This window comes from Ceratotherium simum, chromosome 8, assembly GCF_057802395.1.
Source record: "Ceratotherium simum simum isolate JZ-2026a chromosome 8, ASM5780239v1, whole genome shotgun sequence".
NCBI classification, from domain to species: domain Eukaryota; kingdom Metazoa; phylum Chordata; class Mammalia; order Perissodactyla; family Rhinocerotidae; genus Ceratotherium; species Ceratotherium simum.
The window spans coordinates 11697958-11842136 of record NC_141907.1 but is presented as its reverse complement, the minus strand read 5'-3'; the positions used below and the strand labels follow the sequence as shown (position 1 = coordinate 11842136).

General features: G+C 38.8%; 1 protein-coding gene across 11 annotated transcripts; it reads right to left on the bottom strand.

Moving 5' to 3' along the window:
• Nucleotides 1-69197: 69197 nt before the first annotated feature.
• On the bottom strand, nt 69198-136995 carry CPEB2 (cytoplasmic polyadenylation element binding protein 2). Of its 11 annotated transcripts, XM_087434101.1 has the most exons (13): nt 135126-136995; nt 131882-132163; nt 131046-131135; nt 122629-122719; nt 107318-107368; nt 105066-105110; nt 99906-99929; nt 87044-87214; nt 85664-85753; nt 81157-81275; nt 80778-80892; nt 78023-78204; nt 69198-73203 (listed from the first exon to the last, which is right to left on the bottom strand). In XM_087434101.1, the coding sequence occupies exons 1-13, from the start codon at nt 136812-136814 to the stop codon at nt 72976-72978; spliced, it is 3177 nt and encodes a 1058-aa protein (XP_087290227.1). In that variant the 5' UTR covers nt 136815-136995; the 3' UTR covers nt 69198-72975. The 11 variants fall into 11 exon arrangements, with proteins under 11 accessions (XP_087290227.1, XP_087290230.1, XP_087290228.1 ...); XM_087434104.1 differs by lacking the exon at nt 131046-131135 and having other exon boundaries at nt 131873-132163; XM_087434102.1 differs by lacking the exon at nt 105066-105110.
• Between the last annotated feature and the right edge of the window lie 7184 nt (nt 136996-144179).

Sequence of the window (144179 nt, the reverse complement as noted above, 5' to 3'; positions counted from 1 at the left end):
GTCTTGGATTCGCATAGTTATGTATAAGATGTTCACTGGCTGGAAACACCTGCCTTGTGTATCTGGGTTTGTGGGCTAGATTAGGGAAGGTTCTTTTGGGCTCGATTCAGCACCCTGAGTTCTGAGCCACATTGTGGTTTGCTGGAGAAGTCAGTGGGGTAACCAGAAATGCTGAAACCTCGAAGGGTCAGGTCTAGGTAAATCCTTGCAAGCCCAGTTTTCCTCCAGAGTCAAAACAATATAGTCAGAATGATAGGAACATTTGCCATGTTACAGACATACCTATCCAAGCTTTGCATTCCTGCAGATGAGGTTAAGGTTGACCAGCTGACTGATCCACCTTCACCAAACAGCTCTGCAAAGGCCATAAGCCCTGCTTTGTCCTTTGCACTATCTTCTTATCACAAAGCAGGCAAAGTTCCAGCTCCTAACCTTTCTCCCTAGACAACTCAAAAAGGCAGTGCAACAGTTAAGCCACAGGGACTTCAACTCACATCTCGACTTTATTCACCACCATGTGGCCTAATGCAAGTCCTTATCCTCGCCTATAAAATGGGAATAATCAGAATACCTGCAGTTAGCACAGTGCTTGGGACATAGTAAGGACTCAATACATGTTAGCCATTATTCTCCTTTATCTTCATCAACAGATAAAAAATGGAAAAGTTGAAAGAGACTTTAGAAATAATCTATTCCGGTAATTTTCAAATATTTTAAAACCAGAGAGAATGTTTTGTAGAAATGAAATTGTGGGCAGAAACATAAACATATGAGATAGATCTAAGAAGAGCGTTTCTGAAGAAGCTGTGAGGATCTGGAACATGGGGGATCCTACCTGCTTGGCCCTCCTTCCTTTCTGTCTCCTCCAGAACACTCTTGAAAATGTCTCTAGAACTCTAAGAATTCTAAGGTTTACACTCTGACAACCACACATCTAACCTAATTCCACGATCTTAAATAACAGGCCAAAAGAAGGAGGAGACTCGTGTATGGTCATATAGCTAAAGAGAACCTTAGTCAGAGTTGAACAGTCTTTATTACATACCCTTGAGCTAGGCACTGGAGATAAAAATGAGATATATAGATCTTACCTACTGTATTTTCTGAAGCTAAAATCAGGGCTTATGATCTTACAGCAAGCAAAATATTTTGATTCGAAATTGTCCTGGAAAATTAGAGATGTCTGGTCAGTCAAGCTAATATCTCCTCTGAGTGTATAAGCTAGAAGCTGAGATCAGATATCCTCATAAAAGATGACTAAGGCATCCTTGGCTTAGAACCAGATGTGTGGTCCAGACAGTATTATAGGATTCAGAAAGTGGTAATATTCTGGAAAGGTTGGAGCACACGGAGAATGCTCCATGAAGGGGATTGTTCCTAAGGTAGCCTTCAAGGAAGGCTAGGGCACTGGTAAGTGGAGAGAGAGATAAAGGCCATTCCCCACAGAGGAAACTCTATGGGCAATCACACAATATATGTGGAAAGTTGGAGAAAGTTAAAGAAACAACCAGCTTGGTAGGAGATGAGGATTCTACTAGAGAAGTTGAGCTAGATAACATTGGAGATGCTGCGGAAGGGGGTGGGCTTTATCAAATGGGGCACTCTTGGAGATTTTAAGCATGGAGAAGCCAATGTGTGCCAAGTAATGTTCTGAGAAGATTAATCAAGTCATAAATATAGGATGCAGGGAGGAATCGGGAAAACAAAGTGGGGAGCAATTACAGTAGTTCAGACATGACATCACAAAGGACTGGACTTGGGGGTGGCAGTGAGACCAAAAAGGAGGGGAAGGTGTGAAGAGCTATGCAAAGAAAGAAACAACAAACCTCAGTGACTCAGCAGATGTGGGTGAGGAGAGAGAGGAGCTAAGAATGAGGGGAAGATGTGAAGCCTGGTGGGCAGCCAGCATGGTGAAAACCAGAGTCCATAAAGAGAAGCACTTTGGATGGCTCATGTGGATTTTTAGTGGGTCAAGTGTGTAGGGATTGCAGAATATTAAGTAGACCTAAAGAGTGTATGTAGTGTGGTGGTTAAGACCAAGGGCCCTGGCAGCGACTCCAGGGTTCTATCAGCTCCATCACTCCTAGCGTGTGACCTTGGGCAAGTTATTTAACCTCTCTTAAGCATCTGTTACCTCATCTGATGGTTGTGAGCATGACCTAAGAGAAAGCATAAAGTTGACAGTACAATGACTGACATTTTGTAAGTGTAGGCTCTCTGTCTCTATCTCTATCTCTATCTCTAAATCTAGCTCTCTATTAGTCTTGGAAGCAAGAAGTGAAGCATTCAAATTTAGCAAGGAATAAAGATATTCATGTCATTTTAGCAGTGATAATTGAGTTATATCCTGAAAAGAAGAGAGGGATGACTGAAATGACAAATCTCTAAATTGCAATCAGCTGTTTATTGTTGCCAAAGGTCACACAGGAGGCTTGGCAGAGAGGACACTCTGGGCCAGTCCACAAAGTTTATTCTTAAGGTGCTTGGACTCTAAATCCCATTGGGGAATCCCAGCACTGATGGACCAGGACAGACAACAAGCACGTGAACTCGGGAGTCTGGCCTATCCAACACCAAGGGCAAGGCAAGATCAAGTCACATCAGCCCTTATCACTTGATCTCTTTCTCTGATCCTGAGCCTCTCCTTGAGGTCTTACCATTCAAATAGTAATAAAAGGCAAGATGGGACAAACCCAAGAGCAGAGCTTCCCCGAACACTCAGTCCTACAATGGAAGCCAATGCCCATATTATTATGACTGCCGTTTGGAAGTAGAGAGAAGGAGAAGGAGAAGAAGAGAGAGAGAGAGGAAGAAAGATGGAGAGAGAAAGGAAAGGAGAGAGAAAAATGTGGTTTTATGAAGTTAAGACTCTAAAACAGGCCTCTTATTTTCTTACAAAAGCTTTCCTGTGCCCCAATGATATTGCCAAATTCTGTCCTTTGTGTGAGCAATTCAGAACCACCATCCTGGCAGGGTGAAGTGGTAAGGGTGGAAGAAGTAAGCTTCATCCAGTGGATCATGTCACCAATAGAAGCCGTAAGCCACAGAGGAGAGGAAGCTGGCAGTCTGAAGATACAGAGAAGCAAGTCTAGTGAACGACGCTGTCATATGGACAAGAGAAAGTGGAGACCAGCGGTAAGCCTGGAGAGGAGAAGGTGAACGAGGACCATACGGTACCCTGAAGTGGAAGGGGAATGAGGACAAAGAAATATTGGCTGGAGAAGGACGGTGGTTCCCAATACCCTCCCATCTCTGACCCTCACTTGAATTAGATCTCATTTGAGGTCAGTGCTGGATGCCTTTCTAAAGCCCCTTGGGCTCCAGATGGAGCTCTCAGGACAATTGCCTTGAATCTGAACTTGGGTGACCCCAGATAAAAGGTGATGATTTGAGCATGAGCAGTCAAGACCAGGGCTAGTGGGACACCAGATTCCAGCTCACAGACATTTTCTCAAATTACCAGCACCTGTCCTCTGGTTCAGGCCCCAACAGTGTGGGCCAGGGCCACCCACCACCCATCACCATAACTAAATGGCAATTAATCTAGTGGTACTCACCATTTTGGTATTTGCCAGGTATTTGCAATAAAAAAATGATAATAATCATAAAAAAAAATAACAGCAAAAGTACCTATTACTCTTTGGGAATGATTTAGAAACAAAAGGCTATTAATGCCCTTTACAAATGACTTAGCATCTGATTTTTCCTTATGTCAGCTCAAATTTGGCTTCCCAGGTCATAAGATTTTAAAACCTCAAGTGTTTGCAGATTTGGTCCTGGTGGAAGAATCCTAGGCGGGGAGTCAAAAATCCCAGTTGTGATCCCAGCCACACCTTTCTTGCTCTGTGACCTTGGTGGAGTAACAACTTCTCTGAGTCACCGTTTTCTCCATAAGTGGAGGGGGTGATGTGTACTCTGTGTCTCTCCCAGGCCTGTGATGAGGAGCAAAAGAAATACATGGGTTGAGAGGACACTGGTCCATCGATATACTGATTAGGAACACACATTAAACTTTGCTAGTTCTTGCTATGTTTACTATTATTTGTGTTAGGTGTTGCAGCCAACCTTCTACCTGAAAGGCCACTCTTAGCAAATGCCCAAAATAACATCTATGAGGTTAATAACAGATTCAAGTTACTTCCCTCAGGATAACACAGGTTATGCTGGAAACAATTCTGGGGCTTCAAGCCACAACGGTGTATTTCTTGCTCACTTGTTCATTGAGGGCTCTGTCTCTCACAGTCACTCGGGGGCGCAGGCTGATGGAGCTGCTGCCATCTCCAACGTGCTGGTCACCGTGCTCTGAGGGTCTTAATTGAATGTTCAGCCCGGAAATGACACTTCTCACTTTCATTCATGACCTATTGGCCAGAACTGACCACACAGCCCTCCCCCAACCTCATGGAGTTGGGACGTGCCATCCTACCACGGACCTGGAAAGCAGAGGACTGGAAATCCTTAGACACCCACAAGGACCCTCCATTGATCAGTGCAGGCATGGTGTGCTGACTCTTGCTGTAGGGATGGAGCCACCTGTCATTCATTTTGTGTAACAAGCTTTCATTGGGCACCTGCTGTATGCCAGGAATGGTGCCCATGGAGGGAGATTCAAAGTCATAGATGAATTCTTTGCCCTGGAGTGCTGCATTAGAAATATGCACTGGATGGTACGTGAGCTTCAACCGGCCACTTCATCCACTCCAAGGGGAGAAGGATGGCTTCCTGGAGGCGGTGTCCAAGGTGAGTCCTACTGGAGCAGTCAACTGTGAAGAGACTAGAGGAAAGGTATTCCTGGCAGTAAGGACAGCATGAGCCAAGACGGGAGAGAGCCAACACTGTGTGTGTGGGCTCTCCAATGGAAACTTGCTGCTGGAGCATCAAGTGTGAGGCCGGGTGGTCAAGACAGGGGAGCCTGGGTGGATGAAGAACTGGCAAAGGGACAGTCACAGCATCCAGGGAAGACAGTGTGAAGTAGGGATGGAGGGAAACATTCAGGTTCAAGAAACCATGGAATGCTGGCCTTCAGCTCTGAGCTCCCCCAGAAGCAGCAGAGCGGAGAGGGAGGGAATAACATGCAGCCTGCAGGAGAGACCTGTCCACTTGCTTAAAAGCCAGGCTTTTTTGGTTTAAGCCCAGCTCCCCCAGTTAACACAGGTAAGCTGTGTTACCCTGAGCAAGCTATTTCCCCTCTCTGTGCTTTAGTTTTCCCATCTTCAAAATGGGAATAATAATAGACAACTCATACCTATGAGATGAAATGAGTTAATGTATATAAAGAGCCCAGGAGAGGGACGGTGGCCTCTGGCCAGGGCTGCAGAGTGCCGACCATCCTTCCTAGCATCTGAGGGAGGTTCCTGCTTCTCCCAGCCAGGCCTGGCCTGTTCTGCCAGTTGAAATGTCAACATGGGCGGTTCCTGTCCGAAGTCCCTGTGGACAAAGGACGCTTTGCGCCCCGGGGACCTGAGCAGTGTCCTTTTCTGTTTGCCTCACAGAGGCCTTCCTTTACTGGCCAGCAGGGTGGGCAGGCTCTGAGCAGCAGATCATTTTCTGCTGAGTCACCCTGCCAGCCTCTCCTGGCTGAGGTCCGGCCCCCAGGCTCCTAGCAGGAGGAGCCAGCTCCCCCAGAGCTGTTTCTGTTCTGGGGCGGGGCAGGGGGCTGCAGCGGCAAATAGCATTTTATTTAGGGGGATCAAAAAGCCTTCCGAAGAAACAATAGAGTTTTTTTATGGGCATAGTGGGCTGTTTGCCAAAGCTTGGGCTGCCAAATCATGCCAGTGGAGGAGGGACTGTCGTCACTGGGCTTTTTGCCATAAATTTGCATCCGTCGAACCGAGCAGGAAGCAACAGCCGAGGAGGGCCTGGGTTCCGATCTTATTTTTACTGCTTAAGAGAGATGTGTCTTTGTGGAGCTTTGGAGATTCTCTCTTTCACCACCACAGCTCCACACTCTGGGTCATAATTTCTGACCTTTCAGGAGCACTTGGCATGTGCCAGGCTCCCTACCAAGCTTTCAAAGTGTCCTCTCATTCAGTCCTTACCAACTTGTGAACTAGGTTCTCTTCCCATTCCTGTTTAACCCCTAAGGACGCTAACTCTCAGAGAGGTTAAGTCACTGGTGTGAGTTCACACACAGGTGGAGCAGGCTGTCTGAGACCAGGGCCCATTCTCTTGACAGGTACACCTGGCAGGAGGCTGTGGGGACTGATGGGAACATGTGCATCAGTGAGTGTCATACACAGCGAGTGTGCCAGAAATGGCTTTGGTGGATGTTATTAGTGTTATTTATTCCTTTAACACAGATGCGATTATTTATTCCTTTACAACAAATGAACAACCACAAACACACAACATAAGCAGCCTTGTTTTCTAGGCTGATTTTGGTCCTGAATGGGGCGAGGACTCGCCTTGCCTCTCGGCACACACATCATTATGACATGGAGGGTCTGTGGGCAGAGACCACAGGATGAGGACACACCCGAGCCACATACTTGACCCTGGTTATATTTGCTTCTGAACTGTCTCAGGCTGACCTTGTTTTGAAGCAGCATGCCCTTCAGTCTGCATGTCCTTATTTCGTGGTTCAGGACTCAAGAGTGTAGGTTGCAGAAATTGCACAGATTCCAGACAGGCTTACCGCATTTAAAATGCCACTGGCAGGTGTGTCACGCCTACTTTTTTAACTCTATGTGGGTCAGATACACATCACTCCTTAGAGAGCAAGGACTTTCCTAAACCAACTCGGAACTGGGCTCTTTTGCCTCCTAACTCGTGGTCCAATATACCCAGGCTTCTTGCTGTTGCCTTTTGAGAGTTTCCAAGCAGACAGATTTGCTCTTCCTCCGGCTTTCCTTCCAGCTCCCCAGAACTAGTCCCAGCTGCTGGAGCCAAAAGCACATTTTTCACTCGGTCACCATCAAAATCAAATTACCCAGCTAGCAGGTGCTGACAAGGCCTGTCGCTACACAAAGTTAATTTAAAAAAAAAAGGTAAGTGACCCAGTTTCCTGCAGCATGTCATTTTGGGTCCCCCCTCCCGCCTCCCCCAGAGTGCACTGGAGATGCCGAGGATGATGTCAGTTCACTCTGCAAGCGACAGGGAGATGGGTTGGCACGATCCGCAGCTCGGAGCCTGAGATCTGACTACCATTTGGGTTCCTGTCAGAGTCACTGTCGAGACCATTAATCTTCAATTTAGGCTGCGCCTTCTTGTGGGGGGTTGAGTTTTCTTGTTCTGTTTTGTTGGGCTTGGCATTCGAGATTCCTTCACAGAAATCTGTGTTGGGGCAGGAAAATGCTACGTGAATTATGTCCTCATGAAGTCACCATCTGGCCAATATTCATCTTGCTTCTGGAAACACCAGAGATATCCTACGGCACAGATGCCGGGCCAGATCATTGCACACAAGTGACCGCTGTCATAAACCAACACGCAATCAAGTGTAATTAGCGCACCTGGTGCCCACCTCAGCGCTCCCATCCTGCCCTTGCACAATAGTTGGCTTTTCTTTTTCATATGTGGGGCTTGGTTTTGTTTTCTTCCCTTTCTAGGGTGGGGACAGAGGTTTGCAGTTTGAATCAGCCCCAGCATCTTCAGCAGTAATTAAGTCACCGTCACGGGGCTGGTAAAAATAGGAGTGTTTGTGTGTGTTCAAGAAGCTGCATCACAGGCAAACAATATAACACTGGCAGCTTTCTGTGGCTTGAAGAGGCCATTGTCTTGTGCGTCTGGAATCTGGCCTACTGTTGGCACTCGCTAGCTTTGGAAGGCCGGGCCCGGCCACTGGTCTCCTAGTGGTTTTGCGCCAGATGGAAGAAGAGAAGGGATCCCAAGCTTGGAAAAATAAAAGACAAAACAAAACAGCCCTCCACGACTTCCCTGTAAGCAGATTCCACGTCCTCCTTCCTCTCTTCCCATACTGGTTCTGCCTGGTGGTGTGTCAAAGTGGTCGTGGGGAAGGGAAGGAAGCATCCTGCCTCTGCGGAATTGAAATTCTGGGAAGCCGTGAACGTTCTCTTTGGACAGAGACCAGGGAGGGTTCACAAGGGGGGCACAGAGGGAGCAGAAGTTACAAAGGCTAACAGTGATGGTGAGATGATGACTGAGGGTGGAGATGGGGTGGGGGTGGGGGTGGGGTGGGGGTGGGGTGGGCCCCTGCAGGCTCCTTCTACCACAAGAGCTATGTAGGGTGTGGGGGTGTGGGAGGCAGGGAGGGCCTTGATCCAGGGTTCAGGGACATGCAGGGACAGTGACCTGGGCTCCTTTATAGCATTCCCACTCTGCACATAGGGAAGGAATGTTGCTTCCACAGTGACCTTGCTGTGGGCAGTGCAGCCTGGGGCATATGGCAGCTCTGAGCTTATCCCCCTGTGTCATGTCAGTTCTACATGGAAATAGCATAATTGCAGGCAGCAATTAAAGGTTTCAAAGGCCCTTGAGTGTCGTTAGGGGCTTGTCACTGCCTTTCTCTGAGCTCCACAATGAATGGCTCCCAATTGTCTCCTATCAAATTAAAGCTCCTTATCATAGGCTGGAGCATCCTCTGCTAATTGGCTCCTGCTTACCTAACTCATCTTTTATTCTGAAGCACCTTGTTCCATCACCTGAGCGCTGCCTCCGAAACCTTCTAATTGCCAGCTCTCTTCAAATCAATTCCATTCAACAGATGTGCATTGGATTTCTGCTCCAGAGCCAGGCCCTGATAGAAGGGGAGGCAGTTAGGTAAAGGAGTCAGATGTCATAGGATCACAATTTAGAAAGGATTTCCTAGTGTCTGAGAGAGGAAGCAATAGTTTGAGTTTCAGTCCAAACTAAGGGACTGAATCATCTCGGGCAAGTTACTTAAACTCTCCAACCCTCTGTTCAGGAAGCTCAGCAGTAAAATGGGGATAATAATGCAGAGTTGCTCTAAGAATCGAATGAGATTTTTATCTATCTATCTACTTATCTCTGTATATTTCATGTATATATTTCACACACACACACTAAGCCCTCAAGAACCCATTGTTATTTTTACTGCAATTCAGATGGAGCGTGAAGGAGGAGCAGTCATCTTTGCCTACAGAAGTCTGCAAAGGCTTCACAGAAGAGGAAGACTTGAGCTGAGTTTTCCTTCTTCCAGTAGACACGGGAGGAAAGGGCAGCTCCGGGGCAGGGAACTATGTGTACAAAATCAGGGAGGCAGGAAACAGCCCGGCATGCTCAGGAACAACAGGTACACGTGGAGCCCTGGTTTCCATGGGACCCAGGGGGGCAGATGGTGGAAGATGACCCTACAGAGGCAGTTGGGTTGGTAGCCAGGTCATCACCTGCCAAGGCCCCACCTCCCTGATTTGCCAGATGCTCCAAGAATTTGCCTCTTCCACGTTCTCTGTATTGTATGATTTCTGCCCTCCTTCTCAATACTACTCAGACTCACCTTTTCCATTTAGCCTTATCTGCTTTATACAGCCCCAGCACCACTCAGGGCTGGTCCAACGTCATCTGTCACCTTGTCTGTGCTCAGCTTGTAAAATCATCCAGGAACACTTCCCTTGAAACCACTTTTCAACAGCACTTTGCATACAGAGGGAGTTTCATAAATGCTGATGCTTCACCCAGTAAACTTTTAAACAGCAGATGGGGTGTAGGGCTGGGAGGAACAGATGCAGTGATGGTAGAGCAGAACCCAGATAGAGATCTGACACCCTTTTTCTGATTACCTCCAATGAGTCATCATCTTCTTTGATCCTAGCTTTTTGTAACACCTGTTTAAGGGCCACCTGTTCCTGTGGAGGTTCTGAGAAGTAGGGAGGAGGCTCAGGGACTCTGGGATAAGGGTGCAGCCTAAAGGAAGCCTTTATTTTCCTAACTGGCTGGGAAAAAACCTGTCAGGTTCATATCATCTTGTTTGCCCGAAGGCCTTGGAGATCCCAAAGCTGCACTCCTTCCCTCTCCTTCTCAAATGAACAGAGCCCCAGACGGGGCCCTTTGTGCCAGTCATGGTGTGTTGATGCAGCACTTTGGCCCCGTTTATCAGGAGGTGGTGTGTGCAATGGTACCAGTATGGCTCTGGTGGTGACCCTTCCAAAACCCTGGGAGGAGGGAGCTGGGCTTGACCCTTGCCTAAACCTCCCTGCCAGGAAGTGACTGAGCTGAGACTGAAATGGAAGATTTTATGACACCAAGTCCATGCTCTTCTTACCATCCCACCCAGTAGCTCCCTTGAGCTCCAAAGCTTGGAGCACCATGGCACCAAAAGGGAAAAACACATAGAATCAAGAGCCCCATGGGAAAGAATCATAAAGAATGGATCTTGCAAGTTTCAAATTTGAAAACTGTAGGGAGGAGACATAACAGAGAACAAGGAGTTGAGTGGTGACCCCTTGCTGAGAGTGGGAGGGAAATGCTCGGTGTAGACCGTAGAGCTGGAAGGTCTACTAATAAAATCAGAGAGGGCATGAGCTGGGTTCTTGATTGTGAGTGCTCAGTCATCACTCAGTAAATGCTTAGGGAACAGCCACCGAGTGCAGGTACAAAAGCTGCATGGAGCACTCACTGTGCTCAAAGCAAAACAGAGTTCCTGACGTCAAGAAGAAGGTGCTCTCTCTCTCTCTCTCTTTAATTATGCTCACTGTGTCAGGAAGGGCATCTGGGCATGATTAGTCTGATTCCAGAAAAAAAGTCCTTGCTGGTCACACTCACTAGAGGAGTCTAGATGGGGTACAAAACATGTATTCACTTTCCCGTTGTTTACCTGTCCTTCTATGCAGACTCCACTTGGAAGGGCTGCTAAGCATCTCACCCTCTCTCGGAACATCCTTCTTCTCTCCTGCACAGCCCATCTGTCTTCGCATCCCAGAGGGGCTGCCTCAGAACCCTGAATTTCCCTGCCTGCTCTCTTTCTCCAGCTTGGGACCATGATGTTGGATCCTCCAACCTTTAGATCCTTCAGATTCTTCACAGAGGAGCATCCGCTGCACAAATATATATCTTCCTTTTGTCAATTTCGTCTCTCTCTCATTGTATAACTTCACAGTGCTATTATGCCAACAAAATCCTGTCTAATGCTTGGTTTTATTAAAGACCTCTGTTATGGACTGAATGTCTGTGTTCCCCCAGAATTCATCTGTTGAAGCTCTAACCCCCAAGGTGATGGTGTTTGGAGATGGGGCCTTTGGGAGGTAATTAGGGCTAGATGAGGATGGGGCCCCATGATGCACTTAATACCCTTATAAGAAGAGGAAAAGTTAGGCCAGAGCTTCCTGTCTGTGCCATGTGAGGACACAGTGAGAAGGCGGCTGTCTGTAAGCCAGGAAGAGAGCCATCTCTAGGAAATTAATCTGCTGACGCCTTGATCTTGGACTTTCAGCCTCCAGAACTGTGAGAAATGTGTCTATTGTTTTAGCCACCCAGTCTATGGCATTTTAGATATTTTATTATAGCAGCCCAAGATTATAAGACAATCTCCTTCTTCCAAAGGGTGAGGGGAGAAGGAAAAAAAGGAGTTGAAAGGTATGGGACAATCCAGAAAGGTATGGGGCAATCCAGAAATGCCAATTATCAAGAAGGGCATCAGGTGGGAAAACACGTGACCACCTCTTCCACGAAGCCCTCCTTGACCTCCCAGATTGAGTTGACACTGACCACATTTGCCTGCAACCTCAGCTGCCACACCTGCAATGTTGAATGGCATTGATTTGAGGGCCTATGTTGCTCTCAATTGACTCTGAGCTCCTTACAACTGGGCCTCGCCTTACTCACATTTGTTCCTGTGCACTCTGCTGACACGTAACGGGCCTCCATCAGCGCCTGCTGAGGTAAACACACAGGCACTCTAAGAGAAGTCTCACAGGAATGTCACTTTAGGACACAGACATCTCAGATCCAGCAAAGCATAGCAGTTAAGAGTGTGGGCCCTGTATCGGAATGCCTAGATTGGAATCCACCATCTCCCACTTAGCTGCCTTACCCTAGGCAAGTTACTGGGTCTCAATAAATCTTAGTTTCTAAGACTATAACATATAGGTAATAACAATGCTTACTTCATAAGGTTGTGGTGCATATCAGCTGAGATTATCCATGTAAACACTGGGCCCATAGTAAATGCTCCACGAATCTCAGCTTTATTATTTTCTCGGAGAGATGGGGAGGAAGATTGCTTTGCATGATGATCAAGGACATGGAGGTGGCTGGTCTTGCAGTGGCCTTAGAGGTGGTGTCGATGGTACTGAGTACTTGTATGCTGGCATATGTTTGCTTATTTAATTCTCAGCACAAGTCTGCAAGAAAGAGCTTCTTATCTCCTTGGTAAAGATGAACAGATTGAGGCTCAGGGAAGTTGTGCAAACCTGCCCAAGGTCACCCAGCTAATAAACTACAGAGCTTGTCCTTGATCTCAAGCTTACCTGACTTCAGAGTAAGGCTTTATGGGCACAGGCAAAGTCTCAGGAGCAGGAAAGCCCGAGGTCATCCAGACTCCAGCTACACGTGCCCATAAAGGCAGGAGGACGGATAACAGGGAGAGAGAAGGCAGGTGGGGTCAGGGGAGCCCAATGTAAGGCCAGGAACTTGGACTTGTTCCCATAAACATTAGAACGCCATTTCAGGGGCGAGTAAGGGAAGAAAGCTGATGAAAGGGGTGGAGAGGGGCCTAGATCGTATTATAGTTCTTGTCATTTGTGGTTGAAGGTCTCAGCAGTGTCACATCCAGGGGAGCACGAGTGATGAAGAGAGGGTTTGGTGCTGGCCACTCTTTCCCTGTGTGCTGTGGAAAAGCCCATCCTTTGATTTGTGTCCACTGCTGCTGCTGTAGGATTTCCAACTCAAACTGCAGCATCTGGATGCTCTGCAAACAGCAGCCAGGCCCCGTTAGGAGGGAAATGATGCCCATGAGAATACCGTTAAAGAAGCTACTGCCTCCTCTGAGAGTGCCCTGAGCTGAATGCTGCTGGGCAAGGGGGCTCCTGGCCCAAGACGCTGTGTCCCAGGATTCAAAGCAACTCTCTCTGCATTGCAACTAACTACTCAACAGTACAACCTGGCACAACCGCCTCACCTTCAGGTCCCTGTTCTCAAATCGGGATACTACAGCGACATCTGCTCTAACTGTTCTGATGTATCAAGTGAGCACATGTCTGTGAAAAGTGCAGAATCATTCTCCAAGCTCTAAATTTGCCATCCTGATACTTTCTCTCTCCTGCCGCCACTCCAAAGTAGACTTAATTAAATTCAATAATTGAGTTCAATTTGAGAAACATACATAGGGCTGGAAAGTAGGCACTGGGCATGCAGAAGTGAATGATAAAAGTCTTATCCTTAAATATCTTACTTTTCGATAGAGGAATTCCAGACGTGAGCAAACATGGTGACGGGCAACCTGGACGTCACCTGAGATTCCTTCCTGGTCGCTCCCAGTGTTAGTGACGCTGCCACATGAGCACTTTCTAGATGAAAGGTACTAGCTAGTTTCTGTACCTGTGTTATTTTATTCAATCTTTAAAACAATCTTGTCTCAGTGATTTTAAAACTGAAGCTCATCAAGAGAAATATGCTCAAGACCATCCAGTTACTCAGTAGCTTACAGTCAGAATTCTAACCACAAAACCTAGAGACCTTTCTTCTGCCAACTAGCCTTACGATGGTCACAGACCTCTCCTCGCACACCTACCTCCCCCGCCCATACACTCAGCGACTGCTTTATTTCAGGCTCCCATTGTTTCTCACAGAGAGGATGTAAATACCATTACCCTGGTCTCCCTTGCTACTTTCCAGCCCATCCTCTCCATTGCCACCAGAATGAATTTTTTCAAACACAGGTATAATCGTGTCACTGCTGTTTAAAACTCTAAATTGCTTCTTTTGCCCACAAGATAAGGTCTATATTCCCCGACGTGCCATGCAATGCCCTTTCTGACCTTACCTCTGTGAATCCCTTTCAATGTCCCCTGCACACTCCAGCCAAGCAAAGAGGACCATGGGTATGGCCACACCATCAAGTCTTCCTTGGGTCTCTATGCTGGAATTCCATTCTCCCGTTTATCTATCTAGGAAAACCCTACTTGTGCCTCAAAATCACACGTTTCCCCTTACAGGAAGTCTCTCTGAGCCATCACATGCCCAGTTAACCAACCCACCCCCTTGTACTGTCTACTGTAACTGTTGCTTCTGTTATGAGGAAGTTGACCTGATGACCAACAATACCAGGATGCCCCAGACACAAGATGGGACAAGGAGAGGAGCATTTTTCTCTCTATGGTTGGACATGGTCCTAGGGAACACTACAAGGAAGAGATGGTACCTGAGCTGAATTTCAAAGGAAGAATTGGATGCATTTAGGTCACTGTGCCCTGAATTCCCAGCTGTCACCAAGGAGAATGTCAATATTGAAGCCTGTTGAGTAGAAGGAAGACAGTTCCTTAAATAAACCATGGTTGGTGGTGTCTTTTGTTGCTCCAGGTTGGGCTGCTGGATGCTGGCTAGTCTGGCAATGAGCCAGGTGTCCCTCAGCACATTGAGAGACCTGGTATGAGCGGCAAGTGTGGATGAATTTGATATTTACTAAGACTCTTTCCTTCTAGAAATGTCAGGTTCCAGCCATCAGGGATGGGACTGTGGACTGTGGATGTTACCATTTTACCAACTAGGGACATCTTTTGTTGCCATTAGAAAACAAACACCAACCTTCTGACTTTGCCTTGAGCAGCCCCAGGACTCTCAGAAAAGAGCATTATCTAGGATGTTCTTCTCTGGGAAAATAGAAGCAGGTTCCTTGAGCTCTGACTTGGCCAGTCAGAGGCAAAAAGAACAAAGAAGCAATCATCATCATCATCTTCAGCATCAGCAGCATCAGCTGCACACTGTATCTTCTAAGAGCCTCTGTAGGATCACTGAGAACCATCTCCTATTTGGTCCTATCTAACTTGAAGCACGCCGAGTAAGGACTGCCTTATTCTTGAGAAGATAATTCTCTATTTCCACAATTCATATTTTAATCTTATTGCAACCCATCTTTTAGCCTTTTTTTTTTCACTTTTTAAATTTCTATCACTTATCTCCTACTCCAACCCTTTAATCTTAGTGCAAATGAGCATTTACTTTGTTGGTTTTTACATATTTTGAAAATGTATAGTTTGTAATTGTATCTTCTGCCCCTAAACATGTCTTTTTAAGACTTACTTCTTTTGTTAAGGTCAACCCTTCTAGTTTCTCTTTTATTTATAATGCTTCCGCCCCTTTTAGAATGTGGGTCTTGCTAGAAGGATTATAAATTCCCTGCCGCTGAGGGTGGATTAGGCCATCTGTCGTGGATCCTCACCTGATAAAGATAATGTTAACAACAACTACCCCTTATGATGGACTTGGTTGTAGCTGGGCACTGGATATGACTCCCGGCCTGAATGCATTATCTCATTCATTGTTACATCGACATGCAAGTTTAGTATTACTATTGTTCCCAACTTACAGGTGTGGGAAGGAGCCTCAGAGGGGCTAAATGACATGTTGAAGGTCAGACAATTAGTGGGTGACAGAACCTACCTGCCTCCAAAGCCAAAGTTCAGTGTCCCACGTGTTGCTGTATCTTGAGCTTTCATTGACGTCTGTTTTTATTTCTCCTTCTTAAACAATTACAATAAATAAAGACAGAAAATAAGGTCTGAGAGACAAAAATCCTGGACACCCTGACATTGTCCTCACCCCTTCTTTAGGGCCTCCCAGCGGAAGTGAAATTCAATTTCCTTAGTAAAATCCATTTGAATTCATTTTCAGGAGTTAAAATTTGACAAGCGGCTGCAACAAGGCACTCCAGTGGAGGCCGAGGCTGCAGCCGCCGAGCACGCTTGTCCTGGTCTTATTTTGTCCCTCTCCTGTTTGCCTGGCATGATTCGTCCTTTATAAACCAGCCTCAGCTGGGAATAGTGTGCATTTGTTAATTACCTTTACAGAGCCAGCAGATGGTGCAGACAGCACTGTATTGTCTGTGGACCCAAGCCAAAAAAGAGAGAGGGAGAGAGGGAGAGAGGGAGGCATCTGTTTGTTTGTTTAATTTCTTTGCAAAGAAATGGTGGGTATAAAAATAAAACCAGTCGTCACTAGGCATTTCAAAACGAGGAACACTTTCACTGTCGCATGACAATGGTTTAAAATAAAATTCTCTTTCAGTCCCCAAAGCCTTGGCAATCCAAAGAAGTATTTGAAACCAAGAACTGGCCATGTTGGACTCAGTGAGGGTCCATTAGCAGGTCTTGTTTGCTGGCCAAATTTACCTATCAGAGGGAAACAAAACTGCCCCATCACAGTCCCGATCCTAGGTATGGAAAACCACCCAGCAAAGTGGATCCCACATAGAGGCTCTTGCTATGTACCCACCCCCAGACTTCTCCACTAGCCAAACGCCAGGTGAGTTTCAAATTAACAGAGGATAATGGTGTCTCTTTCTACAAGTTTGGCAGTGGAAGTCTAGAATGTAAATCTACACCACTGTCCCTAGAATCAGAGAATATACCAGGTGAAAGGGCCCTGAAAACCACCCCAGTCGAACTGCCCTGTTTCAGAGATTAGGATAGTGGGACCCCGAGCAGCGAAGGGCTTTACTCCAAGTCGCTGAGGTTATTAGTGGGAGAGCCAGATTCAGAAGTGAGGTGCCCACATGTCTCAGCATGCTGCCCACTCCCTCACCCCCCAGTTCTGCTGGTGAGCAGAAGGCGGAGGGCCAGGAAAGGTCTGAGAAGACTCTACGTGGATTACTCGAGCAAAGTCATAGAAACTGCCTGCTATGGAAGGGCCCTAACTGGTCATGCACATAGAGGTAGGCTTGCACGTGACTTGAGAAACTCCAGATAGTCTAGAGGGACGAGACTACTGGTGTGGGAAATGGGGCAATACAGGTTATTTGGGGCTTGACTGTGAAGGGCCTTGTCATAAGATGTGGCACCAACAGATGAAGTAGGGAACAGTCCTGGTTGGGCCTGTGCCCAATATCGTGGAGATGTGAGGATAGTCTGGTGAGGGACAAGATTGGGGCCAGGGTGTCACCTGAGAGACAGATGAGAAGGGTCTGACTCAGGTGATGGTAATGAAGATAGAGAAGTTTCATCTTCCTTCATCTGCAGAAACTTCTCTGTTCAAGGTCACCAAAGATCTTGAGCTTGCCAAATCCAATGGTCACTTCTTTGAGCTGACCTTTCTTGACACAGTTAACTGCTACCTTCTTTTTCAGAAACTTGCTTTTCATAGGCTACAGGACACCACGCTCCACTGGTTTTCCTCCTTCCTCGGTGGCCAGTCCTTCTCAGTTGGTTCAGCTTCTTCTGCTGTGTCTCTAAATGGGGGTGACCACAGTGCTTTCTCCTTGGCCATCTCTTCTTTATCTTGACTCTGCCCAGGGTTCTAAATATTCTCTCTCTAGCACTGATATTTGCCTTCAAATTTACATGCATGTCTCCAACAGCTTACCATTTAAAAACCAAATAGATCTCCGGAGCACAGAATTAGACAAATGAGAACACTTGGTTCATTACACACTGTCATAGTCAATCCATATAATGAACACCCACAAGCCCACAGGGCAGCTCCAGAGCGAGAACTTAGAGCTACAACTTTTTACACCTACTTTTGTGCTTTTCACCTGGTCATTTCCCTGTCCTTCTCACCCTGAGGTAACCACTGTCCTAAATTTTGCATTTGTATTTTTCTTGTTTTTGTTTTTTAACACAGTTTTATCACAAGTATATGTATACCTAAAAGAGATATTTTTTAGTTCCAGTTGTTATTGAGTTGTATTGAAAAGGTGTCATGCTGTATGTGGTCTTCACTGAACATTATGTTACTAAGATCCGTTCATATTTTTCTGCGTAGCCTCATCCAGTCATTTCTGCTGCTATATAATACTTTGTTGTTTAATTATACCACCAATTCTTTATCCACTTTCCTGTCAACAGGCATTTGGATTGTTTCTAGATTGCTATTAAAATCAGCACTGCTATGAGCATCTTGTCATGGCTGTTCATACATGTGTGTGAGGGATTCATCTAGGGATACATCCAGGAGAGAAACTGCTCCTGCATAAAATATGCGAATGTCCAACTCTGCATCATAATACCAAATTGTTTTCCAACATGGTTACAACAATTCACATTCTCATCAGCAGTTTATATGAATTATTTTTGCTCCACATCCTTACCAATACTTGTATTGTAGATTTTTATAGTTTTGTCAATTATATAAGTATAAAATCACATCTCATTAGAATTTTGATTTGCATTTCCCTGATTACCAATGAAGTTGAGTAACTCTTTATAAGTTTATTAATTACATGTGGTTTTTGTTTGTCTCTTTCACGTCTTTTGCTCATTTTTTCTGTTGTTTTATCATATTGTTATTGAATTGTAAGAGTTCTTTAGCCATTTTGATATTTTATATTTTGACACTAATTCTTTATTGGTTATATGTAGTACATATATATCCCAGTCTATAGTTTCACTCTTCATTTTCCTTCATGTCTCTTTTTTTGATCAACAGAATTTCTTAATTATAATGTACTTAAGTTTGGCAATCTCTTATAATTAGTGCTTTTGTATCTTAAAAAAATAATCCTTCCCTATCCTAAAGGAAGGGAGATATTCCTCAATACGTTACATAAAAGTTTGCAAGTTATGCCAATGACACTTGGGTACCTAACTCATCTGAAATTCACTTTTGGTATATGGTGTGAGGTAGTGATCCAGTTTCATCTTTTCTCCTCTCAATATGAGTAACCATTTTACCAGCACCCTTTAATAAGTAGTTTCTTAGGGCCGGCCCCGTGGCTTAGCGGTTAAGTGCGCGTGCTCCGCTGCTGGCGGCCCGGGTTCGGATCCCGGGCGCGCACCGATGCACCGCTTCTCCGGCCATGCTGAGGCCGCGTCCCACATACAGCAACTAGAAGGATATGCAGCTATGACATACAACTATCTACTGGGGCTTTGGGGAGAAAAATAAATAAATAAATAAATAATAAATTAAAAAATAAGTAGCTTCTCATTTCCCCACTGATCTGCCATGTCACTCCCATCCATATATTAGATTCTATATATGTGTGTCTTAGTTTCTGAGATCTCTGGTCTATTCCAACTGGATGAATAAATTTTATTGTTTTGTCCATCTAATATTCCTTTCCTTTTATTCTGGTAACAGATTCTTCCTTTTCTTTTCAGAGATTGCCCCTTCCCTACCTACTGGGCATACCCAGGCTGGCCAGTTAGCATTCTCCATCTTCTGAACAATGTGATTAGTTTAAAGTTGGTCACCTGAACCTGATTAAGAAGCCAACACAAGAGAAAACATAGCTGAATAAGAACAGAGGTAACTGCTTGATGATAGCCTTTAAGCACCTGGATTCAGCCATGCCTGAAGCAAGTAATCCTTTGAACTTTCCAATTACATAAACCAGTGAATGCTCCTTGTTGTTAAGTATGCTTGAGGAGAGATTTTATCTCTTGCAATTAACAAACACAGATGGCCATGCCGCATCTACCTGCATGTGAATCAAGGGAATATCTATGGGCAGAGTCACTATTTTCCACAAATCATCTCCCTCTGCTCCCACTCAGAGACAAATAGGAGATAGATGGAATTTCTCAAGTCCCAAGGAATGGATATTTTCAAGTCCTTTTTAAAATGCAGAACCTACTATTTAAGTATAATTCAATGCAGAAATCCCATATAGAGTATGTATAAAAGTGGAATTGCTGTGGTTGAGAAAGAGATAAAGACCCACTCAAACCTCCCCACACTGGCCCAAGAGCAGTTTCCACTTCCATACTGTATGGAGGCTATGATCCTAGCCTGGAGAGGTTCCTCAGCAGGTCTCACTAGACCATTAACAAATCAAAAAAGCACTTTGGTTTTAGAGTGGATGACCTTGGGCTGTTCAACCTGGCAATAACAGATATCAAGGCACTTATCTTTGGAGACCATTCTTAATCTATAACAGCAAAAAAATGTCATCAGCACAGGAAGAATGCTGATCTTTCCATTCTCTGGAGCACTGAGAGGGAGGAAGCAGAGGGGCTTTTTGTAGACAGAGAGTAATAGCAGAGTTGGGGGACCTGGGAAGAGCTGCGTCTGATTTCATTGTCCCTTCACTCTGTCTCCATATTGATGACTCTCCTTCCTCTTGCCTCATGGCCTCAGCATGGTAATAGTCTCCTAGCAGGAGGGTGCAAAGCAGCCTGCCTTTGCAGTTCTGTTTGAAGTCAAATTTCCCAAGGGTAACCACTTATCATCTGGGATTCCTCTGCCCCATGAAATCTTAGTAACTTGATTCCAATCCCATAATTCCATGGCCGATGGGCTTCCCAAAGTTCTCCCCACATTTATTTATTTTTGAAGTGCTTAAATTGTGCCAGGCTCCTCTGCCTTGGGAAAAATATGGAGGGCTTATGGGAAAATCTGAGGAAGAGATAATAGGGTGAATGACAGAATCAAAATTCAAAATGATCATGAGAGACAACAGCCAAGGTAAAATTGGCATCAGGAATTGGATACAGATAAATGCAAGACTCTCCATTTCAAGTTGTTTTCTTTTCTTTTTTTTTTAGTAAAAGAATGAATGAATGAATGAATGAATATACATAGCTATGCTTAAAAATAAGAAATGGAAATCTCCTTGGACAGAGAAAGATAGCATCAGTGATGATCCAGCCCCTCCCTAGCAGGGAGTTCACACAGGGCTAAACTCCACAGGGGGCAGCCCAATGCAGGACACAGACAGGGCAAAAGGAAAGTCCTGTATTTTGGTTCAAAAATTCAATTGGAAATAAACATTTAGGAGATTTAAGACCCGGTCTAGCTACAGATCATGCTTTCTATCATCTACAGGTAAAAATCAAAATACCCTGGCACAGCAAATGAGCCTCTGTGACTTCTTTCTATCTACTTTCCATTCTTAACTCCATAATTGCCTTTCCTGTGAATAAACCAAGCTTGCAACAAAACAGATATTTAGAAAGCTAACAAATTAGGCAATATCACTAGGAGTTTAAGCTCCAGATCAAAGGAAGTGATAAGCCTGCATTATTCTGCATTGATTAAACCTTATCTGCAGTTCATTCTGTGTCTAATTCTAGGCCTTACGTTTTGAAAAAGACAACGACAAGGTGGGAAAATAATCCAGTATGGGGAGCTCACCAGCAAATGCTAAAGTGTGCCTTGGGAGACCTGCATACATTTCACTCAGAGAAATCTTTAATCTGCCTTGATTGCTATTTTCAAATGTTTAAAAGACTAAATGTAGATGATGGAGCAGGCCTATCTCAGAAGAAAGACTTAGGGCCACTGGGTGACCTTGCAGGAAGTCAGATTTAGCTCTGTGTAAACGCTAACTCTCAAAGGAGTTGACTTCTGGGAGTGATGGCTGGCTTTCTGTACCTGGGATCGTCCACCTATGGAGATGTATTCAGTGTGAGAGATGTGGCCCTGTGCAGGGGAGAATCTAAGTTATCTGAAAGGTAGCCTTCTCTTAGTGACCATTAACAGGTTTCAGAATTTCTTAGAGATGTCCAGAAGTGCTGAAAAGAACTGGAGTTGTCAGGAATGGGGAAATAAGGGAGAGAAGGGTCTCAGGAAGATGGGATTAACATTAGATGGAACTCTGAAATCTGTTAAACAGGCTTTCTAGAACCTCCATTTCCTCTTTCTTGCCCAGTAATATACTCTCCTCATGCTCCATGCTCTCTCTATTGTCTTTTGATCACTTTCCAAATACTCCTTCAATAACATGTAAATGACTTCTAAGAATCCACAATCTTCTCTGCCTAGAACCATTGCTTACTAGTAAGTGATGAAGTCTAAAGCTAACTAATGGACTATGGAGTCAGATCATCAGCCAATTGCGGGGGAGAGATTAAGGGTTACCTTTGGGAATACATATGCCAACGGTTGATGGCAACTAACAGAAATGACCTCTAACTTTATCACGAAATAAATCTGTTTGAAGAACACTGGGGAAGCTCGCAGAAATGAAGATCAACAGAGCCTCAGGAAATACTCAAACCAGTGTAGCTGCTGGGTCTGGGAATTAAGAATAGGTGAACTTTCTCTACTGTAGCTGCTATCAGAGAACTCAACTTTACCCTCCGTCCATCTCCATCTCCGCTGTATCTGTGTGTCTCAACTTAATATTCAAATTCCCAAGAGAGAGAAAATGATGGCCAATCTTGGGTCACATGACCACTGTGGGGGCTAGGAGAGAAGGGTCTGTTACCACGTGTAGGAAGAGGCTTAAAAGTAAGACAACCAGATGTAGGAAAAGCCAAAAAAGGAGGACAGGGGGCCTTCTGAGTGCCCTGAAATCATACCACACAAGTGAAGACTTGAGAGGCACTTTATGCCACCAATGAATGCAGTCCCATCACCACTATGCTCATTAACAACAAAAGGATGACACCACCTCAGGACAGCATTTCTTCATGGCAACTACTGGTTGGTGCCTAAGAGGCGGCTGCCCCTGTTAGATGGGACATGAATGCTTCAGTACTCCACAGTCCCCACCAGGCCGTCTTGTTTACCTTGGTCTCCTTCACTCATTTACTTGACTTGCTAGGACCACGAAAGTAATTGAGTTTAGGCTCTCTGCATACACAGATGGTTGCAGAATTGTATTAAAGGCCCGATACAACTTCAAAACCTCTTCAAGAAGTCTTACCTAATTTGTATCCTCTCCGAGGCTCATGGATTTGTGTCCCTTCTCTGCACTTTTATACCCCTTTATAAGCCATGCCAATCTCCTCGACCTTGACCTTGACCTATTCATGATCCTGATCGTACTCTTGCCCCACAGAACTAATGGCTTCTACTTTTAGTGTTCACATTTTTTTACCACAGGTCATGTTTCTGTGAACCGTGCTTGAGCTGCATTGGCCTTCTTTTGGTTCCAGAAATGCCCAATGGGCTCTCAGGCCGTGGCATTTTCCATTCTTTGTGTTTTGCTGGCCCCTCCCTATGTCTTCTCATACCTGCCTCCTTCTTGTATTTGAATCTCAGTTTAAATCCCATATCCTCACCTGATTCAGCCAAACCAACCAAAAAAGACATTGTTGAGAAAAGAAGGGGAAATTTGACTACCTTCTTGATATTGAATAATAATAAAGAATACTTATCCATCTTTAAAGGCTATTAATGGTATTGTGAATTTGTTGTTGTTCTTTTAGTTTTAGTCCTTATTTGTTAGAAATGCTGAGGTGTTTATGGGAGAAATGATATGAATGAATGCTATAAAGCACTCCAACAACAACAAAATGTCTAGGAATTGTAAGTGAGATGAAAGAAATGAGGCTGTCAAAATGTTGGTAACTATTGGGGCCGGCCCCATGGCGTAGCTGTTAAGTGCACACGCTCCGCTGCTAGTGGCCCGGGTTTGGATCCCGGGCGCACATGGATGCACCGCTTGTCAGGCCATGCAGTGGCGGTGTTCCATACAAAGTAGAGGAAGATGGGCGCAGATGTTAGCCCAGTCTTCCTCAGCAAAAAGAGGAGGATTGGCATGGATGTTAGCTCAGGGCTGATCTTCCTCACCTAAAAAAAAAAATGTTGCTAAGTATTGAAGCTGTGTAATGGGTTCATGGGACTCATTAATATTATTCCTTGAACTTGTGTGTGCTTAAAAAATTTCACAATAAAAAGGTATATTTATGTGTGTGTGTGTGTGTGTAAAAACTTGACCATCACATTCTCTAAGTGCCCAGTCTAAAGTAGCTACTTAGCCACTCTCTGAAATGACATCCTCTTTTTGTTCCCTCCAGCACCTATCTCTGCCTGATATTTTATTGCTTTTCTACCAGTATGGGTTTGTGTGTGTGTTTTTTATTGTATCTGCCCTTTGCACTTGTCCTCCCAGAACTTAAGCACTGGCTCCTGCAACTAGAATTTGCACACTATGAGCAAAGGGACAATTTTGTCTTCTGTTCACTGGTACATCTCCAAATGCCCTCTAAAGCAATAACTAGCATGTGGAAAGTGCTCAAGGATTGCTTTTGGACTCAGTGAAGCCAGACTTCAAGCTCCAAGAGACTGTGTCCACTCCCCTGTGCATCAACGTGGCTCCTGCTGTGATGTAAAGCTCCTGCCCTGATTGTTCAGGAACTCATTGTTAAATAAATGCTTGTGTGCTCAGAGCCGCACTTTACACCACGCTTGCCTAAGTCTCCAGCTTATTCTTGGGTTTGTGTATGAAAAAAGCTTGGAGACCATGAGGGAAATCTTGGGGGTATAGGGCAGTTTTTAAAAAAATACTTTAGGAATTCCTAAAGTATGTATTTCTACAGTATTTTTTACATATTTTAAGCTGCTGTTAAACTGTCTATATAAAACAACACATATTTAAATGCCTTACAGATTAAATTTTAACTCAGCTGAGGCCAACAGTGAGTTATTTTGGGTTGCCAGATTCTCTTACCTTGGGGAAGCCTTATATTAAAGCTTTCCTGATATCTTGATGTTTGTATTTGAACTTTTTTGGAATTTAGCATTAATTTGGAAAGTCTCCTGATTTTTGTTTGTTTCTTTTCTTTTTTTTTCGGTTTAGGTTCAATCAGGTCCTCTTATGTAAAAATGTATACATCGGAAACCTTATACAGTACACTTTTGCATAATTATGTACCAGGCAAGGAAAACTGAAATGTAAGACATGCTGTCATGACAACAATCCCAACACAGGCAATTTCTCAGATGACTGTACATTTTAAGGGCTACCTATCTGGCTTTGACATTTAAGTTTATGATGAAGAACGTGGAGTCATAGTTAAATATTAATAGCAATTCAGCTTTATGATATTTGGACTAGTTTTACTGAAGAGTGGGTATGTATAGACTCCAAGATGGGCTATTTAGGAACCTCCAATCCTCTGCAGTTACGTATCTATGTAGAAAAGAAGTTTGTTCAATACTGTGTGACAAAAACAAAATTCAAAAAATACATTAAATTCTGAAGCTTACAGAAAACTGTAACTGTTGTCTGTGCCCTCAACTTTAATTTTTTGTGTAATTAGAAATGACCTATTGATTTCATTGTCTTCAAATACATGTTATGAGTTTAAACAAATAGATTATGTTTATACTAGCATACCATTTATAGTTTTAGATATAGTTTGTATATTTGCACTCTATGTAAGATTTTATTTGAAAACAAGACTTCACTGCTAAACAAAAATAAATAAAACAAAAAACACTGGGTTGGTGGAGAGAATGTGGAGTTGCGAGGTAGGTGGCCTTGGGTTCAGATTCAAGCTATACCCAGCGCTGTGTATATCCCACAGCAGATATTTCATAAATGCTTGCTAGCTAATGGTGGCTTCCCATGGTCTGGTCTTGAAGAATTAGCTGCCTACACGCACAGCCTAAGATCCTCGAGGTTCTTCTGCTTTACCTTTTGTTTCACAAAACATCTCATGTGAAGAAGACGCCACCCTGCATGTCAATGTGGTAGCTATGTTCAAAGCCCGAGAAGAACCTAGAAGATGAGCGATATTCATGAAAAAGTGCTGGGTAATCAGGCCTGCGAGGCTCTGAGGCCAAGTGGGCCGCTCAGCTCCTTGAAGAGTTTTGTTTCTCCAAGAGGCCGCCAGGACAATAAGGCCTTATGCTAAGTCAAGTGACCAGACCTTACCTCCTGCCACCATCCTCGCCCCCAGGTTTGGGGACCGCCCGTAATCTTCTACTGTGGACAAAGTAACAAAGGCCAGTCTATTCCCCTCCACACTGGAGATGCCGTCAGGGGAAACAGAGCATATTTTCTCCAAAGTCCAAGATATTCAGTTTTCGTCCAGAAGGCCAAACTTGTTGAATTGGGAGGGAGTGGGATCAGCTGGAAGGCCGAGAGGCATTGGCAGCCTTTCTAACTTTAGATGAGCCCAGGCTCCGGTGAGAGCTGGGGTGGGGGTGGGGCTCCAGGAGGAATAAGGGAACGTTGCCAGAACTGGCTGGCTTAAGTCATGCACATTCTTGGCAAGGAGAGAGAGTCTTTGGATGAGAAAATCTCAAGAAGCTGCAGGGAGGGTAGCCTTTTCTCTGCTTATGTGTTTGGAAGATCTTAAGGGTAATCACATGCTTTATTAGACTTTAAACCAGTGAGTTGATCCTCTGCAAAAACAAAGCCAACAAACAAAACCGAGACGTTTTAGATAGGTCATCAGAAAGACGTCTCCTTGGCGTTGACAATCAAATTTCCTCTTCACGTTTCACTTGCAGACATGAAGTCTGTCTTGTTGCAAACAAGTCAGTCTCCTAGTCAGTCTCTCTGACCCAGGGATCATTCTCTTCTGTCAGCTCTGCACATGGCGGTCAGAGCGGCCAACTTAGGTAGTAGCATTTTGATTATGTCATTCCATGGCTTTAACTTTCTGTTTCTCCCTGTTGCCTATAAAATAAGCTTAGACTCTTGACCCTGCTGTTCAAAGCCTTTCATAATCTGTCCCTAAACTATTTTTCCAATCTTCGTTTTACTGTAATTTCAAACAACTTGTTCCCCAATCCATTTTGCTTTCTGCTTCTCATTCACGCATCCTTTCTTCAACTCCGTATCTTTCCTCCTGCTGTTCACACCACTCCCAATGCCCCCTCTCTCCTCCCACCCCTCCACATCTAAATTCCACCTACTTGAAAACACCCACTTCACATATTACACTGTCTACAAAGCCTTCCCAAGAAACATTCATTAAGAAAACCAAATTTACTCTAGACTTGCCCTTTCTTCTACTAGCACTCTGATTTGGGGCTAGAAACCTTAACTTCTCAGAGCCTCAGTTTCCTTATTTACAAAATGAGGAAAGCTTACAGGTTAGTATGAAATTTAACTGCGAAAATCTTACAGAGTTCTTGGCACAGTGCCTAGCACATAGTGAATGCTTAAAAAGTCCATTTTTAAATTATTATTATGTTTACCACATTCTATCTTATTTTACGATGGCAAGAAATGTATTTGTATTGTTTTACCCTGGCTTTGAAAGAATTCCTGCAAGACTCTAGAAAGCCTATGAAAAAATTCACATAATCAATAGACAACTTCAGACTTACCTGTTTATTACCATGTGTCACTCTGCTAATTCATGTATGGAATCCTTGTGGTAAGTCTAATTTACCACAGACGTTTTAACTAGCCATTATATTCTACCTGCTCCCCAAAGGAGCTGTAAAATCAGCATTTACAATATTGTAGAAGTCTTGTTCCCTGCTCAGATTCCCAGAACATGGAGCTATCATCCCACATTTATAGAGCACTTCAGAGTTTTCAAACTACAAGTGTTGTTTGGTAACCACAACAATCCTGGAAGTTAGAGATACTTAACACCGATTTACAAATGAGGAAATAGGGACTCACAGCGACCAAGAGAGACCACCAGGCTAATGTTATAGCCAGTGCAGAAACAATTAAGTCACGTGGGCACAGGCGAGATACTCAATAAGAATTTATAAAATGAAAGAATGAGAGAAATGAGCTGCCTTCTACTCTGGCAGAGAGATATAATTCATCAGGAGTTGGGGGACGGTAATATCCATCTACAAAGTCCTTTAAAAATTTGAGGGACTGTATCTGTTGGACCATTTTGGTTTTAATAGAGGTCCTACCTACATTTGCTTAACGAAAAGTGAAATTATTGGCTCCTATGAATGGGAAGCACAGGGACCAAGCTACCTTCTCAGAGTTGATTCAGGGCTCAAGTAATATTATCAGTCCTCTCTCTTTCTCTCTTTCACAGGCACACACACACACACACACACTCTCTACTCTGCCAGATAGACTTCCTCCACTCAGAAGAGAAGATAGCACCAGCTTCAATATTTATTTATTAAGCACTTAGTATGCATCCGGCACTGTGAACGGAACTGAGGCTACAAAGAGTAACAAATACACCTGCTACCCTCTTATAATTCCCAGTCTAGTGACAACCATGAGAGACGTGGAGGCAAGAATTCCAATAGCTATCTTGCAGTTTCACATTCCAGACACAAAAACAATTTCCAATTAGCCTAACTATTCGAATATTAAGTATGAAACCATTAATCACCAAAAGAAAATATAGCAACATATTTATGCAATGAGTTGGAGGAAAACGTGTTCACCAAAATCTTTTGGAAGACAGTAGTATATTTGTTTGGAAGAAATGTTTGATAAGCTACTTGCGTTATAAGTCAGGACCCTCAAGAAATGCTTACATATCAAAAGATGGTTCATTAATTGCTCTGCATAATAAAAGAACTTTTTATGCTCACTAGAGAGAGAAATCAAGAGATTGGGCAAGAAGAGAAAAAGATGGTGGGATGAGTTGTACTTAATGGTGAAGTGTCCTTCATCATGAAACCCTCCCTCCCCACCCTCCCCCAATCTCCACAAAACAATTGATGTGAGTGGATTTATTGTGGAAACTGGTGAATGGGCCAAGCTTCCTACATACAGAGCCTGTGACTGCAGATGCCACATCTGGAGTGACTGAGCTGACAGCTGGTTTACATTTACCTAATCACAGGGTGGGGATGGACTCTCAAAGCATGACCCCAAAAGCAGAAACCATAAAAGAAACTAGGACTAAATATGGCCGCCTCACACGAAACAGATTTTGAATGGTTACAGTACCATAAACAAAGTTAAAATGTCAAAGGCAAACTGGAATGAATATATTTTTTTGCAATATAAATGACAAAAGTTTATCTTTATAAAAATATTTTTATATCATTAAAAAACAAAGCCAAATACCCCAGTAGAAACACAGGCAGCAAATACGAGCTGGTCATTTTCAAAGGGAAAAAATATAAATGATCAATAAACACGTTAAGAAGTTTAATCTCATCAATAACGAAGGAAACACAACCTACAATAAAATAATAACAAAATACCATTGTTTGCCTATTAGATTGGGAGAAAAAAGGAGAATGATAATTCCCAGCCTTTGCTAGGTTGTGTGGAAACAGACATCTTCAGATACTGCTGAATAAAGATAAACTTTCCAAAGAACAACTTGGCAGCATATTCTAAATCCTTAAAAGTGTATATACCTTTAATGAAAAAAAATTTAATTCTGGGGATTATTCTAAAGAATTCTAAATAATTCTAAAGAATTATTTAGACAAATTTGAAAAAGTATGAGTACTGGGGTACTCCCTGTAGCTTATTTATAAAAGTGAAAAATTAGAAACAACCTAATATTCAAAGGCCACAAACTGGTTACCTAAATTCTGCTGTGAAATGCCAGGCAGCCACTAAATACTGTGATGTAGATGGATAACGGATGGACATTGGAATATAGTTCCAGTACGGATGCTGTGAGGTGAAAAGAGCAGACTAGGAAAGGACAGATATTTTGTGAACCCAGTTTTGGTTATACACACAAACACACAAATGCACACATAGGGAAAATTACCAAAGGGCATCCACCAAATAGTTTCCAGGGGTTATTTTTGGGCGATTGGATTATAGGTGCTTTTCAGGTTTTTTTAAAATTTAATTTTTCTCTATGTTTTCAGTTTCCTAAAAAGAAAGCTAGATTCTGATGTCATCAAACAATAAACATAAATGCAGAATGATGGTGGTAGATTCTGTGGTAGGAGAGGCGAGCACAGAGTGCTGTAGGGACACAGGGAGAGTCCCCTAAGGCCCACAGGAAATCTCAGAAGTGCATTCCGAGCCATCTTCCTTTGTGCCATTCCCCTCCCTGAACTACCCATTTGCTCTCCTGTCACAGCATGGCATCCCCACTCCACATGTATATCTCTCTCCTCCAATCTGACTCCTTCTGAACATTGACAAGGATCTGGACTAAACTCGAGGCCCGGGCTCCAGGTGCCCATCAAAACTTACCCATCCCCTGACTTGGCCCTGGAGCCCTGGTTTCTACCAATGTGTTCGTGCTTTTGTGGCTTGTACACAGGTTGTTCTCTCCACCTGGAAAGTCATCCCTCCATTCTTTGGTGATCTCCTTAAAGATGGATTAAACATCAAATTCTCCATGAACACTTCTCAGGCAGACTGAATTGATCTTTCCTCCGAGCTCTTGTCACATCTCCATTCTGGCATGTTCTGTATTCTACTTTTGGTTGTCTGGATGCCAGGATCCTGTCTTCATGCCTGCTCCTCAACCTGCTCTTTGAGCTGGGATTTGAGCATTGTGGCTCTGCTGTCCCATAAGACAAAACCTCAAAGTTGAACTGCTCACCTGAGTGGGAGGGATTACACGGGGCCCCTCCCTGCTTCACTGCTCCATATAAAATCCAACCCCTTTACCATGACCTATGAGGCCCTCTTAGGTCTAACATTGCTCTGTGGACCTGCTCACTACCTCTGTCCCTGTCCCCCGACCTCTGGAACATGACCACCATGGCAGAGCCTGGAGTGTTCCCTGGCATGATGGATCCGAGTATGCTGACCAGGGCTTAATGGCGGAGCAGGTGCCTGAGGGTCAGGCACAGCCCTGGTGTCCAGGGACATGCAAATTGACAGCCAAATGAATTGGCAGTAAATTGGCAGCTCACCCATCTCCTGCCATTCAGGCTGTGATTTATTTTCAGTATTTCCAAGCTATCAAATTGTTGGCCACAATGTTTTTGAAAGTAGCATTTGATGGCATTTCTCAGTTTATTCCAAAAACTGATTGGGAAGACATGTACGCTGATGACATGGAGTACCGGCTGTGACTCAGGGAAATACCTGATCGGATTTTGGTTTAAATGAGATCCCTTGGACTGAGTGGAAGTTAGGAGACCAGTCAGGAGACCCTTATCTCCCAGCTGGGCTGGACAAGAGAGACAAGACTGGAGATGGAGAAACGTAGCTCAGTTAGGGCTACATTTGGGAGGTGCAATTGACAGGACTTGCTGATGTGTGCCCTTTAGGGAGGGGGAGATGGAAAAGGAAAAACCATGGAAGAGTCTTTGTTTTTTGGATTGAGCGACTGCATGGACAGATGGTGACGTGTTTACCTAGAGACAAAGGGGTGGGGGCGGGTAGGTAACCACTTTGGAACAGTTTATAGTAAGGGTGTGGGGGAAGGAGGGAGCTCTGTTTCCAATGCATTACGTTGGAGATGTCTGAGACACCCGAGTGAGGATGGCAATTATGCCGTTGTTTACATGAGCCCACTGCACAGTCTGGGCGGGAGATAGACATCCTGGAGGCATCAACGTAGGGAGCAGTTTAAAATCCCAGGAGGGCATGAGCACCTGTAAAGAAGGATTGTAGAGAGAAGGCATAATCTTTCTGTGCCTCAACTTACACATTGGTAATATGGGGATGGAAAGGTGCCTGGCATGTAGTAACACTATGGAAATACAGCTTTTATTGTTAGCGTTATTACAGGTCAGGAGAAGGGGGTCTAGCCAAGAAGATACAAAGGAGACAGTGCGGTAAGAGGGGAATGTGGAGCATAGAGTTCCTTTTAGGGAGTGTATGTGTGTGTGTGTGCACGTACATATGCACACATGTATGTGTGCCTGCGTGCATGGGCATATGTGTATATATACACGGGTATATGTGTACATGTGTGTGCATGCGTGCGTGCGTGCGGCTGTGGTGGGAGTGGAGGGGACACGAACACTCAAATAAGACGAAAGCCCATCCCTGTCCTTAAGAAAATCCTCTTAAGAGAACAGACTCAGTTCTTTTCTATTTATAACCTGATTATATGCAAAGATGACTTTTGAAGTCATTGTTGGATGATAAGAACAACAACAAAGTCTAACACCAAGTTTTTGTATAACACAATTTTAGCAAGTCCAGGATGCCCACGTCTGTCCCATCCGCAGGTGCCCTGAATGTTCTAGTGTGATTTATTCAGTTGAGAATGGGCTGGTTTTAAAGCATTACTCATGGGCTTTCTCCCACAGTTCTGGGCATGAACACCCAGGGCATTGTTTAGAATGGAGCAAGGAGCAGATTGAAAGCAGAGGAATTCTGGAAACATCATTTTAAAGAGTTGATATACTAGTGGGGAAGGGATTGTGTCTCATATCACATTTTATTTACTAACGAAATTTTACTGAATTCTTAGGTCATTTAGGGAACAGAGTATCTTAAAATAATAATGATAAAAATCCACAACTTTTGAGGAACTCATTGACATTTGCAAAGCACATTTTGCTCATCTCAGCTCGTTCTCTCTCCAGCCTTGTGTGAGGAGGGAGAGAGCAGCCAGAGAGAGCCTGGACTCTGGAATCAAGTACGAGTGTGACTCTGGCCTCAGTCTCTGTGTTAATTTGCTGGGGATGTGTAACAAATTACCACAAAACAGGTGGCTTAAAACAACAGATAACATATCTCACAGTTCAGGAGGCCAGAAGTCCAAGATCAAGTTGTCAGTAGGGTTGGTTCCTTCTGAAACTCTGAGGGAGAATCTGTTGCCTGCCTCTCTCCCGGCTTCTGCTGTTTGCAGGCATCCTTGTACTCTCAGCTTGCAGCTGCATCACTCCAATCTCTGCTGCCACCATCACATGGCCTTCTTCCTGTGTGTCCTTCTGTGTCTTCATATGGCCTTCTTATAAGGACACCAGTCATTTATAGGGCCCACCTCAATCCATTTTGACCTCGTCTTAATTACATCTGCAAAAATCCTATTTCCAAATAAGGTCCCATTCTGAGGTTTTGGGTAGACATGAACTTTTAGGGAGTGCTATTCAACCTGTACAATCTCTTACCAGCTATGTAAGTTGCTCAGAAAGTAAGTTCCTTCATTTGTAATATGTAATATTGGGTTGTGAGAATAAATGAAGTAAAAGAGGAAACACACTTAGCCGGGTGCCTAGTGTATAGGAAAGACCATAAGAGCTGTGTTACTAAGGTCAGATCCTGGCTATGCTGGGAGATCACAAACCTCTCTGAGCCAGTTTCCTATTTTCCTATTTTGATTAAAAGCTCCTTGAAGAAAGGGACAACATTTTCCTCTATTTGTTTTCCGTTGCTGTATATCCAGAGCTTTCTACAATACACGGTCAATAGCGAGTGCTCACTAAATTATCTTGTCATGAACAAACTCTAACATGAGAGTAACATGAACGTATCTCACAGAAGTGTTGGTGGGATGAAATGAGATGAAATTGTGTCTGCTTCTTGGTGCTCAATCAAATGTCCATTCTTTTTTCTCTCCCTCTTTTATAGCATAGACTGCAAATAGTGTAGACATTCAGAGGGATGCCAATGAGGACTGTACTCATCGGTGAAATGCTCAGGAAAGAGTCAGGGGAGCGAGGGATGCTGAGCTCAGTTTAATGCCTGGGTAGAACGTGGAGAATGAGAAGGAAAATGGTAAGCCAGCTTGACAAGTACCAGGACATCCTGCGCTTAGGTTACAAACAGATCTTCACAGACAGCTCTGTATCAGGCACCACACGTGTGGTTAGGGACACCAAAGTGAGCTGTCCTGCTCTCTTTAGCTCTTCAGTTCAGTAGAGAAAACAAGCCTAAACAGGTCAATATAATGTTATAGGGCTCTATGGGGACATTCTCCCAGGGTAAAAAATTTCTATGAAATATTTTAGACATATAAAAATGTATAAAAAATTAATAATGAGCATCATATACCCAGTTAAAGGAATAAAGCATTGCTAATACAATGGGGGCTCCCTGTGTTCTCTTTCCAATTGGCACCTCTCTCCATGACAAGTGGGAATATTGTTCATGCAGTAAAAGACAAAGTGAGGAGAAATGACTGGCACAGGGTGCCACATGGCACAAAAATTCAGCTCAGGGTTCCTTAACCTTCCACAATGGGAATAGGCAAGTACAGACTTGAGTTGTCTGGTGGCATTTGTTTGTTACTTTCCAAGCAAAGCAAATGGGCTATTATTCTCAAGACCTGAGGTGTACTAATGGCACATTGATCCTTTCGTTGCTCCCCCAGACACCATTTCTAAAGTAGTCATTATCCTAGTTAATAATGATGTCACAGAATGTTGAGTGAGACTTATCCTGAACCCTGAAATTGGAGGACAAGGAGGCTCCAGTACTCCACATTCTAAACAAAACCTCCAACAGAGGCCAAGATCCAGCATCACGCCCAAGGTTTCCTAAGAGGTGGCAGAATCAGCCTTCGCCCCGCCCCGGAGCACCTACCATACCACAACGCTCCTCAAGCTGTGAGAATGGGGATAGGGGAACACAGAAGATGAGGAGGCTGTGGGAAGTGTCACCTTTGTTTGGGATGAGACACTTCCCTTCTTTGGAAGCCAAGTGAAGAGGTGCTCCAAGAGAATCACTTCTGGAGGCTGAGGGCATCTCACCTGCCAAATGGATGTCGCTGAACTGCAGAAACTTTAGGCCTTCCTTGGTGCCACTGCTGCAGAGGAGTGAAGCATGGTGTGGTGGGCAGAATTCTAAGATGGTCCCCAAGATTCTCAGGCCCTGGTGTACTTACACCTTCTCCCATTCTCCAATCAAACACCAACCTAGGTTCTTATGTCAAGAGATTTTTCAGATGTAATTAAGGTCTCAAATCAGTTTGCCTTAAGATGGGGAGGTTATTTGGACCCAACTTAATCACATGAGACCTTTACATTTGTGTCTAGAGACCAGAGACTGAGGAACTCAGAGATTCGAAGCGTGAGGGTGATTGGCACATAAGAAGTTTTTCTGTTGATGACTTGAAGATGGAGGGGGCCACATAGTAAGGCATTTAGGCAGCCTCTAAGATGCCAGTGAATCTGGTCGACAGCCAATAAGAAAAAGGGGACCTCGGTCCTACAACCACAAGAAACTGAATTTTGCCAAGAACCTGAATTCATTTAGAAGCAAATTTTCCCCCAGAACCTCCAAATGAGACCTCAGCCTGGTCAACACCTTGGTTTCAGTCTTGTGATAACCTAAGCAGAGAACTTTAGACCTACAGAATTGTGAGATAACAAATGGGTATTGTTTTAAGCTGAAATGTTGTGGTAATGTTTTCTGCAGCATAGAAAATTAATACGCACTATAGGAAGATGTTTAAAGCTGGGCTTGTGTACCCTGTAGTTACTGATGCTTGCTTCCCATCTAGAGATTTCTCAGATCAGGAGGCTTGTGGATTCTAGACAATGTTATAATGTGCTTGGGCATTCCTGCTATTATCCCCAGCTCTCTCCAATCCTCAGAAAAGAGGAAGAACATCTCAGTGGTCCCTGAGTTCTACTTGAAGAAACATTGGAAATTAGAGGAGGGGGCAAGAGCAGGGAGAAGGCCCAAATGGCAACCAAATGAGGAGACACCATGTCTGGAGAAGGGATGGGGGACATGGACCATTAGCAGAGGCTGAAGAGAGACACCACTGTCTTTCTCTAAGGGGGTACTTGGTGAATTGAGATGTGGACCACAGGACTAAAACCACATCCACCATTGATACAGCTATAAATAGTGTCTATAAGTAGACAGAATCAAACTGAACCAGGGGATGACAAGGTTTGTCTCCTGACTTTGACATGGGACCAGTCTCATCCATTTTTTTGCCTTTTTGTGGTAGACTATATTTTCCAAATATGGTTGTCCCAACATTTCCTATCCTACATGCTCTTCTGCATTGTAATCTTGCCCCTATCTCATCAAGTAACAAAGTCTATTTTCTCTCCCTTTGAATCTAGGCTGGCCGTAGTGATTTGTTTGACCAAGAGAATACAGTGGAAGTGATATTCTGGGGCTTCCAAGGCTAGATCATAAGAAGCCTTGATGTTTCTGCCTGAGATCCTTGAAATGCTCCTTTTTTGGGCATTTCCTCTGGGAACCCACCTACCACACTGTGATAAGCTCATAGTGCATGAAGAGGCCACGTGTAGGCTCTCAAGTCAACAGCCCCAACTGAGCCACTGGATGAGAGCCAACATAAAATACCAACCATATGAGGAACCATCTTGGATGTCCGGCCTTCACACGACTGCAGCTCCAGAGACCCCAAGCGAGAACTGCTGAGCTGAGTCTATTAAACATATAGAACTATGAGAAATAATAACAAATTGTTGTTATAAGCCAAGTTTTGGATGGTTTATTATACAGTAAAAAGATAAATAGAATACCCTCTTTTCTTTCTTCCCTGTCTCTTCTAACTCTTCAAGGGAACTGAGGCTCAGAGAAGTGAAGTGACTTACCCAAAGCCACATAACTAAGTAGCAGAACTGGGATTGGAAGCTGGGCATATATGACTCCATTGAACATATCTATAAGGAGGTGTCTTAGTGAGCTCTGGATGCTGTAGCGAAATACAATAGACTGGGTGGCTTAAACAACAGAAATCTATTTTCTCACACTTCTGGAGGTTGGGAAGTCCAAGATCCAAGTCTCAGCCTATTCAGTTCCTGGTGAGAGCTTTCTTGCAGAAGGCTGCCTTCCTGCTTTATCCTCACATGGCTGAGAGAGGGAGAGCAAGCTCTCTGACCTCTTCTTATAAGGGCACCAATCCTATCACGGGGGATCCATTCTCAATATTTCATCTAAACCTAACTACCACCCAAAGGCCCCACCCCCTGATAACATTGCAGTGTGGGTTAGAGCTTTAACGTATGAATTTGGGGAGAACACAAACATTCAGTCCATAACAGGAGGATCTTCCAAGGTCAGAGATTTGCCAAATACCATGATCAAAAGCCTGGTGGCCCCTGAACTGGATGCCTTGGAAATGAAAATAAATTGAAATCCTGAATGGGGGGAAGGAGCAAGCAGGCCTCCGTGGGGCTGCCAATTTTCATGCCATCTTGATGCCAGAGCTGCCCTTGAACATCAGGAGTCCCTAGTCATTAAGTCCTGACCAGTCATTCAGGCCCAAATCAGCACACTCCGAGCCAAGGACATCTTCATCACCCTGGTAACAATTCAGGCTCCGCTGCGGGGGCCACATTCCAGAGGCCAGGGAACAGGCAGAGGTGGAGAGCTGACACACAAAGGGACACTTCTCAGAAATAAGCCCAGAAGAAATTCACAAAAGCCACGTTTGCCTCGGTCTAATATTTGCCATTCCAGAATTCCCCATCTGCAAACAGCAGGGTTGAGCCCGTGGTCATGGACACAGCCTGGGCTGAGTGTTGCTTCTTGCTCTTTATGGCTTTTCCTAGAAACCTGCTGGGTTCTACAGACATGACTTGATTTGTCTTTCTATCCTCTGTCTCTCTCTCCTCCCTCCTTCTTCCTTCTCCCACTCTCTTCCCGCACAACACAAAAAGGCTTGAAAGAAGATATTAGCAAATTAATATTTATTGAGCATTGACTGTGCTCTAGCTATCAAGTTGGGTATGCAATGCTATTTTATTTGATCCTCATGATAATCCCATGAAAAGGGGTGTATTACCCCCATTGGTGGGCAAGAATAGTTACGTTCAGAGATGTTGAGTAAAATTTGCAAAGTCACACAACTCATAAGAGGCACTGGGTTAGAAACTCCTGTCAGGCTGTCCTCAGATCCCTACTCTGTCCACCTTGCCTTTCCAGTAGAAAGCTGAAGCAAAGCAAAAGCAGATACTGTGGTAAGGTGGTGGGTCCCCTTGCCAGACCAGAACTTGAAATAAAAATCCTTTCCTCTTATTGTCCACCTAGGACCCAACCCCAGAAGCACAGTGCTGTCTGAAGGACAACTTGGGGAAGGTTGGATGGGGACAACATCTCACCTTTCATCACCCCTTTGAGCAAACATTTTCTGAGGTCAGAAGGACCATCTGTGGAATGAGTGAGGCTAAAAAGAGAGATTCAACTCAATCATTTTTACAAATGTCAACGAAACTCTTGCCATTGTTTTATTGCTGGACATAAAAAGATGAACAAGACCATCTCTACTCTTACGCTAATAATGATGTACGCCATTATCAAGCATTTAAAATATTGTACGCTCTTCTTATTAATTCTCACAAGAATCCTATGAGGAATCCATTAGTATACCCATTTTATAGAAGAGAAAGCGAAAGCGAGGATGACTATCCAAGGACTCACAGTCAGGATAGAGACAGCCGCTGTGCAAGATGGTAGAAGTTGTGCGTTGCTAGTGGGTACAAAGTCCATCCCAGCAGTGAGAGGAGCTCAATCTGGATCAGGCAATAAAAGGGTCCATTATCTGAAGACAACCTAAAACTGATGACAATTGGTCTATTTTTGTTACCACTATGCCCTGATAGTGCTATACAATGTCAGTGATCAAATACTCTGTTCTGAAAAAAATCTCTTGCCGCTCAAGTTTAGAAACAATTCTGCAGTTACTATTGCATTTTAATACATATGCAAGCTTCAGATCAGCTCATTTTTATCCCTTGTGCTCTAATAAATGATGTATTCTACACAAAAGTTAACTTAGAGGCCTCCTGGGTGTCCAGTTGGTCCCTGAGTCCCAGGGACTCAGCTATATGCCCTTGGTTTAAGAGTAAATTTGTAGTGGTTTGAAATTGAGGTCAGTTCGTGTCTCCAACTCCACACAATTCAGATATTTGTGATTACTGAGCACCCGGGGGACCCAGGCTCTGTGCTGGGGAAGGAATAAGATGACAAGGTCCCTTCTCTCATGGGGTGTCCATCTTTTGGAAAGAGGCAGACAATGAACCAGAAAACAAACTGAAACACAGCATAATTTCAAATAGTGAAAAATGTTCTGAAGGAGAAAATAACAGAGTTCTTTAGGAGCATAATTGGATGAGGGGTCCATTTTTGATAGGATGGCCAGGAAGACCTTTCTGAGGAGAAAGCTTCTTAGCAGAAACATGAAGAGTGAACAAGAGTTGACTAAGAGTCTTCCCCTCACAACACAGGGCATGTGGGCCCTGGTCACGAAAACAGCATGTGCAATAGCCTGCAAGAGAAAGTTCTAGCATGTCTGAGGACGTGGGGGAAAGCCCTGGCAGAGCCTAGTGAGGGGCGAGAAAATGGCAGGAGGAGAATTTGGAGAAGAGAGCAGGAATCAATTACACTTGGAGAGCTTGGGTGGGGCGGAGGGCAGGGATTTAATTCAAATTTCATTTCACTTGCCACACAAGGATTTTAAGAGAGGAAGAAATTTATTCTGATTTACATTTACATTTGCAAAAGATCTCTCTGGCTGCCATGTGGTGAAGACATTAGGAGTAGTCAGGAAAGACGATGGTGATGCCCCTGAAAGTAGAGAGAAGGGGTGAGTACCAGACATCTTTGGAGGTTATAATCTTATTGATGAAGCTTGTGAGGTCAAGGGGGGGAAAGGTGCAAGGACATCTCCTAACTGTCTGTTTTGTTTTGAGTTTGTGGGAGAGCCATTTGCTAAAACGGAGAAGAATTGGGGAGAAACATTTAAAGAGAGAGAGAGTACGTGTGTGTTTTGGGGGGGGTTATTTATATGCAATAAAATATATTGCATATATTTTATATATGCAATAAAATACAGTTACACTTGAGAAAATTTGGAAAATAAGAAGTAAAAACCATCTTACCACTTATAGCCTAACACTATCAACAGTTTAGTGCATATCCTTCCAAGCTTTTCCTTATGGTTATATTTGTATTTGAATATACAGTATATAGTTATATGCAACATAATGTATCATAGTAATCAGGAGTTGAATAAACCAGAAGTTCTTACTTACTTACCTAGCTGTGTAACTTTGGCGCTGGATTTATCCTTTCCAAACTTTTTCTTCATCTGTAAAATGGGGATGACACTAATCTGCAATTCAGTGCTTTGTTGTGAAGATGGAATAAATGATACAGATAATGCATTTAGCACAATCCCCAGCAAATACTAGGCATCAGAATTGTTAATTATTATTATTATTGTTATTGTTAATATTTATATGATTATTTTTCTAGGACAAATTCTTAGAAGTGGAAGTGCTACCCTAAAGTATTATACAATAATAACAATAACAGAAAAAAGAAAGCCAAAAAACAGAGTAAATTTCTACACTCCATGATAACTCTTTGAATTTTTTTTCTGATCCAAAGGGATTTACGGGGGAAGAAAGGTAACAAAAGATTCACATAGTAAAATCAATCTGACCTGAAGCCATATCCACATTTTTCCTTGCCACAAATTAGCATCATGTTACTACTCTGGGAGGAGACACTCTACCTGGGCCAAGTGAACCAATGGATGTCTCAAATTGGCTTTGATGGTTGCTGGTGAAAGCAAACAGATGTGATGACAAGGTAGGCCTGAGCCACTTCCGAGGCAAATTTCACCTGGAGTTGCTAACACTGGTTTGCATTTACAACATGGGCAAATCTATACTTTCCTGGTGATTTTCCTTGGCCAGATTCCCATGCCTCAAAGATGTTTCTATTCATACCAAAGTCACTTAAAGGACCAAAGAAGCCCAGCTAATCAAGGGGCCAGTGGCTACACTGGAGGCCAAGCAAGAAGCCAGTGAAACCTTTAGTTCAACATAGGAATAACCCAACTATGAACTCAAGAGAGGCCTTGAGGCCAGTGAGTGAGTTTGTCCCACTGATCTGCTGTGGCTTAAAAAACCCCAGGGTCACCAGCAAGTGCAACAGTGAATGCAGACCAAGAAAACACAAAGGGGTGAGGAATGACTTAGAAACCTAGTGAGCACTGATTAATTTCTTTGTCAAATTAAATTCATTAGCCCAGAAGCCAATTAAGTTGGAACATTTGTTTGTTAATAAAAATAGCGCCTAAAAAGGACCCGCTTTGTGGACAATGGAAATGACTTGGCTACAGAAATGGCATCATGGAAGGGGCCAGAGCTAAAGGAAGAAAGTGGTTCTGATCTAGGCATATCGTCATCATAAAGACTTCTTTCGTAGAAACTTAGATACACCATTACAATTACAACGGGAAGCAAAGTGTGTGAAAACATGTTATGGCCCACAAGATGCTCTAAAATGTACAGCAATATTGTCTAGCTCAAACTTACAATTTAAAGATGATGAGGTGGAAGCTCAGCAAAGTTAGGTAACCAGACCATGGACACATAGTAAGTTAGTGACCGACTCTAGGACTAGAAGCTGCATCCTTGGACTCCCAATTCACTGTTCTTTTTACTATAGCATGATGCCTCTATGACCATAATGTTAATGCACATAGTAATTTCTGTTTATTGGGTATCAAGCATCTTTCATACTAATGTCACTAAATCCTCACCAGAACCCTGTACAGTCACATGATTATCCTCATTGTGCAGGTAGGAGGAGAGGCTGAGAAACTCACTTGTGTCACAGAGGCAGGAAAAGGGAGACCTGGAAATTGAATCCACATATCTCTGGTTCTAGCACATCCATATTCTCAACCACTGCAGTACATTGCCTCCCACGGATTGCTTTAATGTAAAACTCTCTCTCAACGGTGTCACCAATTCTGTAGAAGAGAACTGACCCTTAGTAAGTATTTGCTATGTTGCAGAACCAGACTGGCGACATCACAAGCATTAACTCACATTATCCTCCTAATCTAGTAAAGTAGGTATTCTTATTCCCAGTTTATAAAAGAGGACAAGTCAGCTAATAGAAGTCAAGGAACTTGCCAAAAGTCAAAGTGCAGGTGGGACTACTGCTCCTTTGCTTGACTCCAAGAAATGTCCTTTATACCTGTGGCCTCCCACACAGCAGTCCCCTGAATATTGCGGGTAGGTTAAGAATCATTGTCATGAATAAAAACTGACTGTAGCAGCAGCCACAGTCACTAAAAGTAATTGTTGAGGCTGGTAGATCAGAGAGGAACCAGAGGTAAAATTTCAAAAGTAATTAAAAAGAAAAAAAAAGCCATCAGACACATCACAAGATCAAGGGAGGGGAGAAAGGAGATAGAGAAATACACAAGTTTATGGCAGTAATAAGAAATAACATCGCCCATCAAGTATACACAAATACTAGTGTGCTGAGAGATATGAACAGTTCTTCAACGAAAAAGGATTTGTAGCTCAAAAAAAAGTTTGTAAAATAATTGTGTAAATTCAAATTGATGCATATGTGTGAGCTTGTACATATATATGTATGTTTGTACTTACACAGCACTTGAGATGTTTTTTTACTTGTTAGAGTAAAATTTAAATTTTCATCAAGATATATACCATTTGTTGAACTTATTTGATGGTGGAACCCCTTCCCCCCATTTTTCTTTTTCCTCAGAATACTGATTTGTATCTAGAACAGGAGTAGGCAAATTTTTCTGTAAGGCCCAAATAGCAAATATTTTAGGCTTTGTGGGCCATTCAGTTCTGTTGCAATTACTTAACTCTTCCATATAACAGGAAAACAGCCATTGACGATACATAAATAAATAAGCATAAATGATTGTGTTCCAATAAAATCGTATTTACAAAAACAGATGGTGAATGGGTGAGATTTGGCCCATGGGCCATGATTTCCTGACTCCTGATATAGTAGAACATTTGTTTCCTAAAACGCAGCTCGGGTGATGTTGCCTTACATTATATTCACTGATTGTTTACAAAGTGCTAGAAAAGACCATGCAGTTTACCTGCTTTCACCCACTTCGAGCATCAGAATCTTGAGTCCAATAGTTAGGTAGAGTCCATGCAATAAAGAGATGTGTAACCATATCTGGAGGGGTCCTCTAACTGAGACTTTATAAAAATGATAGAATTAGCTGTTACAGATGATCCCACATTCTAGAATAATAACTCCAAGGCATAATTTTTTTACAAAAAACACAGATCAGATTTTTAGTCTCCTAAAAATAACTAATATGCAAAAAGTCAATGATGTTAAATGGCCATAAGTAAAAGTTAACATCTATTACTAATAAAAATGCTAAATATGTAAGGACTTGAAGACTACATCATTAGCATGACAAAGTATATTCCAAAACAGCCAACGTTGTGCTTAATGATAAAACACCAGAAGTTTCTACATTGAAATGAAGAATAAAACCAAGCTCCTAGCATCTCAATTATTATTTAATTGTATTCTACATGTCCTAATAAGGCCTTAACCAGAAAAAAGTATTATAAGTCTAAAAAGGGATATCATTATGTGAGGATGATGTGATTTAGTGCTTATAAAAATCCAAATCAATCAAAATGCAATAGAATTAATAAGAATTTATGAATAAAGAGGCCAGAGAGAAGATAAATATATAAAAACCAGTAGCATTCCTCTAAGCCAGCAATTATTAGTTTGAAAACATAAGAAAAATATAAGTCAAAAGCAGAATGGCAGTTAATGAAAAAATATCAAGCAAGAATTTTGACCAAAAGAAACGTGTATGTTTATACGTCTCTACTAGAATATTCATCTGATTTGAATAGAAATCTCTCTGGTTCCCACCCAGGAGCAGAAAAGGGATTACAGCTAAGCACTAACCCAGTGGGGACATCCTTGAAGTTGTTCTTCCTATTGGATGTCACATCAACAGAAGAACAGAAGTCAGAAACTGGGCCATTAATCTTAGGTAGGGAGAGGCCCCACTAGTGGTAAAGGAAGAATATTCTAGGGATGTTAACAGACATAAGATGGTGTTGTATAATAAAGAATTTGTCTGGTCTTTGTCCAGGGTTCCTGGCACAGAGCTGCCAAAACTCCTGTAATTTCCCAAGGGATTAAAGTGTGTGTTATTCATGAGTCCCTTGGACCACACCTGAATTTATGCTAATGAGGTGACTCATGATTGGTCCCCAGATACCCGTCAGGATGGTGACTGGTCACTGGAAAGACCAACCACGTGGTTAGAGGGCTGAGTCTTTGAGCCAGCCTGACCTCTGGCAAAGAGAAGGGGGCTGGAGATTGAGTTTAATCATATGACTGACAATTTAATCAATCATGCCTACATAACGAGACTTCAATGAAAAAGCTGGACACCAACGCTTGTTGGAGCTCCCTGGATAGGGAACACATCAATGTGCTGGGAGAGTCATGTGTCCTGATTCCACGGGAAGGAGGCACAGGAGCTCTGCATTCAGGACTCTCCAGTCCTTGCCCTACTTGTCTCTTCATTTGGCTGCTCCTGAATTGCTTTGTTTATAATAAAACTGTAACTGTAAGTATTTTGCCTTCCTGAGTTCTGTGAGTCATTCTAGCAAAATGTCAAACCAGAAGGGGTCATAGGAACCCCCAAGTTGTACCCACTTGGTCAGAAGTTTGGTTGGCTTGGGGACTTCACTTGTGGCTCGTGTCTGAAGTGAGGACAGTCTTGTTGGAGCCACGCCCTTTAGCTTGTAGGGTCGGCACTAATTCTGCGTGGTTAGTGCCAGAATGGAATTGCGGTACACCAGCTGGTGTCAGAATAGGTAGAAAACACCTTTCCCTAAGCAAATAATCATGTTTATTTGCCTGTTAGTCTACAATACAATGTCTCCTAGTCTTTAATAACAGTCTGCACTCTCTTATCTGAAATCCTTAAGACGGGAGGTTTTTGATTTTTTTTCAGAATTTAGAACTTTTAGAAAGGTGTGCCCTAAGACTCCTAGCAGAGTCTGGGAAGCACCTCACAACCAGTCACTAATACTTCTACAGAGATACATACGAAAAATTGATGCTGAGATCAAGCACCATCAGCAGCCCCACTTCAGTTTAAGTTAGGCATTGCCACCATATGAGTTAAATAAAACATTGCTTTAAGAGCTTTCTAGATTTCAGAATTGTGGAAGAGAAATCGAGGAGCTCTACATGCTAGAAGGAGATCTGACATGCAGCCCAAACTCATTTGACCACAGAACATGTTTTTGACAAAGGTAGTGAAGAAGACTCAAAGTTTGAAACGTGTAGAGCCAGAAGCTAGTCTTTGGAAAATTCTTTCAATCCTGTCATGTAAAATCACCAACAGACAATTCAGTAATCAGCAATGCCTAGTCAAATAGAAGCTTTTCTGCCGGGAATATATAAGATAATGTAGCATATACAACTGTAGTCCTGAAGGGTATCACACTATAAAATGTCAGAATTAATGCATCTGTAAGGCACAAACCTGTAATAATGCTTCTGGTAGGCAGAATTACAAAATGGCTCCCCAAAATTCCTGGTCCTCGTCTGCACACACCTTCCTCCAGTTATTCAACTGAACACTAATCTAGTTACTGCTAGTAAGAGATTTTGCAGGTGTAATGAAGCTACCAAATTGGTTGACTTTAAATACAGAGATTATCCAGGGGAGGTGGAGGGCTGACCTAACCACACAAGCCCTTTTAAAGTAGAGAGTTTTTCTCTGGCTGATTGTAGAAAAGAAAGTTGTGGAGATGCACCCTAGCTGGCTTGGAAGAAAGCAGACATCCATGTTGTGAACATGGGGCCACATGGCAAGAGCTGCATGCAGCCTCCCAATGCTGATAGTGGCCTCAGGTTGACAGGAAATGAATTCTGTCAACAATCAGTAAAACTAGTGAGCTTGGAAGAAAACACTGAACCCCAAATGAGAATTGCCATCCTGTCTGACACCTCAATTTCTTCCTGGTGAGACCCAGAGTAGACAATCCAAGCTACGCTATGCCTGGACTTTGGACCTAAAGAAATCATGAGATAATGAACTTGTGTTGTTTTAAGCCATACGTTTGTGATAATTTATTGCACAGCAATGGAAAACTACCACAAGTATCAAATAGTGAATACATCAGCATAAGAAGTCACACGTCTTAGGCATTTCCAGCATGCACAGATCTGATATGTGATGCCCTGATGAAGCTAGACATTCCAGATGAAACAGCACTCAAAATTGCTATTGATGAGGTGAAGTCGTCTAAAGACACAAATGTTCCAGTGACTAAAGTTCTGTACATGTACATCAATAAGTCAGTGTATGTAATACAATAGTAATTTGATTAAGCATAATTATGTGGTTCAATAAAGTGCTTCGAATTACTCTTGTGTTTGACATAATTTTGTATATTCTTCAGAATTATGGGTTATACTAATTAAAAATGTGTTATAGGTGGGTAGGGCAGATAACTAAAATATTATATTATTTTTCTAGAGTCTGTGATACTTGTGGTCATTTGTTAGATTTTTAAAACATATAATTTGCTACATTTTTTCTCATTTTAAATGAATATTCTTCCATATCTAATTTTGTATAGGATATTCTGTCTCCCCAAAAGCGTAAGCTTCAGGACCCACAAAACTTGGATCCACACCTGAGCAAGGAAAAGCTTAAAATTTGTGTTTCCCAAAACTACAGTTTGAGAAAATTTTGGGGTGGTAGCCATTGTTAGTCAACAGCCAATACACTCCGTCCTGCCTCCCACTTTCCCAGATTTTATTCTTATGTTCTCCCTCATAAGTGCTCAGTAAATGTGGCCATGCCCCAGCCTCATCACGTGACTGTTCATTGGCCAAAATCATCATGGCAATTCCTTCCACGTACCATTGATTGAGGAACGCATGGTCACACGACACCAACCTGGTCAACGAGATGTATGGTAAAGTCAGCTGGGAGCTTCTGGGGAAGAGCTTTTCTCCTTAATAAAAAAAAAATGGAGAAACTGCTGGGCATGGCCCTGCAATGTGATAGGATGAGATGGTGCCATGATCTGGGGCTGCAGCAGCTACATGGCTGACCCACTGAGGATGGACCAAATGGAAAAACACAAAGCTTTAGTGACTTTGTGGAGCTCGTGAGCTAAACCTAGAAAAGCTCTGCCTCCGGGTTTCCTCTTGGTGAGGGGAAGAATCACTGACCATGGTTTAGGTTGCTTCATTGTTGGGTGTTCTGTGCCTTGGAGCAGAAAGCATCAGGACGCAGTGGAGAAGCCAGAAAGGGAAACCATGGGGCTTCCTGAGACTTCCAGAGGCCAGATACTACTAATACATGTGTCCATGTGACATCATCCTGGGAGACTGTTTACTGGGGGTCAATGGGAATAGTTCATTTATTTAAAATAAGCCCCATCACAATCCCAAAGGGAATATTTTTCAGGAATTTAACAAAATGATTGCAAAATTCATCTAGAAACATAAACAGAAAAGTCAATAAAAAAACTAATGAGGAAAAGAAAGTATTGATATGACCAGCCCTACAAAATATTAAAATATATAAAGCCACAATAAGTAATTGATTCTGTTCGCATGCAAGTATGTATGACAGGTTAATAACAATGAAGGGCACGGAAGAGACCTCATTCCCCACTAGCAATAGAAGAAATGCAAATTGAAATAATATATAGTTTCATTTAACTATAAAATTGAAAAATAATTCTAGACTCATAGTGCTGGTCAATGTGTGTATGATGGATACACTCGTATCCTTCTGGGGAGACTATAAATTGGAAAGATCTTTCCAGAAAACTGTTTGGAAGTTTGTTGTAAAAGCCTGAAGTAAATCTGTACATTTTGATGTAATTATTCCACTTTTGACAATATATCCTACGGAAATCATTCTAAACATGGAAAATGTTTTATATAGGCAGACGTTTGTTATTGTAATGATGAAAAATGGAAACAAATTAGATTTGCAACCAGCAGGGGAAATTTAAGTCAATTGTGGCGCATATACTCTCCTCTTGTGCAGGTATTAAAAATGATGGTTATGAAGACTAAATTAACAATGAGAAATGTCTATAATATAATGTGAAAAAATGATGATATAAAATTATATGCAGTATAATTACACCTTGAGAAACAACAATTGTAGCTGTAGGGAAATGCTGGAAGGAAATGCAACAAAATATGAATAATAGTTGGATTTTAATAGTGGGATTATCAAGTTTTTTTCTTTTTTAACTTTCTAAATTTCTGTAAAATGCTACTTTATAGTGAGTAATTTTAAAAATCAGAGTAGTTGCCTTCAAAAACATAAGAGGTGCTGTGTTAATCAGGGTTCTCCAGAAAAACAGAATCAATAGGAGGTATACATAAAGGAAAGAGAGAGAGAGAGAGATTGATTATAAGGGATTGCTTCACGCGATTGTGGAGGATGAGAAGTCCCATAATCTGCCATGTATAAGCTAGAGACCCAGGAGGGCCAGCAGTGTAGTTTCAGTCCACCACCGAAGGCCTGAGAACCAGGAGAGCCTATGGTGTGACTTCTAGTCCAAGTGCAGAAGACCAGTGTCCCAGCTTGAAAAGAGTCAGATAGAGAGAGTGAATTCTCCCTTACCCTGCCTTTTGTTCTGTTTAGGCCTCTAAAGAATGGGACGAAGACCATCCATATTGGGGAGGGCAATCTGCTTTACTCAGTTTACAATTCAAGTGTTAATCTCATCCAGAAACACCCTCACAGATACACCCAGAAATGAGGTTTAACCAAATATCTGGGCACGTCACAGCCCAGTCGAGTTGACACATAAAATTAGCCATTGCTGGTGTTAAATCTTTCATCACAGTAGCATTATATTAATTATTTCACTCGATCATTCAATATATAAACATATATGTATATATATCTTAATACATCTTTATCCTATATCTGTCTATACCTACATATATATCTATATGTATGTATATATATTTGGGTGTGTGTGTATATCATCATGTACTGCAGAACGACATTTCAGTCAATGACGAACCACATATATGATGGTTTAGTACCTATAGCCTAGGTATGTGGTAGGCTATACCATCTAGGTTTGTGTAAGTAAACTCTATGATGTTCCCACAACGAAAAATCACCTAACGATGCATTTCTCAGAACATATCCTCATCATTAAGCAACGCGTGATTGTACTATCTTAATATGTACCAGGCACAGTTCCAGGCCCCAGAGAAAGAGCAAAACAAAATCCACACCCTTATAGAGCTTACATTCTAAAGAGTGAATCAGATAATAACTGGAAAACAAATAAAGTGGAGATTAGGCATACGTGGAGTGGAAGGATTATTTGAGGGGAGAGGGAGGTTAAGTGCTGTGACAGGCAAAGAATGGTGTATTCACTCTCATATTCAACTAAACAAACACATCTATGTAGCAGATGTTGTTCTGGGCAATTTTCCTTTGATATGCAATGTCCTGATGAACACGATTGCTTCTCCAGAAATGCTTATTGAATAAATTTATTTGCTCTTCCCCTAAATCCTAGAATCATTGTTAGGTATGTTTGAAATATTTGGAAACTAGCCCTCAAAAAGAGTAAGTGAATTCGCTGAGGTCCTTCAGTTGGTAAAGCATAATGGTTAAAGGTCTGAGAGGCTTGTAATCCTTGGAATGTTACTCCCCCACTCTGTGCCTCAGTTTACACATCTGTGGAATGGGGTTGATATTAGCACCTACCTCGTGAAGTTGCTCTGAGGATTAAGTGAGATTATGAGCAAAGGTGGTGTTATTATTATTAGAACTGAGGTTCACTCCTAGCCTTCTGGATCTAAGTAAATGTAAAAGTAAATACTGTTCTTGGTACTTACCTGACTTCTTGTAGAATTATGCCACTACACAAAATCAAATCAACAAAGACATCTGACATTTAGTAGGAGCCAATTTCTCACAACTACCTTGCACATAAAAGAGTTTGCTCATAACCAAGACCAGCGAGGAGCTGCTCTTTCTTTTCCAAAGGACCTTTGTTCGGTGGAAGCATCCCGGTGTGCAGGAAGCAGCCTTGCCTGGGTGTGTGTGAACACACCGTCACTCTGTTTCTCCTGCATGGGCTGGTCCTTCTGCTTCTTCCAAGTCCAGTTACCCGAGGTGTCATATGTCTCCCCAAAATGGGCCATTGCTGCCTGGGAACAATGTGCCAAATACTGAACAAAGACTCCGTTTAGGTCCTGCCGCTGGAGAGCTGAAACCAAGGGTCAAATTCTGTTTTGGGTTTCTCCATGTTGCATTTCTGTTCACTTCAGCACATATTTTCAGAGAATACAGACTATAGACCTGTCCCCACCCCTCCCCCTGTCACACACACCACAGCTCCTTTTTGAAACTTCTCTTCCTCTGCCATTGCATGGTGGACCTTCCTGTCGGTTGAGGGAAACTCTTTGTTAGTGTCTGTTTTGAAACACATTCTTTCCAAAAAACTTGAGTGCATCTCAATAACTACTGTTCACATCACCCTGTGGAGGGATGGTGTTTTCATTTTATTAGTAGAAACTTATGCCCTGACTTAGAGTTGGAAGTGTCCTCAAAGATGGTCTTGTAGATCTCCTTTCTGATGTGTTAGAGTGCTCGGCAATGTAATGGCCAAGTGATGACCCTGCTCCACCTTAATCCAGTCCATAGGCTATTTATTACAGTTTCAAACAACATCATTTTGATTGAAAGCTCTTTCTACATGAACTAGGTGGACATATCACTTCCTTGTAGTAGTCTTCATACGTCTCTGAATTAGAGTATTTGTATGAGAACAGCATGTCATGTTGATAAAAATTTATTTATTCAGTCTTAAGATAGGAGGTAATAAAATTTTGGGGAGTATTCTTTTTATTTTCCATTTGCCCCTCCCGATGCACCCTTACCCCTTCCCTGCTCTGTGGCTGGAGAGGCTGACTATTATGGACTGCATCAGTGGGCACACTTGCCCTCTGACTTCTTATTGGTTTCAGTGAGATCAGGGCATGTCTTAGCCCAGATTCTCCCCAAAGCAGTTCAAGAATAGGGTTAATGTGCAGGTAGTTTATTTTGGGAGTGATAATAGGGAACAGGAGTGAAGGACTAGGGAGAATAAAATAAGGGAAGAAGCAAAGTCAGTATAAGGACCTCAGAGATGATTACTGCAGTCAACAACTGTTGTTTAATCCCGCTAGCTCAGTGGTTCTGAGAAGAAAACACAATATGCTGCAGCATTTTCCATTGGAGGGGTGCAAGGGAGAAGCAATTAACCATTGTCTCCAGTCTCCACCACCTGAATGTTGCCCCATGGGCTGTTAATTGTTCCCAAATTTCTGTGTTTCTCGTGAATGAGTGCTGAGCAGGCTGTCATAGGCATCAGAGAAGACCTGGGGCAAAAAAAAAATGGGAAAAGTAGCCTGCACACGAGTGGAGGTGCTGTCAGCCTGAAGCAAGTCAAAACCTGCATGGAATTGCTCACCAAAGCCATGGCTGAGATCAGAGGTGAGGGCAAGAGTGTGTGAGTTGGTGTACCAGAGGTCTCATATACTGTGTATTTATTCCCCTGGCTACCTCCTTGCTTGTTTGTTTGACTCATTCTAAGGTTACAGCTCCTATTGGGTGGCCCACAGAAGTGGGGTCAGAGCCAATAACTCCATCCCTGAAAGCTCCACAGAGTAAGAGACCTGAGGTGCCAATATAAGGCTTGGTTCTAGGCTGGGGAACCCAATACTCCAAGGAGTGGCAACTGCAAAACTCCAGACCCAGAAGACTGAGCATCAAAGAGGGAAGAAAGCAAAAAGTGTAAAAAACATCTATTCAACATGAATCTGAAAACAAAAATTCAAAGTATACAATCAAAAAAATTGTCAAGCAAGACTGCCTATAAACCCAACAAACAGAATTTATTGCTGAAGAACTCTAAGTATTAGAGCCATCTTCTAAAAAGAAGTTTAAATGGTATGGATTAAATCCTCAGAACAATAAAGGAAGACACAATGTCTACAAAAAAAAAAAAAAACGCAAGAAATTGTGAAATAGAAACAGGCAGATATGACCCAAGAACAGAAGGATTTTGAGGAGATGTCTTTTTAAAAAAAAATTTTTTTTTTAGAAAAGCTCTAGCTTGACAGAACTCTTGCAAAGATAGTTCCTCTTATACCCCACACCCAGCTTCCTACATTAGTAACATCTTATGTTAGTACAGTACATCTGTCACTATTAATGAACCAATATTAAATATTATTGTTAAGTAAAGTCCATACTTATTCAGATTTCCTAAGTTTTTCCCTAATGTCCTTTTTCTGTTCCAGAATCTCACCCAGGATACCACAATATATGTATTAGTCATGTCTCCTTAGTCTCCTCTGGTAGGCAGCTCAATGAGGCTGGAGGCTGACTCAGAGGACATTAAAAATGCAGAAAACAACAGAGTGGAAATGCTGGCTTTTGAGGCACTGAAACAGTGCTGATGGAAGCAGAGCTCTGAACCAGGTGGGCCCGAAGAAGATGTGGTACCTGCCACAAGCCGGGAGCCAAGAACCGTGCCAGGGAGTCTCAGGTGCTGATGCTTGTTTTTAACATCTTTAAAATAGAGCTGACTAGCGTCGATGGAATATATACCATCTGATGGGCCATCAGATGGGCCATCTGCTGTGCCATAAAACAAATCTTAACAAGTTGAAAAGAACTAATATTATACAGAATGCGTTCTTTAACCACCATTGAATCAAACTAGAAATCAATAGCAGAAAGATAACAGGACAATTTTCAAACACTTGGAAACTAAACAATCAAATAATCCATGGGAAAATAGGAAGTCTCAACGGAAATTTAAAAAATACATTAAACCAAATGAAAATGAAAATAAAACATATCAAAATTTCTGGGACACAGCTAAAGCAGAGCTGAGAGGGAAATTTATAGCACTAAATGCTTACGTTAGAAAAGTGGAAAAAAGTCTCAAGTCAATAATGTAAGCTCTCACCTCATGAACCTAGAAAAGCAAAATAAACTTAAAGAAGCAAAAGAAAGAAAATAATAAAGATTAGAACAAAAATCAATTAAATTGGAAACACAAAAATAGTAGAGGAAATCAATGAAGCAAAGAGCTAAATTCTTTGAAAAGAAAATAAAATTGATAAATCTCTATTAAGGCTGACAAAGAAAAAAAGAAAGAAGGCATAAATCACCAACATCAGGAATGAAACAAGAGATATTACCACACATATTGTAGATATCAAAAAGATAATAAGGGAAGACTATAATTCTATACTCATAAATATGACAACTTAGACAAAATGGACCACTTCCTCAAAACACATACGAGCTGCCACAACTCACTCAATATGAAATAAATAATTTGAATAGCCTTACAACAATTAAAGAAATTGAATTTGTAACTTAAAAACTCTCCAAAAATAAATCTCCCAGCCCAGATATTTCCATTGGAGAGTTCTACCAAATGTTTAAAGCAGAATTAACACTAATTTTTTACAATCTTTTCCAAAAAATAGAAGAGGAGATAACACTCCCAATGCATTTTTTGAGGCTACTATTACTGTGATACCAAAATCAGACAAAGATAGTACAAAAAGAAAACTAAAGACCCACATCCCTCATGAATATATACGTGCAAAATCATGAACAAAATATTAACAAATAGAATCCAGCAATATGTAAAAGGACTTATACAACATGACCAAGTGGGATTCCACCTAGGGATGCAAGGTTGGTTCAGCATTCAAAAATCAATCAATAGAGTCCTCCATATTAATAGCCTAAAGAAAATTGCATGATCATATAAATTGTTGCAGAAAAGGCACTTGACAAAATTCAACAGCCACTAATGATAAAAACTCAAAGAAAAGTAGAAATAGAGGAGAACATCAACTTGAAAAAGAGCATCTAGAAAAAAACCTGACATTTTATGTAATGGTGAAAGACTGAATGGTTTTCTTCTAAGATCAGGACCATGTCAAGGATGATGACTCTCACCCCTCTTGTACAACATAATGCTGGAAGTTTTAGCCAGTGTGATAATACAAGAAAAGGAAACAAAAGGCATACATAGAAAGAAAGAAAGAAAGAAAACTGTCTCTGTTTGCAGATGATATAATTGTTTATGGAGATAAATATATAGAGATCATCTTCATTTCTATGTCTTAGCAATTGACACCAAAATAAAAAGTACAATACCATTTACAATCACTCATAAAAAAGAGAAGTACTTAGGTATAAATCTAACAAAACATGTGCAGAACTTGTATCCTTAAAACTACAAAATGCTGATGAAAGAAACCAAAGAAGATCTAAATAAATGGAGAAGCATACTGTGGTTATGGAGAAGAAGACACAGCATGGTAAAATATTGGTTCTTCCCAGTTTATATACATGTATAACACAATTCCTTCAAAATCTCAGCAAGATGTTTTATAGATATAGACAGGATTATTCTAAAACTTATATGGAAAGACAAAGGAATTAGAATAGGTAAAATAATTTTGAAAAAGAAGAATGAAGTGGGAGGAATTTGTCTATCCGATTTCAAGACTTATTCCATAGCTATAGTACACAAGACAGTGTGGTACTTGCAGAGGGATAGACACATAGATCAATGGAACAGATTAGAGAACCCAAAAATAGACCCACAAAAGTATGTCTAGCTTATTTTTGACAAAAGTGCAAAAGCAATTCACTGTAGGAAGGGGGGCCTTTTGATTAATCGTACTAGAGCAATTAGATATCTATAGACAAAAAAACCCCCAAAAAACCTAGACCTAAGTCTCATATCTTATACAAAAACTAACTAAAAATAGATCACAGACTGTAAAATGTTAAACTATAAAACTTTTAGGGTAAACACATAGGAAAAAATATTTGGGATCTAGAGCTTGACAAAGAGTTCTCAGACTTGACACCAAAAGTACAATTCCTAAAAGGAAAAATTGATAAATTTAACTTCCTCAAAATTAAAACCCTTTGCTCTGTGAAAGATCTTGTTAAGAGGATGAAAAGACAAGCTACGGAGTGGGAGCAAATATTTGCAAGCCATATATCCTGTGAAAAACTAGAGTGTATAAACAACTCTCAAAACTCAACAGTACAAAAATAAACTGTCCAATCAGAAAGTGGGCAAAAGACATGAAAAGACATTTCATCGAAGAGGATAAACGGTGGCAAATAAGAACTTGAAAATATGTTCAACATTATTGGCCATTAGGGAAATGAAAATGAAAACCACAATGATATATTTTTACACACCTATCAAAATTGCTAAAATAAAAAATAGCTACAACATCAAATGCTGGTGAAGATGTGAAGATATTGAATCATTCATATAATGCTGGTAGGAATGTAAAATGATATAGCTTCTCTGGAAAACAATCTCGCAGTAAAAAAAAAAAAACAAACTAAACATGCAACTACCGTACAACCCAGCAATGACACTTCTGAGCTTCTATCCCAGAGAGAGAAGGAAGACTTATGTTCACACAAAACCTGTCCACAAAAGTTTATAGCATTTTTATTTGTAATAGCCAACAACTGGAAACAACCCAGCTGTATCCCTCAATGGATGAATGTTTAAACAAACTGTAGCACATCCATGTTATGTAATACTACTCAGCAATAAAAAGGAACCTACTATTGATACAAGCAACAACCTGGATGTATCTTCAGAGAATTATGCTGAGTAAAAAAAGCCAACATCCAAAGGTTACATACTGTATGATTCTGTTTATATAACATTCTTGAAATGACACAGTTACACAAACGGAGGATAGATTAGTGGTAACCAGGGCTTAAGGAGGAGGTAGGGACAGGAGGGAAGTGGTTTTGGCTATAAAAGGGCAGGGTGAGGATTGTTGTGGTGAGGGAACTATTCTGCATCTTGACTGTATCAGTGTCAACATCCGGGTTGTGCTATTGTCCTCTCGTTTTGCAAGATGTTGCTTTGAGTGGGAACTGAGTAAAGGGTGCATGGGCTCTCTCTGTATTATTCCTTATAGCTGCATGTATATCTACAATTATCTCAAAATAAAAAGTTTAATTTAAAATAAAGTAAAAATAGAGCTGAATGGGTTTCTGCCCGTGTAGCAGTCTAGCTAATGGCTTTCCCCATTCCCATCAAAGGATATAGTTTACTCCTTGCTTTTATTCCAGTTTCTGTTGCCTAAGAAATTACATGTGAACCAACACAACTTATGTTATATTGAAATCATTTCCTTATTTACAATTGTGTGATCCAACTAGAATCTAACTCAAATGTGAGTATTCAGTAATAGATTGCGTGTGAAAGTACCAATCAATATCTGGCACACAAAAGGAGTTTCGTTATCATTTGTTGAATTAATGTATGAGCAAAGGGTTCGAGGATGTTCCTATCAACCATTAAGATCCTTTGGTGAATTCATTTAGGTCAGCCTCTTTGCAAGGTGAGCTCTAGCTCTTTCTGTGCAATTTGTCCAAATTACTTAAACTCTCTATTTTTTGGTCTCCTCATCTATGATTGGGGATTTTTTTCATAATGAATATAAATTGCTTAATTTAGTACCTGTCATAGAATAGGCATTTCAGTAAGCAAGCTGTTTATTAATATAATCATCATCATGTTTATAGCCCACCGCAGGAGGGATACATTTGAAAAGAAGGTGGAAGAAGGGTGGACATGCAGAGGCTGCCAGTGGGGTGTGTGGCATGAGGGCTTGGATGGAATGAGGTTGGGGAGAGGGACATGACCGGGAGAAAACCACAGCAAAGACTGGGATGGGAAGAAAAAGAGCCAGAAGCCAGTGATGAGAAACTTTATTGCCTTTCTATTTCTATTCAGTAGGGACTGATTTTATATTTCCAATCCAGATGTTTGAATGGTGTTCCCTTCTGTTCTGCAGTCCATTTGAAGAGAAAATTGCCTATTTTGAGCCTTCATTTGTTGAATTCAATTCACTTGCCAAACATTAAGTGAGTACCTACTATGTGCCTGGGACTCTTATGGGTTCTTTGTCTCACTGTCACATAATTTGGAACTGTTGGAGATTTCCATTCCAATTTCCATCCTTGACAAATGGTCCCATTTATGAGAAGCAACATGAAGGCTAATGCCATGAAGTGAAGCCAGTATAAACAGGGAAGATTTGAATAGGTTTTTAAATCCCTAAACATTGACTTCTTCATCTGTAAAATGGGTGAAAGTATTATCTGCCCCAAAAGGTTGATGTGAGGATTAGCTTGGCTAATCCTATAAAGTTAGCATGGTTTCTGATACTTATTACACCCCCAATAATGTTGCTCTTACTACAACTGACAGATCCCCTACTGGACTAAGCCTCAAATCCAGCCTTGCACACACGCCTGTGGGCGCCAAACATCTCCCTCTGTCTCTTCTTTCTATCCTCACGTATTTACTTTTCAGATTTGGATTCAGATATCATTGCCATGCCATACGAGTGCTGTGATCTTGGGCCATTTATTTGGACATCTCTGAGGCTCAATTTCTTTATTTTGTGGGAGATATTAATACAATATAGCACTTACAAGCATGGTCCTGGAGTCAGACAGATCTACACTCAAAACTCTACACCTAACATTTACTAGCTGTGTTTCCTTGAGAAGGTAACAGTCTCTCTGTGCCTTAGTATTATCATATGCAAAGTGGGAATGTAGTAATTATCTCATTGAGTATTACCGTGATATATAATATAGAGTATGTAAAGCCTTGTGCATAATAAGCACTCAATAATCCCCTTTTTCTTGCTCCTCCTTCTTCTTACATGTAAAAATGACTAGTACAGTGGCTGGCACTCAACTAAGCTGTTATTACATTCCTTGTTCCCAGGAGCAATATACTTATAAGTGACACCTGGATATAAAAAATCTGTAGATGATTACAGAGAAGAATTCACTTCTGCTGCATTTCCAGGTTACATGAAGTCTGCCTTCCCCCGTCTACTCTAAGGGCTTAGGGGAAAGCGATGACTATTTGGTGTTTATCTCAGCATCCCCAGAGCATTTACCATGGTGTCCAGGAAAGCATGAAATGAGATCTATTGGAGAAAGCGTGAAGGGAAGAACTATAAAAAACAGAAGGTAATTCTAATGCTTCAAATAACTCCAGGCACGCCCCTCCCCCTCCCACTTACACATGCCAAACAAATTAGAAAAAGGATTAATTGTGTTCAGAACAGTTCCCTGTAGGGTTCATTTACCTAGAGAGTTAGGTGATCTGAGTTGGAAAATGCCAACATACACACCACCTCTCACTGCAACAGTTACTATGCAAAGCGACATTTGCTGAATGTGATGAGATGGGCTCATATCTAGCCATCGGTACCCCAAACTCATGAAATGAGGTCTTGAGGCTAGTTTCAGATAAGAAGCAAGTCTCCTTGAACATGCTGATCCCTATTTTCAGGTGACAGCTAAAAGCCAGAGAATTTTCTAATTATTTGTAGAAGAAGAGGGAAGTGTCTTGAAGGGACTTTATGTGGATTTCACTCTGTCCTGTGATAATGCGGCTTTCTTAATGAATTTCATATCATCAAAAAGTGCATTATAGAAATAATTATTTCCATTAGAAGGGGAAGTAAGATACTGAAGCATTTCAGATTTGCAATAACAAAGTTTTTCTCCCCCTGTAGAAATTTTAGTAATGAAAGTATTTTTCTAGCTAAAAATACATAGCTGTAAAACTTAAACATGACTGATCAAATCCGGCATTTGATTACATTTAGCTTTTAATAAAAAATAATCTCTTTTCAGGGCCGGCCCAGTGGCATAGTGATTGGGTTCACATACTCCGCTTCGGCGGCCCGGGTTCGCAGGTTCGCATCCCATGCTGTGGCAGCTGTCCCACATATAAAGTAGAGGAAGATAGGCGTGGATGTTAGCCAAGGGCTGGTCTTCCTCAGCAAAAGGAGGAGGATTGCGACAGATGTTAGCTCAGGGCTAGTCTTCCTCACCAAAAAAATAAATAAAAAAATAAATAAATAAATAAATAAATAAATAAATAAATAAATAATAATAATCTCTTTTCTTTTTTCTATCACCTCCCACACTTGCTACACATCCTTATCATCTGTATTTATTCACTTAGCAATTGTCTATCAAAACTCCTACTATGTGCCAGACATTGTTCTAACTGTTGGGGCTGAGATAGTGAATAAGACAGACAAGAGTTCTGACTTCACATTCACGGAAGCCATCAGATCAATACAGTGATTATGGATTGCCATGTGTTATGAAGTAACTAGACAAGATGCTCAGATGGAAGTGAAAAGGAGGGACTCACTTCAAAGTGTGTGGACACAGGAGGCCTTATTGGAGCTGAGATCTGAAGACTGAGAAAAGGCCTGGGGAAGAGCATCGTAGGCTGAGGGAACAGCTAATGCAAAAGCCCTGAGGAGGAAAGAGCTCGATGTGGTCCTCGGAAGCTAGAAGACATCCAAACAAGGCAACTGGGATGCAGGTCAGAGGAAGCAGCACTTTCCTTCATGACTAAGCTGTCCCAACAGCAGCTTGCATAAGGCAGAGTGAATCCCCTCATGAATACACCACCTTGTAGCTGACACAGATTATGAAAAGTCACGCGAGGAGAAATGCCTGCACCACTTTCAGACGTCCATCTTCTGCCCTCGGACATTGAAGCTCCTGGTTCTCAGGTCTTCACACTTGGACTGAATTGTAACACCAGCTTTCCTGGTTCTCCGGCTTGCAGACAGCAGATTGTGGCATATCTCAGCCTCCATAAGCGCGTGAGCCAATTCTCATAATAAATCTCCTCTTGTCTATCTATACGTATGTTATTGGTTCTGTCTCTGGAAAACCGACTATTACAGTTGTATTGCTAACAATATCTAACTCAACTGATGGCGTTTCTTACTTACTAAGTACTCAGGGTAGAAGTAATTGGATGAACAGGTAGGTGCAAGATCCAACTTCACTGTTTGGTAGGGAATACTTTTCAAATGTACCTTAAAATATTGTAAGATGTTCAAAGGTTAACTTGTGTTATGTATTAATAGAAGTCTAACTTTAAGTTTCAATTTTTCTTGAAGCTGTATTGATTGTTGTAAAGAATTATAATCTTTTGAGTTGTAATAGAGCTTATTCAGAGACACAGTCCCCATAACTTATCATATTACTATCTGTATCTTGATATAGTTACCATATTCCTGCCATTTGGTGTATAATGCTCAGGTGCTAACATAATGCAGTTTCTTCTTCAAACTTATGCAGGCAGATCAGAGGAGGCCTAAAATAACCAAATAAGAAGGTAGTGCTAAGGCTAGAACTCATGCTTCTTTAACTTCTCTTCCTAATAGCTGCCTAACTTCTTCCTCAAATCTGTTCTGCTAATTTTCTGGAACATAGCAAGTGGGCATATATTTATTACATGGTTGCTTTTCCAACAAACTGCAATTATCATTGAGGTAAGCACATTTCCTGATTTTGCTGGATCTGGGCGCCATCCTGGATGTTGGAGATACAGCCACCATCATTTCCCATGTGGGTCTCACAGTAGTGATGCAGACACAGACCATGATGTGGGCACTAAGAGAATGCGAAGTAGTGAGGATGAGAAGGGGAGAAAATTGTAGATCCCAGCTCGAGCAGGTATGGGGTGGAGAGGAAGTTAATTGAAAGGAGGCTTCCTGGAGGAGATGACAATGAAGCTGGGTCTTGAAAGCCTTCATGATCTGGCACAGTTAGATCGTCAACCTCATTGTCTGCCATGCCCAGCTTTACAAATTTCAGCCTAGAGATGCACACAGTAGACTGTTTTGAGCTCTTTGCTCAGACTCTTCCCTCTCCCTGCAATCCCCATCTCACTTCTTTTCTCATGGTAAAGTCATACATATCCTGTATTCCTAACCTCAGTTTTCATCTCTTCCAGGAAACATTCTTTAAATTGTTAGACTGGGCTACTTATCTTGCTCTGTTCTCTTGTGGCCCATTGCATATATCTCACCCTTACTTTAACATGTCATTGAAATTATCAGTCTGTTCCTAGAATCAACCGTAAACACCTTGTCTTATTCATCTTCATATCTTCATTATCTATCTATCTATCTACCTATCTACCTATCTATCTATCTTTATATCCACTATTAAATGCTTGATAAACATTTTCAAGTTCAACTACAATATAACTTTATGCCAAAAATCTCCTAAAAATACTGCAGACTTGATTAATGTTGCTCTAATCCAGAAATTGTTGGAAAGCCTTGCTTTATTAGCCCCTGAATATAGTGTTCTGCACAGCTGTGGCTTGCTGGGAAATGACTGGAGTGTGTAGTCATTTGCTGACATGGCTATTGCTTCAAAGTGTTGCATGCTGTCACTGACATTCAAAGCATTGAGTCCCTGCCTTCTACGCCTATGGATGACACATGCTTTTCAGCTATGCTGTTCTCTCTTGGTCTTCGGAAAGAGCAATGAGATGGAAGTATTCAGGTAGATCAAGGGCTACTATAGAATGTGAAGCAGTTGTTAAATGACAAGTGGTTTTGGCAGCTGTTCTTTTGCAAATGCAAGCCGAACAGTAATCAATACTGTGTGGTATTGACGTGAGGATGGACATACAGATCAATGGATCAGAATGAGAGTCTAAAAATAGAACACCACTTATATGATCAATATATATTTGACAAAGATGATAAGATAATTCAGTTGGAAATGATAGTCTTTTCAACAAATAGTGCTGGATTAACTGGATATCTGTGTTAAAAAAAATAACCTTGAACCTTATTTCACACCATATGTAAATATTAACTTGAATTGATCATAGATCTAAATGTAGGAGCTAAAGCTATCAAACTCCAGAAGATAGCGTAAGAGAAAATCTTTGTGACATTGGGTAAGGCAAAGATTTCTTGAACAGAAAACCAAAAACAGAAACTCTAAGAGAAGGAAACAATAAAATAGATGTAATCAAGATTAAAAATAGTTTCTCTTTGAAAAACATAGTGAAGAGCACAAGAAGGCAAGCAACAGACTGGGAGAAATGTTTTGCTAAACATAAATTCAATAAAAGGCTTATACTCAGAATATATGAAAAACACTCATGACTCAATAATAAGACAACTCAGGTTTAAAAAAAAATCTAGACACAAAACTTACAGATACTTCACAAAAGAAGATATTGGAATGGCCAATAAGCACATGAAAAGACGCTCAACATCACTAGTTACCAACAAAATGCAAATTAAAAGCACTATGAGATAGACACTAACTCACATCTACTAGAATGACTACAGCAAAAAGACCAACAATACCAAAGGTTGGTGAGAATGTGGAGAACTTGAACTCTCTCATATGTTGCTAGTGGAATGCAAAACGGTATAATCACTTTGGAAAAGAATATGGCGGTACTTTATAAAGTTACATACATTTATTATATGCCTCAGCAATTCCACTTTTAGGTAGTTATCAAAGAGAAATGAAAACATATATTCACACAGAAATGTGTGGACATTGTTCATAACAGCCAAAAACTGGAAGAAGTGCAAATGCTCATCAACCGAGGAGTGGGTAAACAAATTGTGTACCATGGATACTAATCTGCAAAAAAAATAGAATGACATATTAGTACATGCAACAGGGATAAATCTCAAAACTCTAATTCTAAGTGAAAACATCAAACACAAAATATTATGTACTGTATGATTCCAATTATATGAAATTCTAGCAAAGGCAAAACTATAGTCACAGAAAGTAGAGCAGTGGTTGCTGGAGGCCAGAGGTATGGTGGAGGGAGGAGAACAAGTATAATAGCGGTAAAGGAACTTTTTAGAACAAGGGAACTGTCCTGTATCTTGATTGTAACAGTAGTTATGATTGTATACAATTACCAAACTTCATGAAACTATACATTTAGGGCCGGCCCCGTGGCTTAGCAGTTAAGTGCGCGCGCTCCGCTGCTGGCGGCCGGGGTTCGGATCCCGGGCACGCACCGACGCACTGCTTCTTCGGCCATGCTGAGGCCGCGTCCCACATACAGCAACTAGAAGGATGTGTAGCTATGATATACAACTATCTACTGGGGCTTTGGTGGAAAAATAAATAAATAAATAAAATTATACATTTAAAACTAGTGAATTCTATAATACTTCTATAAAAAAGAGAAAAAATAAAACGATATAACTTAATGTTTACTGGGAAAATTAATGTACATTAAGGAGAAGAGATAAAATATGAAGATGTGAAACAGCATATGAAAAGGAAAAAATATAGGTAATGACATAGCTTGCAGCAGGATGATCCTTCCTGGGCTACTTGCCACCAAACCTGACAGCAGCATGGCTGTGGCATGATCCTGTGTCTGGAGAAGGTGGGAGAATGTGTTTCTGAAGGCTAGCATGGAGTGAACGCTTCCTCACCTGGTAGAGAGGGTTAAAAATATTGACCCTACCAAGATTAATATAAACCAATTATTTACTTGCTTGGTGCATACATTTTACAGTGATTACTTAATAGGAGATGGTATTTAGCTGAATTATCTTCTGTACAAATATATATTTCTTTAAAGTTTGAGGTCAAGAAAAGACATATACAAGACCAACAGGATTTGGTCTTTGGGGATGTGTTGTGCATGAAATATCTCAAGCTTAGGAATTCTAAATGGGTTTATCAATACGTTTATTGAATGGCTCATACCAGTGGTTATGTCAAACATTTCACATTATTGACAATAATAATAAAAGGCCTAAATGAGATAGTTTAATCCTTGAAATTCATGACTGTAGATAATTCTCTGTGGCAGGTGCCTTTGAATGGGCCAGGCAGGGTACTGGATGCTGGTTATAAAATGATGAAAAGACATGTTCCCCGTAGTCTAGAACAGGAGTTGGCACACTATTTTTGTAAAGGGCTGGATAAGTATGTGGGCCATACCATCTCTGTCACAACTATTCAACTCTGCTAGTGTAGCATGAAAGCAGCCATAGACAATACATGGCTGTATTCCAGCAAAACTTGATTTACAAAAACAGGCAGTGGGCTAGATTTGGACCATGGGCTGCAGTTTGCTGAATTCTGGTCTTGAGTGGTGATAAGCATTAAATGCATAAATGCTTAATTGGGGATATTGTCATATATTGTAATAAGTGCCATGAGAGAAAAGAAGAGGTTACTGTGCTAGAGAAAAATGAAGTTCAAGGAAATTAGCTCCTGATTTTGGGTAGAGGGAGGGAAAGTGGAGGAAGAGGGGCAACGAAGTCGCATGCTGTACAACATATCTTCCTATTTCTAATCATCAGTAAAGTCTACAATCAAGAAATGCTTGTGCTAAGTGGATTTCTTGTGGAAACCAGTGGCTGAGCTCACTGGTGCACCCAGGCTGACATGTGGTTGACATTGGAACAGATGGAGAAAATGGCTGACATTGAAGTTACAGATGTTACCTGTGCTTAGGAGAAAGGTCTAGAAGCTTATGCACCAAATGTTAGCAGTAATTACCTCTGGGGAATGATTTTTGGGTACGCAAGTAGTAAAGGGGGCCTACTTTGACTGTTCTAGATGCATTTTCCATGTTGTAATATTTTACAATGTGTGTTACTTCTATAAACTAAAAACAATAGAGTGACAAAAATTGTCTTTTCAAGGCATTTCAAGTGGATTTCTCATCACTGAGGACAGTCCAGCCTCTCTGATAAGACTCTGAAGACATTTCTAGAGAGATCTCAAATCATTTTAGCCAGCTCACAATTAGACCTCACTGTGCATAATACACATACAAAAAAGCTCCAGTTACATAAAGATTGAAATATAAATGGTAAAAATATAAGGCTTTTAGAAGACAGTGTGGAAGAATATCAACCTGACCTTAGGGTAAGGACAAGGTTGAAAGTGTCAACCACATCTGACTACATTGAAATTAAGAACATCCATTCATTAGAGAGAGTGAAGAGACAAACTGTCTAAATGAGAAGATACAATCAATACATATAACTGACAAAGGACTCATATCCAGAATTGAACTCCTATAAATCAGTAAGAAAAAACAAACCGAATAGAAAAATAGGTGAGAAACTTAACAGGCACTTCACAAAAGAGGAAATCCAAATGGCCAAGAAACACATGGAAAAGTGCTCAATCTTATTAGTAATCCAGGAAATGAAAACTACCACAAGATTGGCAATAAAATAAAAGCCTGACCAAACCCGGTATAGACTAGGAAGCAGAATATCAGAGCTTACATAAATTTCTAGTGAGTATAAACTGGTACAACCACTTTAGAACACAGATTGCATTATTTAGTATGTGAAGGTTGGACCCAAGCAATTTAGTACTGGGTAACATACCCTAAAAACTGGTATACACTAGGAAATATAATAATGTTTGTAGCAGCAATGCTCAAAATAGTCCAAATAGTGAAAATAATCTAAATGCCTATCAACAATACTTATATATTTATATAACAAAATACTATGCAAAATGAAAATGAACTGCAGCTATAGACAAGAACACAGGTGTATGTTATACAAAATAATGTTGACCAAAAGCAGACACCTGAATACATAGTTTGGATTGCATTAATTAAAAATATAAAAAAAATATTGTTTTGGAATTCACTCTTGGGTGGTATTGTTTGGAATTCACACTTTTTCCTGGCAAAAGCCAGGAAAGTGGTTGCTTCAGAGAGGTTGGGAAGAATGGTTATGCCTGAGAGAACACAGAAAGATTTCTGGATACTGTCAATTTTCTTTCTTTTCTTTATCGTAGTAAAATACACATAACACAAAATGTACCATCTTAACCATTTTAAGAGTACAGTTCAGTGGCATTAAGTACATTCACATTGTTGTGCAACCATCACCACCATCCATCTCCAGAACTTTTTCATCATCCTAGAAGGAACTCTGCACCTGTTAAACAATAGCTCCCCATCCTCCCCCAGTCCCCAGCCCCTGGCACCGTTGTTTCTGTCTCTATGAATTTGACTACTCTAGGTACTTTATACGATGGAATCACATAATGTTTGTCCTTTTGAGACTGTCTTATTTCATTTAGCATACTGTCTTCAAGGTTCATCCATGTTGTAGTATATGTCAGAATTTCCTTCCTTTTACAGCTGAATAATATTCCATTGTATGTACACAACATTTTGTTTATCCATTCATCTGTCGATGGACACTTGGGCTGCTTCTTCTTTTTGGCTATTGTGAATAATGCTGCTATGAACATTGGTGTACAAATATCCATTTGAGTCCTTGCTTTAAACAAGTTTCTATTTCTTAACAAGAGTTTTAAAATTAGTCATAGTGCAAACTGATGCTTAATTCATTTTCTATACGTGCCTTACATTTCACAAAAAGGTTTAAAAAAAATCCTATAGATCTGGGATTCAGTTACCATGGAAAATCTGATTCTGTTTTTGCATTTCTTCCTGTGGTCCTCTCTCTCTGGTCCTATTATTGAAGCAAGCAGTGTTTCCTTATCCAGTTAAAAATAAACTTTTTAGTGAGGTAGAAACTTACAGAAAATTGCACAAGTAATAATCAGCAGCGTGATGAATTATTCATGTAACCAACACCTTGGTTTGAGTGTGTGTGTTGAGGTAGGGTGTGTCTGGAAACAAAATATGCACAGTCACTTTAGGAGGTCAACAAAGTCAAACTGAAAAACGAAGAACAATGTAAGTGGGCTATTTAGATATCATTGTTAGTGCCCTCGAGTTGATTCTGACTCCTAGTGACCCTGTGTACAGCAGAGCAGGACCCTGCCTGGTCTTTTTGCGCCATCCTCTCACCTTCCGGCGCTATATCAGACAATGCTCTGCTGCTATTCATAGGGTTTTCATGGCCAGTTTTTTTGGCAGTGGGTGGCAAGGTCCTTCTTCCTAGTCTGTCTTAGTCTGGAAGCTCCGCTGAAACTGGTCCATCATGGGTGACCCAATATCGGTGGCACAGCTTTTAGCATCACAGCAACATGCAGCCACCACAATACAACAACCCACAAATGGGTGGTGTGGTACTCTGAGGGGGAAAGGAACCTGGGCCGTGGCAGTGAGTGCCGAATCTTAAACTCTAGACCACCAGGGCTGGCTGCTTTAGATGTAAGGAGGAAAATAACATATTATAAAAATGTCAACACTTAAAGTGATTGCCTCTCAGGAGTGAGAACTGGGAATGAAATACAGGTGGACAGGGTTTTACTCTTTTCATGATTTACGTATTTGACTTTAAAAAAAATACATATTACGTATTACAATTTGAAAAATAATTATTTACAATAAATTAATCGACATCTATAATCTATCCTCCTCCACTCCAAACAAGGCCTTTGTCATCATTTCAAGTGTTCATCCAGGTTTCTCTTTGTTTTGCTTAAATTACCTTGAGTTTTAGCATCATCTTAATGATGTTGTTTTAAATTATGTCTCTACTGCTTAGGATTTATTTATAAATTGTGTTAACCTTTTCAGCCACATTTTATTTCCTAACTATACATTAGACTGGTGTCTTTACCCACAACAGTATCTAGAATCCCATATTACAATTCTGACACAAATTACAATATGTGTTTTTTCTAACACCCTGCCAAGCAATTCTCCACACCTGCTGGGTGTCCTACAATTCAACCCAATTCTTTTTTTTTCCCCCCAAAGCCCCAGCATACAGTTGTGTATCATGGTTGTAGACTTGTAGCTCTTCTATATGGGACACTGCCTCAGCTTGGTTTGATGAGTGTTGAGTAGGTCCACGCCCAGGATCTGAACCAGCGAACCCCGGGCTGCCGAGGCAGAACACGTGAACTTAACTGCCACGCCACCTGGCCGGCCCCTCAACTGAATTCTGACACTATCTACCTGGAATAGTGTCAGATCTCACAGGTTAAGGGCTCAGTCCTACAAGACTGTCCTCCCTCCCACCCCACTTCAGACCTCAATCTCAAGTCCAGGTTGTCATCTGTGCTTCTCACAGACTGGCTATAGATCGGAGGTTCCAATGACCCCCTCCTTGTGTTCGATTAACTTGCTAAAGCAGCTCACAGAACTCAGAGAAATATTTTACTTACCAGATTACTGGTTATATAAAAGGATATAAATCAGGAACAGCCAGATGAAAGAGATGCACAGGGCAAGGTATGGGAGAAGAGGCACAGAGCTTTCATGCCCTCTTCCATGCCACTCTCCCCAAATCCCATCCTCTTGGGTTTTTATGGAGGCTTCCTTACACAGGAATGGTTGATCAAATCATCGGCCATTGACGATTAATTCCACCTCTAGCCCCTCTCCCCTCCCTGGAGGTCAGGGGGGTGGGACTGAAAGTTCCAACCCTCTAATCACATGGTTGGTTCCCTTGGAAACCAGCCCCCATCCATAGGCGCTTTCCAAAAGTCACCTCATTTACAAACTCAGGTTTGGTTGAAAGGGGTTTGTTATAAATATCAAGACACCTTTATCACTGCCATCACTTAGAAAATTCCGAGGGTTTTAGGAGCTCTGTGCCAGAAACTGGGACAAAGACGAAATATATATTTCTTAATAAATCACAATATCACACGTCTTCCTGTTACCTGGATACTTTGTTATTCCTTCTTTTTGGTGGAATAGATCTTCAAGTAATTCTTTCAGAAATGGTTTGTGAGTGGTAACTTTGAGTTCTTTTAATTCTTTGCTTGTGCAAAAATTCAAGTCAAATGCTAACTCCTACGTGAAATTCTTAAGTAAAATCATTTCAAAGATGTGAAATCATTTCAGCAGAAAGTCCTTGATACACAGTTACTTGACACGTATTTACTACAGTGTATTTTATCTTCTATAGTATAACACATTGAGTTAGAGATAACCTGATTTTTCACCTACATGGCTATGAAATGGCCTGGCAACCAAGGATCCCACGAGGTTAGTGTCCAACACAGTTGGTATTCAAAGTTTATTCTTTTCTTAAATAAAAAAGGGATAGGGAAGCACAGGAAGATAAATGCTCTTTATGTCAGCAGCAGGGGAGTTAAGACAATGTGAAATTCCTGCTAGGTCTACGAAGGGAGGAGGCTCTTTGCTTTTGTTATAGAAGGTGATTTGTTGAGAAAAGAGAAAATAAGATTCCAAATAGAAAAATGGCAGCATATGCCAAGATATAGATGTGTGAAGATGATCAGTTGGAGGACATGGGTGATAGTGGCAGGATATGAGGGGCTCACAATGCCGAGATGAGCCCAATTAAGGAGTTTCTGTGATGTCTTGTAGAATATGAGGAAGCATTAAGATTTACCCTCTCTGGGGTACCTACGTCCTCATATGTAAAATAAAAAATTGGTTATGATCAGCGACTTTTTAAATATTTTATGAAAAAGCAATGGATTCCTTTCCTTCCTCTGCTCCATGCTTGCACACCAATTTTTAAGTAGAACTCCAACTTCCTTAAAATTAAAAGTAGAGCTGTTCTAGTTATAACTAGGATGAGGAACCTGGATCCCAGGCTACTTATTCTGTATCTCTTCCCCTTCTTTCTTCCTCTACAATTTGGTCACTGAAGAACTCTTAGGCCGTGCAGAAAACAAGCAGAAAAATTACAAGACAAGTGGTTTCCAACTACCGGGTATCTGAAAAAGCATCATGGAAATCGTGCCTTTAGCAAAATGGTCAACAGTTTTTCATGTTTTGAATGCAGCATCAATTCAGATATGGTTAACACTAATTACCTATGATGATTGTAACATTGAATCTATGGTATGTATGTGGGGGCTAAGGGTGAGGACAGGGAGGAGAACTGATACAAAGGGTCTTTGGGGCTATAGTACTGAGAACTCTGGCCAAGATGATCTCCAAGATTCCATCCCAACCCTTACACTAAAATGGAGAGTGGCTTGGGCTTCATAATTATTCACGTCACTAAGCTCTCCAAAAAAGATTTTACTGGTGCTGATGGATATTTTGATAGACCTGAGCTGAAGAATAAGATTCCACAACTATGCCAATAACTTAATAGTTTATTAGTCAGTCAACAATATTACAAATATTTAAAAATTACTTAATATAAATAGTTGGCAGCAAACTATTCCATTACAGAGTTAAATTACCAGTACAACAGACAGACTGGAGATTTAGACACCTGGAAGATAACAATAAAATAAACTAAAATATTTTAACGAAAAAATTTAAGCTGAAGGCGTTTACCTAGTGTCCATAAAAGCATGGGTTCTCTTTTTATTTAGAAAAAAATAAAAAACAGCTTTAACACCCCATTAGGAATATAAAATAAAATCAACTGAAAATATTAATTTGCATATCAAAGAACCATTTATAATTACAATCCAAACACTCCATAAACCACTTGTGCGATTCTATACAGAAACTGGGAATTAGAAACTAGTTGCTTTAATATTACAAAGATTTCAGCTCCAAAAATAATTCAACATAAAATAAACTTTAGCAATTAGTGTCATAAAATTATATATTTCCACATAAAAATACAAAATAATATTAATGACAAGAATATGAAAAATTATTCCAAGTATTTTACTACTATTAAAATAAAATAAAACCCAAAAAAACAAAATAGAAATATGCATGAAAAAAGTCTCTCCTTTTGTTAGCAAAACACTATCCAAAATAACTACAATCATTTACATCAGTACAAAGATTTCTGGATTTAAAAAATAGTTGCAATGACAAAAGGGGTATCTTTTCTGACAGTAAAAAATGACACTGTGGATAAAATCTGCAAAATATGCAATGAAAAAAATAAATTTGCATTAAAAAGGTTTACACTGTTATTTTTTTTTATACAAACATTAGAAACAGTATTGCACATCACAACACAGAATCGAGGTTAGTCAGCCTTCCAAAATGTGTTATATTCAAGTTTTGTAGCATCTTTGAGGAGAGGCTCTGTGCAGCCAGATGCAACAGGGATAAAATATCAAGTGTTTTCCATACACAAATATATAAATGCTAAATGTTTCCTTCTTAACAAAAAGTGTGGATTTTTAAAGTATTTTTTTTTCCTCCACAGTCATACTTTTGGGCAGCAATATGAACATTTAGGGAACACAAGTGAAGAAGCTTTGAAAATACAAAAATACAATCAAAATTAATAATTTTCTACAAAAATAGTAAAATAAATATGATCTGTAAATTAAAAAAACTCCAATACAGTGTTCAACAGTTAGAAAATAAGAATGTAGTACATAAAAGGCAAAAAAAAAAAAAAAAAGAGGTAGGGGTGAGGAGGGGAAGGAATAAAATATTAGACTAACAAACTTTAAGTGTAGCAGAAATGAAGGTAAAACAAACCATACATTTCTGTCATTTTTACCCGTGGCAAAAAGGGTGTTCTATTACATTTCCCTTCATTCCCAATATTTATTTCTGTTTATGAAGGGAAAAGTGATTTCCAACATCTCCAATTATTTTCATTATATAATTTATTTTAGTGTTCATTATTTAATACATGAAAAGGCTCTTCAATTTTAAACATTAAGCAAAAATTATGAAAATAAAGTTAAAAAATCTGCGAAATTAAATATCTAAATAATTAACATTGCAAAACTACTGATTTCTTTTCTAAATTCCAAAAATTGAGGTATAGCAAAGGAGATGTCATCAGTCAAAAAAAGTGTGCCATAAAATAGCTGACTGTTGGAAAAATCTCTCATAGAGATATAAAAATAGTGCATAACAAATGTCAAATGGATCAAGGTTGGCAGGGTTAAGGTTAGAAAAGAATACTCCAAAAATCTGGAGGATCATGGTTAAGTAACAAATAGGGAACATCGACAAATAAATTAGTAAAAAGCTCTTCTGAAAACAGCATCAACTTTAAACATTAAAAACTTGAACCACAACCACAATAAAACAGCAGAGTTAGACATGAACCACATATTTTTACAGTACAAAAAAGCACACCATAGACAACCAATATTAAGATCAACACTTTGCTCATGTGAAGGATTGTCCCAAGGGGTTGCTATAAGGCAACACCCTTGTAATTTTCTCTCTTTAGAGTCAAGAATCTTAGTTCTGCATTTTTTAAAAACGTCTACCATTGTTGGGTGCTTTGCTTAGATTGCAGAGTAACTCTTACATTAAAATATAGGGGCTAGTTGCATTACAAATGCTCTAAAGAGAAAAAATATCACTAATGATATTCTAATAGTGTTCAGTACCAAGAGAAACTCATTAACTATTGCATGTTTCCATGCCACTTTCTCAAAAAAACTGCAAGCAAAGTCATTACCAAAATTCCTTCATCAAAATTTAAAAAAAAAAGCAATTCTTAACCATTAAGAACAACAATGTTCCATGCAACAGTGACCCCAGTTTAGACAAAAGACTTCAATATACATAGGTCAAACAGGTAAGCAAGTTTAAGCCAGATTTCACCATTGTCTTTAAGGTAAAATTGAATTTTATGCAACTAGCCATCTGTATATTTCCCCATCTCCATTTTGACTTTACTTAGGTTTACTAAAGTTTTGCATTCTTCTATAAAGTTCATTTGTTTAAATATGGGCTTCTTGTGGGTCTTACATTTGGTGACTGGTTAGCAGTGTGCTGGCCATCTTTGGTTTATAAACGATGTCTTACCATGAACTATCTATCAAAGGGGCTAAAATCAACGTTCTTTAAGATTCTAGTATTTTCCTTTTATTCAATCTTTTATCTATACTATATCACTGCACATGAATTAGAACCGCACATCACAAAATTGCACAGGGATTACAAATATTACATCCAGTCTGCATAAAATCGAATTCCACTACCGACCAGATCACAAAATGGCTGCACTCTCTAATCTAAAACTAATTTGCATATTGTACACACGTAGGACAATTTTTTTTAACTTGAAGTCACAATAATGCATGCAAGTTTGCTTTTTTTTAAACAAATTTTATAATTTGTTCATGCTACCTAGATTCAAGAGAGCTTTTTTGAACATTTGCAATACCTCACCTCTTGTTAGTTAATAATTCTAGTGCATGCATATGGTGTATACAGGTAAGTAAACATGCATTTTTTTTTTTCACATTCTAAAACTATGGCAGTTTAGGCCATATTGTGCTGCCTGCATTTTATCTGCAATGCAGTGTGTCTCTAACGTTTTCAATCCCGTATTAATAGGTGGCATTTACACATAACACCTATATAGCAGCAAAGCTAATACAGCTCGTGATTAAAAATGTTTAAAAATAGCTAATAAATCAGATTATCTTGAGGTATTATTTCTTGCAAGTCAAAATGGAGAGCAAAAAAATCAACCCTAATTTTTAGTTTATGTATACACTGAAAATAGCAACAATAAAAATAAGCATTTGTAGCAGACATATTCCATCTTCACTATTATTTTGCTACCTTTGGTAAATTACTGGGGCAGATCTTAAAGTTAAAAACCCACGTTTAGAAATAAGTGCACGCTTCACCCACTATATAGCAGCAGACTTTTTGCCCCTACTCAAAACATTCTCATATCTAATTTTAACTTTACATATAAAAATAACTTGGAGAAAATACAAAAAAACATTTTATTTTAACATGAAAATATCACAAAAATTAGTAAGCCTGAGATGTAGGGTTTTGGTGAAAAACAAGAGGCTTGTAGTGTTTTGGCTGCTGATAAAGATGCATGTATTGATAGCTGGGGTGAAAGCAGAAGAATGCACTTATTTCTTCTGCATGTCAGTATCTTCAGACACAGTAAGCCACATGCACCCTTTCCTTCCTTGTTAAACAGAGGCCGGTTCGCTATTTTTAGTTCCAGCGGAAGTGGATCTGACGTGGGCGATCAGCACCTTCCTTTACCAATGGCTTATGGAACTCACGTCCTGCACGAGAGTGGATATTTGCCCAACAAAACTCACAGTAATACTGCAGGCAAGTGACATTGGCACAAAAAAAGGGAGCAAATTTTCCACCACAGCGTGCGCCCTGGCATTCATCACACATCTGGTCATCTAGCACATATGGCTTTACCTCCACCTAGAAAAAGAGAGAAAAACGTCTCATTAAGTCTACTTCAGAAATCATTTAAGTAATAATTTAAAATGTTCAGAAGGTGTTCTAGAGAAAAGGACCAGCATTAAATGTTGACAAAGTAGGCAGGTTCCCACGGAAATGGCTTTTACCATATAGCAGGTTAAAAAAAAAGAAATCGTTTTTTTCTTGCACTAATTATCTTTTTTTTTTTTTTTTGTGAGGAAGATTAGCCCTGAGCTAACATCCATGCCAATCCTCCTCTTTTTGCTGAGGAAGACCAGCCCTAGGCTAACATCCGTGCCCATCTCCCTCTACCTTATATGGGACGCCGCCACAGCATGGCTTGACAAGCGGTGCGTCGGTGTGCCCCTGGGATCCGGGGATCCGAACCTTCGAACCCCGGGCCGCCAGCAGCGGAGCACATGAACTTAACAGCTACGCCACCGGGCCAGCCCCCTAATTATCTTTTTATATGATGTTTCATGTTCATAACTGACTACGTGACTAAATGACTAATTAGCACTTTGGTAATTTTATTTTGATATGTTTTCTTCAGAGGAGTATAAACTGAGTGGTATTTACTATATTTTCCAAAGACAGAAAATACTTTTAAAAATTACACAAATCTAGTTGATTTACAAAACATTCTACCCTCACCTTTCATGAGGTAACATCTTTAAAACACCTGTGTGTTAATATTTTCAGAGGTGGAGGTGATTGTGAGTGAAAAAGACAAGGGCATGGAAAACAAATGGTTTTTATACCTTTTTTTCCTCATTCCAATACCACCTGTGAGATGGCGTAACCCTAACAGGCATTGATTATGGGAGCACTTCTCTACTGCAGGTGAGAGCCTATCCTGCTGGTAAATAATCAGCGCAGACAAACCAGAACTGTGGACAATCTTATTAAGAGTATGTCAACACTTCTGTGAATTTATAAGACATAAAGTCAAAGTCCCACTGTGAAGTCCTGACTCAGTAGAAGACCTCAGACTCAAGTCAGCTCTGAACACTAAACCTCTTAACCTCAGTTTCCACATCTGTAAAATGAGAAGAATATTAGAACCTGCTTCACAGAGTCATGAGGATTAGATTATGCAAGTAAAAGCATTTAAGACAGTGCTTGGCACATGGTAAATACTCTGTAAATTAGTTTACCTACTGTTAGCTGCGATAGCCTTGCCTTCTCACTTGTAATAACTTTATGAACAAAAGGTGACTACCTTTGTCTGACTGAATAGTGCCAGGCAGCCTAAGATCTCAGCCTTTCCTGAGGAGAGGAGAGAAATTGAGCGTTTAAAGGGCTTGGTCTGACATAAACTAGCATTTGCCCAAGGTACAAAATAATGACCCAACAATTTCTATTCTGAATGTATTCTATTGAAATATTTCATGTGTGCAGAAAATGAACATACAAGGATATTTTCTGTGGCATCAACAAACTGGAAACAACCTACAAGTTGATGAAAAGAACTGTAAAGCAAACATTTGCCAGGAAGGTAATGGAATTTCATCATTTATATTTATATTTCATTGATTAGAGTTAGGATAAACATACTTTACACATATTGAACATTTTGCTTTTATCAATTATCTGTATCTTTTGTATATTTTTCTGTTTTCTTTTTTAAATTAATTTATAAGTTCTCTTTGACCATTAAGCATTTTTAACCTTTTTTCTATTGGCCATTGATTTTTAAAATGATCTTTGACACAAATTCTAAAATTTTTATGCTCAATCTTTCTTTTTCAATTTTTCCCTTTATGGATTCCATCTTGATTGCCAGGCTGCTATTTTTGATTCATTATTTTCATTATAACTATAATCAAGGAAGATCATTACTATGACTAAAGAAGGTATCGAAGTAGCATGAGAATGACTAGATTTCATTTCACTAGATGATAAAGTGCGAACACCTAGTACCCAGTACCCAGCAGAATCTCTGCACAAAGTAGAAACTCTATAAAAATCTGAATAAATGTGGTACATTTACATATGCTTTCCAGATTTCTTTCTCATGGTTATTTTTTGCCTTTACTATAAGATTTTCAGCAAACTGAAGACAGCGTCTATGCTGTTTACTTCATTTCCATAATACTTCATAAAATGCCAGGTGTTCAGGAGTTACTTAATGTAAAACTGCTGAATAAAATTTTACAAATGCAATGATTTCAATTATTTGTATTTTTAAATTCTAGATATTATTTTAGGAAGCTAATCTACTTAATTCAAAAGCATAGACTTCAAAGATGGAAACTAGATTTCAAACTTATGATTTTAGAATATAATCAAAACCTATTTGATTAATAATAATCTCTAACAATTAATTCTTGTATGTGTGAAAGGGAGTTTCATCAATTCTTCACCTATTCTTATTTTCTATTAGGATGTCTTTCCCTTTTCCACTTCAGAGAAACTATCTGTAATACTTTGTCACCTGGTTCATAACTAATGAAATAATTAATTGTCCAATTTGAAATATAACACAATTCACTTCAGTAACTACCAGAAGTTACAATGAATTATATTACTCATGGACTAACATACAAAAATTATAACGAATTACACATTTTTGGTGATTGTGCTTCCCAGCTATCAGGGATATAGGAACTAAACTTCAAAGTGTTCATGAACCATGCCTGTAAGTCGAATAACAATTTATTTTTTTGCATGTGTGAGGAAGACTAGCTCTTGCCCACCTTCCTCTACTTTACATGGGATGCCGCCACAGCATGGCCTGACAAGCGGTGCGTCGGTCTGTGCCCCGGATCCAAACCTGCGAACCCCGGGCTGCCAAAGCAGAACGCGCTAACTTAACCACTGAGCCACCAGGCCGGCCCCCTCGAATAATCAATTTTAATCCTCCCCAAATAAGCATCTTGTGTATCTTTGGGTTATCAGGTATAAAATTAAATCTGTTTTTATGGTTTAACAACTATATTCATATTAGAGACATGAAAAGTATAAAGGTTAATGGTTTAATATTTTTTATATAAGCAACACTAGCAACTTGTAAAATATTTAGGGCTCAAATTATTTCAAGTAAAGTTCAAAATATACCTTAGTAGCACATATCTTAAAAAATAAACTTTTCTCTCAGATATTTCAATGACTTTTTAAAAAGGCATGTGTTTCTCAATTCACTTGCTCTGCATCTGAGTTGCTCTTTAAGAATCAATACTCTACCCCAAATAATTGGCCCTTCACTATCATTTTGGAAACAAAGAGGTATGAGTATGACACTGCAACCATTTTTTCCCTCTGCTTCTGCATATTAAACAACTACAATTATATGCAATGTAGATAACTTCCTCTGTGGCTGTAATGCCTCTCTGCAAAAGTAGAAGTTATTTAGACTAGATCAGTGGTCTAAAGCCTGGCTGCACAGTAGAATTGCCCGGGATGGGAGGTGGGCAGGGGGCGAGGGTCTCCTGCTGCCTCAGCTGTATCTCAGACAAATTACAGCAGAATCTCTGGGGTGGGACCCAGATGTTAAGATTTTTCTAAGTTCCCAGGTGACTTTAATGTGCAGCTGAGGTTGAAAACCACTGGATTAGAGGAATTCTAAGGTTCAAACCAGTTCAAAAATTTTCGTACGCATGTCTAAATAAAAGCAGAGCTCTTCCTTTTAGGTACTTTTTTGTTTTTTGCAACATTTTAAGTAACAATGCAAACAAAAAAGTCACTTGCATGTATGAACTGAACCTATGCTGTACTTTTATCTAAATGGGATGGTTTGCTAATTAAATGGACGACTACTTTTAGAATCCATAGTCTAGTCAATTGGTATTAGTTATCCAGCTCTCTTGCCCTCAAAATAGTCTTTTAATGTACAAAGAGCCTCAGAGAAGTTATATCTATTAATTTGGACATAAAAAAGTCAATTTACCTCATATTCTCAGTATATCTCATCTGTACTATAAATGTAAACGTGATTATTTTAGAATATTGCTTAGCTATATATAGGAACTATTCACAGATTTTAGTATGAAATAGATTTGTAAATGAACAATTGAGTTCCATTCACTCCTTTTCCCTGTTTTAGATGGTAATCAGTACTAGGAACTATTCAACGTGATGGCTTTCAGTTAACATTCATAGGACTTCCTAAAAGTTCTTACTGTGATGACCTAAACAATGCTACCAAAGAGTAAATGTTTTAAAGCTTAGGACAATTACTTTTTATAATTATTTTTATATTTAGTTTATTTGTAGATTTTATTTGTTTTTATATTTATTATTGTGTATATTTAGGGAAAGGAATATAACGTATTTTTATTTTAGACTTTATGATAAAGAAGAATAAATAACACTTAAAATAGCACCTAGTGCCAAGCTGTGTTCTAAGTGCTTCTCTATATGTGAATTCATTTAATCCTCAAAATAACTGTGAGAGAGAGACTATTATTGTTTTCCATTTTATAAGTGAGGAAAAAGAGGCATAAAGAGGATTGACTGGCTGAGGATTATAGAGCAAACGGTGGAAACAGGATCCCAAGCAGTTCGGCTCCAGGGTACTAGCTCTTAAAACAAGCTCTGCCTCCATGGTTAGAAAGATATTAAGACCTTATTGGCCAATGAAAAAATCTGACATGCTTTTAAAATGACACTTATATTTTGTATATCGTACCTAAAGTTTAAAGTACATTCAAGAATTTTACATTTCAGGAATATTTTGATATAATATTCTTTAACTCAAAGAGTTAACGGAGTATAAAAATATACACAATATTTGAGTTACATTAACTCCGTAGGGTAGTAAGCTTTGGATTGGCACCTTATTATAGGACATTAAGTGATATCTCAATATGCAACTTACACGTTTATCAATATCACCATGCTGAAGCTGAACAAACCGAGCACTGATGGCAGCAATATAGCTCTGTTGATTGGAGAAAGCAACTCGACCAGCACCTTTTGGGTATTTTAGCTCAGGATCTGTATCAATTCCTGCATAACAAACTCCACCATACAGCCGGTCCATGATCATAGCAAGTTCCACTTCAAAAGGAAAAGAAGTTCACATCAAATGTGAGAGAACACAGTAAATCAGCAACTTTTAAGTGTTTTTTAAAAAGTAAAGTCAACAGGATAAATAGTTCCATGCTCTTTTCTAAATCCAATCCTTCCACCTGTATACTAGATCCTATCTGCTCTCACTACAGAAGAATTACTTTGGCAGTTCTCCTCTCTCCTTTCTGTACCATTGGTTTCTCCCTCTACACTGGATCATTCTCAAGCATACTATAATTTGTACCATCTTAAAAAAAACAAAAAAAATCTCTTAACCCTATTTCTCCCTCTCAGTGACTGCTTCATTTCTGTTCCCCTTTACAGCCAAATTGCTAAAAATTTTTTCCTGTACTCCCCAATCCCTCTCTTCCCATTCTTTGTTCAACCCTTTATAACCAGACTTTCACCCCATGACTCCACTTTAACTGCTCATGTCAAGGTCACCTTCCCCACTGCCAAGGAGAACAGTCAATCTACCTATAAGTAACACTGAACATAGTTAACCTCTTTCCTCTCCTTGAAATATTTTCTCCATCTGGCTTCATTACTCTACTAATTTTCCTCCTACCTCACTGTAATTTCTTTTTAGTCTTCCTTGCTAATTCCTCCTCAACTCCTCAACGTTAGAGTACCCTAAGTTTTGGTCCTCGGATTTCTCTCCACACTCATGGCTTTGGTGACTTCATCCCAGGTCATGGCTTTAAATACCATTTATCTGTCTTCAGCTGTCAAATTCCAATCTCCAGTCTGGGCCTCTCCCCTGGACTCCAGAAGTATTTATGCAACTGTCTACTGGACAACTCATTGATATTTAACATATACTACATCACTCAGTGTGTTCAAAATGGCATTCCTGATCCTCTGCCATCCCATTAAACCTGCTCCAGTGAGTTTTTGCTGACTCAGTAAGCAATGGAAAAGATGAAGTTGCCAAGTCAAATCTTTGGCTTTATCCTTTCCACTTTTCTTTTTCCCCCCACTGCACATGCAATCCTGTGAACTTGATTTTTAAGACACATCTAGAATCCAGTATGCTCACTTCCATCACTAACATCCTGTTCCAAGCTATCATTTTTCATCTGGATCATGGCAATAGCCTTATCTCTTTGCTTCTGATCCCTCTCCCATCCCCCAGTTTATTTTCAAAGTGTGATTCTCTTAAACAAATATATCAGATACCAATGGCTCAACTGAAATTTCTACTTGGGGGCTCTGGTGCCACAAACTTGCTTTCAGAACCAAGACCACAATCTTCCTTCCAACCTGCTCCTTCTCCAGTGTTCCTTATCTCAGTAAAAGGCACCACTATCTACCTCACGGCTTAAGATTGAAAGCTGAGTTTCAGCCTTTGTATTTACCTCATAAATATCTGTGACATCTATTCATTTGGCTCTTTCACCACTACCACCACTAATCCAGGCCACCATTATCTGTCTCCTGGACTGCAATAATAGGCTCCTAGATTGGTCTACTCATATCTACTCTCAACCTGGCTCCCCCCTCCATGAGTCATTAGCTAAACTGATCTTTCAAAAATGCAAATATGATCAGGTCTCTCCTTTGCTTAAAAACTCTTCATTGGTTTCCTCTTGCTCTGAGGATAAATATCAAATTAGTTTATTAGACTTGTATGATCTGACTCCTATTTACTTTTTCAATGTCTTCTTTGTCTTTCCCCTCACTCTTTATACCCCTAGTCAGCCACTCTGGCCTTCTTTCAGTCCCTCCAATGCACTCTACTTCCCTCCACTGAAGATCTTTGATATGTTGTTCCCTTTGTCTGAAACACACTCCTCACAACCCCCCTGCCATCCCAACCCTACTCCTTCTGTTCAATCTTTATATGTCAGCTTAAATACAAGTATCTTTAAAATATCAGATGACATCACATTCTCTTGCTATGTGCTCTTCTATTCTCTATAGTCTTTTTTGTAGCAGTTATGTTCTGTTAAGTATTTACTTGTGTGAATGGTTCTTTAACATACATCTCCCATACTGGAAGAGGATGTTCTCAGTGATGGAAGGCACTAACACACTTCACAGGGTACATAGTATCATAAAACTTGCTTGTACAGTGGGCATTTATGTCTAAAATTATGTTCCTATATGACATCTTTAAGTAGATCTCTGGTTCCTGGTTATTGATGAATAGAAATTTATTATTCACTTATCTAAGTGCTATTTAAAAAACAAATCCATATTTCTTCTTCAGATATCAGAATCAACCCACATAAAATAAACAGACTCAAAATTCTCATATCTTAGAGATTACAACTTAAGAAGTGAGAAATATTTGAGTAGATTCTTCTTATAGAGTCTGCTTGGAGTTAGCTGTTAATACTGATAGATAAGTGCCCAATTCTCCAGGTACTTGATGGTTTCAAGAACAGTTCTCAGAATTTGTCTCAGAATTCTGTAATGAGCAACTATTGGAGCATGAGGAATCTGCCCCTTGCCCGCCCAATAGTGCCATACACACAATAGCTATCAAATGTTTACTGAATTAATTCATATTTAAATTATTATTTTTTTTAAACAAAATTTGTTAACATTCTACTTACCAGCCCTTAATGGCCTAGGAACACCTCCAACAAAAATTGTTTTTCGAGGATCTAGAGGCTGAGAACCATCCATCACAAAATCACTATCACTTAAATTCCAAGGACGGATCTGAACCTAGGAAGAAAATGACATCACTATATTGGGTCTTATTCTCTTGACAGTTTATGCTGTTTTGTGCCAGTTAAATGGTGGTCCTGTTATTGTTCAAAATTTGGGATAGCTGGATTTGGAAACAAATGGTTATAATTTTTTATCTAGGTACTATAAATTACTTGAATTTTTAAAAACTGAACTCTTAACATGGTAGTTTAAAATTCTTTTGCACTAATAAGCATTTCAAAACAGTTTTTTACTAAAGCTCAAGTAGTATTTACTTACTGGTTTGTCCTTGATAGTAGGGCTGGAAACACACAGATATAGTTTTCCATCTTCTTCAATACAAGCATCAATTAGTGCCTGAACTGAGCTCTCCTCTTGAAAGAGAAGGAATGCATAGCCTGTAATAACCATTAAAAATGAGGTAATATGTCCAGGTAAGTGATTTCACTCCAAATTTAAGTACAGTTTAGAAAATACATGCTTTTGAAAAAGAAAAAAATACTATCAAATAGAATTAGAACCATTAAACTTTCTTTAGGAGAACACAATATCCTATGGAATACACACAAAAACAGATCCCCAGTAAATCAATTAGCTACTTTATATAGAGCACTTACTATCTGGTACTGTGCTAAGAGCTTTACATGAATCATTTCATTTGATCTCACAAAAAGTCTGTGAAACATTGTTCCCCATTTATCAAAATAAAAACTGAGGTGTCAGGTGGTTAAATTACTTGCTCAAAGTCAGTCACATAAGCAGGCAGTTGGTTGAGTAATTTCAAATCCAGGTCAGCCCCAAGGTCTTTCATGACACTGTCTTAAAGATTTGGCAGGATTAACCAGTTGAGCGTATCAGGAGCTGAGATTCCTACGAATGCCCTCAGGGTAAGACAAGCTCTAGAGCGTACTTCTGGACAGGAGCACACTTGGAAAGGGCCAGGAATGTTCATAAGTAGAGGGAAAATTCCCCAGTCAACCTGACAACTTCCAAATGATACTAAGAAAACTACTCTAGGGAGGTTGGAATGAAATGTGTTCCTTCAGAATGGGTCAGAACTTTTAAATCCAGTCTCAACTTGGATGAGCAGCAGAACACTTTTTTCAAACAGTCTAGAGATTATGTATGGACTTTGGATCCAAGCTCTTGCTTAGATTTCTGTACCTGTGGGAAATATGCCCTTCTTCCTTTCATTGTGACAACTAATTGTCAATCTTTAATCAAAAATCATGTACCCAGCAGGCAGAATGACTTCATTATAAAAAGATGACATCAAAATTTACATTTCAAGTTTAATATTTTGTGACTATACCCAGCAGCTGATAACTATAAATGACCTCAAAGTACCTCTTTTCCTTGACAAGATTTCTATGGAAACAAACTAGAACACTGTAATCTAGTGCCAATATGAAGTCATCAAGCAGGCCATGCAGGTCTGCTCCATTATGCAATGGGAAGTGTGAAGTCATGTTTTACGTAAACCTCGAAAAACACAGTTTATTGCCAACAATGGCTTTTATTGCCACAAAAGTCTGATGTGATACAAAAGTACTTCATTTTAATAAAATTATCAGATTGCATAAATAAGCCATCAAACAAACTTACACAAATAGAAACTTCTGAAGGTATGATCATTCAAGATTAAAAAAACACATCTTAGACCTTTTTAATTGCTAGAAACAATTTAAATGTGCTTGAAAAATAAATGAAGACTGGTTTTCTTTAAGTGAAGCCTTTAATTTTGATACAAGGTAAGGATTTGAAAGCTATAACTGCTTTGTAATAATTGAGGGGATATAAGACCAATTTTCTAAAATAGTATTTTGAATTCAATATTTTTAATGTCGTTAAAGTTGTGGCATTAATTTTTGATATTAATATTTTAATGTTGCTTAATTAACTTTAAATTCAACATTTTTAATTGCTTAATTATTTCTGTGATTATTAGGGAAGAAATGTTTATATCACAAAAATTAATTAGGCAACATGGCAGGTAAATTATGATCTAGCTAAGGTAAGCCATGAATTATTAAAATACTGTGACCAAAAACATCATCTAATAGTTCCTTAGAATTTATTAGAACCAGCTAATATTCACATAGGGTGCACCTCATTCACTGCAGAGGACACATATGTACATGTGTGGCTCAGTATCCAAGGGCTCAAGTCACTGCCTTAATTACAAGGTAGCTACACCAACTGGGTGCTTCTACACTAGTGTTTTCCCACCATGGAAAATGATGAATTGCAGTGATGACAAAAATGCTTGACAGAATAAGGTTTGGAAACACTGGTCTTTGGCAATGGCTACAATTTACTATAATTGTACCAAAAAAACTATCATTTGCCAGTGCTAATTTTTTTGCTTTTGTTCCAGTTTGAGAAAATAAACTAACCACCACCACAAAAACCACAAAGACAACAACAATGGCAACAACATCAACAAAGACAGCAACTATTCTGTTTCATTAAATTTATGCAACCCATCTTTCTAGGCTAAGGGTCCACCATCCCCTTATATGAACAAAAAGCTCATGCAAAAAATGTGTATCTGTCTCCACACAAACCAATTCTAATTCCTTTCTAAAATTATATTTCAAATCCTGCCTGGAATTCTGTTCAACTCCTTTTTATCTATCTAAATTGCACAGTACCTTTTAGATTTAGTTCAAAACTTCTCAGCGAAGCTTTCCTCATCTACTTCAGGTCAGAGTAATTTCTCTATCCAATAGTATTTATAGTTATTTATATTATCTATTAGGCAATTATCAATCCATGAATTACTGAGAATACAAAGATGAGTAAAGACACAGTCTTACAGACTATTGGAAGAATCTGACATTAATAAAAAATCACATATTGTAAAGTTGTAAAAATGTAATACTGCAACTGTGACAAGTGCTATGAAAGAGACAGCAGAGCTAGGAAAGCTGACAAACAGGAGGATTTGACCTCATTAGGTGGGTCCTGAAAGTTTCCCTTAAGCAACTGATACTTAAGCTAAGTAGAGAATATACAGATGAAAAGACAGGGGAAGAGCCTTCAGGCTGACGGAATACCATACACAAAACCCCTAAGGCAGGAGACAGCAAGGCCAGTTTTCAGAATCAGAAGGAAACAAGAAGCAACAGTGGAAGAAACTAGGAATATGGGGGGCTGGGGCAGGGAGGAGGCGGGCGGGGCGAATGCATTTTTGCCTTTACCCTAACAATAACAGAACCACGGAAAGGTTTTAAGCAGGGGGCAAAGAGTAACACCATCAGATGAGCTTTCAGACATTACTCAAGCTGTACTGTGAGAGAAAAAAGGGAGAGAGCCAGAGATGGGGACAGACTAGTCATGAGCCTGAAGTAGTCCAGGCAAGGGATGATGGTAACTTAGGCAGGAACATTAGAAACTAATAGGTATTTTTTATTGAACACTCAATAAAATAAACTTTATAAAAGGACAAAAGAGTAAAACTGTGGACAATAACAGATTAAAACTAAGCTAACAAATGAACATCTATATTTTCTCTCTAAACTATCGATTCGGGACCTCGAAGATGGTAAACTCCAAAATCGGATGAAAATTTAGAGTACATGGAGAGGAGTCCATAGCTTTAATCAGATTCTGATAGAAGCCTGGGATTCAGAATCCCTGCTCAAAAGATGTTCTTGATTCCATAAGTATAAGATCTAAAGTTATAAAAAAAAAAAAAATCACTGCATTATTTCATTTCTCTAAAAAACTACATGAACTAGTAATGGAGGTTCTATAATTCTCAATGGCAAATAGTGGAGATGGCCCATATAATTCATCACCAGAAACCTTTAACAGTTTTTGTGTGCCAATAACTATTCTAACATGTTTCCTTTCCCAGAGCCAAAATCATACCATTTAACAGATCTACTGGAGTCTTTTTTCTAGGTTTGAAAATTCACTCAGCCATGAGAATAACAGTGTGTCTTGTTTTTTCTAAAATTATATTTCAACGATGTTCAAAGAAAAGTCTTAGTTTTTCAACCTCCCCCTTTCTTTTATTCACTTCAGAGAATCTGCCATTAGCAATCTGACTGATTGGATTCATATTCAATTCTCTCCCCTCACCTCCCCTGCTCACTGTGGGCAGGGGATACTTCCTCTTCCTACTGGTCTTGCTTTGCTCAAATGAATGTGAGCATGAGTTGTGATTCTTGTACTATGGTGACCAGCCATAGGAGTATCCTAGCAACAAGTTACTAATACAACTAGGTATCCTCTTCACATCTTATCTCTTTATGCATTCGAGGGTTTTTTGACCAGTCACTTTCTACTCTACCTAATCCACCGACAGTTAATACTGCTCTGTTGTTATCTGCTATTATCTGGAACACTTACGTAAATCTTGCAATATTTAAACTATTCATAGGTTTATATTTTATTCTCACTTTACATAGATCTTAATTTCACTGAGTAGAGAGGCACTTTTTTATATGTCTGTACCCAAGTTACTTTGAATGATGCTTTAGACAGAGAAAATACTCAAACATTTGTTGATTTGGGTCTTTGAAATCACCATCAAATCATTACAGAGAGCACACGGCAAGTCTCTTATGATTCCTGACTGGCTTAAAGTGAAACTGGAATAGTTCCCAGGTCCATTTTGCCTCACTTGACACATGCTACCAGCCTCCACAGATTACTCTATTAGTTTTTATATAAAGATGTGATGATATTCAATTCTAAAAGAAAAGAAAACAAAGTAACTGATATTGTCTCTTTTTATAACTGATTCCCTAGCAAATATTACAATAAAAACTCTTACCTTTTGGTGGAAAATAGGACTTGCTTTCTGCTTTATGAGGCCAATCTACTACCAAAGGCCCAAATCTTCTGAAGCTGGCAGTAATTTCATCTTAAGAAAGTACAATAATATGCATTAGGAATTAGTTTTAATGATTCATTCTAAAACAATCCCATATTTTACAAGATTTAATATTTAAGAGTGCCAAATAATCTAAGATAAACTAGAATATGAACACTGGACACATGTCTAATATCTTTATTAAAAGAATATATAAAAATAAATAGCTATTTTAGTCAAAATAAATTCATTTTTAAGCAGCACATTGGCCAGAATAATTACTTCAGTGTGAGTTTTAAAATTTTATGAAACATTGTATGCATACTAATGGATTTATAGTATACCAAACCATAAATATCACTGGCTTGAAAAACATGCCAACATCATATCAAGTTAAATAAAGAGATTCATTACTGCTTGACAAGTAAAATCTTATAGGAAAAAAAAAAAAGGTCTGCTGAAACAAGATGTGAAAAGCTATAGTACTTTGAAAATATATTAGGGTCTGACAGTAGGTGGACACATGCCAGGTAGCTTCACTGAAGCACATATAGGTCAAATCCACCACTATGTTCTAGGTTATTTCATCACATAGAAACCTGATTAATACTTAGAATAAGTTTGTGGATATTTGAATCATAACTGAAAAAATTCCCAAAATATAGCAATATCTTATCTATTAGTTGTGAACGAGAGTGGCAGATTTCCCACATCCTCACAAACATTAGATGATTTCAGTATTTTTAATCTTTTTCTTTCGTTATTATTACACACAATCGTTTTGACATATGTTTACTAGCCTTTGTATAACCTGAATTTCCTGGTTATGTTCTGTTTCCATTACTCTTTTGGGTTTTATAGCCTCTTTCTTACCTGTTTCTAAGAGCACATTTATCTTTAAAGAAATTATACTTTTGACTGTTATGTATTGCAGGTAGTATTTCATGGTTGGTTACCTTTATTTTACTGTGTGTGCATGTGTTACAATCATTTAAGGCTTTAAGTTTTATACAGACATATAAAACAAAAAGTTTTATATATTTCAATATGTTCTATATTTAAAAATATAAGTGGGATATGACCCAGGGTATAAAAATCTTATTTACAAAACATGCTTACAGTAACAACATGCATTGTAACATACAAAGTAAAGAAACAAACATTAAACAAGTTATTTGTTTGATTACTTACATATTTCAACAGGTTACAAAATATTTAAACAGAGATGGATATCTGCTCTAACTGAAAATCTCCAAAGGCAAAAAAATTTCATACCATCTTTCACATTATATGTCACGTTTTGTTTTTTGGTTTTTTTCAAAGTCCAAATTGTCACCTTACCTTCATCAATATCTGGAGGAAGACCACCAACAAAAACTTTTCGAGAGAAGCGTTCTATTCGCTCTCCATTTTGATGAGCTGAGTAACATGTGGGTGAATTTAAAACACCAACTTGATCATTATGACCATCATCCAGCAAGCCATCATCTATTGGAAAGAGGGAAGAACGACCTAAAATATAAGAACAAATATAACTTAAATCTCAGATCTAAGAAAATAATTAATTAAAGTCAAGCATAAAAACAGCAATGACAAATTCAAAGCCTTAAAAAAATGAAGGTGACACAGGCATAAGAAAAGATCAAGGTAAATTCAGATAGTTTAAAGCTTTAATTACTTGGATTTGAGAGAGCAGCAGTCTGAAGAATGACTTAGAAATAAACCTAGTCATATGACAACAATTATACCACAAAAACTAGATTGCTTCAATTTTTTATGGAAAGCAGCAAGAATCTGATGTATGGGGATGGTTAGACTGAATGAGTAACAGGAGAAACCTTTTAGAAATTGGTGGCAGAAAGGAAATGGCACAGACTAAATAGATAAGAGGATATAATAAAAAACCACTTGCAGATTGCAGTCAGTAAGGACAAAGGTAACAAGTAATACTTGCATATAAGGTTTTGGATTAATTTATTACACATGTGCTGATTATATGAAAGGGTAGACAAGGCTTCTGCACATGTGCAAAGCAGAAAAAGGCATCCCCTCTAGGACTTTAGTCCTCATCTGAGCCACCCTTCAGGGGTGCACCCTTGTATAAGGCACATCCTGTACAATCTCTGCAGTACTCCTGATGCTAGACTCTGTGGGGATCAAAAATATAAAACAATCTAATAAAATATAGTGTTCTGCTCTCAAGAAACACACATTTAGAAAAGATAAAATCTATACACTTAACTGTGGCACACATCCATAAGGAAGCTTCAAAGTGCTGCAGAGGAAGTGTGCTGGAGGAAGGGAGTAGTCTGGCTAATAAATGCATAATTTCTTAAATTCCCAACTGAAACTGGATAGCATTTGTGGTAAAAAGAGAAAGGCAGTGGTACTTACAGAGGGTATTAGAAAGGGTAGGATATTTATAAGTAGAAATATTTGTAAAAACATGGTTTTGAGTAAATTTTTCAAATGGAAGGAGAAACAGAAGAGAAAGCAGGAAAAAATGAATTTATTTAAGAAATTTGTGACAACATGGATGGACATTGAGGGTATAATGCAAAGTGAAATAAGTCAGAGGGAGAAGGTCAAATACCGTATGATTTCCTTCATTAAGTAGTAGATAATAATAACAATAAACAAACACATAGGGACAGAGAGTGGATTGGTGGTTACCAGAGGGGAAGGGGGAAGGGGGGAGGGTGAAAGGGATAATTCGGCACATGTGTGTGGTGATGGGTTGTAATTAGTATTTTGGTGGTGAACATGATGTAGTCCATGCAGAAATAGAAGTACAATGATGTACACCTGAAATTTTTACAATGTTATAAACCAATGTTACTGCAATAAACAAAAAATTAAAAAAAAAAAAAAGAAATAGGGAGTAGTTAAGGTTGGCTGAAACATGTTGGAAACATGTTGGAAACAAGGGGAATAAAAGCGACAAAAGTGATTTGAGGCTAGCCAGAATACTTAGCCTTGAATGCTAGGCTAAAGGAGACATTTTATTTAATAGGTGATGAACAAAAAACAACTGGATACAGGGATTCAAGAAAGATTATAACTTTTCTCGTGTTTTAGGAAGACATATCTTAGCAAATACGGTTAAGATGGTTGGAAATGAGAAGATGAGAAGTTCTTCAAAAAATTCGGGGAGGATGACAGTGGAGGTAACTGTAGCAGTAGGAAGTAGACGGGAAGCAAAGTAGAGAAAGAGAATGGAAAGGAGGAGCCAGAAGGTTTTAGAATCTTTAACTAAATACATGGACAATAAAGACCAGAAACTGGCACAAGCAAGGGAAATACATTTTAGATATGGGAAGTTTCATATGCTGACAGGCTGTTCAGAAGTAAATGTATGGTAGGAGGTTGCAAATGGAGTAGAGAAAGGAAATAAGTCACATTTCCAAGAATATAAATTGAAGTCAACTCCACAGAGGTGATAGTTTAAGGTTCCTTGTGATATCACTGGTAAAAACTCCAAAGAGAAATGAGGAGGACAGTTCTTTGGGAAACTTACCAGGAAGAAATGGAGCATTCAAGGAGGTTGAGAAAACAAACAGTGGTAAGAAAAGTAAGAGGGAGGCCGAAATATTATTGTGACAGAGCGCCAAAGAAAACTAATGTAATACAGGAAAAAAAGAGCAATCAAGTAACAATGTAAGACGTTAAGATAATGATTTAAAAAAATGACAACTGTGTTATAAAGACAGGTGTGATCTTTGAAGGTAGCAGTTTTAAGTAAAGTTGGGTGGGAGTCACACTGCATATAGAGTTTTGTAAAGTATGGACATCAAAGGAAGATGATTCTTTAGAACTTTATTAGAGAAGGAAAAAAAGAAAATAATAATGTAGACAAGTTGTTTTCCTTTCAAGATGGAGTGAAGGATTTTTTTTTGGATGAAGAGACAATGCCTACAATCTTTAACATGTGCCTTAATATATACAAGTAATAAATATTCAATATAAGATGTCATTAAATATTATCTTGAAAAATATGACACATAACAATGAAAGTAATATAAAAAAAGAAAATCTGAAACGTGATGGCCTGCATAGAATGGAGGTTGGGGTGAGAAACAGGGGGGCTACATGTCTGTGAATTACAGCTAGCTGGATGTTAGCAATAAGAATTGGAAGTTTATAAGACCAAAAAGAGGGAGAAAGATCATATCTGGTATAGGAAAGAGGAATTATTCTACGGACTCAAATTCAATTTAAAAAGATGTTCTGAAAGATATTCATGTTCACTGAGTAACTTTGTGAATATTAATTTAACTTTCTCAATACCTTTGCTATCAGAAATAAGGACCAATGAAAAACAAACGTCAACATTCTTGGCGATCTTCAAAATGAAACTATTTTACTTAACAAAATGAACCTCATCAAGATCCACTAAAAATAATATTAATTGTAAATAACTGGTTCAACTTTCTAAGACTGGACTTTAAGTAAATAATTCTATGTTTAAAAAGGAATAAGATGAGGCAGAGAAATAACATGCACACTAACTAGGTTTTGATAAAAAATGACAATTCCAAATTTTATATTTATTTCAGATATGCCAACACTTTCAAAATTATTTCACTTTAAAGTGCACTAACACAACACAAATTTTACAGTTCCATATATACAATAAACGAAGTCTTTCTAATAGATTTTTATCTTGAAAAAAAAATAGATCATAAATACTTAGGGTCTAAATAGAAATACTGAATTCAGTGCCAAAGGAAATCACTATATAACCAATGTCAGAAAGAGAGGGACCCAAAAATGACAAACTTTTTATGTTAACTTTAATATTGTAAGTATATTCATACTATCATTACATTTTAACAATTATTCTACATTACAAACTATAATAATGTTCTAACTATAATAAATAAAATATTACAGTTAGTAGAACAACTACAAAAATCTATAATCTGTATGTCTAAAATCTATTAACTAAAGTTCAGCTGAACAAAGGATGTAACGGAAAGGCTAAGAACCTATCACACACTAGCCATACCAACAAGAATCTTCACTGCTGGAAAGTCATGACCACTTTCTTTCTATAAGCCATAAAAGCTACAAATATTCATTTAAAATAGGAGTTAACTGAGTATACTGCATCAACAAAAATACTACTTTTTACCTTGCCAATTATCCCTCCCTATAACCCAAATTAATAGGATTATAAAAGAACCATTAAATAATTATGTCTTTCATGTACAGTATACTTTAAACATGCTTTCTACGAATGATACACACATATATTTAGTGCATGAAAATAACTGGCAATAAAGGTAAAATTATATGTGCTGAGAGAAGTAGAATTTGATTATAAAATGATTTGGAATAAAATATTTACAACAGTCTTCAACCAAAATTAAATTACCTTTCCCCTTTTTTGCTATGAAATTAGGATATATTTTCAGGTCTTTACACCTCAAAAGAAGGAAACTGAATGAGACTGAAAACACAAAATCTGTGGGATGTAGCAAAAGCTACGTACTTAGAGGAGAATTTCCATACTTAGAGGAAAATTTATAGTTTTAATTGCATATTAAAAATCAAGAAATGCTTAAAATAAATAATCCAAGTCTCTGCCACAAAAAGGTAGAAAAAGAATAGCAAATTAAATACAAAGAGAGTAGGATGAAGGAAATAAAAAAACTAAAATCAATGACATAGAAAACAGAGACTAACATAAAAGAAAATAAAGCCAAAAGTTGGCTCTTTGAAAACTTATAAAATCGATATACCACTAGGCAAAGTTCATCAAGTTCATCAAGAAAAAAAGAAAACTCAAATTACCAATACTAAGTATGAAAAAGGGGACATCAATCAACACAGAACCCAAGGACATTAAAAGGCTAAACTTCTTAACTGGTTTTGCAACCCTGACACTAAACCTTGACAAGAACATTAGAAGAAAAGAAAACTATACACCAATATCCCTCATGAACACAGAGACCAAAATCCTAAAGGAAATATTGACAGACTGAATCCAGAGATATATAAAAATTTAAAATACATCATGATTAAGTGGGGTTCACCCCAGGAACGTAAGATTGATTGACATTTGAAAATCGATTACTGTAATTCACCACATTAACAACAGGAAATAGAAATACTACACAACCCTTTCCACAGATGTAGGAAATGCATCTAATAAAACTCAACAGCCATTCATGATTAAAAAAAAAACTCGCAGCAAACTAGGAATAGGCATGAATTTCCTCAATCTGATAAAAGAGCAGTAAAAATCCAGAGTTCACATCTTTAATGATAAACTATCAAATGCTTTGGAAGGATGTTCACTCTCACTATTTCTATGCAACATTATGCTAGAGGTAGAACAGTGCAGTTAAGATGAGAAAAATAAAGTCTTAAATATTCTCAAGGAAAAAAGTAAAACTGTTCTTATTTGCTAAGAAAATGATTGTATATGGAAAATTTAAAAGAATCAAACTACTAGAAATAATTGCATTTAGCTAGGGAACAAATGCAAAGTCAACTCACAAAAATCAATTTATTTCTAAATGACATTAATAAACAATTGGGAAAAAATTAAAAATATTGCCATTCCTGTGTCATCAAAACTCATCAAATACCTAGGAATAAATTTTGCAAAAGATATGCAAGACTTCTACATTGAAAATGACAAAAATTTGCCGAGAAATTTTAAAAGACTGAAATAAATGGATAGAAAGAAGAAATCAACATGTGAGATGTAAATTCTCTCCAAATTATCTTATCTATTGATTTAATACAACCTCATTCAAAATCCCATCACATTTTGTCTTCTAGAAATTCACAAGCAAGTTCTGAAATTTATGGTAAATCAAAGGACTCAGAACAGTCAAAAAAAAAAATCACATAAAAGAACAAAGTTGGAAGATTTATACTACCAGATTTCAAGACTTAATAGTTAGCTACTAGGCTATTAAGACTGTGACAATGATGTTAAGATAGACAAATAGATAAATGGAACAAAACAGAGTCCAGAAATAGACTCACATACACAGTCACTTGATGTTTTTCAAAGGTATCAATGCAGTTCAATGTGCAAAGGAAGATTTTATTCAATAATTTGTGGTGGAGCAATGGATATCCAGTTGGAGGGGGGGAAGAAAAGAACCTTGAACTCTATTTTCACATGATATACAAAAATAAATTCGAGAAGGGTCATAGACTTAAATGTGGAAGCTAAAACAATAAAGCTTCTAGAATTTCTTCATGATATTTAGGGATAGGCAATAATTTCGTAGGACCAAGAGACACTAATGATGAAAGAAAACAACTGATGTTCCAACAATATTAAATATTTTGCCACTTATCAAAAGATAGTAAAATAATAAAGTGAAAAGGCAAGGAACTACTAGAAAATATGACAAAAATATATAAAGAACTCCCATAAATGAAGACAAACAACACAATTAAAAATGGACACAAGACTTATACTGGCACTTCACAAAAAAATATAATGGAATTGGTTACAAGGATATAAAAAGGTGCTTCAACATCATCCTTAGTCATCAGGAAGATGTAGATTAGAACCATAATAAGATGTCATTTCTATACCTATCAGAAGGATAAAATTAAAAGGCTAACAATCCCAAGTCAGTCTCATACTCTGTTGGAGTATAAAACTGGTGATCTACTTGGTAGCTTCTAATAAAGTTAAATATACACTTAGTCTATGAACCAGCAATTCCACTCTTGGTTATACATCCAACAGAAACGAGTGCTTGTGCCCACACACCCACCGCCACACACGAAAGAAAAAGGATACAAAAATGTTCACGATAGTTTTATTCATAACAGACCCCAAATGGAAAACAACTCAAATGTCTATCAATAGGGAAATGAATAAACAAATTGTGGTATATTCATACAATGATTCTATTCACCAGTAAAAAAGAAATAACTACTGATAGTAATTTCTCTTTTATACAATTTCTATAAAAAGAAACAGTCATCTTAAATTTCTCTTTAACTTGAGACTGAACTTCATAAATATCTAAAAGTACTTACAAAATTTTAAAATGTTTTCTTCTTTTAAAAGCAGAGCTGATATGGTTGTTCTTAAGACTCTTACCACAAAAATTAGAAGTGTTTTTATTTCTCCAGATAAATAATCTTAAAGATGAGATTTCCATGCTGTTAAAATCAGCAACAAACTCTAAGGATACTGATTAGCAAGCCCTATAGTAAAAATGATTTTAAACTGCAATTAGAGTTGCATTGTTTGAAGTGGTAGGTTTCTTTTTTTGTCTATTTTAGAAATTATCACTTGATCTTGACACCAAACACTTCATTTATATCCTCTAGCTATTGTTATGAAATAAACTCAATTCAAAATTCTTGACCATACTACAAGGTAACAATGAAGAATTGTTACATAAAAATGCTACTTCAGTGATTCAGACTTCAAATGTATATACATGCACACAGGTATGTATGTAATATGTACACATACATACACATACACACACATGTATATAACATACACACATACAAATGAAAGGTAAATTAAAGTTTTGTAATGGGAAAAAGTACAAATAGAAAAAATGAGAATTAATACAATGCAATATGAGATTAGTTATAACCAAGATTAGAGTGAGAGTCTAACTAAGGGTTCTTCAAGAGATTTACAAAGAGTAGGATAGTTTTAGACAGAAAAGGGTAGAGGAGAAAAGAGAGGGAAAAAGCTCCATAAGTAGAAGATATGTGTTTGAGCAAAAGCACAGAAACATTCCAAAGGCCATATCAAGGTAAAATATAGAAAACCGGAGACATCGGTAACTATGTGCTCAAAAGCCCTACTTACAAATGCAAGTAAAATAGCTTACACTAAGTTAGCCAACTAAAACGTACAATAAAAATTTTAAAGGTAAAATAGTAGTTATGATAAAGATTATAGATAGAGAAAGTAATAAGAGATAAAAGAGCAAAAAAGAAATAAACAAAATTGCCCAATCACTGCCAATGAAAGAGCATGAGATGGCTTCCATGTTGCAAGGGTTCTTTAATAGGTCACCAAGATCCTTCTAACATGAAGGCAACATTATAGGATATATGTTCCTATAACAGGACTAAAAATATACCTTCTCCAAAAGCAGAAAATTGGCAAAGCTTTTGCAGTGACGAACACAGCAACCACCACAAATATGAGCCTAATTTATTATGGATAACCATGATTCGAATTACTCATTTCAAAATATTTTTACAAAGGATTAGAGAATACATGGGACTTTTCTACATTCCTATAAAAACTGTTGCTCTATACAATAATAAAAACTATATTATGAGTTTCCTAAACTGAAGATGGAGCTAAAGGTTAAACTACGACTATATTGCTTGGGTGACAGACTGAAGGTTATCCTCTAATACCCGGTCTCCCGGTGAGTGTAGATGTACGTGCAGCACACAAGTATGCAGTTAGAGAAGTTAGGGGTAATCACTAACTCTGATTCCAGTGGCTGTGCTAATATGCCCAAACATTAATAATTATACTGACTTTTCAGATTTTAGGCTTATTCTGGAAGCCCAGAATAAAGACATTTCCCAACATATCAATGGGGGGAGGCAGGAAAGGAAAAGAAAACATTTGCACAAAATGAGTCAATTTATGGCTTGAATCTAAGCATGGTTCTTTGATCTCAATTTGTTATCCTGTACTTCTATTTATTTTGTGTTGTTCTAAAAATAAAAAGAAACACAAAAACCACTATAAATTAAGGATGAATATGAATATTCTTCCCATCTTCTAAGATCCTAGCAGCTACTCTACTGAAGTAGATAATCCACCAATGTGATGGAATGATTTTTATATAATATGCAAGGATCAAAAAAACTATCAAAACAACAGAAGCAGGTCTGAGACTGATCTCTCTCAAGCACCATCTGTTTAATCACATAGAATCACTGATCAGGCATACGTCTCCAAAGAACTGAGAAAAGAGCCATAAGGCACACTTATTACTTAAAAAGATTTTGCCCCCATAATAGGTTTGTCTTTCTCTGATAGAAGATGAATAAGATATTTAATTAAAAAATAATTATAACCTAGTACCCTGTATGTCTTTGTAAATTAATTTAATTTCTAGACATAATATATTTGCCTTAAAATTAAGTTCACTAAAGTTTTGTTTCTTTTAAAAATTGGTATGGCTGGGTATAGGTGTAGAGTAGGTAGAGTCAGTCTCTTCAAGGAGTGGTCAGCAAATTTTTTCTGTGAAGGGCCAAATAGTGAACATTTTAGACTTTGCAGGCCATACATTCTCTGTTGCAACTATTCAACTTGGCCATCATTGTAGCTCTGAAGCAACCAGATAAAAAGTAAATGAATGGGTATGACTGTGTTCCAATAAACCTGTTTACAAAAACAGGAGGCTTAGCCTGTGGGCCATAGGTTGCTGACCCCTGTCTTACAGTATTACCCTGGCTTTTCTTCATGCTTTGGAGACTTCGCCCATTTTCTGACAGTTATCAAAAGTCTTTATCAAAGATGAAGGATTTCAGCCTTGAATTCATCATAAAAGGATTTGGTAGTGGTGATATTAGGGGGAGTACACGTAGTCTGGCTACTTCACAAGACTGTTTAAGAGTCAGATGAGTTCAAATCAAATCTAATCAAATCAGAAAATCCTGGGTCAACTTTAAAGCAATACATAGTGTATTGTATTATAAATAATTCCTTATTTATTACAGCACATAAAACTGAACGGCCACACAACAATGAATAAATCCAACATCTCTAACTGAACTTCCATAATTTCACTCCCTTTAAAATTATTTCTCCTATCTTCTCATTCCATGTATAATCTACGAACTTAAGCTTTCCGTTTACCTGCTAGAAAAGATTGCTTTGTGGTGTTTGGTACCATTAACTAAAATAGGCTCTATATTTCTATTATTTAAAATATTCTATATATTTTTATTCCTTTTGGAGCATAGCAGCCCTTTAATCCTTTACTAAAGGGACAGATTGCAATATAGAAATATTTCAAGTGGAGAGAGAGAGCTTAACTTTCACTTCATACCTCCCTTACAACCCCCACCCTACTCCAACCCCAGGCCAGTCAGTATGCTCAGTTTCAGATGGAATGGAAGAAATATTGAACATATAATAAACAAAAAAGATAGATAATTTTCCACATATTAAAGTCTGCTCCCCATGTGAGAGTCTTCCTGCTTCCTAATCCTGACCACCAGGCAGCTCTGAAGTAGAAGAACTCTTTATGGCTCTAAGGGTATAGAGACACATAGGAGTAGGAGCAGGTTCCTACTGAAAAGCAAGGAAAGAAATCTTTGCTCTTTCTTAATTACTTCCAGTGTAATTAAATTGTGATTATGCCTCAGGTATATTTCATATATTAATATCTAGAGACAACTTGATTCAAAGTTCTTGACATTATTAAGGAAATTAAAATATATAAAGTTATTTTGGTAGTAATCTGGTTTGACTGCACTCAAGCGAGAAATCTTTTAAATGAAAACAGTGACTCTGTGCCTGGGCTTCAAGATAAGTCAGAGACTGCAAGAAGAAAAAAATAGTTCTTCTCAAACTGGACTACAAAGTCAAAATGCCTTGTGAAGAAAGACCATTCACCCACCACGGCACTGGTAAAGAGCAACGTCTTATTTTTGACAAGAATTATATCAACTCAGTGTGACACATCCCACACAAACAGTAGATCTGATATGAATGAGATTTTTTTTTTTATAGAAAAGAAAAATGACTAAATAAATGAATAAATGCAGTTCCTTTCATGGACCAAATCTAAAATATGAAGCCTAAATGGGGGTCCTTGGTGGTTAAAAGGTTGTCAGGGACCGGCCCTGTGGTGGCGTAGTGGTCAAGTCCTGTGTGCTCCGTTTCAGCGGCCTGGGTTTGAGGGTTCGGATTCCGGGTGCAGACCTACACTACTCATCAAGCTGTGCTCTGGCAGCAATCCACATACAAAACAGAGGAAGACTGGCACAGATGTTAGCTCAGGGCTAATCTTTCTCAAGCAAAAACAAAACAAAACAACAAAAAAAGGTTATCAGTCTGATACTGACATTGTATCTAGCATAGAAAAGGGAAAAAATGAGTAGGAAATAGGAAGAGAGCCAGGCTACTTCTAGTCCTTTCTGAGTCATTCCTTTGCTATGTTTTTTTTTTTTTAATATTGTATTACTTACAGTGTCAAAGTATTTTCAAATTAAAATTAAATCTCTCAATAGCTATTTCTAATGGGTATACTTCTCATCTTACCATCAAAATCAAAATTTTAAAAGAAGACTCCTACTATTCAAAGAGGACCAACTAAAAAAATTACTAATGCCATATGATATGAGAGTAAAATTCAGGTGTTATTCCCCAGTATTAAGCCAAATAATTGTGATGACTGTCAGTTCTGTCCTAAAAAAAGCTTTTACTAGAAGCCTTAAAACCATGTGTGAGTTTTCTTTCTTCCAATGCTGGGAGGCAGCTCTGAAGAAGAGAAAATCTTTACAGCTCTCAGAGGATAGAGATATATATGAGTTGTAGCAAGTTCTTATCTAAAAGCAGAAACTTTTGCTTTTTCCTATTATCATAAATATCATATTCATGTTATTATTATTATCATAATCATAGTCTACAATTATTGAACCAAGATAAAAGAAGATAAACAACATGACTTTCTGTTACCTTGCTCCTAAGAACTTGCTAGATCATGATATTTACACTAGAGTATGCCAAATTAGATTAAACATAAACTGCTAAGGCTAAAAGATGAAAAGTGTATAACAAGAAAAGAATCCTAAATTGCTCTGTAGTTTCAAAAACACCTAAAAATCACAGGTTGGTAAGTGGGTTTTTTCAAGAGAATTGAATTTCCATATTAAAATACCAGAGTGAAAAAAGATAGTCTGTAGATCTGAAAATAGGTACTAAAATTCTAAACTTTCCCCCTTTCTTCTCAGTTGCTAATAAAAATCTTTAGAAAATTACTCAGCTTCAGTTTTCTAAGTCTTGAATTTCTCTATCCTCTAATTTTTTAGCTAGAAAATTAAAGAACCAAGAGATTCAGTAAAGCATTCGGAAAAAAAGACTCCAAAAATGTTAAACTCAAACAATGTGAAATACAAAACTGGAAATACTACTTAAGAATATAAAATACTAGTTTCTGTCATCAATGGTGGCAAATGGTTTTGTTTGTTTTCAAAGTGCGTGCACTCACGACTAGATGAAAAGAAACTGAAACCCTGGCGCACACATAAAAATTTATCAAAAGGCACTAGGTATTATTACTGTCTATACTCCACGGCGCAAAGGAGATTTTAGGGGTCAAGGAACATCGTTTTCATTCAGTTTGGCACTTACTCTCTATATAAATATCATGATTATTGTTCACTTAGAGGGTAATCTAAAAATATAAAGTTACTTTTGCTTCTTCTCATCCCATCTACTTTTCTCCCTCTCAAATTCTGCACATGGAAAAAAAGAGGCACAGTTTAAGCCACAGAAAATGTCAGCTGCTTTCCTAGGAAGTTGAATAGTCCAGGATCACACAGTGCTAGCTTTTTCCAGGATCACACAGTGCTAGCTTTTTCCTTAAGATAACAAGAACCCTGAGGGGAAGACTGTTGTGGGGGAGAGAGAAAGAAACTGTGTGTGTGTGCGTGTGTGTTACAGAAAGAGACAGAGGGAGAGAGAATGGATTATATTCTTAGAAGATACAGAAATATTAGCAACATGATTTGTATGTATCAGTGTTAACAATAATCTATTTGGTATTTGTTATTTTTAACTGGGTCAAACATAAAACTAATAAACTAGAATTGTAAATTATATGCCATAGATAAAATAATCAGTCATAGATTTAGAGAGCAGAAAAATCATATTGCATGTCACCTTCACTAACATTTATTAAACATATTTCTTAAGCAAACTATAAATAGCATCTTTATTTTAAAAGGTATAAAAACTTTTAAAAAAATAGTTAAAATCTGGACAGTTGAAAAGGGAAAAATTTATTAAATAACCATATTAGTATGAAAAGGTGCTTTAAAGGTTAAGAGATTTAGGATTCAAAACTTCGACAACAAGTAAGTGCTCAAATCAACATACAATTCTTCTGTGAGTTTTCAGACATTGCATAAGAAATCTGGAATAATTAATTACATAACATTGATCAGTAAAACCCAATTAGAAACAGTTATACCATAGCAAACAGAAATGAATTACCTCGTCTTCGCCCATAACTCCTTGCTGCATGTAAACAAAGGACAAATTGTAAAATGTCAGAACTAAAAATAAGCCCACATATACAAATATCTGTGATAGGAAAAACTATGTGGGCATCTGGAAATTAGTGCTACTTTGTTTTAAGAGCTACAACAATGTCACCATATAACATCTGCATGATGTTTTACCATTTACAAAGCACTTTTATTATATATATCATCTGAACCGTGAAATTAACAGGAAATCCTTATTTTTCTATTTATAAAGAGTGATATAGCATACACAGTCCAACAAATAGCTATTTAGATCCAATTCACATTATACCAAGCCCTGCATGGAAAAGTACTAGAAGACACAGAGTGAAAAGATATAACAATATCTTTTGATTGATACTCTGAAGCCTATACAGCTTAGATAGAATGCAAAGAAATCAATCCATATTCAAACCTCTTAGTTGAGGAAATGATTAATGATATATTATAGCTAATAATGCTTTCTATCCTTTTGGTATATTTTGTAACAGCTATCTAAAAGTTTATGTCTCCAACTCTGGGGTAAGAGGGATTCAGATACAAATTATTAGTAGTATCATCATAGAATAGTATATATGTTAAATATTGTAAAAGTATAAAGCACAGAGGCATTTAAATCTGTATTACTAGCAGTTTACATAACTTGTAATGAAGAAAAAATACTGCAACTTCTTTTTCATAAGAAACTACCAGTTTGATAAAATCCACAACTTGTTTTTAAATAACTCCTCCCCTCAAATCTGAGTAAACAATGAGTATTTTTACACTAGAATTAACATATGAAAACAAAGCAGTAAACCAAAAACTGACTGTTAAAATTAAGATCTTAATTCATGTTCATGTCTTTTTAGGCCTGGGAAAAATTTGATATTGAACAAATCTCAAATCAAAATATATATTAAAAGTTGTCAGCAGTGTGTCCCCAAAAGTATAAAACTTAAAGATCAAAAGAAGACCCTTCACATCATTAAATACATTCTATTATAGAAGGTTTACAAAATATATTTTTACTTTTATACTAAAGCTTTAATACAAAGAAGTATGTCTACAAAGTGAGATTACAGTATTAGCTCCCCTATAATAAAAAGAGGGAAAAACAAACTTGTCAACTTCTAGTCATTTACACTTCAAGAAATAAATCAATAGATATAAGGCTTACATCAGTCTTTTATATAAAACAACTTCATTTGCTTGTCTTTTTACTGTCATTATTTAGCTATATAATCTACTGCAGACCTAACCTGTCCATGAGCTCCAATTACCTCAAAGCCCTACAGATTTCCTCGGCCTGTATATTAGTTTATATGTAGCTTACCTGTATGTATAGTTTACACATATATTACCTGTATGTGTGTGTGTGTACACACACACACACACACACATATATATATATCTATATATAGATATATATATATAGTTTAATATATAGCTTACCTGATCTATACATTAGTGTTTAGGGTGAGGGTAGGGGTGGAAGTGGCATTTAGAATTTTGTTGTCTAGGTCTTCTAAGACTTAGAAAGGCTTTAAGAAAAACAGGGTCTAAAAGAGATGAGACATCAATTGTGGAAAATCAGATTGATAACAGGAATTTTAATAGTGTTATCAAGAAGAGGCGATAGAAGAATGAATTCCCTGAAGTCTTAATAGTTATATTAAGCCTGGAAATGGTCAATAGGCCCCAAAACACTTCACAGCACGAGTCTCAGGAGCTGGGCTTCCTGCTTATCCCTAGGTTTGGTCTAATGATATTAATTCAATATAAATTTGCATTGGGGAATTTCATTCATGGCAGTAGAGGGTCAAGCATTTATAAAGGAAATAAATTATTCTCATCAAGTTTAAAGTCAAATTATGAATTATGATGAAGTCATAATGTGGCACATAATTCTTGAACTACAGAGAAGATTAATGACATCATAACCAGTTTATGTTCTTAACTGAGGCTACTCAATACTAAAATAGTGAAAATATGTACAAATGTTCACAGCATGTTAGGTTTCATCTCATTTCTAGGCTTGAACACAATTACTTAGAAAATTTCTCCAGCTATCTCATACCTGAGGAATTTTAGAATCCTGTAAGGAGCTATTCCACTTATTTTTTGGACAACTCTCAGATTCCAAGTCTCTACATTACCAAAAATAGAACTGACTGCAGATGAAGCTAAGCGATGTGAAACATTTCCCATTCTCTGTCATGGAAACAACCAATCTGCTACCATCACACTAAACAATGGTGTGTGTACTCACTTTCCTACCAATATTTCTATGTGAATTTCTGGGATATGTTCTGCTATATCTCTCAATCAGAATTATCAGAAACTCTCAGTGAGAAAAGAAAATCATTAAATGACTATTCATTATGTTTTAAAAAATACTTCTTTAAACAATATGCCCCTCCACTCATTTAGAATATGATTTAGGAAAAAAAAAGTGAACAATTTGTCATATAAAAACCGTATTTAGAGCATTAAATTTCAGGTACATATATTTTATAAAGCATTATTAAAAAGTATACCTTATACAAAAGAGAGGAATTGGCTATTTAACATACATGTGTTAATATACATATGTGTGTGTATGTACATTATATATAGAGAGGTATGTATGTTAAAATATATATTATATATATTTATATTTTTCCTTTTTGTTTAAATGAAGATAAGAAGAAGCCTGTGAGATAAGCCTGAGGACCTTTCTTATACAAGAGACTTTACAGTTTGGTCCTGGGTTACCAATAATCTTATTTAGGTTCTAAGCCATAGGTACAAAAAAGAAATAGGATGATTCTAACACTCTCTTTAGGGTCTTTGTGCCCTTATATATTGACTCCTAGGTACGGTTGTGGTATCTGAAGTATTGCAGCTAGAGGAAGGGATATGTAAACATATCAAATCACCTGGAAATACTTAAAGTTCTCTTGGTGTGAAACTAAAGAAATTCTTATTTCTTACTCTAAAAAGCCAAAACTAAGGAGAGAAATATACCCCCCAAATCATAATCCTTTTCAAGATCCAAAATAAATCGGCTGTTATCTACTCCACTCACTTCCATCAGCATAAGAAAAGAACTGACTGCATACTTGTTTCCTATTTTCATGACTCAATATAGTATATTTAGAGTATCTGCCTTCATAAATACAATTTTATTACTGAGTAAATTTTCTTAATTAAAAGATACACATAAGTTCTTTCCTCCCAAAAAGTACAGCAAGCTCTTGATTACAAATATGGCTATATGTAGTTAATCACAGTAAATTTAAATTTCAAACTAGCGTGCTAATACTATCCTCTTATACTTCTGCTCTATCTGTTCCCCTTTTGAAAAACCATATAAATAAATAATAAAAATAAAACACTAACGAATATGTAAGCTATTTTCCTTGGGAGAGGGGTGAGGGCAGTACAAGAGTACAACATAATCCAAATAGAAACAAATACTTGAATGATACATCATTTTGTATTGCTTCTCAGTACTATGAAAAACAGAGGGTATTTTTTGCTTTGCTTCATATTTTGTTTTTTACTACAGATAATAAAAAGTGTAAGATTTATGCACTTAGAAATATAAACATTCAAGTTGTCATTTAAACTTTAGACAGTACTTAACCTTCGGTTTTTAGACAATCTACCTTTCCCTATATAATACGACTTCCCTAAAGTGCTTCTGGATGTTAAATTTAGACTGTTCTGCAATATTTGAATTATTCAACAGTGGCAGTCTCCACCAGTCCGTTCAACTTGATTTTCACTTGATTTGAGAACACGGCCTGTTCAGAATTAGGAGCCTGCTTGCAGTTATATTTCAATCGCATTTTTTGTTGTTAAAAAATAATTTTTTTAAAATTTATACAACAGCTTCATGAGAGATACAGAGTTAAGGATTTGCCAGAGGTACTTCATAGTTTTACCTAGTTTGACCAACTTCCTGACCTTTACCCCATTCCCTGTTTATCCCTTACATAAAGGAATATTTAAAAGTGTAACCATAATGCTAATTAACTAGGAAGGCTGAATCCTAAAAACTTTACAATGTTTGCCTTATCTGCATAATATCTATACTACTATTTATACATTATTGTTTATTAAATGGACTCAAGCCTAGCACCACTGTAATATCACAGATTTCTGCCAGTTCTGTATGTTCTGAGGAATGTTCTTAAACTACAATAGTCATGCATTTATTTTAACGTGTATTTGTGCACCACCAAAAGTCATGTTGGGTACCACAAGGGGCAAGTGCATCACACTTTAGGAAACACTGCCTGAGAGACTCATTTTGCTTATATAGACCCAAAGTTTGTTCCTACATAGCTTCTTCCAAATGGTTCTAGCTTGGCTTTCTGTTATAACATTAAAACGAGCCTTCTTTGTTCACTATACATAACATATTCCAAACAGTTGAAAATATCAGTTATGTCTTCTCTTAATTTTATATTCTCCAAAGTAAACAGATCCAACTCCTTCATCTAGTGACAGGACATGATTTTTATTCATTCCAAGTCATTTTTGTCACTGTTCATCATCACCCACTGCCACAGCTAACTTTTACTTTCAGAACTGTTCTAAATACTTTACATGAATGAATTCATTCCCTTCTAACAACAAACCCCCTGAGGCAGGCAGCATGTTATCTCTCTTTTAGACATAGAGAATCTGAGTCAAAGTGAAGTTAGGCAGACTGTCCAAGATCACACAGTTAGGAACAGAAAAGTTGGGTTTAAATCCAGATAATCTGGCTCCAGAGTCTGTGGCATCAAGCACGATGAGCTACTGTTAAACCACTACAAAAAAATACTGATGTATAATTTATTACTAAATATTGGTTTTCAAAGTCAATAATATTAGTTATGCTTGTTGGTTAAGTAATACAACTTACTTAATCAATTGCCTAATACTGAGTTAAATCTGCAATATCCTGAAAAAGGACTAATTTAAAAAGTAGGTCTGCATACTGAGATGCCACAATTTCTTTAATCAGTCAATAATATTTAAGAATAATTTAGTATAGGCTAGAGCCTTGGTATTAACATCACTTAACTCCCATATCTCCCAGGGAGACAATATGCTAAGAATATAGTTGAATTATAAGTAGCTAAAAAGTAGCTCAAGAAAAATTTCCCCTTACTTTTTAGTGTCCTTTGCCTACTTCTCTCTTCAATAACCTTGGTGTCTACAAAAAATCATTTAAATTTTTAATATTCAAATATTTCCTTACCCTATAAATATATCGAATTTTCTGATTCTTGCTTCCCCTCTTAACTAATGATCGCAAATGAACAAAAGAAATTTTTTCTTTTTGGATCAAATTGTCTCTACTGACCTAAATACATTTTGATGTCCTAGTTTCATTATCTTTTTTTCTGCCCTAGTCCTTGCCAGAAAAAGTTCAGAATTTCCAGAATGGCTTACTGTACTGAGTATGAATTGTGGACCCAAAGTGGCAGACTACAAAGAGTGCCCACATAATAAAAAAGCAGATTTGTCCACAAGATGCAATTCTTGCTTGAAATAAAATATTCTTGTGTCTATTATGTGATGAAACTTACAACCTAACAACTAGATTATTTATAAGGGCTTTAGGCAACTAATGAAATCAATTAGTTTAATAATGTTTAGTGTAACCACTAAAAATAGTGGCTTCTAAGCCCTTTGCTCACATAACTGACATATTCTATTGTGATGACATATACTTCTGAATCATCCCAGTTTACTATGCATTCAGCAATCTAAGAACATCTGTGAATGATCTAACAAATTATCTCAGAGTATTTTCCTTCAGATGGATTTTAACAGCACACGTGAAACATATGCAAATTCCAATTTTCCAATCTAATTGCTTTTTTTAGAAGTTAAAACAGAAATGTGAATGATCTTTATTTACCACAAAGACTGTTCCAAAAAAAAGTATTTAAGGAAGTCAGGATCAATATATGAATAATTTGTTGTTACCTAAACCTATCATTATATTATAAATCAAGCCAAGAGAATAATAAAAATTATGCTCTATGTTCAGTTTTGTAAACTCAATTTCAACATTATTTTTAGTCATAGATTTAGTGTTTGGAGACCAGCAACTCAAATGATATGGTTTTTTAATTCTATGGTAGAAAAAAAGTTGAATGAAGAAGTCTCGGAATGCAATTTCTCGTATCTTTCTGGTCAGACTATGTAAAAAACCATAATTCACTGAAGTAACAAATGTGTCCTACTGGACTGTTGGAAGGTGTAGCCTGGACATGACCTCAGCTTAGAGTGCACAGTCTGGCGCAGTGTTTGTACCTCAACAATTCTACCTCTGACCATCCTTAAAGATCCTAATAGAAAACTCTGTGCTTAGACTAGGCTGGCAAGTGATGGGAAATTCAATACGTAGGAGTCAGATGTTGAATGAACCAATCAATCACCTCACCAAATGCTTTGCTTCTTTAATTTTTCTCTCATTTCAAAATCCTATCTACCTTGACAATCTCCTGGTAGCCTGGACTTTATTCCCATCTTTCTGTCACTATAGTCTTTACTTAATATTATAACATTAGTTCACGTGGTCTAGCTTTATGTTGGCCTTTTTTTCTGCCTTTGTTCTCCAACTTCACTGCCATGTTTTTTCAACAAAGCTTTAGTTGAAAAGAAGAGCCAAGCCATTCTAATGATATAATTATGTATTTTAAAGTAAATACTATATTATTCCTTCTTCTTCCTACTTCCCTTTCCTCATCCACCCTCTGATTTACCTTTGTGGAGGATATTTTAATCCTCCATGTCTTGGATGTGCCAAGTACTGTGATTCTCTGAATACAATGTTTGTCCAAAAGGAAGAAAATAAATTTTAATGAAAGTTTATTTCTTCTTCTTCTAACTCTGGTGAACTTCACTTTGTAAATTTTCTAGTTAGAATACATTAAGTTAGGGCGACCACCATATTTACAGAATCACCAGTATTTTTCTTAAACATAAACATGAGTGCTATATTAAGTTCTATGTACTTTGCAAACATTATCTCATTTAATTCTCATAATAAACCTTGAGATTGTTATTCTTATTTCACAGATGGGAAACTAAGGCTCACAGAAGTTAAGTTACTCGCCCAAGGTCATACCATAAACTGAAAAGCCAATATTCAAACTCAAGACTGTCTCCAAAGTCTGTGATCACTGAATTAAACCATACTTCACAAATACACTTCAATGACTGCTTTGCCAGCCAGAATACACTCAAACTTCTAATTCTCCTTTCTATACAGAAATGAGTTGCAGCTTTATTTTTATACGTATAAAAAGATTAACTTGTGTGTATGTGAAAGGTTTAGAGAAACATATATTCAATCCTCTTTATTTATATAAATCAATTGGAAACATAAAATGTTTTTATAAAACTTACCATTTAACATCAACAGATTGTCAGTTCCTGGATGTGGATAGCTCAATCGACCTTTAAAAAGACAGGAAAGGAAAGTTTGACGATCATGGAGCTATTTGAAAAGCCAAAAAAAGAGGGAAGAGGGGTAAGGAGGAAATGATTGAGCACAGTATATTTCTTAAGAACTAAAATTCTCAACTAAACTTAAGAGCTAATGTTTAACTCAAAGTATATTAACTAAAATTATCTCTGCAAGTTTAAAAAAAAAACAAAAAACAGTTAACTTTAGTTTCTAGATAATAAGAGCACAATGTGATTTGGGAGCAATGCCTATAGAATAAAGCCTATTTCTTTTTTGAAATGTAAAAACAATGTAGGTATCCTCGTCTTTCAAACCTAATACAGCATGTGGAAATTTTTAAATATTTTCAAAGCTATCTGTAGTTTTATCTACAGATCTTTTTCCAAAAATAAAACTTGAAGAAATTTATATTCCTAGATAAAAAATAAGCAGCAAAAACTCATCACAACTTGCCATTTAATTCGGTATGATTTTATTTAGTTGTATTTAAATGAAGTTTAATGAGAACATCTTAAATGTATTACTACAAATGTTACTGGAAATTTAACTTGTTCAAAGTTTACAAGTGGCATAAAATAAAAATACAAAAAATGAAAATATTAAAGCTTAAGAGCATAGTAGCATAGTATTTCCTTTGAGTCATTCTTCATTCAGAGTTTTGCATTTACTAAAGGCAGAAGGGTCAACAGTACAATATACTGCTGTGGATAAGAAAAAAGATATGCATGAACATACTGTGCCTTATCCAGAATTTTTATATCATAACACTTCGACTAAATGCAAATGGCAAGGATGATCAAGATTTTTAGTCCATTAAAATATAGGACTTTCCTCTAATGCCTGAATCTCTGTAGACTATTAGAAACGTACAATAAAATTCATTTAGAAAACTGCTAAAAATTAAATGTCTATGAGATTGCATTTTAGCAACTTTCAGCACAGTCCCTTTAAAAAGACACTATGATAGTGTGTAATGTATTGCCACCAAAAGCGTTACTGATAAATATCTGAATGAATTTGACACGATTAGTAATGAGTACAACCTCAGCAAGTATGCTAGACTCTATAGGCCCTTTATTATATCCAAATATCCCATAAGACAGAGATTTTCTGTTGGCTTTTGTTTTAATTATGAAGTTAAAGAATCTGGTCATCTACCAATGCAAGAGCGAATGGCAAAAAGATAATCCAATTCTAACATTAAAATAAATATATATATATTAGATAGACACATAGATATACACATACACCTATACACATACACTTCATCTAAGCTCTAATTTAACTACAGCACATTTTGTTTTCAGACAACACAGTTAAACAAAATAAACAAAATAAATTGTCCTTCAAAGGACAATTTAGCACCTCTTATTTACTCCTGAGTGTCATGCAGCATGACATCAAACAAAATGACCTCTTAAATAAAGTTATCATACTCTAAAAGCCACAAATAAGTTTATTGTTGTGTTACCTTAGCACAGAGTGAGAAACAGGAGCATATGTACAAAAGGTACAAGATAGAGTTAGGAAGCAGAGCTTTCCTAAACTGGATTTCAATAGCATGGAGGAGAACTTTGTCTGAAGTATCACAGCTAATTTTGGAAATATGCCTATGTCTAAGTGCTGATGACCAAATTTAGAGAACAATTTAAGGCTATTAAAAAATTACTGTTATTGCTGACTTGAGACTGAAAATCAAAACCCCTACACAAATGGCAATCTGTACTGCTGTTCAGTATAGCAAGTCCATTAAGTCTTGCACACTGACAGTGTGTAGGATGCTGAGGATACAAATATGAGTGAGATACAGTCTCTGCTTATGATGTGATAGGGGAGACAGACACAAATATACAATTTCAATAAAATCTGCCCAGTATGGAAAGAGTTATGTACAGTTAGCTTATAAAAAAACAAGAGTATTTAACCAAGCCCAGGATTCAGGCAAGACTTCCTAGAACAGTAGACTAAGCAAAGCCTTAAGCCTAGTTCCAGTTCAAAAGACACTCAACTTCCAATTGTCACATAATTATCCTTTAACAGGTTCATTGTTCAATTTATCCCAAGACACAAGTAACAAGATATTTTCATCACTAATTGTCTTTTGACTTCTTGGCTCTGAATAGACTAAAGGCACACCACATGTGGAAAGTTCAAAAGACAGATACCTATTTTCAAATGGGTATCTATTTGTATATATGTTCTAAAATATCATTCACCAAACAGGAAAATCTCTTAATATAATAAAGTACTCCAAAATGAAATAAGCAAATTTAGACTCATTTTTAAATTATCCAATTACTTTTCCTCTAGCACAGTGAAATAATAATACATCTTTACAAGTTAACTTTTACAGTTGTATTTTACCTAGGATAGTATTAAAACTACTTTCACTAAGAACCTGCCAACTTATAGTAATAAGCAACATTGAGGGCCTACTATGTGCCAGGAGCTTCTGTAAGTTCTTTACCACCTTTTATTTAACCCTCACAGCAATCTGATGAGTTAGGTACTATTATCTTCCCATTTGAAGATGAAGACACTATGCCATAAAAGGTTAAATAACTTGCTCAAGTTTATGCCACTGGCAGGTAGAGTTGAGCTAAACTGCCTAGGATTCGAACCTAGGCAGTTTAGCTCCATACTCTTAATCACTATCTTATAACGACTTCTTAGTTGATAACATAATATAGAGAAAGTTATATATGGTTGGTTGTAGGGCAAATTCATCCTTTCAAAAAATTCACAGAATGATTATGTAGTATATTAGATAACTTATACTTTAATACAAAAAAAATAGAAAAAAAAAACTGCATTGCTATAAAACCAATTTCTCCCTATTGTCTAAAAGGCCTGTGGCACACAGACTGGTAGTTGTATACTAACACTTCCTGTCAATAATAGGACCCCCAAATGCTAGACAGGCACAGGGCTGCCTGGAGTAAAAAACTAAATTTCCCCACCTTCCTTGTAGTTAAGTGTGCCCATGTGTAGTTAAGATCTGGTCAATGGGATGTTAAGCAAATATGCTATGTGCAGTTTCTGGTAAGTATGCTTAAAAGGGAAGATCTTCCCTTTCCTTTACCTTTTTCTTGCTTGCTGGAATGCAGATGTGATGGCTAAACAAAACATCCATATTAGATCACAAGGCAGAAGATGGTGTTAAGGAGAGCAGAACAACAAGACAGAAGGAGCCTAGGTCCATGAAAATCACCATATCACTTCTTAGGAGTGTTCTGTTTATGTAAGAGAAATAATTCTATCTTGTTTAAGCCACTTACAAGTTTTCTGTTGTCCCAGAAGAAACTAGCCTTACAAATAGAGTTGGCTAGTAATAAATTCGGGCAAATTGAATATTAGGTAACCAGGCTATTGCTTATTTATTATTGTGGAAATATGATAAAGTATAATAATTTCATGATGGTTTTAATATATTTATAGTTAATGGGTATATACTATCTCGGCACTTCTTTCACATTAAGATACTATGGAATTTAAAATAATTTTGAAAAAAATATATATATTCTTAGGTGTCAGTAAACAACTAGAGGACCTAAGTATCTTAAAAATTATCTTATTAGTCTATTACGGTTTTAAAAGTAATATGTATAATACATATATAAAAGACAATTCATGTTAGCCATTTTAGATGCATTTTTGATCAACAAAAAACACTGAGAAATATAACAACCGCATACAACTTATTACTTGTATAGACAAATTACCAGTTATTAAAATTTTAACAAAGCAGTATTTAAAGACATGCAATAAGCCAACATTAAAGACTATTCTTTCTCCAAAATAATTGCTTAGTACCAATAAAAAGAACTTACAAAATGCTCATGATAAAAAATAACATTTCTTATGTCACTTTTCCTTGAATTTAAACCTACTTTTAAACTTGTTGAAACGTAGAATTAGGAAGGATAAAATGAAGCGATCACTTCCCCAACATCTCTTAATGTTTGTATAACCTCAAGCTGAAAGCCTCTACTAGCAAGAAGATGTCCATTTGATGAAGAATCATCTTATTTCCCTTCCCAGATATCATACTCTCTTGTTTCTCCTCTATCACCAGCCACTCCTTAAATCTCCTTTGCTGTACTCTCCTCTTCTCAGCCTTTGAATGTTGAAGCCTCAGTGTCCAATCCTTGGACTTGACTTCTCTTTCTACAATGCCTCCCTAGGCATAAACTGCCAAACTTTATACATGATCTCTAAACAGATGACTCCCACATTTATATCTCTAACTGCAACCTCTCTCCCTCAACCCTGTACTTCCCCAGATCAACATATGGCACTGCCTTCCACCTGGATACACATCCCAAAATCTTGGGTTAACTTTACTCCCTACTCTATCTAATTTGTGTACAAATCTGTCAACAAATCCTGACTGCTCTGTTATCAACATAGACCCAAATTTGATTGCTCTTTATCAGCTCCTTCATATCTCCCTAGCCCAAGCCATCTCCAGCTCTTCACAGTCTACTAAAATAACCTAACTGGTATCCCTACAGTCTAGTCTCCATTCAGCAGTCTGTGTGATCCTTTTAAAACCTAAGTCAGCTCACGTTGCTCTATTGCTCAAAACCTTTCCACACTTACAATCAATATCTGGCCCCTCATCCTCTATAATTCTAACCACCCTAGCCTCTTTGCTATTCCTTAAACATGCAAGCCATATTCCCATTTCAGGAACTCTATATTTCCTCTTCCTTCTGCTTGAAATTATTTTGCCCAGGTATGACTAAAGCCTGCACCTCTCACTTCATTCAGGTCTTCAACAGATGCCATCACAGACTATCCTGTCTAAAATAGCAGCTTCTTTCTCTATCCCCTTGACACTATATTTTTTCTTCATAGCACTGATTCTTTTTGTCTCTACCCCTTGTTAAAATAGAAGATTCATGAGGTCAGGACTTTGTCTTTTTTTATTCTCTACTGTATCTCTAGCATCTAAAACAGAGTGTAGCACATAATAGGCTCTCAAATACTTGTCAAATGGATGAACAAAATATCTCATTCTATTATGTGAACCACGAACTCAATCAAAAGCACAGTACCTGAGTATGCGGTAGTATGTGGAGCACAGGAAGGACATTCTCTAAGTAAACGGAAAAACTATAGAACAAGTTTTTATCAGTTCATTCCTTAAGTATGGGGAGGAGAGGGAGGAAGACGAGTCCTGCTCTTTGTTCTTCACCAAGATAAATTTTTTCCTTCTCCACAACTATTTTGTTCTTATTTAATGCATACAATCCAAAAAACGATCTCCAAAGCCCCAATATTCACAGTTACTGATGCCAACCCATTCCTCATTAGTGGTGAGAAAATCGCTAAAGAATAATGCCACACATTCCGCCAACTCCTTTTTTTTTTGGCTGAGGAAGATTCATCCTGAGCTAACATCTGTTGTCAATCTTTCTTTTTTTGCTTGAGGAAGATTAGCCCTGAGTTAATATCTGTGCCAATCTTCCTCTATTTTATATGTGGGTTGCTGCCACAGCATGGTTGACAAGTGGTGTAGGTCCACGCCTGGGATCCGAACTTGTGAACCTGGGCCGCTGAAGCAGAGTGCACTAAAGTTAACCACTAAGCCATGGGGCCAGCCCACCAACTCCTTTTGATAGGAAAAAAAACCCCATTTAAATCACATTAGAATCATGAAGAGCTGGGGTTGGAATCAACATTAGACCAATTAATAAGATAGGCAGTATGGTGCAGTGGTTAAAAGCACAAACTTAAGAGCTACTATGTTCCACCACTTACGGGCATTGAAGTTCGGCAATTATTCTTAATAAGCCACCGCAGTCATCCAACTGTAAAATAATGGCAAATATCTATGGCTTAGTTATGAGAATTAAATAAGTTAATGGATACACGTAGAGTCCTCAGAACAGTGCTTGGCACATATCAAGCATTCAACAGATGATATGTATATGTTATGTATCATATATATGTATTATACACACATACACATATGCTTAAATGAAAAGATCTAATACTTCCTTCTTATGTGCTTTAAATAAAGCATTGCTCCCACTGGTTTGGTAGACTCTTCTAATATTTTGTCACTGTCTACATTTCACTTTTATTTCCAAACCGAATTAGAAAAAAAAAAAAAAGGTTCATAGGAAGTCTGGTAAAATCCACTTAGAATGTGGTCATTACCAACCTTGAATAACTCCAATCTCTGCTCAGATCCAAGGGGCAGGATAGTCATTCCTGACCTCACTCCCAAATCTCAATGCATGCCTCATAAAAGCCTAAGAATAAGATCATACAAATGTAGAAAAGACCCTTAGATCCAAAGTACCAGATCCCAAAAGAGCAACAGAATCATTCCTTACCTATAGCTAATAAAAGCCATCAATCTACTTTAGTTTCCTGGGAAATTAATCTAGTTAACTCACTCTTAAATCAGGATCCCATCATAAATTTTTTCACCTAATAATTATTTACAATTTTTAAAACTTTTATCCAATCAATACTAGAAAATATACTAAGAAACACCAAGGAACATAGAATACCAAAAACTTTGTTTCAAGTATAGTATAATCACAATAGAAAGACCATAACAACAAAAGACTAAACTTAAGTCATTAATCATCCGGTAAGAGAATGTATTATCATAAAGTTATCACAATAAAACTGGTACTAATTAAGATATATGTAATTAATATTAAAATCTAATTGAACTAATAATGGTTACAGAATAACAAATGGGCCATCAAACATTGCCAGTGGCAGTGTAAACTGGCATAAAACTTGAAAATAAGTTGGCAACACACGTCTAAAGCCTCAAAAATAAATGCATTAAGACTATTCTATGGAAATAAACACAGAAAAAGCTCACTGAATTTCACTTAAAAATCTGAAATACCTAAATGTCCAACTGTAGAGGAAAAGTTATATAGACTATTTCACATGCATGCAAATAATTTTAGAAGTTCTAAATAATATTGATGAAAAAATATGAATTATTGTGAAAAAATGTTTAATCATTCAACCAATAATTTATTGAGCCCCCTTATATTTGCTTGGCAACAGGACAGATGCTGATTCAAGACAAAGCAAAAACAGAGGTGGTCCCTCTTCTCAGACACAGTATCATGTGAAAGATATATACACTGGAAAAAAAAAAAAACCCAACTACTGAATCCAAAATAAATGAGACAATTACTCTGATTAAAAAGGAATATGAATTCAGGTCCATTTCACAGATCAATAGACAGTGTGCGAGTTCTACCTGTTTGGCTTACAGCAATGCTCACTAGATTATAAACCCCAACTACAAGAGCTTCCAATCACCATTTTTGTGTCTTATCTTTAAAAATGAATGGGCAGCAAAAGATCCTAAGATATCTGACAAAAGCCTCCAGAATGAGAAAAAAAAAAAAAGAACAAAACCAAACAAATAGAAAAGAGGAACTTAGAAGAAGCACAGACAATACAAGGAACTGGAAAAATAATCTTCACATTATAATATAGTGTTTAAAGATAAATACTCCAGAGAAGTAAGAAAAAAAAACAATAATAGGAAAGTTCTAAGAATTTTTTTTAAAGAGGGTCTTAAAAGTTCTCCAGAAAAAATTTTTAAAATAAAAAAATCAATAGAAGGGTTGAAAAATAAGAAATGAGGAAATTTCTCCCAAAGTTAAGCAAAAGATAAAGCAATGGAAAATAGAAAAGCAGATGATGAGTATAGGTTTAATATTTGAAGAGCAGGAATTCCAGAAACAGGTAATATAAAAAAACAGAATGGGATAAACTATCAAAGAAATACTCAAAATTCCCAAGAACTGAAGGAAATGGATCTCTGAATTAAAAAGGCCCAATGAATGTGTAGCGCAGGAAACAAAACAAAGAAAAGGAAGGAAAGAAGGAAGAAAGGAAGGAAGGAAGGCAGGAAGGAAGGAAGGAAGGGCAACAGGTAGGCAGAGGCCACTCCCCTCTCTTCCCCATCCCGGAAGACCCATATATTTCATTACTATGAAATTTCAGAACTATAGGCATCAAAATATCTTAAAAATGTCCAGAAAGAAAAGAAAATATTTAAAAACAAAAAACAAGGCAATCAACCATACAAATGAACAAGTTCTAGAATGGTATTTTATACTTATAGTAACTTTGGAAGTTAAAAATAATGCAGCAATGCTTTCAATATGCTAAATTACTAATATATAATTCCATACCAGCCTATCATGTTATATAGGTAGAATAAATACGTTTTCATACATATAAGGTGTCAAAATTTATGTCCCATTTGAAGGAAGGTACTGTAAGACAGGCCCAGTAAAACAAAGGCATAAACCATTAAGAAAAGGACATGGAGATCAGGACATGGATTTCACAGGAAAAAAGAATTTCCAGGATTAGACGAAGTTCCAAAATGACAGTTATGGAGGGTGACAAGAAGATGCTTCCAACAGCAGGGAAAAATCAGTCTGAGGATTATTTGATGTTTTTACATGTATTGAGAGAAGCTTCAGAGTTCTACTGATACATTTTGGGATGAATTACTGACAAGTACTTAGGAAACTAAGCCAAAAGAGACAATGATCAATTCCAGGGAAAACAAAGTTATATGAAAAAGAACGTTATATTATGGTACAAAATATACAAGGTTGACCTATGAATATTATTTGCATTATCACAGTAATATACTCCCTAATTTAAACAAAAGTGGTCCTATAACCATTTTATGAGGACAGTGCAGGGAAAGGTGTTGGAGATGGGTAAGCCAAAGTACAGAGTCAACAGATAATACCTAAAATGTAGGAAATACAGAAGCGTAAGTACATTATTTACAAATAATTACATGAAAGTAGCTACCTCTAAGGAACGAGAATCAGAAGTAGACAGAGAAGCATGAGGGAGAAAACTTCTATTTTTTGTTATATAAGCCTTATGGCACCATTTGATTTTTTAACCTATGTACACATATTTTTTAAACTAATTTTTAAAAGTTAATCAGGTTGGAGGGAAGATAGAGATTTGAATATTGCAAATATTTTAAGGTTATATATAGAAAAAGAAAAGACCAGAAAAATTATACACCAATATATCAAATGCAATTATTATAGTTTGTGAAACTATTGATGATTTTAAAACTTTTTTCTAAATTTCCTTTAATGAATACATATTAATTTAGGTAATAAGAAAACAAACATTTTAAGAAGGATAAACCTTCAACAGAGATTCAGAGATACTCTTCAAATACTATAAGCAGCTAAAATTCATAGGCCTAATTATCCCAAGTACTTGCTTTTATCACTGCAAGTTCTATATAAAAAATATTCTTTTTGTTGTTTTACTTTCAATTTAAAAATGAGTTATAAGCCTATATTTTAAGTCCTAAGAAAGATGCTTTGTGGTAAATAATAGGCTTTTAGTAAACATATATGCTCTGAATAAATAAATGTCATTTTAAGAAAATTCGCTGTCATTCCTGTCTGATGAGTTTTAGTTTTTAAAAAAGAAAAAACACAGTCTGTTGTAACTTAAATCCTTTAGTTAAATATTCAAAGATGCTTGGAAGAAATAACTATGTTCTCATATTTAATAATGCTGTTACTAATTAAGACAACTACCTAAAAAGAAATAAAAATAAATAAAACGAAAATCTCTATCCATGATACCATATTCAGATAAGTTTCGAAAACAAGAACTTTTACAACCACATTTTCATAATTTCCTTTTAAATCTGCAGATATTCTCACTGATGATAAAAGTTAAACTCTTGCAAATTGTACTTTCCTTAAGATGAACTAAATTCTGAGTAGTTGGAGGGTAAAGTATTAAGGTATCAGGTATATATTACAACAGAGGTCATCTATTAAAGTCAGAATATATTTAACAAAATGTATATGGCTTCTATACATATATAAATAAAAATCATTCCACAGTTAATAATGATTTTTTTCTTCTTATCAAAAAATGCCAGTGGTCTATAGGAAAAAGAAAAGAAAAATCAATGAAGGGGAAAGAATATGCAAACACAACTCTACTCCTTTTTAAAATAAGGTAAATATTTTATTTAAAAATTGAAAGCTTAGACAGCAATCTCTCCTCAATTAGCTTTTTTTTGAAGACATTCTCATAGACATGATTTTCATCTACACTTTTTTTGGGTACTTGTGAAAATTTTGACTCCGGGAAACACAAGTGGCTAGAGAAAAGTAAAATTAGTTCTGAGAAATGCATCCCTCTCTCTGTCAGAGAGACTAAGCCAGGGCAGTGTAAGGGGAGTAACATAACTGCTCTGGCATGTATATTATTGGTATTAGTTTTATTTTGCGCTTTACTATATTTTAATAAATATCATAAAAATTTTTACGATTTTTCATAGATCTCTTTGATCTTGTTCTATACCAATGTTTCTCCAAGCGTGCTCTTTACATGACCTGCAATGGACAGCCTCTAGGAGTGATGCCCTAAAACTCTGCATGCTACACATGCTCTCAGAGTTTGAGAGCCTCTGTCCAGCTCAAAAGTTCTCATGTTCTAAAATGTAAGTTCTCAACCAGAGACTTTTAGAAATTTATACAAGTTATCTTGTGACTTTGTACTTCAATCTTATATTAAGGTCAAGTGAAGAGAATCAGAGGGAAAAGAAAAGAGGCAAGAATATTTGGTACTACCCACAACCACTTGGCACCTTACAGAAGTAATTCCTTATTTTCTCAGGGGTTATTTTCCTTAAAACAAGTAGAAATTCTTACTTCAGGAGTCTTAGAGAATATTTTAGCAGTCAAATAATAAAAATGTTATTAGATATACAAAAACACATAGTAAAGAAAACATTTTAAAGGCATCCACTTGTAAACATTTGCTGGTGTAAAATCATGCTCTAAATCCCTTTTCCTGAATTCCCTTTAATTGTTCAGGGAACACTGGTAAAGGCATTGTGACTTACTGAGACCCATCCTCACAAGAACTGTTATATAAACTGCGTTTCCTCCTATAGTTTTCAAATCAACTTTTATGAGCTGAAATTAAATTTTTTTGTTTGCCCTTATGCTTTGGAGGAGGGAGTAAGCAATTTTTGGTAAAAATGCTTACACAGTAAGACTTTTTTGCAAATTGCTAGAGGCAGGGAGGCAAGAGAGCTTAACAATAATCACTGTCTTGTTCTTTTGTTTAAGGGGGAATGAATTGACCCACAGATACACAAAAAGATCACAGATTATTTAATATAGGTATGCAAGTACAAAACTGCAAAATCACAAAACTGCACTCGGCAAAGCATGATTTACTTTAACAATTAAAAGAATTCATATTTGTCCTTCCTTTGAAAAGGAAAATATTTGCCAAGAATCAAGACAGTCATCCGAAAATGGGATGTTAATGGCGAGAAACCACTGCAGAATAAATAAAACAGATTGGTCAGCGCCACTCAGACTAAAGAAAGCAAAAAACAGTGTGTTAGTGTTTGTGATCCAGAGCAAACGACAGCACATACTCCACAGGGCTGGCTGGGCAGTGTTACACCCAATCAGCATCAGGCAGCCCTAAACAAGCTATGCCAAGACTAGTCTGCTTTCAGTTCCTCAAAATGACAAGCTCCTCCATACACCCTGGTCCCTTTGTCTGGCTGACACTTTCCCCTCAATATTTTTCCGTCTTTGGGCTGCTCAGGCTTCAGGTCTCAGCTTTCTTTACTCCACATCTAAATTAGGTACCCCTTCCCCACACTTAACACCTCCCTAGGCACCTTACAATCTCCCTCCATAGTACTTCTAACACTCTGTAGTTATATGTATATATTATAGGATATGCATATATTATACTAGGATACTATATGTACATATGTATATTATACATATAAGTATAAGGTCTCTCTTTTTCCAGTCAGTTATACATTCCACAAGAACAGAGAACATGTCCTGTTTCACACAATGTTCAGCCAGGGTCTTGGACACTGTCTGGTACAAAAGTAGGCTCACTTAGTGGACTAAAGTGCATTCAGAGTTGCATCTTTGGTTGTCATCAGTTCACATCTGGAGAGCCCCAACAAGAAAAGACCTTTTCCACCTGCTATGCTAGACCCTAAAAACCTTAACATTAAACAATGGAGGTTCCCTACTGACCTGTAAAAATCACTGGGGAGTGGGATAATGGAAACAAACTGTAGTGAAGTATTTAGGGCTTAAGTGGGAATGGGAGGGTCTTTCTGTTAGCACAGTTAGTTCTCAGTCAGGTCAGTAACCTGCCACTGACTTTTTTTGGATTCCAGAGATCTGCACGATTGCTTTTCTTTCTATTGACACTAACTCTTACCTTAAGTAGTTTCTCTTTTCCTTTAGAAAAGTAGAATTGAATGAAAATTTACAGTTTCTGCCTTTCGTTTCTGTGGAAGCCAGTCTCCACGATGGCCTCCACTCATCCTGCCCTCCTACTATTCACATCACTTGAGGAGTAGACCCCTCCCCAGTTGAGCAGGGCTGATCTATGTAGCTAGCAGGATATCATGGAAATGATGCTGTGAGACTTCTGAGGCTAGGTCACGAAAGACACTGGGGCATTCGCCTCAAGCTTTATCATTCGCTCTGGGGGGATTCAGCAACTAGACTGTGAGGACACTCTCACAGCCTTGTGGAGAGAGGTCCATGTGGTGATGAACTGAGCTCTCCTGCCAACAGCCTGCACTAACTTGTCAGCCACATGAGTGAGCCGTCTTGAAAAAGAACCTCCAACTCCAGCCAAACCTTCAGATGACTGCAGCCTCAGCCACTATCTTGACTGCCATCTCACAAGATACTCAGCCAGATCCAACCAGCTAAATTGCTCCTGAATTCTAACCCACAGAAACTGTGAGATAATAAATGTTTATTGTTTTAAGCTCCTAAATTTAGGGGTCATTTGTTATGCCTCAATAGATAACTAATATAACCTTTCATCACTCAAATTCACACAGAAATTTTCTAGGATCTTTCACCATTAACATAAAGGGAAACAAGAAATTCATAAAAAAAAATCTACCCTATAATTCCCTTCTCCTTTTTCATTAGATTCTACATGGAAGACAAAGCAAATGGCTGGTTTTTTGAAAACATTTTAAAAGGATAAAATAAGATTTATTTTGTTTTTTGGAAAACAGAAAGAATTTCCTTGCATTAAACAGAGGACAGAATTTTTGGAAAAAGATGAAAAGATGAGATAGAAGAGATGGGGTAGAGGCTAAGATGGTGCCCTAAAGATCAAGAATGGAAAAAAGGGGAAACAAATTCACAGATTGGTTTTTTCCATTTGCCACAACCTTGCTCTGGCAGATTTTACTGAGTCCAGCCCAAAGAAAACGTGTAACAATTGGAGTGTGGCAGGAAAGATATACTAGTAAGAAAAGGAAGAAAAATCTTTAAGTGACAGCACTTGGGTATCAAGATCATTTCAAATAGGTATATGATGGCAATTTGCAGAAGTACCCATCTTATTTCTTTATTCTATGCAGAGGTTTCTCAAATGTCTTTTCTTTTAGTCTCTGCCATAATAAATGTGGAACATACAATACTCCAATTAGAAACAAAGATTTGTCACCATGATTCCTAAACGGGTGGTGAGCACGTTTTTCCCCTTCCCATGGCCAAAGATAATTTTTCTAACAAAAGAATTTTGAATTTACTTGAGATTTTTTTTTTATTATTAAATTCCTCTTAGCCTATGCCACTTCCATTTTATTTTTCAAAGTCTTCTTTCTAGGTTTCCTTCAATTAATAGTCCAGCAGAGAATGTTTTCTCTTATTATCTTCAAACGGCCTTTTTAAAGAAGACTGGGAGAAACAACAATGAAAAACTTTTCATTATCCACTGGTAACAGTTTATGTTGACTTTATCTTGTATTAGAATTTCTAAGCGATTTTTTTTCTAGATAACAAGGAAATAAACACGGGGAAATTTTTTTTAATCATAAACTGCTTGATTCTATTCTTAAACAGTGGATCTAAGACAAATGTCACTGGGACTGTCAGCATAACAGTGAAAAAGAAGAGAGTAAGACCCCAATAAACAGATACTCAAAAAACTAGCTGGATTTGGGTTAGAAGCAAAAAATCCCACCCAAAAAAGTAGTATTTATTACTTTGTGTGGAGAATTACCATGGTCATATGTCGTCAACAATCACTAATGATCCCTTGAGCTTCTCAAGCTCCTCAAAAATAAAGGAATTAGACAAGAAACTCCATTATAAGCAAAATCCAGAAATGGAACAAAAATGTTTAGATATCTGACCAATATAGCCAATTCAGCCCTGAGCCCCAACTTGCTGCCAACACTGAAGTTCTCCAGTTTTTTGTCTAAATCTCGTAGGAGAATTCTTATTTGGCTTTACGGAATTAAGAACGCAGAAAGATTACAAAGTAACTCATCGTTTTGACTCAATGAGAGATCCTGAGCCAGAACCAACCAGTTAAACTGCTCCTGAATTTCTGACCCACAGAAACTGTATGAGGTAATAAATGTGTATTGTTGTTTTAAGCTGCTAAGTTTTAGGATAATTTATTATGCAGCAATATATAACTAATATCTCTCATCACTCAAGTTCACACAGTTTTGCTAGATTTTCACCATTAATATAAAAAGCAATGAGATATATTGCATAAAGAAATGTAAAATGATTACTAACGTAATGTAGAGACAAAAGAAAACAAGTATGTTAATGAAATTGCTTCAGATACAGTTAACAGTAAGACTGATACTATAAGATCAGTGGGGCTGATTCTTTTCCTAATTTGCCCCAACTTTTATGAAGAGCTGTTCTCTACTTCAGAGAAACTACTATAAAATATCCCTTTCAAAACCCTATGATATGACAGTAGAAGAAAAATGAGGAAGTTAAGTTAACCTAGGATAATTCTAGGTTGGAGTCACTGCAAATTGTGAATGCAAGTATTCCAAGGGTATTTTTAATATTTCTATATTTGATAGAATTCTACAAAAGTGATCTATTATATACTTTCAAATCCATTCTCTGTCATCTGGTAAACTGTACAATACCTCTAAACAATAGTTTTTTCTTAAATAACCAGTCAAGAGACACAGGTTTACATTTTTCTCTGTATAAATCAGCATAAATCTAAAATAAGCTACAAAGGAAAAAGTATGACATTTCACAAAAACAGAGGCTCTTATTAATAAACATAGAATTTTATAGGTGACATAGGTCCTACTTAGTGCACATTTTCATATAAGAAATGGTAAGATAAGCAGATAAATTGGTGGATGATGTAAGAATTTTTTTTAAAAGTCACCTACCCTTAAGAGGATCATGCTCTGCTCTCATAATATCAATAAGGGAATTTTCCAAAGAGTGCATATTCAAACTGTCATACATTCTACTACGATCCTAGAAAAGAAGGAAAAAAAGGGCTCAATATAATCTATGCAAATTTTTCAAAAAGCAATGATAAATATACTATCTAAATCTTCTTACAGAAAATAGGACATCTGATTAACATAATATTAATAATCAGTTTGCATTTCAAGACAATACCAATAACTAAGGATCTCATGAGCTACAATATCTCTTGTATTGGAGGACAATATATTTAATACATTTATCTCCAAAATCACATATCAAAAGTAATCTTATTTCATTGGCAGTATTAATGCAATACACTCAATTTCTATTGTTATCATTCTCAACTTATAAAGATTTCTGAAATGTTATACACACACAAAGCATTTTTAGTTGTTATTTAACTTCTAAACTTTTCTCATATATCTAGGAAGACAGACACTGGCACTGGAAAAATAAATATTTTGGGGGAAAGGACTTAATTCCATAATTGCACCACACTTTAAACATCTATCAAACGTTTATGTTATTTGACTTAGTAGTCAGAATTTCACAATAATGAATGCATAAACATCTTATACAGTAAAAATCAAAAGCATGAAATACTATTATCAGAACAAAGACTCACACCTAGAATATTTATAGTGAAATCTTGCTCTCTAAAGTCATCACATATTGGTCTCTGCACTTCTAATCCTTCCCTTCCCACTCACCTCTCTGCAAAAAAGGCAAGTGGGGGAGGAAAGGGTGAAAGCATTTTCATCTCACGAAGTTTCCTACCTCATCAAGTCTCAGAACAAAGTCTTTTGTGTACTTGGAAGTCTTGTTTGCTGAATGTTAAATCCTTCAACTTGCTTACTAAAAGGAATTTGATTCTTTAACGCTCATGAATTTATACTGTATTGTGCTCAACACACATTCAGTTTACTTGAACAAATATACACGGGGAACTACCACAGCAAGCTCTGGCCCATGCCCCCAAATCACCAGGGGGTCTTTTCTCAAAATCTGACAGTGCTAACCACTCCCCCCCACCCCATTTAAGTGTGTTATGTGTGCTTGTGCAAGTGTATGTATATGTGGGGGAGGCAGGGCAGGCAGGCCATTTTTAACTCTCAAAAAATGATTAACAGAAAAATAAAAGAGAAGAATCAGAAAAGTGGGAAAAAAGAGTCTCCACAGAAATCAGAATTAGGCAATTCTTAATCTGGCTCCATGAGCTACCAGAAGGACCATGAAATCTGAGATTATATACAACATTCTGTACGTGTGTGTACACATAATTGTTTTTCTGATGAAAAGATTTATGGCTTTCATCAGTTTTCCAAAGGTATCCACAATCCAGAGCAGATTCAGAACCAGTCTTTTAGAAAGCTGAGGAAAAACAGAAGAAGCTTTCCCAAGAATATCTTGATTTATTTACTCTACTTTGATGTTTAAATTAGGGTTGTGAGCTTTTTAAAGCTAGGGGGCCAGAATCAGTATAGTAGACTAAACAAGTTACTGTCAAGGAATTTAAAAGTGGGAAAAGTAACACTGAATGATGAAAAGAATGCTAGACCAGAGGCTCTTATTCCAGCTTAATCACCAATTAGTTATAGTGGTACTCCTTAGTTTTACTGAGGTTAACATGCCCATCAGTAACAGGGGTTCACTAGAACAGTGACCTTGATTGGTGAGGCAGGCATAGAGAACCACTGAGCTATAATGGTGGTTCTCAAACTTGAGCATGCTTCAGAATCATGGAAGGCTTGTTAAACACACAGATTGCTGGGACCCATCAAGAGAGTCTGATTCAATAGGTTTGGAGTGGCCCGTGAGAATCTGTATTTCCAACAAGTTTCCAGGTGATACTGAGGCTGCTGGTCAAGAGATCACACTTTAGCAAGCACTCAGCTTCTTGATCTTGAGTAAGTTACTAAACCTCTTTAGGCTCTGTTCCATCTTGTAGAAATTAAAATAATCATATTGAACTAAATAACGCCTAAAGTCCACTTTAAAAATCATAGAAAAGTAAAAAGCTCAAAGTACTGTAATAATAAATAAAATAAAACTGGACTAGAGAAAAGCACCGGCCTTGGGCAAAAATGACATACAATTTTAGTAATCTGTCCAAATATTTCCATCTTCTGTGCTTCCACTATGCTTTACTCATAACTAATTTTGTTGATTTTCCTGCCTCTCCCACTAAACTTCTAAGTTAATTACAAATAGGGACCTTCCAATTATGGAATATAGCTAGCTCTCAAATGTTTGTTGAAAGAACAGTACTTCATCTCTACCATAAAAACTTTGCAAAAATATTTAAGTTAAGCTCTGTGAAGGCAAAGACTGTGATTTTTAAATGCTAATTATCAAGGACCATAAATCCTGAGAACCTCCAAAGAATAGGTACTCAAATGTTAATTGACTAAACTCAGATGAGCATCAGATATTAATGCGGCCTTGCTATCAACTTGAATTTCTGACCACACAATGGAGATTAAGTGCTATTACATTAAAAATTCCAAGCTGTTTTTAAAATAGAATTAAAAAATGTAAACTTGTCATGACAAAAATTGTTCATATAATTAAGCAAGAAACCTCAGAAATATCAGTATGCTGTATCATATAGGTTCTAAGAGAATATTATACTTTATATTCTATTTATCTTAAATTCTTGCAAAGAAAATGTGTTATAGTACAGGGCTATCTTCTCAGGCTCATGGGTTTTATTTGGTGAGGAAGATCGGCCCTGAGCTAACATCTGTTGCCAATCTTCCTCTTTTTGCTGAGAAAGATTAGCCCTGAGCTAACATCCGTGCCCATCTTGCTCTATTTTGTACATGGGATGCTGCCACAGCATGGCTTGATGAGTGGTGCATAGGTCGCACCTGAGATCCGAACCTGCGAACCCCAGGCCACTGAAGTGGAGCATGCGAACTTAACCACTATGCCACCAGGCTGGCCCCAGGCTGATGTTTTTCGAATAGAATCAGACTATGCCCCATCTTCAGTCAACCTATGAACTTGATTCATGGTAACTATTAACACCACCCAAATGATATTTCTCACACAGCATTTTTTTTTTTTTTACTTGCTTTAAAGCACAGTAAAATTAATGAAGTGATTCTATATATACTGTCAATGGGCCATGGGCAATATTTAAGGTATAAAGGGAAAAAACGTAAGCAACCTATTCAGTAAATATCAGTGACCACTATACAATCAACTCTGACAACTGTTACTCAAAAAAGCTGCAAAAATTAATAGCTTTAGCTTTAATGCCTATGTCCAACTTGTAAGTGAGATGCCCACTTACAAGGTGCCTTATTTTCCTTTGCATACCAGTCTTTCATCATGAAATAAACTCCTACTTTCACAAAGAAAATAGAAAAGCTACTTTAAAACTATCAGCTTAGTTATACTTTGTTAAGCATCAGCTGCATCCCACATGATTTTTACAGCACCAAACACAAAACAGCCTTGAGCAGGCAAAGAGCTCATGACATCTCAAAATCACTTTCTGGATTTAATGAAACCTATGGGTTCATGTTAAAAAAAATACAGATAATTCCATAAAGTGTGGGTATTAAAATACGACTTCTGAACAAAAAAAAAAAACCAGAAACACACTTGATTATAAAACCAACATTCACGCGTTCTTCTGAAATAGGGAAATTAGAAAAATTTGTGTTCATACAAACCGCCATTGGTTTAAAAACTAAACGGAAATCCTGAAACCATTTAAAAGTAACCATAAACACATCAACACTGATTAGCATAAATACATATGGAAAACCAAAGCAATGTAACTTTCATTTACTACTACATGGCTATTTGAAAACAGCCAAGATATTTCACAAAAGTAAGAATCTCTATCAGGAAAAGTTTACCCCAATCTACTTTAAATATGAAAACTATCTGGCAAAGAATCAACTAAATGAGCTTTCAGAAACTGAGATTAGAATCCCAAACAATGAACAGGCAAAAATTAGAACCCAGGGGTGGGAAAACTATAATCTCTTATATTCTAATATTTTTTTATTTTCTTAAACCCAGATATTTGCCACAAAGACTTATAGAAGCAACAATAAAGTACTAGAAATTCTAGACTGAAAAACACAGCAAGAATAAAGTAATCCTAATCTTAAAAAGGATGACCTGAAAAAAGATTATAAACACTGAAAGATAACTAAGGAGGTCAACAATATTAAAATTAGCACAAAAGAAACTCAAACTTAATTAAAAGGCAACTTTTTTATGGGATGTTATATTTTTGCTTTGATATATTCAAAACCCTGTTCTATTTCAAAAGAAGTGGTCAACTAGAACCTTCTCCACTTGACAATGATGTATTTTCCCAAAGCAAAAGGAGACGGATTATAGGAAAACCTTATAGCCTCATATTTAAAGATATACCAGATACTTGAACATGTATTCTTCTGCCTAAATAGAAAGATCAGCTTTTGTTGTATTTTTGTGTTTAGTTCTCCAATTTTTGCTTTAAAAATAAAGCAAAGCTGTACTAATACTGTCCTCAATTTTAAGTAAACACTGATTACACACTCCTGACTCCACCAGCTAGTGCACTCCATTGATTTAGCAGCAGATGATGTGCTACTCTGCCTCACGATACAAGGTAGCACTCAATCCCATACTCTCAGATCATTCTCTAGTTGTTCCACACAGATACCCCTTATTCAACCAATTGGACTTTCACTTTCTCAAAGGCAAAGAATAGCACTTCCCCTCACACATCCCAAGGATAATTAAAATACTACCACACACATAATGAATATACATTTCTTGAACTTCCTTTATTTATTCTGATCTTTAACAAAGTGCTATAATAGTGAGTCTGAGAAAAAATTAAAAAAAAATTTTTAAAGGAGCAAAATGGCCAAAGCTATTCTAGTACCCACTAGAATTAAAGAAAATGGAAAGCCAAGTAGAAAATATATGGTGTAAGAACATATCAAGCACAATTAAAGAACTGAACACAGGATAGGAAACATAAAAAGAAAGCATCCATTACCTAAGCAGGTAGAAGCAAGCCCATTCTCTCTCACTTTCAGCAGGTATAAGAGTTTGATGACTACCAGTGTCCCTCAAGCTCATCTAGTTTAAGAACCACAACTTAAGGAATGCTTTATTAAATGAAAAATTGAACTTGGTCTACCACTATATATTGTTTTTTGTGTGAGGTGCATAAAGACTCCAAATAATAAATTTTCTTGAGAGAGATCCCCAATTATCATTTATCACATTCTCGTAGTAGCCTAGATATTAAAGATTGGTGGAAAATATCTTCAATTCAAAGTAATTTATGTGACATGCTCAAGAATCACAAGCAGAACTTCTGTAAAAGCAAAAATCTAGAGTTGAAGATATTGATAATCCCCCAGCTAGAGAACAGGCCAACACACATCTTATAGGCTTCACAGGGTGTATTATAGTTTTAAAGGCATGACATTGCTTTGTTTATAGAGAACTGATGTGCCATATATAAACTTGTAAGTGGCAACCTCAGCTACTAGTATATTTACTCTTTGATTCAAAATATTCAAGTATTAATGAATAAATATACTGTAACCTTAATAACTAATTGAAAATTCAATTTTAAGGTAATTTAGAATTCACACTTTTGAGTATGATTTTTTGCAAGGGTAATTAGCTAACAGCATTTTAAAGAAAAGGAATTCTTAGCCTTAAAGAAATTAATAGAGATACCTAATATTCATTTTAAAGTCAGAAATGTAGGTAATAATTTACATTTGTTTTTAAAAAGTTTTAAATTTGAAGCCTTTCCATAAAAAAATAGCTAATTTAAATTAAGGACATGCCAACCCGAAGAATTTTACATACAGCTGAAATAAAACCAACCTATAAAATAATTTCTTTCTCATTTACTGAATTCAATTATAGGGAAGGCCTGAAGTATCCAGGTATAAAATCAAGACTTCAGTTCTAGAATTTAGTATTTTTTAGGCCTAATCAATTTGAGACTAAAGGAAATAAAAAGTTAAATGTTTTAAAATAATGTATTTGACTAAAATTTATTAGTATTAAAATGTTGTATATGATGAAAAAGAATCAGAGATGAAAATAATCTCCCCAATATTTAAGTGCTTAAGTATTTTCTATAATTTTAACTCCACCAAATAGTGAGGAACTATCCAACGGTTTAAGATACCAATTGCAGTTTGTAGCTGCTGCTGTATTTTTAAGAACCTCAACTTCAAATACCTCAACCTTTTATGGAAAGATAGAAACACAGAACAAATTTTATAAAATAAGTACCCTTAGGGTCCTCAAAGAAGATAACAACATTGCTTTTAAGGTCAGTTGGGAAGTCATACACTTCACCTCCACTGTCTCACCCATCCCTTCCACCTATAAACCAAGACCCTCGTATTCTAAAAATAAAGGGGGGGCAGGCAGGGAGGAAAAGAAATGGCCAAAACAGATCAGAGAAAATATATGAGCTAGCTAAAAAAGTCTTACATGACCTAGTTCAGGGTCCTCCTTTGAGAGATAAGGAAACTATGACCCAAAGAGATGAAAGTACATAAACTGTGTCATCCAACGTTATAAAGATTGTGAGAGGAAGAGGAAAAAGATTCAGGTTTCAGATCTCCTTTCCTTCTAGTTCAGTTCACTTTCCACTATCTTTTTTTTTCATCACTCCTTTCAGCTTCATCATATCATGCCTCTGGCTCAAGAGTCCACAGGGAATGCCAATATCTCAGCAGTTTCCGAAAAAAAAAAATTATATTTAAGCACCAAAATCTTTTTTCTAAAATGAATTTACCTAAAACCCTAGGTTATAAAATAGGTAAAAGCAGAGTGGCTTTGATTGATCCTCTAAGTGGGAGTGCCTCATCCTGTGGCAGCCTCAGGGGTACCTCTGCAGAACCCAGTTTGAAAACTTCCCTTTCCTTATCACTTCTATCTACTCGCTGGCATTCCACCAACTGACAGTATCATTTCAATAACCTAATTTCTCAACATATGCCCTCTGACCCATCTCCCCTTTACAGCAGCTAATCTGTCTTCTTCCTTCTCCATAGATACATATACCTCCCATATATGTATTCTACTGCTTCCTGCACATGCTTTTCAAATAATTATGTCCCTTCCTCTCTAAAAACATGTCCCTTGCCACCTTCAAAATAATTGTCATAATTTTCCTTTTCTAACATACCCTTTCCTAGGAATTTATGTTTTCAATTTGAACAACATACAACTGCTACTACAAAAACGTCACTAATACGGCCTAACTGAACCAGAGTGGTAAAAAGAGTAGAAATAGATGGATAGCTAACTTACATTAACAAGAAAATAAATTACAAATTATATGAGATAACTACTTATTTCTAAGTGGAAATCTTGGCAGAACTACTTTGGTAAATAGGTAGGCTCGTCTAAAACAAGTGCTAATGGTTGATTATTGAAGTTACTGCTAACCCTCCAGATTAAAATGCTATTTACAAACGTATTATTAACCTATTTATACAGTCCTTGTAAAATCATCTCATGTTGATAAATTAACTAAGGAAGAGCCTTAGCTAAGGATAACATAGCTCCATTCAGTGGACTCCCACAATGTCAAGTCTATGCTCATTCAACTCGGACTCTGTAGGAAAGAATCTTCATATGTAAAGACTGAGTTTTCTATTTGTCCTGTAATAATTCTCATTATCTGGTACCCAGTATGCATTCAAATTTAGTCTGCAGGAAGAGAGAGAACATTCTGTAATCACAAAGGGCTTGAAGGTAATTTGATTAAGACTAACTCCCAGCTTTTTGACTCTGGGATTTTCCATTGGAAACTGATTATCCGGAATAAGACAGTATGTAAGATCAGTAATAAAATTTAGAATAAAGAAATACTGTACCATGAAGTTTTTAGAAATGTGAAAAAACTGAACTAAGATAGGGCTTTTTAAGAAATATATCTCAAAACAAATGCAGATTTCATGACAAAAATTTACCAAAAATTTCTCTAGAATATTGATGAAATGTAAAGTTGGATGTTAAGTAAACATACAATTTTGACCCTAATTGCAAATAATTCTGAAAGAAGATAAAACGTTCAGTTTGACTGATGTTTAAAGACAGGTGCTCTTGGGTACATAATTCCTTTTTCCAAAAACAAATTTATTACATTTTGGAAATATAAAATGATTATGAATTGCTTTTCAATTTGAAAATGAAGCATTTTATATTAAATAGTTTAAGTCAAGTGACTCTTTAAAAAAATAAATTGTTTTAACGCCCTCTGACATATGCTTAAATAGGTATAATCAGAAAGTAAATCATAAATCCTACTCATAATATAAATACTAAACTCCTAGCCCAAATCCTGAAAAATATACACTGTGCAGCCTACCTGGTCTATTCTGGATGTTCCGGCTGCAGTGCACCAACTATCTTGGAGTGAATCTGAGCCCCAAGCTGGCAACTGCAAACTAGATCTCACCTTCAATAGCATAGAAGTTTTCATCAGAAATAAGCAGTTCTCTTCCCCATACCCACCCACACACACACAAAAAAAGATAAGAAAACAAAAAAACAATCACAGTTCTAGCTTTTATCTTCATTTTGTCCTATAATGGCTTTAAGAAAAAAAAAACCCTCATTTTAAATAGCCATAAGGGAATTTCATTAACCTATAATATCAACAAACTTTTAAAAGGCCTGGGAAAAAAGTCTAATCACCAAAACTATTAGGCCACATTTAAAAAAAAAACAGTCACTGAACCAGTGAAGACAAATTTTAATTCAATGTAAAAAGCCCTAATATTATTTTGCCAAAATCACAGCTGTACTAAGTATATTCTAATATACATAAAGCTGATCATAGTCAAATCTATGCACGAATACAAACATCTTAGTTTAGCTATATTGTAGGAGAAACTCATTTTGGTGGCCTATTAAAGATTAATAAATAAAGGCATTCTTAAGGAGCTGCCAATTAAAAGCTTCAATATGTATTTAAGAAATTCAGCAGGTTTTTCTATATTTTATGAAGCTCATTTTCTATTGTGTGTTTAGAGAATTTCTTATAGTCTCAATTTTCTCTGTATAGGTATTTACTCTTTGATAATTATATGCTTAAAAACTAGAACTTTTCCTTTTTTAATCTTACCATACTACTACCACCACCCAATTTCCTATTTTGAAAGATTAACATTAGAAATAAGGCCATTTACATACCATTCTTACCTGTAAGGGTAAGAGTGTATTACTATTGTTGTCTGTTCTGAACACATTATCTTCAATCCAAGATTTTGGAGTCAGTGATGGAGTAGAGCGAGTAAATTTCGGTGGTGCTATGACATTACCAGAAAACGGTTTCTTCAATGGAGATATCTGATTCATAGTTCCTGGAATTCCCATGTTTCCAGTTCTACGATGCTCTCTGCCATGCATTGCTCCCCAGGACATACTTCCAGTGCCCCAGCCACTGCTCTGATGGTTGCTCCAAGGAGATTGTTTCAGAAGAGGCTGGGGAAAACACATCTAATTAAATTATAAGCATTTAAAGAGTTTATAATTCAAATTCAAATTTTAGACCTCAGCTAAGAATTTATACGATCTTAAAAAAAATGAAACATATAAGGGCAACAGAATATATCTTAATAGTTTATAAAAAGTAATAGGCTTGAGCTCTTGCTATATGAAAACATTCATTTAATGCTATGTAAGTTTTCACCCTCTCGTGTATGTACCATAAATTATAATGGATCAACCAGGTATTTCACGACAATTACTAAAATAGAACATGCAGTAACTTTTTTTCCTTTCAGAGAGAACCAGATACATGACAAATATGAAGAAAAAAATAAATATTTTTAAATTGAAATTAACTTTAAGATCCTTCAAGATATAACCTACATTGTGATCTTAAAGCAACCATATTCTGCCAGGCACACAACTAAAAATATGGTCTTTATTAATTAAAATATCCCAACCAGATGAGTGAAATATTTAGACTTCAGGTTTCCAAAACAAGTTGTACCACTGCAAAAGTGGATAATGATAACATTTGGTGTTACTTCGTTGCACGAATTAAAAATGCCTTTTGGGATAGAGACATAGGAAATACGTCTTTTCTGGAATTGTTTTTTCAACTCAAGATATTTTATTCAAGTGTTAGTGTAGTTTCTTTTAAAGAGTTTTTGTTTTGATTTCACTTAATTATCCATTAACTGTTAAGCAATTATCTAATGTTACCCATAGGTGGATCCACTGAGATGTACAAAGATAAACAACTATATGCTTTGATGCTCTAGTAGAGATCTTAATAATACAAGTCTCCACTGACTTCACTCATTTTCAAAAGTAAATTATATTCCAAACTAGAACCTATGGCAAAAAAAGGTAAGTCATCAAAGAATGTAAAATCCACCAAAAGGCTATAATTGTAGGTTTTTTAAAAGTATTAATTGCTAGCAATTGTATTATCAATAAGCTTATAGTTTAATAATTTTGTGCTAACATTTAGCCAAAGGTAGTATGGACCATGCAGTCACTATAAGTCAATAAATACAGCACTCTTCAAACGAGACCTGTTTCTTACAAGATAATTTTTTTTTAAAATCCTAGTCTATAGTACCTATTTCCTTAAAATTTTTGAATGCTAATACAATCATGAATATATACTACCATTTCACCCTCCACATAGTTCAAAAGCATAGCTAAGGGACCATGGAAAAATCACTCCATTCTTGGGGCCTTACTTTCCTCACTGATATTGTGTTCAAAGTTCTCTTCCAGTGATCTAAAATTCCATATGACAGCTGTGTGACCTCTTACACTCCACTGTGAGACCCATCTTTTGACAAAAAGTAGATTATAATTAAATATAGTTAAATATGGATCATGGTACATGGTCTTTTAATGTTCCACACCATGGCTTTAAGAATACAAAAATACCCATAGAAAACTTTCTGTGGCAAATTTCCAGTTAAAAAATGAAGACCCTGACACACAAAAGATAGTTGCTCAAGATGATGTAAATTATGAAAAACTGGAATATTATTTTAAAATTCCATATTTTCAAGCCTTATAGGCCACATTCTCCTTTCTCAGAGAGAAACCAGTGATTCAACAGAAACTGTTAACTGTGATTCTGGTTAATTTAAATAAACTGTTATTGCTACTTTGGTTAATTTAGATAGTATTCACCTTTTAGAAAGGTTAACCCTTGAAAACTTTAACTGGTCAATGCAAAAAGTTATATGAGTAAGTAAGCACTGGTTAAGGTCTAACTTAGCTTCTCTCTTAATCCTTAATCACGAAAATGACCTTAAACACAATGATCACTATAATAAATGCTAACTAGATCAAACAAGAACAACAAAATATTCTTTCAATGTCAGTTAACCAACGCAGCGGTCACTCAAACATTGTACTGAGGGGATAACACAACAGAGCTTGAATCAGAAAGGACCCGGATGAATTAAAAAAACCCTGCCCGGTGTTATTTCATAATTACATTACCCACTTAAAATACACACACCCCGTAATTCAAGAGAAGGTTAAGGCCACCAAAAAACGTACTGAAGTCTTCTCTTCAAGATTCTAGTTTTGGTTTAAAACCCATAAAATATTACCCAACCGTTTAAAAGCACACAAACTAAATCTTGGAGCCTCTCTGTTTCAGCCAAGTGAACCCTCACTAGCAGTTTCTTTTCGAGAGTCATCTGACAGCTCAGCGGACCGAGCCCAGCAGGGAGGAGGGTCTGCGGGAGGAGCGCGGCCGGGCGGCTCCTCTCCCGACGCCGGGTCCCCTGGCCGGGCCGGGCCGGGCCGGCCACCGCTCAGCGGCGAGAGCTCTCGCTGGTCAAGTAAGAGCCAAACTCGAAAGAAAGAAGCCTTTCGGCCCGTCCCCTCACTGGACGTCGGGGAAGAGTCCCGGGCTCCCCACACACCCGGTCTGCGCTCATCCCTCTCCTTCTCCCCAAGTTCGCTTCCCACGGCCGCTCCTCGGAGGCCGCCGCCTGAGCCCGCCGGCCCCGGCCCGTCCTCGCCGCGTCTCCCGGGCTCGAGGATCCCCGACAGCGGCCCTCCAGCCCAGGGGGTGCCGGGGGGGCCCCGGGATCGCGGGGGCGCCGGCTGCGAGGGCCGGGAGACACGACGCGCCCGCCCCCTCGGCCCCGGCGCCATTCCGCCCTGGCCACAGCCCCCAGCGCCGCCGGGGCGTTCGAGGGGGCGCCCGGCCCGGGGCTCCCAGCGCGGACCCGCCTCCGGAGCCTCAGCCCACGGTGGCCGGGGCCCGCCCGCCCCGCCGGGGCTGGAGTCCCGAGTCCCGTCACCCTGTTCCGCCCGCCCCGTCCCACTATCCCTCGGGCGGGGGGCCCTCCTCGCTGCTTCCCGGGGCCACTTCGGGCCGAGCCCGGGCTCCGGCCGCCCCGCCCGCGGTCTCCCCGGCCCCGCGGCGCAGCCGGGCCGCCGCCCGCCGTACCTGGTGGTGGTTGTAGGAGTTCCTCTGCTGCAGGAAGGCGGCGGCCGCCGCCTGGTGCTGCTGCTGGAGCTGCGGGCTGACGGGCGACCTCCGGCTCTGCGGCTGCTGCGGCGCCGCGGGCGGCGGGGGCTGCTGCTGAGGTAAATTCATGGCGGGCGGCGGCGGCGGGGGCACCGCGGCCGCCGAGAAGGGGCCGCCGAAGCCGCCGCCGCCGCCGCCGCCGCCGCTCGCTGGCACGCTGAGTCCCGCGCAGCCGTGCGGGGACACGGGCGAGAAGCTCGGGAAGAAGGCCGGGTTCATGGACGACGGCAGCCCGGGGTAGAAGCCGTTCTCCGAATCGGGGCTGGGCGGTGGCATGGCGCTGAGCGAGCCGCCGCTGCTGCCGCCGCCGCCCGGGGTGGCGGCCGACGAGCCGGGCTGCGGCGGCTGCGGCGGCTGCTGGGGCGGAGGCGGCGGCGGCTGCTGGGGCGGCGGCGGCGGCTGGGGCTGGGGCGGCGGCGACGCGGTCTGCACCGACCAGGGGGTGCCGAAGCCGGGCAGCGGCGGCGGCGACGCGGAGCCACCTCCCCCTCCGCCTCCGGGGGGCCCCCCGCCCCCGCCGCCGCCGCCGCCGCCGCCGCCGCCTGGGTGCGGAAGGTCCGGGCTCTGCAGGCTGCTGAAGGCGCCCGAGCCGAGCGCCCCGCCGGGCAGGAGGTTACTGGGACTGTTGAGCAGAGGGTGGTTGGGGGACTCCATCGAGCCCGGCGCGGGGTTCACCGGCGGCGTCGAGGGGGCCAAGCCCGCATTGGGGGGCTCGGCGGCGCTGCCCTCACCCGCGGCCGGGGTCTTGCGAGGGCTGCCCGCGCCTCCGTGGCGGCGCCGCGGGGCTGCGGGCGGCGAAGACTGGAGCTGCGGGAGCGGGGGCAGGTCGGCCGGGCGCTGCCGCGGGGCGAAGTCCTGCGGCGGGAGGTGCTGCGGGCGCGGGAGGCTGAACTGCTGCTGCTGCTGCTGTTGCTGCTGCTGGCGCTGGGCGAGCTGCGCCGGCTGGAGTAGCGGGCTGGGCGGCGGCGGCGGGCTGAACCGGCCGGGGCAGTGGAGCGGCGGCGGCGGCGGCTTCGAGTCCGGAGGGTGGGGAAGGTGGGGAGGGCTGAACTCTTTCCTCTTCTGGCTGCTCAGCTGCTGCTGCTGCCGCTTACTGAAGTCCTGCGGGGAGGAGGTGCGGCAGCAGCAGCAGGAGGAGGCGGAGGAGGAGGAGGGGTGGTGCAGACTCGGTTTGAAGTCCTGGGAGGGGAGGAGGTGGGTCACACCCGCGTTCGTGCCGCCGCCGGGGTGGTGGTTGGGGAGTTTCTCCGCGGCCGCCGCCCCCGAGAGCGGCCGCGCCGGCTGCTGTGTCAGCCCCAGCAGCAGCTCATCCTGCATGGTCTGCTGATGCGCCAGGAACGGGGAGGAAGAGGAAGCGGCGGCGGCCGAGCCGCCCGCGCCGCCGCAGCCGAGGGGGATAGAGAAGGGGGAGGCGGCCTCCGAGAAGCCGGTGACAGGCAACGGCGGCGGCGGCGAGAGCGGGCCGAAGGGCGTGGCGGAGGGCAGCGGGGCGGCGGCCGCGGCGGGCCCCGCGGCGTAGGGACAGTACGCCCCGCCGCTGAACAGGGACCCGGGGCTGCTGCTTCGGAGCGGGGCGGTCTGCAGCACCCCAAACCCGAAGTCCCTCATTTATCAGGCCGGCGGCAGCGGGAGTAGACGCGCCCCGTCCGCTGCCCCGCCTAGGAAGCCGCCAGATCTGAGGCGGCGCGGCCGTGGTGGAAGGAGGGGGAGTCAGTGAGAGAGGGACACCGTGACTGAGCCAGGGGCACCGACTGCGGCGCCGCCACCCCTCCCGGCAGCCACCGCCGCCTCCCGAAACCGGCTGGGGCGCCGCCGCCGCCCTCGCCGCTTAAGAACCCCGGAACGTGCGTCAGCGCCACCTCACAATCGCGCCGCCCCCCGCGGTGCGTCCTGGCACGCGCGGGCGCGAGGTCGCCGCGCCCCCGCTGTCCCGCCCCCGTCCCGCCCCTTATTAATATGCAGTCTCGGCCGGGGGGCGCGTTCGCGCTCCCGGGAGGGCGGAGGAGCGCGGGAGCGCGCGGCGCGTCTCCTAGGGCCCCTCCCGCGCCCAGTGGAAAGGAGAAGCCGGTTAGGGCGGTGGGCGGCCCACTGGGGTGAGAGCGCCGGGCGCGCGGGCGGCTCGGACGGTTCCTGGGCAACGGCCCCTCCCCGCACGGGGTTCGCTCAAAGCCTGCCCTAGGTGGCACGCGCTCCCCCACCCTCCACCCAGTCTCTCTCGCGGCCCCGCCTCCTTTCTGTCACCTCCGCCCCGCCCTCAGTCACATGAGGCCCGGCTGCAGGGACAGGGGCTGCCCAGGGCGGGGCTTGCCTACCGGGGAAACTGAGGCCCCGGAGCCGACCTGGGGCGAATCCTAGTCAAGCCGGCCACGCGTAGCTTGCGCTGCGCTGCGCGAGCGGGGCGGGGATCCCGGCTCAGCGCCGGGGGTCCTTTGGCCAACTGGCTGGTGCGGGCTCTGCCTCCCTTGCACACCGCCGAGCAGTGCGCCCCGCACCTCTTCCCCAACTGCGTCCCCTACTTGGAGCCCTTCTCGTCGCCCTAGAAAGCGCCTTCTCAGGCTTGTTTCTGTTTTTAGCTTCTCGTGCTGCGTGCTGTCATCCACCTTCCTGCAGCTCCGTGAAGGTGTTTTCTGTAGGGTAAACATGAAGCCCCGGCTGTATACCAAACATTTTCACTTCATTAATGAGGAACAAAGTCCCTGGAACATAACACGGCTCCGTGTGGCTATTTACACACGTATATGCATATAATGGGTTCCGAAGCGAGCTCCCATGGTAACCCTGGGCCTGCTCCAAGTCTTCCTACTTCGTAAAAGCATTTAATATGCTATAGTCAGGAATGCTGTGTGGGACTCCTCCGCACCGCATTCATTCTGGCATCCCCGCCCCTTCCCCCCAGGGAGACTCTAATTTAAACATTTCCGAAGCTTTATTAATTTTCAAGGGAGAAAGATTTCTCACATCAGGGAAAAAAGGAAGTTCTGACTCAGCAACAGACTTGAGGCTTGCAAAAGGGAAGGGGAGAGAGCTTTCCATGGTAGAGCTCTCTTGGAAGCAATAGAAGAGAAACTAATCCTGTGTACTTCCTTTCCTCAAAAAACATTTTACATAGAGGAAAAAAAAATATGTCAGGGTCTAGATAAAGAATAGCAGAGTGATCCTTACTACATAAGAAGATATGAATTTCGTGTTCCTGTTTTGCAATTTTAAGTTTTTCTTGGCGTTTAGAGAAGTGAAACTACTGAAAATTCTAGAACGTAAACTAATCCCAAAAGCAATAGAAAGTGGGTTCAGATTCTACTTGATTTTGATTTACAACTGGACTAAGATTAAATAGTGTTATAAATTAGCACACTCTTACTCGTGTAGGCAGAGTGTACCTTTTTATGAGTCCTCATTCTCAAATTTCATTTCTGCTTTTGTTACTTCAGTGTTTCAAATTTATGTATACATCAGAGTAAATACAGTAGAAAGAGAACAACATTGCAAGAGGAAAATACATTTCATGTATAATGTTTATGTCTGATATCTTGTCTAATGAACTGTTTGATATTGCCTTTACAATAAAGAAAAAGTACTTAAAAGAAAGAACTCATAAATGGCTCAGAAGTTGGTAAAGTACATAGAAAACTGGTTCAAGTTAATAATCTCGACCATTTTTGACAATCAGGCACAATATAGAACTGGAGTAGTACTTTTATTATTCTAAACCACAATGTCTAGAAAATAACCTGAGCTCATTACAATTAAGAATATAAATGGCTATTTTCACAGCACCTGTTGACATATTCTTAACTATTATTCATTAATATATTTTACAGGGAAAAACTATTTCAGCAACTAAGGCATGTAAAATCTTAAAAGTGAATGAATTTTATTCTAAGTAAAGTTATATTTGATTGGAATCATCTGCAGATCCAACAAGACATCTTGAAAGAGGAAGAAAATATAGGCATAAAACTTAGCTCAATCATCCATTAAAATTGCAGTTAGTGCAATGTGAGGAGGAGAGAGCATACATTTAAAAGCCAAATGATGCCATTCTGGGCTAAAGTTTAAACAAAAACAAAATTTCTTGGTATTCTGATACTAGTTTTGTTTTAGAGGATTTAGAGCTCTCTAAAATGGAGAAAAGCCATCAAGTTTGGTATTACATAATAAGGTCAAACTTCATTATTAAGTACACCAAATTCCAAAGTCCAACTGTCAGACCCTCTACTCACTACTTTACCATCTCCGAGAGTGTTGTGAGAGCCCCATTTTTTGTAAAGAGGAAAGTTATTCTGAATTCTAAAATTTTTAAGCAGGTCAGCTTCTCGCTATTGAAAATATTCAAACAAAAAGGTTTCTTATGGAAGGGGTGGGCAGCAGGGAGGGCTTGTGGCCCTCAAGCAGATCCAATGGCAGGATCTTAAGAGTCTATATTATAATCTTTTTCACATGAAAATATATTAACTATTTGACCATTAACTCAGTCCCTTACTTTACTTGATAGTCCCTTGTTCATTTCCTCCTACTGTCCTGGGCCAGTGCTTTTAAAAATATTTTTGCTACCACCCGGGACGCACACATTCACACATGCACCTGAAATAAAGCTTTTAGTAACCAGTTCTTACTCTTAATACTTGTAATGAACTCTATGTTTAAATTCTTTTTTTTTTTTTTTGAGGAAGATCAGCCCTGAGCTAACATCCATGCCAATCCTCCTCCTTTCGCTAAGGAAGACCAGCTCTGAGCCAACATCTATCGCCAATCCTCCTCCTTTTTTTTTAATTTTTCCCCAAAGCCCCAGCAGACAGCTGCATGTCACAGCTGCACATCCTTCCAGTCGCTGCACGTGGAACGTGGCCTCAGCATGGCCGGAAAAGCAGCGCGTCGGTGCGCACCCGGGATCCGAACCCGGGCCGCCAGCAGCGGAGCGCGCGCACTTAACCGCTAAGCCACGGGGTGGCCCCTCTATGTTTAAATACTATTTACTTTTTTAAATCACTAAATTGATCTCAAATCACTAAGTTGATTTCAAGATCCACGACTAGGTCATGAGCTGAAATTTAAAAACACTCTCCTAGAAGACTATTTCACACCTCCTCTGTCTTAAAGCCTCCTCACACCTTCTCTCCTCTCCTCATTCTCAGCTGCTGACCTGGCTTCCTGTTTCACTGAGAACATAGCAGCAGTTACAGGAAAGCCTCCACAGGTCCTTGCTGCTCCCTTTTCCAGTCACTCTGCATCTGTCCCTGTATACCTCACCTTCCCTCCTACTACATGGGATATCCACACCCCACACTCCCCTCTAAGGCCCACTCTTCCACTGGCACCCCAGATCCTTCCCCAACCTGCTCAGGATGTGGCGTCATAGACATCCCAAAGTTAACATGTCCAAAATTCAACTCCCCTGCCTCATTAATCCCCATCTCAGTAAATGGCGCTCCACTGTTGTAATTGCTCAGGCCAAAAACCTTGGGGTCATCTTTCTGTTTTTCTTAGAGCATATCTAAGCCATCAGAACATGCCCTACTTTTAAATTATATCCAGAATCCAACCACTTTTCACACGCCCACCACGAGCAACCTGGTCCAGGCCACCATTATATCGCCTCTGAATTGTTGCTCTTGCCTCTTAGCTAGTTGCTGAGCTTCTGATCTTGTCCCTCTAGTGTCTACTATCTAGTCTCAGCACACAATGCTTCTTTCAAAATGGAAGACAGATCACGCCAACTTCTCTGACTAAATACTTACATTTTCTCAGAATAAAAGTCAAAACATTTTTAATAACCAAATGATTCTCCATGATTGCCTCCTGCCCTCTGGACATTTCCACCCACGTGGAATGCTTATTTCTTTAACACATCAGGCCAAGTCAGCCTCAGGGCGTTTGCCCTTGCCATTCCCACTGCCTGGAATACTTGGCCTCCAAAGACCAGCAGGGCTCACTCTATCACTTTTTTCATGCCTCTCTCTCACTTCTTTTAGTTGTCTGCTCAAGCTCATTTTCTCAGTGATACCTTCCCTGATTGCCATTGTAAAACAGCAACCCCTTCCTTCCATTCTAGCCCCCCTAGTCCTTGCAGGCAGTTTGATTTTTCTCCATCTGGCTGGCACACTATGTACTTAAATTGTTTATCTGTCTGCCCCACTAGATCACAAGCCCCATAAGGGAAGGTGCATTGTTTTGTTTTCCGCTGCATCGTCATCAGCACCTAGAACAATGCCTGGCACACAGGAGGCACCCCAGAGTTATCAAATGCATGCACTGAATGGAGGAATTTGGTGAATGAATGAATAGGAGTTTTAGGAAATAATAGCTGTAAGTATACTGTAGTAATATTAGAATCTGTTTATCAGTTGCTTATTTGCTGGCAGAAGCTACCCAAACACCACCAAGATGTTCCTAGGAAATATAAGCAAGGCAAGATAATTCCAGGCATTGCCAGGATAAGTGAGTGAGGACAGACAGATAAGGCAGCTCAGGATTTTAACACCAGGAAATAGATAAACCTGGACTCCAAGAGGCAAGACTTGTGTCTTAGGAGCCTAGAGAAGGACTCAGTCTCCAGGGACAGGGATATTGAGGAAAGAGATCGAAACACAGGGGTTCATTACAGGAGCTTGAGCAAAGACAGGGAGTCAGAACTCCGCATTAAAACAGAAACCCAGTTCAGGTAGCGTGGCAATGAGGCCAACTTGATGCTGAACCTCCTATGACTGACCCCACAGAATGGGAAAGAGTTAGTCTTTAGGTGGGAGCTCAGTAGTCCTGGCTTTGGGTTTGGGGAAAATGTATAAATTAAAGTCCTTACTGATTCTGTCCAATTTCATGGTGCTTTATTGACGCAGCGCCCCGGAGTAGTACCATCTTCAATTACTTCTGGTTCTCCTAATTTTCTAAACCTTCCTTCATACTTTCCTCCATCACCTTCTTTCTCTTTACATATCCCTTACATGCTGGAGTTCCTTAGGCTTGTGTTCTCTACTTCTACGTACTCTTTCTAGGTGACCTTATCCACTGTCATGTTTTCAAATAGCATCCATATGCTAATGTCTTCCAAATTCCTCTCTCTAGCTCAGAGGTCAAATTCATATTTCCAACTGCCTATTAAACAGTTCGACCTGGGTGTCCCTCAGACACATCAATTCAGTGTGTCCATACCTGCATTTACCATCTTCCCCCAAATTTGCTCTTCTTTTGCTCTTTATCTGGGCTGATGGCATCAATACACAATCAGTTTCTCAAGCTGGTTGGAAACATGAGTCATCCTCTTCTTCCCTCTCTCTTACCCTGCAAAAACAATTAGTCACCATACTCTGTCAATTCTACTGCAGAATTATGCTCAAATGTAGTTCCCTCAGTCTATCTCCCCTATCTGTGTCTTAGTTCTGAATCTGTTCTCTGTCCTGCCTTAATGCACAGCCTCTTAGCTCTCTTCCCTACCAGTTCCTCTTCTGAATCTCTTCTCTTTAATGGTCGCAAAAAATAACTATGATCCTGTCACACCGTCCTGGTCAATAACCACCTCCCTTGCTTCCACAGTATCAAGTCCAAACTTGCTAGTAGATAGGACCCTTCAGAACTCATTTGCAACTTGCCTCTTTGTCTTTATCACCTGTCATTCCCCATACCAGCAGATCCTCTGAATCAGCCATGTCATTTCACAACTCGGGGCCTTTGCACACAATGTTTCTACTTCCTGGAATGTCTTTCACCTCTTTGCACTAGCTAATGCTTCCTTACCTTTCAAGACCCAGTTCAAATGCCATAGCATTTCTTGACTCCCTTTGGACAGTGAGTTCAGCTCTCTTCTGCACGGTCACAACATTGTCGTAATAATTTTTCTTGGTTATAACATATGTCACATGGACAACAATTATGTGTGTCCTTGGCTATCTGCCCTTTTAGACTCTGAGTTGCTGTAGATCAAGGACTTTCCTTTATGTATCTCTGCATCTCTCTTGCCTGCCACAGGACCTGGAACACAATGCTCAGTAAATATTTGTTGATAGTAATTGCCCGATGAATGCTGTAGGAAGGAAAGGTGAAAGGAAGGAAAGGAGGAAGGGAGGAGGGAAGGAGAAAGATGTTTCCAAAGCTCATTTATAAGGAGATGTGTCATTTTCTAGAGAACCGTAGCATTATTGACTTATGTTTACCGGAGAAAAAAATTAAATGAACAGATGATAACAAAAATCTCACTTCCCTTCCCACTATTTTCTTTGGCAATACCAAACTGGAATTACAATCGTTATTACAATCTCTATTTTGATTATTATGCCATGCAAGAATGAACTCATTGACAAAGGAAAATATCTAGAATTCATTCCCCTGATGATAAAGTATAGCACCTAACACAATAAAAGGTCTTCACAGTTGGTATTTTCCTTTGCGGAGCCTGGGATATTTGTCATCCAACTCCAGTACTCCCACCTAGGAGAGAAGCCTTCAACCTCTTGAGTAATTTCTGCTCATTGGGCACTTAAATAGATTAACTTAACTGTTCCATTGTCTCTTGACTTTTATCTTTAGGCCTAGTCAATTTGACTATATTATAAATCTTTGAAGGCGATGTTATGCCTTATATACATTCTTTTATTTTCCTAGTTCTTCTTGATTCATTTATGTATCCAGAAACTACTTATTGAGTGCCTACTATGTGCCAGACACTGTGCTAGGCACTGAGGATACAACCATGAACAAAACACATTATTCTGTGCGTAGTCATAGAGTCTGTAAATAAATGTTTGCTGTTGATACTAGTTATGATAATTCCCAACCGTAATTGTCTAGACAGAGTCATAACAGTGAGATTCTAGGCTGAAACTGACCTACATGCTGCAACATAGTCTTGCTGGGCTGGTTATGGGTGGAGCCCTGAGATGAATATGGAATATTGAGGTAAGGCAAATTCAGGAGGAAGGCAGAAGAAATTACACACTGAAACACATTGTAATCCTAGCTTGAAATGGGATTTCCATTTATTTT

What these genes read in the sequence shown, in the direction of transcription:
- CPEB2 (XM_087434101.1), bottom strand. Translation starts at nt 136,814, where the DNA reads ATGAGGGACTTCGGGTTTGGGGTGCTGCAGACCGCCCCGCTCCGAAGC. An exon ending in ATACACTCTTACCCTTACAG is followed by an intron (nt 131,136 to 131,881) that starts GTAAGAATGGTA and finishes ATGCTATTGAAG; the next exon opens with GTGAGATCTAGTTTGCAGTT. An exon ending in AGAGCATGATCCTCTTAAGG is followed by an intron (nt 107,369 to 122,628) that starts GTAGGTGACTTT and finishes GTCTTTTTAAAG; the next exon opens with GTCGATTGAGCTATCCACAT.